This window comes from Anolis carolinensis, chromosome 2, assembly GCF_035594765.1.
Source record: "Anolis carolinensis isolate JA03-04 chromosome 2, rAnoCar3.1.pri, whole genome shotgun sequence".
NCBI classification, from domain to species: domain Eukaryota; kingdom Metazoa; phylum Chordata; class Lepidosauria; order Squamata; family Dactyloidae; genus Anolis; species Anolis carolinensis.
In genome coordinates, this window is record NC_085842.1 from 117,960,383 (window position 1) to 118,094,072 (window position 133,690).

The 133,690-nt window shown below is 40.5% G+C and overlaps 1 protein-coding gene across 4 annotated transcripts; it reads right to left on the reverse strand.

Moving 5' to 3' along the window:
* Positions 1-53,933: 53,933 nt before the first annotated feature.
* csnk1a1 (casein kinase 1 alpha 1) lies at positions 53,934-111,992 on the reverse strand. 4 transcript variants are annotated; one of them, XM_008104665.3, is made up of 11 exons: positions 111,335-111,991; positions 110,414-110,520; positions 86,078-86,204; positions 83,647-83,745; positions 81,462-81,545; positions 70,846-70,985; positions 69,808-69,886; positions 68,846-68,920; positions 68,449-68,555; positions 67,805-67,917; positions 53,934-55,422 (listed from the first exon to the last, which is right to left on the reverse strand). In XM_008104665.3, exons 1-11 carry the CDS (start codon positions 111,455-111,457, stop codon positions 55,415-55,417), a joined length of 1,062 nt encoding a protein of 353 aa, XP_008102872.1. In that variant the 5' UTR covers positions 111,458-111,991; the 3' UTR covers positions 53,934-55,414. The 4 variants fall into 4 exon arrangements, with proteins under 4 accessions (XP_008102872.1, XP_003217386.1, XP_008102873.1 ...); XM_003217338.4 differs by having other exon boundaries at positions 67,769-67,917; positions 111,335-111,989; XM_008104666.3 differs by lacking the exon at positions 81,462-81,545 and having other exon boundaries at positions 67,769-67,917; positions 111,335-111,983.
* Between the last annotated feature and the right edge of the window lie 21,698 nt (positions 111,993-133,690).

Here is a 133,690-nt window from a genome sequence, read left to right on the forward strand (position 1 = left end):
GCAGGCACAAACACTGTGTGAAGTTTAAAAGTTGCTCGGTGCTTTGTAACAGTTCCCAAAGAGTTATTTGCAGTAAGAATAACAAAGAGATCTATGGTACTTCAAAAAAACACATTTTCAAAGATTGCTGCTCCTGCTTGAGCAAGTCTGTTCGTCTTTAAAGTCTATTAGTCCTTAACTAGACTCTTTGTGGCTTATCTTTGACTTTCCAGTTTGATCTTGTTAAAGGCATTATTTTTTTCCTCCAATAGATATGCTGCAGTTGTGGACTCCATCTCCTATCATCTCATGCTAACGGCTACTGTTGGGTTCATTTACTAGATCATGGGAAAACCCAGGGTGGGGTTTTAAGGATTGGCTTGTGAGTCAGCCCTAGGAAACAGTGAGCCATTGAATTATTACTTAATACCGGTTGGACTGGTTCTCAAGGTCACCTGAGCTGAAATGCACTTTCAGCATATGCATTGCTTCTTTGGAAAAAGCAAGCAAGCTTTAGGAGGGACAGGTAGACAAGACAGACATAGACACACAGACAGTCCTCCAGATAAATTGGAGGAAGCAGAACAAGATGAAACACTTAAATAATTCTTCTGGTACACTTCAAAAAAAAAGGCAGGTTAATTCCAACTGAATCTAAAAGGGTGAGTGTACTCACATTCATATAGACAAGAAATGACTGTATGTATTTAAGCAATTCTCAGCCATAGCTCCTAAAATATTTGTTGAGCAAACTTCCTTCCCACTTAAAAAATAGTAGGACTTATTCTTCTTCCCATATATCCTTCTAGTGGTATTTCCAAAACGTATTATCAATTGTACCAATTAAAATCTTGTGTCATAAACACACATTTCCATGTTCACATGCGCCTTCTCACCCCACCCCCAATCTCTCACTCTCTTACACACATGCACACACATTCCCTCATTCGTTCAATTTACACCCAGAATTGCAAGTATTCTGACACAATGTCATAATGTTTAGGAACCTCATCCCATATGAGGGGAAAGCAGGTACACTCCATATCCCACGGGATTCTGGTCATAGACTGGAATTTAGTAGGGGATTTATATTTTCATAAGTGGACTTTGATTTGTGGGAATTAGCAATGAGCTGTTCACAACATCCATGTTCTGGAAGAGGCTACCAGAGCCACAGAAATTACCCATGTGTAGTGGATAACTTGCGTATCAGTAGATCAGCTGGGATGTGCCAGTGAGCAACTGTAGAGCTCAATGCACCTCAGAACACTCTTTCCAGCACCTTAATATGTATCTTCACAATTCATTAGAAGGATTTCTTCATGTTTCTGCTACACAGCTAATATGTGTAAAGTTATGCACTATATAATTGCAGTCATAAACTTACCTGTTTGTTCATTCATTTTTCTCCTCCTTGTGCTGTGCATCTTCTTCCTAGTCAAGGAAGCTCAGTTGTGAACTCTTGAGAGAAAGGTTTTCAGAGATGAATAGGGCATAATAGTCTGCCCTCTTCTTTTATGGAGAGCAGGGGAACAATATTCCCAAGAAAGTGAAGATATAATATATTATTGCTAATTTTTTTTTACCCAACAGTATCCTTCTCTAGGCATCTCTAGATCCTCCTGCACAATTCTATGGCAAGCCTCTGGCAGAAGTTATCCATATAAATATACCGGGAGACTTACAAAATGGCAAGAGAGAACTATGATGGCTGGTGTTAATAAGAGTTGCATGACATCTGCTATGCTATGTATCTCTTTGCCTTAGTGTTGATGATCCCAAGCTGGACAGATCAGTGATCTGACTTGCTACACCAGAGAAAGCACTCTCTCTTTTCTTGGTTCAGAACATTTCAGAAGACACAGTAATGCCATTCTCTCATCTTGGTTAGACTATGTAATTTTTCTGTAAGAAGTCATTATAAGGCTGATTGATTGTGCGGCCATTTTTCCCTCCTAGAAGAGATAAAATGATGCTCCTCGCATGCACACACACACATCTTGTGTTGGAATTGTAACTATGTAAGGAAGGATGAAAAAATCCAGCATCGAGGGAGTTAAAGGAGATCAGCCTATTGCGGTAGCAGCTGCTGACTCAACTTAGTACAGTGTCTCTGAGCCCCACCCAGGTGAGGTGTCTGCAGCCCAACTGAGGCAGTGCAACACACCTCAGGGAAAAGAACAAATCCGGACAAGCCCAAGAGAGTGCGTGTGGGGGTTGGACCACTTCCTTCCCACTGAAGTTTACAGTTAGTTTCCAGCAGTTCCTCAGTTCCAGTACCAAATGCATACATTTTCAGGAAAGTACCAGTATCTCATTAAAATCTACTGTCTTACAAAACAGAACTAAAAACCCTTTCTTATGCAGAAAATTATTTCTCTTTTTCCAGAATCACATTGACTCCAGGCATTTTCCTTGTGTGCAAGTCCCATCACCGGACTCTAAGCCGGGCCAGGCAGATATGAAGCAAGCCCTGTCACCCAAAGCAGCTTCCTGGCATGTACCCAAAGCTTTGGGGAGGAGGGAGCAAGGAGGAGAGAACCACAGATTACCAGAGTTGAGATTTAATATAGGTTTTTTTCATGGATTTATGTATTCCTCATCACCATGAATTGTTGCCAAGATACATGAGGATTTAGATTAAGAGAAGCTTTGTATGCATAATATAGAAGAGGAGTGTTCGTAAACAGAGGAAGAGAAAGGGCAGAGGCAAAAGGGTAAGCACAACTTACAAAGACTACTTTGCCATTTGGGCATTTCATCAAAATCACAGTAGGTCTGTAGGATCACCAGACTGAAAACTGGAGAGGATACTTGTATCTTCAATAGCTGCCTAGAATAAATTTTATCAGGTGTCTCTTGTCATGCAACCACTTAACTAGTAAAACCTGGTGAAATTACTACTTGTACACATCCTTTAAGGTATAGGAGCCCATTTGAGTATTTACTCTGGCAAATTTAGCAGGATGATGGAGCTATTAGCTATATTAGGGTTATTGCATGAAAGAGGCAAACTGGTACTGAAGAAGAACCATCGGCTTTAGAGACAGTCCTTCTCCCTGGATGCCATGAACATCCCATGGAGCAACAAAAGTGCAGGAAAGCAAGGTTACAAGGGTTTGTGAAAGTATGGCTATGAGATGTCGAATCAGCAAATCAGCATTATTACAATAATTGAGGAAGGTGTGATAGCAAAGGTGCTCATAACAGAATGTGGCTGCTGTCAGTGACCACATGACTGCCATGAATTAATAGCTTCATACAATAAAGTTCAGAATCTGTGGCAGAGCCTTATAGCGCCATAAAGAGCTGGGACAGAGTACTTATATGAAACTGTTTTAATTGTTTATAGATTGTTTCAAACTTTCTCCCCTGAAATCTCTATGTATAAGGTTGGCTAAATAGTTTTGAATTAATAAAATAAATATATATTTCCTTGAAAATGTTCTCTGAACCAAGTTTTCAATGGAATTTACAGGGCCGTAGGCTTAATAATATTTGATGTTTTAACCACAATTTGTTGGTGCAATTATTTAATCAGAACTTCTTAAAAATGAAAGAAATCTTTGCTGCTTCTTGATCATTCTTCCAGTGATAAGCAAAACCATTTTTAGTCAGACAAGTAAGGAATGTGCATGCAGCCCCAACCACCTTCTTTCAGTCTCCAAGTTCCTACTGACTCCCCAAAGTCCCCACTCCACAAGTGGGGGTGGAAATCACTTAAAGTCATTCCCAGTGGCTGTAGCAACAGTTACCCTCCAAATGCCATCCTACTTTTTCAGCTTTTAAAATGTCTGTGTTTCTTTCTTCGTTCCACACCTATTGTCTTCAAGCTTACTTCAATGGATGAGAACTGAATTCAGTGATCACATGTCCACAATGTGTATGTATACATGCTGACATTCATTCTTATCGCAGGATACAAAGCAAGCCAATGTATTTAACTCCAACAAATAGCCCAACACAACAGGAGGGCAACGTGTTGGATAAATCTACTCCAAAATATGAGTGGGAGACATTTTTCAGGCCAAAAAATACATTCTGTAATGGCTAATCTTCTAGGAACTTTCTATGTATCAATGTTTCACAATTATAACATGTTGATACCATTTTAACTGCCATGACTCCATCCTACAAAATCCTTAGAACTGTAGCTTTAGTACATTCCTAGAATTCTCTAATATACTCCCCAGAATTACAGTATTAGAACTCTCTGGCACAAAATTATAAATATCTCATGAAATTCCAAACCCCAGGATTCTATTGGATGAAGCCATGGTAGTTGAAGTGATAACAAAGTGCTATAATAGCACAGTGTGACTGACTGGATTAAATGCCCACCAGAGAATGTGAGTGTACAGGGTGGATTGTACAGGAAGAAGAGATCTTGAAAGCAACTTGGAACCAAATCACGTAGATGATAACCAATATTTTGCTCAAAAATTAATCCCAGTGGAGTGATTTTAACATTGACATCATCTTTCAATCCCCTGGCTCTAGAAAGGGATGTAACAGCTGAGTCTGATAATAAATATTTCTATCTAAGATCTCATGTAGAGTGAACAATCCAGAAGCACCCCCAAGGTGCAAACACAGTCTTTCAGGGGAAAATGTAATCTCATTCAGAATGGGTTGAGATATCTTCAAACCCAGGTTAGGAGCCTTGTGTATAATCACCTCTATCTTGTCTGGATTCATTTTCAGTTTGTTCATGCAGCCCATTAAACCCACCAGGCTTCTGAGTAGAAACACTGAGAGTAGAAACATTCAGAGAAACACTGTCTTTAGCTGAGGCTGTTTTTGGAGGAATGCAGAAATATATTTCAGTCTCATCAATAGAGCAAACAGAAAATGTTGTTTTTTCTTCTTTTTACAAAGGGCTTTAATCAGCTTGGTGCCAACATTGGATTTTTTTCAAAGGACTTTAATCTGTGGGCTCCTAAAATTCAGCAAAAGGAGAGCAGTAGGACGTGCATCTTGTGGAAGGTTTCAGGTTGAAATTGGCCCCTGGAGCCACCAAAGCAATATAGGCCTCTTCTAGAGCCTATTGAATGGTGTGTACAGGCCCGGCCCAACATGGAGTCCATTGAAGCCCCCGCTTCAGGTGCACAGTCCCCGGGGCGCCGTCGAGGTTCCCCCCCCCCCCGTTTGGCGGCGAGCAAGCTCTCCCGCTGCAGCGTGGCCGGCTGGGCAAGGCCAGCCGGGGCAGGGGGAGCAGCGTGGAAGGCGGGGCCACGTCTGGGCTGTGCCCCGCCTCCCGCGTCGCATGGCCATGCCACGCGCCCTGGCTCTGCCTCCCACGCTGAGCAAGAGGTGGGGTCAGGGTGCGCTGTGCGGGAGGCGGGGCCAGAGTTGGCCCTGCCTTTTGCGCCACTCGCCCTGGCCCGGCTGGCCTTGCCCAGCTGGCCAGGCTGCAGTGGGAGCCCTTCTAGGCCGCGGCGAAGGCCCAGCCAGCCTGGCTGGGCCTTCGCTGCGGCCTGAAAGGACTTTCCCGCCACTTCCTGGCTGACTGGGCCAGGGCGCGTGAGGTGGGAGGTGGGGCCCCGTCTGAGCAAAGCCCCACCTCCCGCGTTGCACGGCCACGCCACGCCTCCCACACTGCACAAGAGGTGGGGTCAGGGTGCGTGACGCGGGAGGCGGGGCCAGGACGTGGGAGGCAGGGCCAGGTCTGGCCACGCCCTGCCTCCCACGGTGCATGGCCACGCCTCCCGCGGTGTGGGGGGGCGCAATTTTTTTTTTTTTTGCTTAACAGTTAAAATTACCTTGGGCCGGTTCTGGTGTGTACATATATATTTAAGAGGAAATGAAGGGACGTGATGTTTGATTAGTTTCTACCATTTTTCCTGATAATTTTTCTCATGCCACATAGCAACATGTTCTAAAACATAAGTGTCTCTGAAAAACACTCTGTTCTGTATGTATGACTGTGCAGTGGGGACCATCCATCTGCCAGTTTCTGTGAAGATTTTCATAAAATGTGAATGAAGGTTTTTTTTACAGAGAGAGGGCCATTCTTGGAACTCCTTCTTGGAGCAGACGCCATTGTGTTTTGTCATCAAGACCAAATTGTTGGAAGGAGCAGTCTGCTTGGAAAGCCATAGATGTTGCATTCCCAGTCTTATTCTAGCACAGTGGTTCTCAACCTGTGGGTCCCCAGATGTTTTGACCTAGAAATTCTAACTTCTGGTAAACTGGCTGGGATTTCTGGGAGTTGTAAGCCAAAACACCAGGGGACTCACAGGTTAAGATCCCCTGTTACCTCATACCTTCTTGGCTGAATAGCTGAGTTTTTCATCCTGTGTATACAATACTAGCTTTTTGCTTTGAGACTGTTTAAAACAGGCCTCTTTTGGTCACACTTCGTTACTTTCTAAGCAACACTCAGTCTTCTCATTGCGGTGGCTTTCCTATTCCCAACCCTCCCGCCCCCTTGATGTGTGAAACACTCTATGAGCAGGACCGAAGGGAGAGGCATGTGCATCTCCCCTTAGTGCCGCTGTGCAGAAGCCTCTGCCATGTCAGCAGAAGCTACAGGCAGTTTTGTGTGGGAGGAGAGAGGAAGGGAGAGGTACCTGTAAGGAAAGGTGAACAGGGCCAACAGGAATTTCCAGGTACTGTATATTCAAAACCAAAATTATGCTCATCAAAACCCCACCCAATGCTTGTTCCCCTTCTAATATACAGATAGTGATACAGTAGAGTCTCACTTATCCAACACTCGCTTATCCAACGTTCTGGATTATCCAACGCATTTTTGTAGTCAATGTTTTCAATATATCGTGATATTTTGGTGCTAAATTCATAAATACAGTAATTACTACATAGCATTACTGCGTATTGAACTACTTTTTCTGCCAAATTTGTTGTCTAACATGATGTTTTGGTGCTTCATTTGTAAAATCATAACCTAATTTGATGTTTAATAGGCTTTTCCTTAATGCCTCCTTATTATCCAACATATTCGCTTATCCAACATTCTGCCGGCCCGTTTATGTTGGATAAGTGAGACTCTACTGTATCTGTATATTCTGGTGTTAAAACAGGACATGGCTGAATTTAGACCCGTAAAATAATTTATCCTTACCTTTGTTCCAATCCTGGTTGGATAAAAAATGTTCCTCCTGTTTCAAAGTGAAAGCACTTCTTCTGATCTCATGAAACTTTAATGAGATTTAGAAATACAGTACACTTTTTACTCTGTAATTTCTTGGGGAAGCCTGCTATTTTATGCATATGTCCTGCTGTTTGAATCGGGATCAGGGTGTTATTGTGGAGTGGGGGTGGTTGAAAGGAGGGACAGTTGGATGGTTACTTTGACATCCTTATCTAGCAAGTGTGGTGCTGCAAATGTTTGTGTTCATTGTATGAAGGCAGATAACTGCATATTCAAAGGTCTGAGATAACCTGATCACTGGATATGTGGGTTTGTGTGCTTGCTACATTTTATACAGCTCAATGGGAATTTAATCCCAGGCATTAATAAAGATGTCTTAGATTGATCACACTTTTAAAACCTCTATTTGGAGGTTAATTACAATCATTGTCACAGGCACTTATGCCCAACAAATAATGAGAAGGAAAAAAAGAATGCTCAATGTTTTTGTCCTACCAGTGCAATTTTATACAATCCTATACAAACATAAATTGAGTTCAGTGGGACTTACTCTCACATAAGGGAGCAGAACATTGCAGCCTTATTGGAGAATATATATCTTTGGACCCAGGAGGAAATAGATTCAAAGAAACATGGGAAGGGTTGAGCTTTGCAGAGTGAATGAAGGCTAGGGATATAATTCTTTACTAATTTTGTTTATGAATGAAATAATTTGTAATTTTTAGCAATTTTCTTCCTACTGTGAGAAAAACTTTGAAAACTCCAATATTCACAGTTTAGGATGTATTCTGTGCAAAAGTCTCATGTGGTATTGTTGCACAGAAAATATTGGGTGAGATGCTGTATCATCAGATGTCATTATGAAGATTGAGCCATGGCAGTTTTATTTATTTATTTATTTACAGCATTTATATTCCGCCCTTCTCACCCCGAAGGGGACTCAGGGCGGATCACATTACACATATAGGCAAACATTCAATGCCTTTTAACATAGAACAAAGACAAGACAAATATAGGCTTCGAGTGGGCCTCGAACTCATGACCTCCTGGTCAGAGTGATTCATTGCAGCTGGTTACAGCTGGCTTGCTCTCCAGCCTGCGCCACAGCCCGAGCCCAGTTGAAGTGGTGTCAAACTGCTGTAATTCAGCAATGTAGCTACAACTGCAGTCATGATGCAAAAGGAGTGCTGGAGGCAGTTGGAAATGCCTGTAGGAATCCAGTTGCATCTAAAGCGGCAAGACTTAATCGTATCTCCTCTGAAGTAAGAGATAGAGCAATCATGCTGATGACCTTAATAATATACTATTATTATAAGGTTATGAAGATAAGAAGGTGGAATTGATCTTTTCCTTGTCCATTTGTTTTGAGAATGTGTTCCTAATTAAAGCCTATAAAGCCCGCTGCACAAAAAGATATTTCTTATTGCACATGTTATTTTTCTACTGTTTTCCAAATGTGTTCATTTGCCTATGAAATTTGTATCTGTCAGGGAGACAGAGTTGCCGCTGCAATTTATCCTCTCTAACCTGCTGTTGACCGACTAGGATGGAGTCATAGTGGGAGCAGGAACCAAATACCATTTCCTGCAATATCAAAATAAAAGTCCATATATCAGGGTAAACACGACAGTTGTGAACAGTGGCTTATGGCACTAGCAGGATGCTGGCCAATGTCTCCCACTTAACTTCCCACACATTTTAATCATCTGTCTGCCTTCTCTCACATGGAGTAATTTATCTCAATTTTGCTTCAACTATTGTAAAGTTCATACTATCTTTTCAAGTTTTTCCTGGAAAAAACTATGGATTCTTTGATTTGTACAGAGAGTTACAATGGAGGAGATGGGGTACGGAAAAAAGTGCCAACACCAGTTAAATACTCCAATCTCCCCATTTTGAAATTGTTATGACAACTTTACCATGATCTGACCTTCAGAAAAATTCAGTACAATATCCATGGAAAAAATATTCCCGGAATTCATGTGGATAGATGAAGGACTTCTGGCTTCAGAAAACCACAGAGATTCTGGGGGATCTATAAAATACCCAGAGAGGAAATATTTTGTTAGAAGTGGATAAATCAAACACCAAATACCAATCCTGTGGATACAAGGGATGTAATATACAATAGTACCAGCAGTAGTACTAAAATTACAAATCAGTCAAAGCATGTACTGTGTTCAAGCCAGATGTCACCGTCCTATTCTCTGCAATCATTTTCTGCCTAAGTGTAATCCCTTACATTTCTCCCTCTTGAAATTTTTATGCTAGTTTTGTCCCAGCTCCCTAATCTGTTAAGGTCATTTTGGATTCTGATCCTGTTTTCTCCACATTGACAACTTAGGTGTCTTAGTAGACCACAAGCTAAACATGAATCAAAAGTGTGATGCAGCAGCAGCTTGAAAAACCAAAGTGATTCTAAGCTGCATCAACAGGAGTATAGTGTCTAGATCAAGGAAAGTAATATCAACACTCTATTCTGTCTTGTTCAGACCTCGTTTGAAACACTATGTCCATTTCTGGGGATCATGATTCAAGAAGGATATTGTCAAGCTAGAGAGGGTCCAAAGGAGGGAAATCAAAATGATCAAGTGTTTGGAAGTCAAGCCCTATGAGGAACAGCTAAGAGAGCTGAGTATGTTTAGCCTGCAGAAAAAAAGGCTGAGGAGGGAAATTATATCCATATTTAGATATTTGAAAGGATGTCACATTGGGGAGGGGGCAGACTTGTTTTCTGCTGCTCCAGAGATTAAAACATGGAACATTGGATTTTGGATTCAACCTTCAGGAAATGAGATTCCATCTAAACATTTGGAAGAATTTCCTGACAGTAAATGCTGTTCAACACTGGAAGGTCTCAGAGTGTGTGGTGACCTCATCATAAGGGACTAGATTTGGCGGCAAATGCTGATTTAGCCCAGTCACCCACGGAGGCGGCTGGCTCCCATCAAATGACGTGTTGCTCTCGTTGCCCAATCTATGGGGGAAGCTGCGTGCACCATGCACACTCCACACTTCTTCCCATGTGATCGCCCTCCTGGAGAGGTGGGCAAGGCAAGGCATGGGGCGCCAGATTTCTCATGATTCATGGCAAAGTGGACGGCCTCCTCCTTCTGCTACCGGTCATCTGATGAGGTAGGAAGTCTACTTCTCTGGAGTTTCAAAAGAAGATGGATAATAATAATAATAATAATAATAATAATAATAATAATAATAATACAGTAGAGTCTCACTTATCCAACATAAATGGGCCGGCAGCACGTTGGATAAGCGAATATGTTGGATAATAAGGAGGGATTAAGTAAAAGCCTATTAAACATCAAATTTGGTTATTATTTTACAAATTAAGCACCAAAACATCATGTTATACAACAAATTTGACAGAAAAAGTAGTTCAATATGTAATAATGCTATGTAGTAATTACTGTATTTACGAATTTAGCACCAAAATATCACAATATATTGAAAACATTGACTACAAAAACACTAACTACTGCGTTGGATAATCAAGAATGTTGGATAAGCGAATGTTGGATAAGTGAGACTCTACTGTACTTTATTTTTCTATCCCACCACCATCTCCCCGGAGTGACTCGGGGCGGCTAACATAGGGGCAGAGCCCAAAACAGAGACAAAGTATAAACAGTTTAAAACACATGGCAAAAATTAAGAACAAAGATACAACAGTTAAATAAAAAGATCGATTAAAAACATTGCCTATAATAAGACACAAATAACCAAGCAAATGATGGCCATCTGTCTCCAAGCATGGTGGAAGCTCCTTCTTTGGAGGCTTTTAAACAAAGGCTGAATGTCCATCTGTCAGGGGTACTTTGATTGTGTTTTTCCTGCATGACAGGTGGCAACAGTTTATGGAACAACTATGACAGGAGGAGTAATATTTCATCACTAGATGATTTGTTTCCATTGAAGACCAGAACAATAATATTTTCTTTCCTTGCTTACTTCAAACACCTCAGAGTTTCACGTAGAATGTCAGATACTTATGTTCTCTTTGAGGAGGGATATGTCATTTCTCATACTTCACAACCCCACTTAGGAACTGATGGCACAGGTCCTATGTCTGCAATCATCCTTCCCCAACACAGTACCCTCCATAGGTTTTGACCATCAGTTTTCATCAGTTCCAGACAGGTAAAATAATTCCAGACAACAAAGCATCCAGAGGATGCCACAGAATAGTAATGAAAACTCCATGCCAGTCCTAGAGAAGGTTGGAAAGTTCTCCTGGCCTTGGCTACCACACCACTCTCTTTCAGCCTAACATCTAGAGAATGTGCACTGGGACATACTGGAATATGGCAGGATGGGTTGACAGGGATCATGGGTTTCTGGCTCCTCATCCTTTAAGAACATCAAGGAAAAAGCTAAAAGGTGGTATAGACAGAATATATAAATAAAAATTGAATTTTTAAAACATTTAGCTCAAATCCATTTAATTAGTGGTAGATTCCTACAATCATGGAATATATCTATTCATGTTGTGGCACACTCACCACTGTCTGTGTAAAATGAGAGTGGTAATCAACATATTTGGAGGATTGGTTCAGGAAAGACCTCTGACATCACTATGGCAGTACAGGATGCTTCACCTGCAGATGTCTTAAGAAGATGCACCATGTGTTACTACACAGGTGTGTAACTGATGTATACCTTGGGCAAGATAGGTGGAGTTCTGGGGTGATTTTGAGTACATTTCTTTCTTGTAGAAGTAACCTGCATCATAAGGGAACAGTAGAGACATTGGGAAAGCTGTTCTTGTTGGTGGCCAACAAAAGATTAATCAGAGATTGAAATAGTCTCTCTCCTTGATTCATTTGATAATGTTTTCCATTAACTGGTATGGAGGAGGCATGAGAAATGCCATAATATAATCTGCCACCCACACACAGAGCTCATCCTAATCCCCAATAGCTAAAAGGGGAGTTATATATACACTCCAAGATTAGTTCTACAGGCAGAGAAACAGCCTTGGGTTTTAATGTGTAGGGTTTGAGATGTATGGAGAGAAAATAATATACCCCAGCCTATTTTCATGGATATGCATTTGCTGGTTTACCCTATCTGGAAATTTTGGAGACAACTTGCATCCCTTGTTACATTTTCTTACCATCTTGAACAGCACCTCCATGACCAGATGTGGATGGACATCAGCTCCCTTCAGCCAAAGCCAGGATGGCTAATGGCTAGGAATGCTGAGAGTCAAATATACAAAACACCCAGAAGATACCTGATCAAGTAAAGTTCATCTAGGACACATATTGAATATAATTTAGTTATGTGTAAGTTATACAGGGAGAAGGCACACAAATAATATGTACCAGTTTGCCAGCTAACAGTGGAGAGCATAAGTGCTATGTCTAATGCAGATCAGTAAAAGTTTAGTTTCAGTTGTGGACAACTCTTGCTCATCTGCCAATATAGCTTGTTGGGGTTATTCTTTGTGAATGTTTGCAATCCCAGCTACTCTTTTGGACTATGTTTATGTGCTTATGCAATGCAGAAAGGAGGTTCTTTAGCAGGTTTGGTTCTCTGCTCCTTTTTGCTTTAATATCCTGCACATGGGCAAACCTTCCTGGTAGTCCTTGACCATGAAATTCATGGAGTCACTATAAGTTGACAGGGGACTTGAAGGCACTTACATTCATAGTTTATGATCCACTTTCTCAACCTCATCATTATAATTAATCAATAGCCTTTCATTGCAGTGCCCTCTCTGGACAAGAGATAAATAATTCCAGGTTTTTCATCTATTGCTGATATCCGAGGGCCTCTCCAGTGCCTCTGGCAATGTGCATTCCTCTCGGCCTACTGCTCTTTCATGTGCTTTCTCTATTCTTTGTTTCTGTACAAGCTCCTGATATATGTATGCCACAGACCTGCTGAGGCTGCAGGAAAACATCACACACAAATAGAAGGGGAGGTCAGAGGGAAGGGCCCTGCGTGAGAAAGCACATTCCTCTGTGCCTTTTGGTGTGTTCTCCCCGCTTCTCCATAGCTGACAGCACAGGGAATACTTGTGCCAATCCCCCCACCTTGTCACTCACATGTTTGGCAAGGGGCATTCAATCCTTTGCCAGCTCTGTAGGATGAGTCATGACCACAGTCTCTGACTGAAACTGCCATATTTTCTGCCCCAGGCCAAGCTAACTGTTAGTTCTTTAGAGATGGTTGGGACTGGATCGTCTCAAAACGGGAGTCTACCAGGAAGTAAAGCATGGTGTTTAGGGATTATAAAAATATAACAACAACAACAACAACAACAACAACATTTTATTTATATTCTGCCCTATCTCCCGAAGGGAACTCAGGGTAGATCACAGTACACATACACAGCAAACATTCAATGCCGTTTGGAGACAGGACAGGACAGAACAAGACAAACAGAAAGAGGTAAGTAGTCTTGAAGTCCTAAAAAAGTTAAAAAGCTCAATTTTTCTAGGAAAAGTACACTACTTTTGGAAGAACTTGTTCTTTAAGCATGGACACATAAGAAGGTGTGAGTAAAATAGGAGAAAGGAAGGAATATTTGTGACTAATCAGAATAGCACACCCTCCAACATTTCACAGATGAAAACCAGGATGACATCACAACATTTCAGTGGGGTCAAGATGGCAAAGGTTATTAAGGAGGAAGAACTCACAAGCCAGGAGAGGCTTCAGCAGTTTGCTTTTGCCTGAGTCTACTAAGGTGATGTTTTCGAAAAATCGACTCCCCTTCCCAAAAGATAAACTCAACACAAGTGCTAATACCAAATATGAATTTTATTATTATATATATATATATTTGTACATTTGTAAGTTTCACAATATCGAAATAGTGCTGTTTCTTTGGGTCACAAAAATCCAGCTGAGAAAGGGAAACTACAAATTCCAGAGGGGAATTTGCTTCAGTAACTGTAATTCTTTCCCGTCCTCTCGTCTCCCTGATGCCGAGTTAACAGAAGTCAGACCACTTTTGCATTTCGATCTCCATTTGCACCAACTAATATAAGCCAAGGATAAAAGCTGAAAGTAGTTTGGAGAGAAACTGGGACATTTTAAGAGCAGCCAAAAAGGTGGAACGGCTGAGGATTAATTGGGAGTCTCTCTGCCAAAATGAGACTGTTGGGGAATATGGAAAAGAGTTTGAGCTGAAATGAGGTGGAGCCTCTTTGGGATACACAGTTATACTATTTTTTAACTGCTGTAGTTTTATCCTATGGAATTCTGGAATTTGTATTTTCATCTAGGTCAGTGGCTCTCAGCCTGGGTCCCCAGATGTTTTTGGCCTTCAACTCCCAGAAATCCTAAGAGCTGGTAAACTGGCTGGGATTTCTGGGAGCTGTAGGCCAAAAACATCTGGGGACCCCAGGTTGAAAACCACTGGTCTAGGTAGAATACTTTGTTAGAAAGTACTGATGCCTCAACAAACTACAAATCCCATGAGTTACATGTTGCACAAAATGATCTTTTAAAGAAAGGAAGAAGATGGGAGTTCACAACCCCAGACAGTGAGTCAGATGGTGAGGTATGAAATGAGGGCATGTGACAAAGTGATCAGCAAGACTGAATATCAGCAGAGCCTAGGCTTTTAAGCTTTTCTTTTATTAAAAATGTAACACAGCTACTGCTTCTTCAGCAATAACAGTAGTTTTCCTGAGAAACAAGCAAAGCGCAAGCAAAAAAAATCACCTGACAATCATCTTCAAGTGCCAATGCCAGAGGGGGCACAAGGTCTTCAGCATGGCTTTGCCCAGTTTTACGTTACAGTCCATTAACAATAACCATGTTCTTACTTAACTGTTTGTTTTTGTTTGCGGCAAACAAATAACAGGGACCAGCACACTGGTGTTCATTACCATAGCAGTGAAATAGAAGTGAAATAATAATAATAATAATAATAATAATAATAATCATCATCATCATCATCATCATCATCATCATCATCATCATCATCAAAGTACAAAACCAAAAAGGAGAACAGAACGGGGATTAGGAAAACAGAGGAAGAGTACGACTTTCTGGCAGTTCCAATCCATATTCCTAATCATATGGCATAAGCAAATTGTCATAAGTGGTGAGTGGTGGGGTTAGGCCACACCTTTCCCCAAACTGGCACCTTCCACTTCTCCAATAACCCTCATTTAAGAACAGCTCCTAAGATTGACTGGGGATGATGGGCAACTAGATGATGCCATCTTGGAGGAAGTCTAATTTAAGGCATCTTTTTTGAAGTGACTGCAAACAGCAGCAGCTCTGCCCTCCATTCTCCCCATCATCTCAAAGGCCCCTTCCACACAGCTGTATAAAATCCACATTGAAGTGGATTATATGGCAGTGTGGACTCAGATAATCCAATCCAAAGCAGATATTGTGGATTATCTGCTTTGATATTCTGGGTGATATTGCTGTGTGGAAGGGCCCAAAGCTTCACTTTTTATTATTTATTGAGATTATTTATACCCCACTCTTCAGCCTCAAAAGCTCTCAGAGAGGCTTACAAATGGTGAGTTTGATAGTTCTTTGCCCTCCAGCTTACATCCTAAAACCTGATACACCGGGAAAAGGGAATGGCAATGGGGAAGGAGGTGAAGTCTCAGATATACTGTTCCTCTTCTTTCAAAGCAGGGCAGTGGCAGTTATTGAGTGAGGGCCTTTCATTTGCTTCTGGTCCTAGTCATGGTAGAGCTATGCTTGCCTCTCCCGCCAGGGCCAGGACTGTGGCAGTTGGGATAAAGCAGTGGTTCTCAACCTGTGGGTCCCAGAAATCCCAGCCAGTTTACCAGCTGTTAGAATTTCTGGGAACTGAAGGCGAAAACATCTGGGGACCCACAGGTTCAGAACCACAGGGATAGAGGGAGGGCCTTTTATCTGCTTCTAGGACTGAACATTGGGGACTCTGACTGCCCATTTCTCTGCAAAAAAACAACAACCCCAAAGCAACAATTTGGCCCCAGAAAAACACAATCCTTTGCACTTCCTACCCACTCAGTCAAAGTTTTTCCCTAGTCGGCGGCCATGATGGGTGGACAATCCTAGGTGCTACAGTCTTTAAAATACATAATTTCCTAGGTTTTTTTTTACAGCTCACAAGATTCCTGTGTTGCCCCAGATTTGCTGGTAAGGCTTCCCCAGCAGGAAAGATCAGGCAGAGGAGCTCCACTGAGAGCCCAACCCCCTTTCGTGTCAATCCGCACTTCTCCCCATCTGACATTGCTGACATCCTAATCCCACCTCTGTTCTCTGGTAGGCTGGGCATCATGTGACTTGCCAGCAGCTGGGAGCAATGATGTAAAAGAATCTCCTCAGCATTTCTCTAACCGGCTGCAGCAGAAATCAGCTTAAAATTAATCTCTGCTTGTCCCCCTTTGGCCTCTTGGGCCTGAGAGAAGAGGCTGTTTAACAGAGCAAGCAAAAATGCACACAATGCACCGAGGCAATGGAACATGAAAGACCAAGGGCAGAATCCTTGAAGGGCAGGGGGAAGCAACAGGGGAAAGCAAAACCAAGCCTGAGCTTGCCTAGGAAATGCAGTTGCACTGGTGAGTCAAACCTTCATCGGCTGCCAGAGGAGAGAGAGGAGACAGCACTCAGCATATGAGTCAATGCCAGGAAACTGTGTGTTGCCTTGCACTCCTTTTCAGTCTCTCCTTGCCCGGGCAGTGCCATGAAATGCAGCAGCCATATCCACACGTCATAACGCACGTCATCTCTCCCCAGCCGTTGGCTATTGTACACGAGAGCACAGTGCCCTTGGCTCCTTCAGCAGTTCTGGGCTGAGAACATGACAGCCAAAGCAAAATGTGGGGCAGGCATGCTTCTTAGGTTTGTCACCAAAGGTTGCCATACCACACTGTCTCTCACACTACTTCTTCCTGTTGCAAAAAGCTCCCTCTTGGTGAATGTTTTTTTTTAAAAGCACCATAAGAATAGCTGGGCTGAATTATAAGAGTGGTGTGGCAAAGCATAATCCCTCCGAGCCAAGGTAGCCCCGGCTGTCCCTTTATAGGGAGGGATTTATGATCAGCCTGTTTTGTTGGAGTCCTGAAAACCTCAGGATTTGTTTTTAATTGCAGCCAGTGAATCTGTCCCAATTTCTGTCTCCTCAAAAGAGTTACCTAAACAACAGTGTTATTCCGTACCACATAGAGATCCATGTGCCCCAAACTATCCAGATTTGGAAGAGAAAACCCCAATTAATTAATTGTAATTCCACTTTTTAGGTGGTTTTTAAAATACTACAATTTCTGTCTCTTATCTTCACTTTCCCCCTTTGTCCTCAGCTAAATTCAGTTGCTGGAAACTGAGTTCACCGTTCAGTAATACAGCGTTTGCACTCAGTTAACTCAAAGGATGTTTAGGGTTGTTAAATTGTAATGCTGTTAATGTTAGCTACTTCGAGTCTCCTTATGGAGAGAAAAAGCAGGATATAAATAAACAACAACAACAACAACAATAATGTCAGTGGGCTCAGGCAAAAACAAACTGCTGCAGCCTCTCCTAGCTGATGTCTTCTTCCTCACTAATAACCCTTCCCATCTGGAGCAAACACTGATGTTGCTTTGCCACATGGTTCCTGGTTTTCATCCCAATGAAATGTTAGAGCAGTGGTTCTCAACCTGTGGGTCCCCGGGTTTTTTGGCCTACAACTCCCAGCCAGTTTACCAGCTGTTAGGATTTCTGGGAGTTAAAGGCCAAAACATGGAGGGCCCACAGGTGGAGCTAGAGGGCATATGTACATTGGAGCCCTGGGAGCTGGCTGGTTTGCCTGCTTTTGGCAGGGCCACAAGTTCCAGGGCAAGGAAGAGCCACCCACTCAGCAGTCAGCACAGATGGAATTGCATGTAGTAATTATTAGAATAAAAATGCATCAAGTAAACACAGCTTGTAGCCCTCAGCAGCATCCTGGAAGCATTACTGCCACCCTCAGAGACAATTATTTTCCTTGCAGAAGTCCAGGCCCAGACTCAGGCTCACCTGGAAGGCATGAGACTTTTCAAAACTTCTTCGTTTTCTGATTTGATTGTGGGAGGTCCCTTTCAGCAACACAGAGAGAGCAGACATGAGCATTGCTGTCATCTGGGAGACCTATGCCAAGGAAGCATGTGGCAATTGCAAAACAAGACTTGGAAAAGGTATTTTTTAAAGGCAACATGTTCTTCTGTGTTTGATCCAATGAGAAATGAGCCACTGAGAAATAATCTGTTGTAATTACTTATTACACCATTTAAAAAGTAAATTGTTCCATAACTCATTTCTTAGTTATTCCTTTTCTTTAACTTAAAAAGCTCACACACATTCCAACAGTGTGCCTCTATTTTCCATGGGGATGGGTGGGTTGGGGGATCTCTACCATGCCTTCTGCACTTCTGATGCAGCCATCATTATCACTGCCACCGATTTTTTTCCCCTCTCAGGATTAAGATCCAAAGGAGCTCACAACTTTAAGAGCTATATAAATTAAATATTTGGTTCTGTTTTGAATATAACTTAAGTTCCTTACTAAAATAGCCTCATGTACCTCATTCTTTCTTTTTCTTTTTTTTTTTTTTAAAAAGAGTTGCATCATACCTTCAGGAGAAGAATCAGTGCTCAGCAAAGCACATTTGCAGTTCCTCTCCCTCAGTTAAAACCTGTGAAGAGAAGACTCACAGGTTCTCCTTGATTTGAGAAAGATCATGCTGACAACGTTTGAGAGCTTTCGATCTTTAAACCACAACCTTAGATGAATGTCACAATCTGGGAATGAGCAGGAGAAGACACAGTATATCAGACTTTACCAGCTTGACAAGTGACTATTGCGACAGGTTGCCGCAAGCCTTGGCTGTGATGTGAATTAGCCCAGACACATGCCCTCACACAGAGGGAACATCAGGCTGCCTTCTTTGTGGAACTTGTTTGTGACTGATGCCAGCCTCCAGCTATCCATATTGGTGACCAGTTAAAACAGAAGTGAAATCTGGTTGGCTCTTTATTTTCAATGTGAATGGCCATCCTTTGCATTTGGGGCATTTCAAATACACCACAGTTGTAAACACATTGGCCAACACAAGGGGAAGAGCTACATCCCAGAGGGTTGCATGGCATTGGAGAGCATGTTTTTCTCTCTCCCCTGAGTAATCATTCTGCTGGAGTGAAAGGGGGGGGGGGGGTGAGGTCATCACACTTCCAAAGAAACCTGTTTGCCCTATGGTCCTTAAGTTCCCACAATTTTTTTGTTGCATTACAGACAATGAGCCATTGAAAATCACGATATTTACACTTAGAATTCTTTTATTGGTTCTGTTTGCATTCACGTTTCATTGCATGCCTAAACTGTACTTCTGAATGTTCAAATGAAGCTTTTACTGCAATGTTAGAAATTTGGGAGACAAAGCAAAATTCTTAGTTGGGGGGTGGGGGGAGAGGAAATATCTTCATCACCTGCTGAAATCATATCCCTGTACCCCAATTATATGCAGTCAGGAAAGAAAACACATGGGAAGAAATTACTGGTTCAGCTTCCCAGATCAGTTTGGTGCCTTTCGGGCATTTTAGTCTTAAATCACTTTAATCACATAGTAAAAGTACTTGAAAAGAGGAAAATGTGCAAGTCACACTGTATATGATTGTCAGATGGTGAAATAGCAGGAAGAGCAAAATGATGCTGTTGTAATTTGAACACAAAGTAAGGGTCCAGTGGAAGTTAACGGATGCAATTCTGTGCTAGGGGTCTTTGCAGCTTCTTCACTGTAATTGCTAATGTGTGAAAGACTCACTATGGCCACTAGCTTTGGTTTAGCTCTTTCTTCAACTCCACTTTCCTATGGAAATCATAGGCATGGCAGGAAGAGGGAAAAAGTTATAATGATAATAAGAATAATGATGATGATGATGTGTTGTCGAAGGCTTTCATAGTCGGAATCACAGGGTTGTTGTGTGTTTTTTGGGCTGTATGGCCATGTTGCAGAAGATGTGGGCGAAACGTCAGGAGAGAATACTTCTGGAACATGCCCATACAGCCCGGAAAACACACAACAACCCAATGATGATGATGATGATGATGATGATAATGATGATGATGATGAAATAAAACATTTATAAATAGATAAAAGGTGTGTAGTAGAGAGATATGTAGTACATGTTGTAATGGAAAAGTTAAAAACTGATAAGAAATATGCTTAAAGATGTGTCTGATTTTTTTACTGTTGGATTGTATACAATATGGCATCCTCCTTTAGCTAAGATATTGTAAAAAGAGGAAAGAATGTATACTTGCACATTTTGATTAAATCTATAAATAAAAATTAGGGAGAGAGCATTCTGAGGATGCTTTGGTCAGGCTCATAGTCAGAAAAAAAATGGGGGGGGGGAGGTTGAAACTTTTTTTTAGCAAATCATGAAGAGTAGTTCCATAACGCAAAATAATGTCAAAATCAGGCACCATCAATAAACTTCAGTGAACACACAAGACAGATAAACTTCAGTGGTCACTCATGGGGATTTGGTTAACCATTTAAAATTCATGAGTAAACCAGTTTTTTAAAAAAAAATCTGAAAATTTTCGGGGGGGGTTGAACCCCTACCCCCCCCCCCTTGGCCTGGCTTTAGTGTTGCTGCACAAGACTTCCCATTTCAAGCTGATATTTCAACATATCTTCTATAAGAATTTGACATAGTCCAGAACTTACACAAGTTCAGCAACTGTTTCTAAAATGGGCCTGGGATGTTAATACTCCTTGCTGAAGAGAAATTTAAATCTTCCTGGATAATTAAAAACAAAACAGCCACAAATACATTTTAGTCTCAATTCCCAAAAAGTTTGGTGTCACTGAAACTAGTAGAACACATTAATTCACTGGGGGTTGATATACAGTGTTCCCTCACTTATTGCAGGGGTTATGTTCCAAGACTACCCACTAAGGAATACCTGGTGCTGTAGGCCAGGGCTTTTTAAGCTTTTTTTCACTCATGCCCCTTTTCCACCTGAGAAATCTCTTCATGACCCCATTCTGCTCAATAAATTTTGACATCACCCTAGGTATATAAATATCTAAATAGGTTTAAAAATTAAACATTGACTGATAACAAATCAGCATTGTTGGGCTTGCTAAATAGGTTGATTTTGTTTTTTATGAAGTATAGCTAAAGTATTTTCTGCACTTGTAAACACATGTCATTGCTAACAGATTCATGTTATTATTTAGGTGGCATTTAGAAACCTTTTACTGTTACCAAATTTTTTGTGACCCCAGCACCTGAGCTGTGTCAGGACCCACAGGCTATATTTCAGAGGAAGGAACTGGGAAATTCAAATCTGAAGCATTCCTTGCTTAATAAAGCTCTTCTTACATTTATGTGGTCACTGTAAGTCAACAGGGGACTGAGGAGTCATACGCAGTCAGGCTGTAATGACAAAGTTCCCAATATTCTATGTAACATCCCATCTCCATGAAATAGTTGGGTCCAGGAAGCAGTCTGCTATGTTTAGGCATGTGCAAAATAGCAAACAGTAGTTCTATAGGACAGTGGCATTCTTGTTCTTATCATTGTGAGAAATGTTGGTGTTCTTAAGAGCTGTCTGAGTACCCCAATATATTACTAGTCCGGTAAAGCAACATTCAGTCCCTGAAACAGGGGAGAATAAATTGTGATCCTTGGTATATTGATTAGCTATAGCTCCATCCGTCTTAGGCATCCTATAATGAAGAATGACAAATATTAAAATCAAACTCGAAGGCCACATGTGGCCACTCCTTCTCTAAACAATTCATTTTAAAAATGCATTCAGAAACAGCTCAGGCATAATCTGAAGACTGCCTCAAGACTCGCTCAGTTACATTCCACATGGCATTGCAGATTGCAGTTCAGGAACAGGTTGTGACAGGGTGGACAGAAGTCATCTCCCGGAAGTTTACCCAACAACAAAATACTGGGTTTGGGAGCACTGAGGCAAAGGGGAATTTAGCAACAAGATTGTTTCCTTCCAGAATAAAAAATTGGTCTGTCTTGAAATGCAGAAATAAAGTGTGCATATATAATGGCTATCTGGAGAGGACACAGGTGATCTCAAAACCAACTTAAAACTCAGTTGAGGTGGTGAATGGTTACACCGTTCTATTTTAAGAGATAGCTACCAAAGCAACAAGCTGTTATTGATTAAGAAGGACATAGCCGTGGGGCTGCTATGCATGTAGGACTCTCCTCCCCCACCTTCCCGCCATGGGAGACAACCGTTTGCCCTGCGGGGACACAGCTGCCTGCCCTTCACCCCTCGCAGCACAAACTCAAAGCAGAGGGATGACTATCCCAGCAGCAGAACAGCATGCTTCTCCCCACCTTTCTGCCCTCTCCATGCAAGCTGAGTCAGCATTTTAGAGAAGGCATGTAAATGCTGAATTGCCACAAGAGCATTTTTCAGGCCTATCCTGTGGCACGTGGGTGAATAAATGCTGCCAGATGGAGCTTGGGAGCGGAGAGGAACAGAGCAAGCATATTAGTAAGTGGAGAATATACAGAAGGGGCAATGGAGGGACGCCCCAATAAGAACACCTTTCATTTGCTCCTCAAGTACTGACACTGACCTTGGCAAACTCTTCCAGATATTTTCCTTTCAAACTGAGCATGGAAAATTTGAAGATGTTTCTGTTACCAATGTCCATGGGGGAAATCATATCTAAATATGTGTTCTCTTAGTTATGAGTATTCTCTTGAATTAAAATAAAATGTATGCACTGATTCATTTTAAACTGTTCTTGCAATTCACATTATAAATGTTCTTTTTCCTGAGACATATCATCTCTGGAAGTACATAAGATTGATTCAATTGCTTCAGTTCTATGACTGGTTATGGGAATGAATAATTCTGTATTATCACCCTGTGGGTGTGTCGTAACGCTCTACGACACTACATTTCATAGCGCTATTATTCCATTTTAATTACCATGACAGCATCATATGGAATACTCAGCCAGAAAACGCTGAGGACCATCACATGGAATAAAATCAGAATTTCTATACACTTTGCCATTTCTAAAGTTTACAGTTTCTAAAGTGTGTTTTTCCAACACTTCCTAAGTCAATTAGTAACTGACTTTTAAAAAAAAATCACCATGTAGAGATGTGTAAATATGTGAAATTTAACGTGTGATGGGAATTCCCCATTGTCTGGCTGTAAAGACAACAATGATGTTGTTCTGGCGGGAGGAGCCAAGATGGGCAGTATAAAATCCTTTCTTCCACCATAATCTTTAGAACCGAGGAGGATATAACAATAATTTATATCTTTTGTGGGTTGCACAAAGAATTCCACTTAAGGTTTCATTTTAAATTTTCATCGGGCACAAGCCAATGTGCACCTCATTAACTTCAGTGGAACTGACTACAGACCTGTCTACACTGGCCCAAAGCCCAAGGCTTGACTGGAAGTCACTCCTGGATGTTCAAATGACATCTAGGAACAACTGGTCTATAACACAGGGTAAAACTGGTTAAGTCAGTTTTATCCCACACTCCAAAAAATCAGAGAATGCTTCAGATTTAGGTGAAACTTTGGAGCAGCCTCACACTTGATGTGGACAGCTGAACCAACTCTCATTGGTCCACTATCCAGAAAGTGTGGTGCCACCATTATCCTTTCCCTGTGCTTTGTGAACTCCGTGATGGTCTGGCAATGGTGACAGGGACTACCTGACTGGAAGGAAGGCACCAAAATGGAAATACTGGTATCTTTTGTCTGCACAGTTAATTATGGCACCAGAAGGAAAAAAAATTCAAAACAGTGGATTTCTTCCCTGAGGAACAAAGAAAAGAGTTGAATGATCAAGTGACCAAATGAAGGGGTTGTGGTGGAAAGAACCAGAGGATACTGCTGGTGCTGCATGATGGCTCCTGCAGGCTTTGCACACACAGGTCAACCAAACAATGTGGCTTACACTACGAGAAGGAAAATGTCAAGAGGCCACTTTGCTAATGTAGCAAAATGTCAGCAAAACAGGAGGAGAAACAAGCAGCCGCAAGATACAGTAGAGTCTCACTTATCCAACATAAACGGGCCGGCAGAACGTTGGATAAGCGAATATGTTGGATAATAAGGAGAGATTAAGAAGAAGCCTATTAAACATCAAATTAGGTTATGATTTTACAAATTAAGCACCAAAACATCATGTTTAACAACAAATTTGACAGAAAAAGTAGTTCAATATGCAGTAATGCTACATAGTAATTACTGTATTTACGAATTTAGCACCAAAATATCATGATGTATTGAAAACATTGACTACAAAAATGCATTGGATAATCCAGAATGTTGGATAAGCAAATGTTGGATAAGTGAGACTCTACTGTATTGTGAAGTGGCCAAACAGTTGGAACGAATTTAAATGGTTGTTTTAATCTCACATAGCAGAGGAAAAGTTGATGATGGCAAGAATAGTAGTCAATGACTGGATGTCTCAATGGGGAATTTAAATCTAGAAACATCAGCATAATTTAAGATACAGACATCACATTCACACAATGCAAATTCACCCATGTCTGCTTATAAATCCCATGCCTGCAGTGATCTGTGTGTGTGTGTGTGTGTGTGTGTGCCGCATCTTACCTTAACTACCTCAGCAAAAAAAAGAAAAGAAAAAAGGCTATGGACATGTGTGTAAGAAACAGATACAAAAAAATGAAATGTGAGAGAAAGCATACGTGAATATAGATTATCACCACGTTTAAAATAAAGGAATAAATTTTTGAAATAGATTGTCTTTGAAAATAAAAAGGATTTCATTCTCAGTTTTTAAAATAATGCTTTTTGAGCACTATTTACATGAATTGGATTTAATCCCGTTTTTTAATCTCTTCCTTCTGCATCCAAAGAAATTAGATTCTATTTTTTGTAAAGGAATACAAAGCTCTCAACTCTAGGATCACAGGGCATATGGTTCTGGGCTTCTACAAGCTCATAAAACAGCAGCAAACTCGATGAAAGCGCACAAGGTGACAATGGAGGGCACCAACTCTTACATACTGGCTCTGGCTGCAGCCTACTCAGTAGAATTGACTATGCTCCTTGAAAGCAGAAAAACCAGGGTGTGTCCACAATTTCTTTTCCACTTGGCAGAACTTTTTATCAGCAGGGCATGCCTATGCCAGTCAGGACGGCATGGGAAGAAAGGAGCCAGACAGGCTGAAAAACTGCACCCTAAGGAGCAACGCTTTGCTCAAGCATGCCTGACATAGTCAACATGCCTGGTTTACTGTACGACCACTCAATGGGCAAAGCAGAAGCAGGAATTTAAAAGTATCCTTACCTTGAAAATTGGCTCCAGTGCTGGACCTGTTCTTCATCCTCCCATAAGCAATAGGAGTGGATAAATTAGGACATCATGGTATATATTTCAATCCAACATACAGTATGACCCCTCCCCCCATATCCATGGGGCTGATACTCCCAGTTTTATTTATTCATGCCCTATCTAGGCATTTTGTAGATACTCCAGTTCGACTCTGTGGTATTCTTGGACTGGAAGACCTTCCTTCAATAAGGAATAACTATTATTTGCAGTTTCATGAATCTACACAATGTCTGAGAACATATCACTTGCAGATTTGGGGTCTAGATATCATTTTGTGGCTTTTGAATCATCATCCTCACAGTCCAGAAGCTGGGAAACAGGTAGGTGGACTGAAACCCTTCATAATGGTGAGAATGGAAAAAATATTCAAATCACAGATGAAAAACCATATATATCTTTGTGTGGAAAACAGTATTTTCTTTGCAGGAATGTTTTTTTTTGTCAAGGAAAAATATGTTTTCCAAGAGAAAGTAAGTTACATGCACAAAAAAACTCCCATGGGCTTCTTGTATAAAATAAGTCCCATATTGGTGATCTCATAGCAGGGAGAAAACTAACTGGTTTATTCATTCAGTTAACACATACAGTAGAGTCTCACTTATCCAACATAAACGGGCCGGCAGAATGTTGGATAAGCGAATATGTTGGATAATAAGAAGGGATTAAGGAAAAGCCTATTAAACATCAAATTAGGTTATGATTTTACAAATTAAGCACCAAAACATCATGTTATACAACAAATTTGACAGAAAAAGTAGATCAATATGCAGTAATGCTATGTAGTAATTACTGTATTTACGAATTTAGCACCAAAATATCACGATATATTGAAAACATTGACTACAAAAATGCGTTGGATAATCCAGAACGTTGGATAAGCGAGTGTTGGATAAGTGAGACTCTACTGTTTTTATATCCCAGAATAGGCAGGTGACTGTAGGAATTATTTTTCACCAGCCACAATTGCTTCTGAAATATTAAGGACAAACACATGGGAACTCGAGAAAAAGCCACAGAGCACTTGCCCTTTGTGAGTTTGCTTTTGGCAGGATCCGGCGTATTCTACAATTCCGCATTCACAGCAGTTTCCATAGAATTTGGCAGATGCTGCAGAAGATACTAGAGGCTGCACAATGTCAAACATGAGGACATAAGCAAACCATAGCCAGCTGGGGGGACATAGGCCATCACTAATGCACAGGCATTCTCTCCAGCCTCAGCCTCCGGAAAGGAGCTTTACTGTGATGAGCTTTGTGCAATACCTTTTCCTCTCGCAATCCTATTTATTTTTGAAACCATTGGAGAGGCTCAAATGGGTAATTTACCTGCTAAATACATATTTACATTAAAACCTGAATTCCATCAAGGCAGAAGCAAGAACAGCAATGTTATCAAGACATGAAGGTTACAGAACTGAAAGGCCTGGTAAAACAGAAAGTGTACTGTACATCCTCAACATACAGTTTCCCCAACCTGACAAATTATATTCCCTCTAGGAATTTTCTGAGACTTCCAGGATTCCGTTTCCTTGGTAGGTTTGGTAACTTATCCCCCACAGATATGGGGATTGTACTGTATTTCTCTGATATAGAAAACCTAGAGAAAGATACAACACAGGAAGGTATTTCTTCTTCTTTGGTAGAGAACTGTATGGCCATGGCGCAATTACAGGTAGCATCTTGCTCTGAAGCAGGCCATGCAACCTCTCTGAGCCAATAGGCATATTTTTGAAAGGTAAGAATGCAGTGGATGCTCTTGCAAAATGGCTGCCCATTCAGAAAATGGTTCCCATGACATGTGTGGCCACCCATCCAACATCCATGTCCTGAAACTGGTGATGCTAAAAGAGCCTAACTTGCCCAAGAGGTCAAGTGTTAACACTGCAGCCTGAGTTCAAAAAGACAATACATGTCAGTGTCCCTCAAAATCACATTAGAAGTGGCAAACGCTTGATTTTCAGCTACATTCAAACTACAGACTTCAAATACTCACTATTAAACCAGGCAGCACATATTCACTTCTAAGCATCCTGAGGCAATAATATGCACACACAGCTGCAGCTCTTTGGGTCAATCTTTTGAGCAGTCTTCAGAGGCAGCCCCACGTAGAGCGCATGACAGTAATCCAGGTGAGATGTAACAAAGGCATGTACCACAATGGCCAGATCTAGCTTCTCAAGGAACGGACACAAGTTTTATTTGTGCAAAGGCCCTCCTGACCACCACAGATACCTGGGCCTCCAGGTTCAATGCAGAATCCAGGAGGACCCCTAAACTATAGACCTATGTCTTCAGGGAGAGTGTAACCCCCACCTAGCACAGGCTGAATCCCTATTCCCTGATCTACCTTCCAACTGACCAGGAGTACTTCTGTCTTGTCTGGAATAACTTTCAAATTGTTTGCCCTCCTCCAGTATATTTCCCCCTTTTCCCTCAGTTTATTTCAGTTGCTGTAAACCTAGTTTAAACTACTAGTTTGCAGGGTGGAGGATGGGAGAGGAGATGGCTTCCTGGTAGGCTCAAGAAAAAGCATATTGATTCAGCCTCTCCTAGTTGTTACGTCTTCTTTGACTAGATGTGCCCAAATTTTCATCTGTGAAGTACTGGAGGGTATGGACTTGGGAATATTTGTGAGCAGAGGAAATCTGTCAGGTGCTCAGCATCCTGGTTTGTTGTTGTGAGCCTTCAACTTCCTTCTGTCCTATGGTGATCCTAAGGCAACCTTATCATGTTATGTGATTTCAGCTCCGCTAAAAGCATCCAGCTTGTCCAGAAGGCCAAATGAGACACAGATGGATTTGGCCAGAGAGGATGTCAGCAGACAAAGCACGGCCACAACCCAACTGTGAACACATGGGTTTATTTATAGTACCTTTGAAAAAAAGAAACCAGTACAGAACAACTGAAAATTGCCACACCAGTTTCCCATTCGTCCTTGAGGGTGCCAGCAAGTATCCTCAGCCTTGGAAGATGTGTGAGTCTGCTTCTGTCTCTGAGCCAATCAGAGGTGAGGTGGGAAATTTAAGAAACTGTCATTCATAGATTCGAAGTCTTGTGTCTGTTATGAGTCCGTCCCAGAAACTGAGTACGTCTGGATGGAATGCTGTTTGATGAGTGGTTGCTAGGTTCTGATGGACCGATGACAGCTGGACAAAGGAGATGCTGGCCAATCGGGCTGTGGCGCAGGCTGGTTAGAAGCCAGGTGCAACAAATCACTCTGACCAAGAGCTCATGAGTTCGAGGCCAGCGCGTGCCTGCGTTTGTCTCTGTCTCTGTTCTATGTTATGGAACTAAATGTTTGCCTTATATGTGTGCAATGTGATCCGCCATGAGTCCCCTTCAGGGTGAGAAGGGTGGAATATAAATATTGTAAATAAAAAAATATAAGGCACAGTTACATGCAATAATATGGACAATTCACAGAGCGGGTCTGCATAGGTATTATAGATGGGGCCACATTCCCAGGGCTAGCCTAGATCATATAATGCCAGATAGATAAAGGAAATTGGATTATGGTTATTTTCTCTGGGTTATTTATTTCGTGTCAAAAGCATTGTACCACAAATACATTTCAAATAATGGAAATTAAAAAAAAAGAAAATCACAAGTAACTAAATAGTTTTGGACCAAAAGCGGGCAACAGCAACCGCATTGTCTGTAGCTTTAAACAACTCCTCCTCCGTGCATGAGGCAGGGCATTGTGGGCAAGCATACATATGCTGAGTTGTTTGTTCAGCTCCACAGTCACACAAGGTGGAGGATTCCTCCAGGTAGTGCCACCTTGCCAAGTTGTCTTTTGATCTGCCCACTCCACTTCTGAGTCTGTTCAGGGACTTCCAAGTTGCCCATTCTTGGTTTGCCCCTGGAGGAAGACCCTCTTGGGGGGCCATCCAGTTAGAATTGCCAGGTTTAGCTGCCCAGAGAGACACCCTTGCTGCTGCTGGAGGAACATCAAGAGGAGTGGTGGTTCTCATGAAGCCCTTCCTTGATTTGAGTCTGGTAGGAGGAGGGTGATAGCCATGCAGTGGGTGGCTTTCACAATGGTCGACCTTATTTCTCTCACCGTTAGCAGCAACTTCCCGTCGCACGTCAGGAGGGGCAATGCCAGCTAACTTGTAGAGTTTATCAACAGGTGTAGGTTTAAGGCATCCTGTGATGATTCTGCATGTTTCATTCAGTGCTATGTCCACCTGCTTTGCATGGGCACCCATTTTCTCTGGGTGAAGGTGAGGCAAGGACGAGGTGAGTTTATGTTCCAGAGAATTTTCAAGGGATTTCGTTAAGGTTACTTTTTAGGGTGATTAGAAATGACCACGTGGCTGGCTAGATTTTCCAATGGAACCATGTCTGCTAATTCAAATATTTTATATACTTTATATTGTTGGGTGGGGTGTCTGTTTTCTTGATAACAAATACAGGGCTTTCTTGGCAATATATGTTTAGAAAAGGGTTTTTTTTTGTCTTCCCCTGATGCTGAGGGTATAATTTGCTCTAAGTCACCAAGGGAGTTCCATGGCCAATCATGAACTCAAACTTTGGTCTCCACAGTCCTAGTCCAATGCTCAGACCATGCTCATTCTAGTGGTCTTACCTAAAGCTTTATAGATCATAAGATGGCTGTGATAGTACCTCAAGCCTTCAGGAAGAAGGCAGTCCTTCTTCCTGAAGGCTTGGGGTTAAGAGATGGGATGACAAAACGTAGATCAATTTCAGTACTCATTACAGTACAGATTATTGGTTGTTGACAATGCTCTTTTTATGTTACTGTCTTTTGTAATGTTGTTTGATTTTACTGAGTTATGTTTTAATCTATGATTGGCTTTAATCTCTTTTGGATTGGGCTTGTTCCCCATGTAAGCTGCCCCGAGTCCCTTCAGGGAGATGGAGACGAGATATAAAAATAAAATTGTTGCTGCTGTTGTCGTCATCCTCGTCATTGTCGTCGTCGTCATCATCATCATCATCATCATCATCAGGTGATTTTGGTCTTAGTTCGTAGATTTCATGTGGTAAGTAGGGTATGAGTAAAGGAGGGGGAAGACCCTGTGCCTTTAATAATGTAGATGAAGGGAATTTCAGCTGGTGCAGCTTTTCTAATTCCTGGATGACAAGCTGTCCTTGGAATGCCAGCCACTCCTAAAGATGAACAAGGGCCTTGCACTCCATTGCATCAGGTTACACTCACAGGTTGGAGACAGACTGGACTTTGCCATTACCATCCATTCAGCTGAGTCCCAAAAGCTTCTCTGCACGCACATGCACACATGATAAATCATACTCTGAGGGAGTTAACAGCACTGGCCTTTTGGCCCTTGCCCTGCGATTGATCTTCCATGAAAGTGGGGGCAGAGTGTCCTCCCCAAATCGTCTGATGTTCTCATAGCTTCTTTGCTTCAGTGAACAGTTGTTCCCAATCTAGCTCTTTCTATGGACCCTGAAAAGGTTAGGAGGAGGGGGAAGCTGAAGTGTCTATGAAAGTAGAAACAAATCCCCTGAAGTAAATAATTTGGCAAGCAGTGCTGAATTCAGTTTCCCTGAAATGAGGGAGGGTGGGTTGGGCAAGAAGGGATTATTGTGTTTTGGGCAAATGCAAACTCATTTCTAAAGGATCAGCTGTAGCTTGGCGCTTTGAGCTGCATTCCCCTCCCCTTCTCCTCCTGCCCTCACAGAGGAAAAGCTAAAGACATACAATTAAGCCGAGAATTATAGCCTAATTGCCCTTTCTCTGATCTATCTGCTCAGAGTGTATTGGAAACAGTCTCTAGGGTTCTTGCTACCACCTTTCAGCCAAAGGCACACCCCACCTGCTTTGGTGGCACAGCTCTGCCTTTGTGCCTGGGCAAGCTCAAAAGCCAGCAGGTCTCCAAGAACAGGCATTCAGTTAGTCTTGGCACAACAAAGGCTAGGAGCACCCCTTCCTTTCAGTATTCCTTTGCTCCCAATCTAGAGCCTACACACTTCCTTGGTCCTTGGTGAGAGTTGCCAGCTTGTCTTTTAAAAGATGCTGCCATTTAAGAACAGCCAGGGGGTGGCCCCCAAAGGGCAGAGCTAGCAGTGAGCTGAGAGTTGAATCCATGGATAGTAAATGTGTGCTGCTTGATTCAGAAGGTTTCATAATCGTTTAGCTTAGAAATCAAGCTTGCATGATGATAACTATTATTGTTGTTGCTGATACTACTGGGGTAAAATCTCAGGATTCTTGGATTTCTAGTCCTACTTAGCACAGCTCTGCTTGGCTCATTTCCAGTGGCCAAAAAGCACAACACTCACATGGATCCAGGCCCTGAAAGGATCACACTTCAAACCACAGCTCCATTTGTAAATGGTTGCAACAGCAGATATCCCCAGTGACAGGCAAGTAAAGACATGCACAGCAAATGAAGACAGGCAAGCAGGCAGGCAGGATTTGCCTCCTCCTTTGACATTCTTGCCTAACAAACACACAAATGCATCGCCAAGGCTACCCAAAAATAAAAGACTGGCCTTTTGGCAATGATATGCCTACTTTCTCCATTACAACATCTGATTCTAGAATTGCTCTTCTAGGGCCTCTTACATTACACATTTACAGCACCCCAATACCACTTCGATGGCCATGGCCACATCCTGTGGAGGGTTTGTAGTATAATGAGGCACTAAATCTTTCTAGCAGATAGTACAGTTCTAAGTGCCCTTGAAAGCATAGAGCCATGAAATAGCAACAAAGTGCTATAATTGAGCAAGAGACCTTAACTGTCTTGTTCTTTGTAGAGCATGCATAACCCCCCTTTGAAGGGAAAGAGCAATGTTGGCTTCAAATGGCTAAGCCATTTGAAGAAGACTAAACAATGGGCTCAGTTTCTCTTCTGCCTGCTTTCGCTGGCCAAGTCATTTAGAAATCTGAGTTTGGTTTTTCTGTGGTGGCAATGGGGCCAGTAAACTGAATTTTATTAAACTGCAACTTCCATATATTCCCTTGCCACTGTGCTGTGAACAAATAAAGCGAGAAGAAGCCCATTGTAGTTCAGCTACACTCCGTGTAATCTACAGAGTCCCAGGAAGTTCCACTCAGTATTCTCCTTCCTGGTAGCTGGACCAGGAACATCAGTGGTGCCTCATTGTCATTGCATCAGAGGCTCTTTTAAAGGCCCTCCTCTATCCCAACAGCCAGTGCCCTGGCCTCAAAGAAAGAGAAGAAGCAAGCTCAGCTTCATCGTGCTTAGGTCCAGAAGCAAAGAAAAGGCCCTCCCTCCATCCCAGTGGCCACTGGCCTGGCCTCAGAGAAAAAGAAGAGGCAGTATCTACTGGACACAATTACCTCCCCACTGCCATTCCTTTTTCCTTTTGAATCATGTTTTAAAGCAGACCATAAGATTTGAGGGCAGGGATTTATTATGTTGTTCTTTTATTTGTAAAGTGCTATGTACAGTACTGGTGTTACATAAATAAATTTTAAATAAATTCATCATCATCATCACAACCTTTAGTAGGATTGCAGAACTGCTGAGGATAAAGCCTTTCCCTCCCAAAAGTTCTGCACAAAGATTGTCACTAGCATATAGTCTGTGGACACTTTATTAGTTCTAAGCATAAAGCATGAACTTTAAATGGCCTAATCAGAAATTATGGAGCCCGTGGTGGTGCAATGGGTTAAACCCTGGTGCCGACAGGACTGCTGACCTGTAGGTTGGGTTGCTGACCTGAAGGTTGCCGATTTGAATTTGGAGAGAGCGTGGATGAGCTCCCTCTGTCAGCTCCATCTCCCCATGCAGGGACATGGGAGAAGCCTCCCACAAGGATGGTAAAACATCAAAACATCTGGGCATCCCCAGGCAACATCCTTGTAGACAGCCAATTCTCTCACACCAGAAGCAACTTGCAGTTTCTCAAGTCGCTCCTGACATGCAAAAAAAAAAAAATCAGAAATTATAAAAGCAGACAGCAGCAATGGCTCAAATCTCTCTCTCTCTACACACACACACACACACACACACACACACACACACACGGGCTGAATGAAAAGTAATGCCTCCACCTTCGTAACTCCTCAACAGATGGCAGTACTGATATGCGGCAGGTACTGGCTTGTTCAATAGACTCTTCTCTACAGTTCTTCTACAGAAATGTATCCAATTGTCTGGTGATTATGTGGAAAAGTTAATAGTGGTAGTTAAAAAGCACATTCTAAGGATTATTTCTGTGTTTGATGAAAATATTCCCATCCAAACCCAAGTAACGAAGGTGAGGCATTACTTTTCATTCAACCCTCATATATGGCATTAAGATCTCTTTGTCCATATATCTCTTTGGGATATATGTTCCAAGATCATCTCCCATAGATGCCTGAAACCGCAAATAGCATCAAACCCTTTATTTTTGGATTGAGGTTAACTACTAAAACTTATTCTACTACCACAGAATTAAAGGAAACTTGGAAACAATGCTTCCCATGGACAGAAAGAGCAGCCTCCCTGCCCGGTCACTGTTGTCCTGCTCTCATCCTTCCATCAATAGACACTTGCACAATAAGCAGATGGTGGGAGGTCAACCTTTGGCCAAGGATGCCATAGAATTGCACTGGAGGACAGAGAGATGCCCACTAACTACTGTTTCCTTGGTAGTAGTGACCACAGGTAACTGAAACTGTGAGAAGCAAATCCACAGATAACGGGGTCTTGTTTAAAGTTTCCAGGTTACATTTAACATACAATTACACAGTGCAAGTTCATTTTGTTTAGCATCCAACATAACAAGCAGAGCTGACCAGTGTTTTAGGTGCAAAATCACTGAAGAACCTAGGCTTCTAGGAGGATGAAAAAACAATTTGTTACAAAATAAATTCTGCTATCCAAAAAGACTACAGTGGTTATAACATCTGTTGCTAAATATAGGTCAAGCCCAGTCATGCATCTTGCCCCAAGCCCAGCCACATTTATAAACAGCAGCCAGCAAACAGAAAATTTCCAAGACATAGAAATATTTTGATTTCATGTTACACATTTTCATCTAGATGTTAGGAAACAGTCATGTGCCCCTTAGAAGGTCAATATTAGAAATTGAACCTGAAAATGCTTACTAAGAAACTTGTTAGATTTGCATTATATAAATGTGAGTTGAGGGGTGAGGATATTTTCATGAGTCAATCTTTCCAGCTTTATGTGGTTTTGTTTATACAGGCTTGCCTTTCTCTCTCGCACAATCCAGTTTGCAGTATGAAGTCTCCACTATGCTTCTTAAGCATCTGACTACAGAAATAGGATGGCCAGTTTTAGGATTAAGTGTCATTGCTGATTATTACTCCCACCCAGGGAGAGTGCGGATGAGCTCCCTGTATCAGCTCCAGCTCCATGCAGGGACATGAGAAAAGCCTCCCACAAGGATGGTAAAAACATCAAAACATCCGGGCATTCCCTGGGCAACGTCCTTACAGACGGCCAATTCTCGCACTCCAGAAGCGACTCAAGTTGCTCCTGACAAGGGGGTAAAAAATTACTTGAGGCTGCCCACAATGGACCAAAGGCAAAAGAAGCCTAGAGTAATTTCATATCCAGGGACTCTGCATCTAATGTCCATCTCTGCTTGTGCTGGCCTTTGCTCATGTTAGCAAGCATCATTATTATTAAAAGGGGTCAGTGTTTTTGTGTGCGAGAAGTTATTGAGCAGCATCTGTAAGACTGATTAATTTCAGCTTGAACTTTCATAGATATCCACTTTTTCAGATGCGCTGAAGTAGAAATAGGAATAGAAATAGGAAGAGACAGCAGTATATGGTCTGCTGGAGCAGTTTAAAGTAATTTCACAACTAAAATATAAACACATAGTATGGCAATATATATTGGCTGGCTTTTTTATTTTATTCATAAAGGATCATGTACATTGATTCTGCTATATAAATAAAGAGATGATCCTGTTGCCTTCCTGTATGGGGAGAAAACACATACTTGTAAGAAACTACAACAGGGAACTTATTAGAATCATAGAAGAGTTGAAAAAGACCACATGGGCCATCTAGTCCAACCCACTGCCATGCAGAAAAAGCACAATCAAAGTATCCCCGACAGATGGGCATTCAGCCTTTGTTCAAAAGCCTCCAAAGAAGGAGCTTCCACCATGCTTAAAGGCGAAGAGTTCCACTGCTGAAAGCTCTCACAATCAGGAAGTTCTTCCTAATGTTCAGATGGAACCTTGTGATACTATGATTACATAACATTGAGTCATGGCCATTAAAATGGTGTCAAACTACATTAGTTCTACAGTGTGAATGCACTCAGCCTTCCAGAAGAGATCAAGTAAAATGATCAAAATGATAAAAGGTCTGGAGACCATGTCCTATGAGGAGTGTCTTGGAGAGCTGGGTATGTTTAGCCTGCAGAACAGAAGGTTGAGAGAAAACATGATAGCTAAAGAATGTCACATTGAGGAGAAGGCCAGCTTGTTTTCTAAGAGCAATGGGTTCATATTACAGGAAACGAGATTTCCATCCTTCTCTGCCAAAGAATGTTGGTGCCACACTAAACTACAAATTCCAGTAGTATTGGCAAGCAGTAGTATAGGTTCGCCTTCTTCTAAATAATACTGACTTTTACACTGTTGGTTCAGCTGGCATTGTTTCCAAGCCCAGTAAGATACCTGCTAAGTCAGTGCTAGAGAAGGAGATTTGATGATATTTGGCTAAACCTTCCAAGAGAAGCCTTCCTCAGTTTTGAAATATAAGTTACCAGACATCCAAGACTATTAAACATAAGTGGGACATCCATGCCTGTGCACAATTGTGTGTTTTTATCACAATTTAGAACAGAGATGGGGACCATAATTGTATTTCAGATGCTAAAATACATCTGCTGACCTTAAATGGTGAAATATTCTCCACCTCTCTCTTTTCTTTTTATATTGTATCATCAATTTGCAGACTGCCAATTCTCTCACACCAGAAGCGACTCAGGTTGCTCCTGACACAAAAAAAAAAAAAATCAATATGCACTTATTCATCTCAGTGACAAATACCCACCCATCCCACAAAGGCCATTCGCTCTCAAACCTACCATTGGCAAATGCTTCCCTTGATTGTTGCCATAGTAATAAAAACATTTACAACCGGCTCCAGAAAAGCAATAGCTTAGAAATAGGAGGCTTCACCTGACTGAGAGCTGCCAAGCCATTATTGATCTCCCAAGATATTAATGGTGCATTTATGACATGAAGGTCAAAGTGCCCAAGGTGGGGCAATCACATCAACTTCTGAAAACTCCCGAATTCTATTATACATGAAATTACATTGGTGTAGTTAAGCTGCCACCAAAAATGTTTCATTCTGCCATTCATAAAAGCACAGTATAGATCGCTGTGTTACAATGCACTTCTACTTCTTGTAGACATTGAGTTGTTCTCAGAGGAAATGTTCAAACAAAAGGAGAAAGAGCTTACAGTAGCATTTTTTGAAACAGACCATGTGAGCAATGTTTTTTGTAGAACAGCAAGAGTGGTCAGTGCAGAGATGCAGGAAATGAGCTATATTTTATAAGGACAGTAGTGAGAATGCTACATGACAATTTTTGAATTCTGCATCCACTACTTGCATAAAGGCTGCAATTATTATTATTTTATTATGACACAGCAAACAAGATAGATATGCTGGATTTCATATCACAAAATCACAAGTCGAACACTTCCCAAGTGTCTAGGACTGTGTGATGTATTTTCGGATGATGCGTGCAGATCCCAGCAGGGTGGCCTTTTGCAGTTGGCAGATCGTAATTTTGTCAATGTCTATTGTTTCCAAATGCCGGCTGAGATCTTTTGGCACGGCACCCAATGTGCCCATCACCACCGGGACCACCTGCACTGGTTTCTGCCAGTTCAATCTTGAGGTCCTGATAGCGGCTGAGTTTTTCCTGTTGTTTTTCGTCAATGCGACTGTCACCTGGGATGGCAACATCAATGATCCAAACCTTTTTCTTTTCCACAACTGTGATGTCTGGGGTGTTGTGTTCCAGAACTTTGTCAGTCTGGATTCGGAAGTCCCACAGTATCTTTGCATGTTCATTTTCCAATACTTTTGCAGGTTTGTGATCCCACCAGTTCTTTGCAGCAGGAAGGTGGTACTTGAGGCATACGTTCCAATGAATCATTTGGGCCATGTAGTTGTGCCTCTGTTTGTAGTCTGTCTGTGCAATTTTCTTACAGCAGCTGAGGAGATGATCAATGGTTTCGTCGGTTTCCTTGCACAGTCTGCATTTTGGGTCATCATCTGATTTTTCGATCTTGGCCTTAATTTCATTTGTTCTGATGGCTTGCTCCTGGGCTGCAAAGATTAGGCCTTCTGTCTCCTTCTTCAGGGTCCCATTCGTGAGCCAGAGCCAGGTCTTCTTCTTATCAGCTTTTCCTTCAATTTTTTCAAGGAACTTTCTTGCAAGGTATTATTATTATTATTATTATTATTATTATTATTATTACCTTTATTTATACCCCACCTTTCTCCTTGTGGGGACTCAGAGCAACTAACAACAACACACTTCTGTCACTATATAAAACAAAAAAAAATACAAAAATTAAAAACACTTAAATATGATGTGTAGTTTTGGGATAGGATTTCTAGATGTGGTAGAAGGAACAGAGAGCTAATCTAATGTTGTCCTTTGGGTTCTGGACTGTTTGTTAACATATTTATAATCCAAACTACATTCCATTTTATATCAAAAAAGGCTCAAGGTAGCTTACAACCATAGTCAGCCCTCCACATACACAGATTTTGCAGCTTTAAAAAAAATCCCCAAAGCAAACCTTGATTTTGCCATTTTCTATAAGGGATACCATTTTACCATGCTATTGCTTATAATGGGATTTGAGTATTCATAGATTTTAGTATCCTTGGGAAATCTTGGAACCAAACCCCAATGGATACCAAGGACCCTCTGTAACATTGAAACAAATTAAACACTTTAAAGCAGTGGTTCCCAAACTTATTTGGCCTGCCACCCCCTTTCCAGAAAAAATATGACTCAGCGCCCCCTGGAAAGGGGGCGCGGCTTAAAGGGGTGGGTGTGGCTCCTGCTCAAGAGGGCGGGGCTGAGCCTCTCCCCTAGTTCAAGATGCAGGGCTGCGAGGGGAGGTGGGCGGGGCCACAAATGGGCGGCCAGGACTGGGATGGGCGGGTTACGAGCTCAGAGGCAGGGCTGAGCTTCTATCCCTATCCTGCGGCGCCTGCCAGGACACAGGAGGTGGGGCTAGAGGAGGGGGTGGGGCCTCGTCCCAAGTGCCTGATGGGGCTGAACCTCTATACCCCACCCCCGTGTTCTAACAAGCACCTCAGGGGAGGTATACAGAGGTTCAGCCCTGTCTCGCTGTGATGTCTCATGGGCCATGTAGTCCCGTTCCTAGTACTATTGTGGCAGACGAAGAGGAAAACTTGGGTTTCCCACCGATTCAGCCAGAATCGGAGCCCCTGCACCTGCAGGATGTTTGCCCTCAAGAAGTCAGCCAAACAAGCCTTGGGCAGAATTCTCCCCCGTTCTCTCGTAAGGATAATTATAATAGAGATAGAGGCGCTAGGGAGGCGAATCGCCGAAGCGCCAGAATCGCTGCCAGACAATTAGCTGATTAAGCCTGTTTCCCTTGGGAAATCTTAAGGAGTCATGCATCTGGACACAGTTTGGGTTTCACTTCTTGTTCCCCAGGGGAAGTGTTCCTTGGCGGGAAAACAAGATCCTATATAGGTGTTTACCCGCAAGGAGATCCTTGCGGAGTCAATTCGTCAGCTTCGGGAGTGAGATCGTGTGTGGACTACGCTACTCCAGTTCCTTGTTTCCAGGACCTTGTTCTAGTTCCAAGCCTGCCTTGTTCCCCGGACCTCGCCACGGACCCTGTTCTTGCTTCTTGCTTCTTGTTGCCTCGAATCAAGTCTTGTTTGCCAAGAATCTAGTTTGTTTTCCAGCCTTGTTGTCAAGCTCCATTGGACTAAAGGACCTTGTCATTTCCCCACACTTTGCTCGGCAAAGTGTGTGTTTCGGTTATTGGATTATAATTTTGGACTCTAATATCACATATTGGACATTGTTTTCCTGGACTAAATTTGACCTTTCCTGTAAGGTCTACCTCTGAACTATATTCTTCACTTGTTTTTATTGACTTTATATATTCCTTTAATAAAGATATTAGATAGATTCTGGTCTCTGTGCATGGTTATTGGTGCTCTGCAGCCTGGGTCCTGACACTCGCCCTCTTGGGAAGAGGCCCCGCCCCCGCCCCTAGCCCCGCCCTTTAGTCCTAAAAGGCCTCTCAGGAGAGTTATAGAGGCTCAGCCCTGTCTTGGGCTCTTGGAAGGAGGCCCCGCCTTGTTCCCTAGCTCCGCCCTCTGTGGCCCAACAAGAGCCTCAGGAGATGTATAGAAGCTTCTCAGCCCTGTCTCGGGCTCTTGGGAAGAAGCCACATCCACTCCTCTAGCTCCGCCCCCTGTGTGTCCAAACAGGCGCCTCAGGTGCTCAGCCCTGTCTCCGGCACTTGGGAAGAGGCCCCGCCCCTCCTCTGGCCCCGCCCCCATGTCCTAATAAGTGCCATCACCACCCCCCTGGATCACTCCAGCGCCCACCGGGGGGCGGTAGCACCCACTTTGGGAATCACTGCTTTAAAGCAAGTAAGTAAGTTAAAACATATTAAACATCATAGCAAATATTGGATTCAAACAACCAATGAATTCATTAAGGGCATACATGGAGATAAAAATTGCAGGAGTATTTGCTTTAAAAAGTTTCAGATGGGTGTTCCTCAGTTAAGATCTAACACTATATTTCAGCTTCTGTGAAACACAGGAGGGAAGCAGCCTCCTCTTTCTTCCTACAGTTTCCTACCCCCAAGTCAGGCTAAAGATTGTTCTGGTGAACTTGGAAACTTTCCAGAGCAGTTTGCATGAGGAAGAGGGTCCAGAATGAGTTGAGCATCACATTGGACAAGAACCAACTATATCATACCCAGATGGCAGACTATGGGCAAGATTACATACGCAGAGGCAAGGACTTGTGTCAATCTGTGTAGCTGTGCTTCAAGTAATGTTGAATGAATTATTCGTCACATTTCCACTTTGAATACCACACACATATGGCAGCCCTCTATCTGCAAAAGGGGAGATTTTATTATCCAGTTGTTTGACAAACTGTATACCATAACCAAAATGGACTACAGCTAAAAACTAATAAGCAGAACTTTGGGATATCAAGAAGCACATTTACACTGGAGAATTAATGCAGTTTGACATTTTAACTGCCATGGCTCAATGCTATGGAATCATGGGAGTTGTAGTTGTGCAAGGAAATTATTATTCTCTGTCAAAGAGTGCTGGTGCCTCACCAAACTGCAAGTCCCAGGATTCCGTAGCATTGAGCCATGACAGCTAAAGTGGTGCCAAACCACACTAACTCTAATGTATATGCACTCAAGCAGCCACACAGTAATGTAAAACTCAAACCAAACCCAATATTATTTCCATAAATGTAAATCCATGGGAACAGCCTACTTTTCAGGTCTGGCCCTGGGCCTCAGTCCAGTTGTACAAATCCCAAAGGCAGCAATTTTGACCATCAAAGAAGCAGATCCCAGAAACACCACTTTTCTTCCTGCATAGAATGATTTGAAACATTTGGTGTCCTTTCCTGACACCCAATATGAATTACCCCAGTTGCCATGGAAATTTAAGGCAGCTTATTTAAAAAATGTAAGAGTTGTAGATTTTTGAACTGGTTAAACAGCAGCTACAACATGAATTTGAGGAAGGAGGAAAGAGTGTTCCTGTATGATCTTATTCAGGCATGCGTGGAATTGTTGTTGCATGCCTTCAAGTCATTTCGGACTTATGGCGACCCTAACATGAACCTATCATGGGATTTCTTGGGCAGTTTTTTTTTAGGGCAAGGATGGGGGTTTGCTAGAACTGAAAAAGTGTGGCAACTCAGTGGTAGGGTACATGCTTTTCATGTAGGAAGCCCCAGGTTTAATTCTTGGTATCCGTAGGTACAGCAAGGAAAAACAACATATGAAACACTTGACTGGCACTGCCAGTCAATCTGGACTAGAGCCCTCCAGATGTTGTCCAGCAAATCCTAGTATTCTTCACTTGTTGTGTTAATTAGAACTGCTGAGTATTGCAGTACATTATGTGAAGGATCCCACACAGTTCTGAACTAGATAGATGAACAGCCTAGCTTTGTATAAGTCAACTGACACCTGCTTAAGCTTGTGATATTCTTGGTTATTACAATTTCTGGACTGAGGGCAACATTGGAAAATGTTGTCACCATCTGTGGAAATCACAACAGCTTCCTATTGCACATATGGAGGTGGCAGCTTACATAAAATATCTTCTCAGCACCAGCTGGCAAGAAACCTGACCAGCTGCCCATGTGTTCAAAGCCATTGTGTGGGAATTGCATGATACAAGAGGCAGCCTTTGTCAACACACAAAAGACCTTTCCACAAATCATACCTGGCTTTTTTTGTTTAGCACTGCAAACATTTAAAGAGTGTAGATAAAGGGTGCATTCCTATTGCATACACACGCATACACACACACACACACACTGTGTTTTCCCGAAAATAAGACATACCTATAAAATAAGGATTTCCAGGCATTTGTGCAATATAAGCCTTACCCTGAAAATAAGACATAGTGATAGGTGTGGCTACGCAGCATACCAGCGCGGAGCGGTAAAAAAGGCAAGTGCCTCTTCCCTCTGCCATGGCTGTGGCTGATTTTCCAGCTCACACCAGCACGCCCTCCTCCCTGCCAAAGAAAGGGCGCAAGGCATTCCAAAGTCTCCCAAATGGAGGGAGTAGGAGCAGTGGCAAGCCCAGGTAAGGGGAAATGCTGCAAGAAGGTGGAAGGGACGGGACCAGTTCGGGCCCCCACCCCACCCACAGCGCAGCTGCAGGGTGCCTCCCTGGCGTTCTTGCTGCCGGGGGATGATGCCGAAGCACTACTCGCTGGGCCGCCTCTCTCGCTGTCACAGGGTTTGGCCTCACAGCGTTCCCTTCCTCACAGGAGCAGCAGCCCTGCTGCCGTCACACTGTCTGAGCGATTGAGTACTGGCCATGTTTATAAAAATAAAACATCCCCTGAAAATAAGCCATAGTGTGTCTTCCTGAGGAAAAATAAATATAAGACAGTATCTTATTTTTGGGGAAACATGGTATGTGAGTGTGTGTATAAGCTTTGGTTAGCAAAGGGCTAATCCCCTTGCGGTGTTTGTGTTGCTGTCTTTGCTCCTGTCCAGAAGATTTTACTTCACTTTCTGTACCAGTGATAATTGCATTTTGAAAAAATCGGCTTATTGTGGAAAACAAGATTAGTGCTAAAGTTTCAGTTGAGACACCTTTTCCCATCATGACACTTATAGGAGTGAATTTCCTTTTCTAGGGGTAGATTGCTCTCACTTCCTGTTGTCTCACCCGATTGTAAATACGAGCTGTTTGTAAGTCAGATGTTTGGAACTTGGGGATTGCTTGTACAATAAAATACCTTAGTATGAGAATGGTCTACTAAAAAAACCTTTGTCGTTCTTGTTCTTTTTTGCACACTTTCCCACTCCACAAAAATCCAATGTACCATGCTGTTACCAGAACTGCACAAAATATTTCAAACGTGCTCATAATGCACATTCACATATGTTCTTAATGCACATCACATTCAAAGGCATTCTAAGTGTTTTATTTCTATTTCTTTTCCCAAAAATTCCTAACATGCAACTTCCGTATTCAAGAGCCCAAGTCTCAATCTAGATGCCTGCCGGGAAAGGGGCAGTGGGAGTGATTTCCTCCTCCCACCAGACATTTATTATTTCTCTCTGTTTTCTGGTCATGAACAGTTACCTATCTACCATAGCTGGACTTCTTTTAATCCCATGACTACTAGGTTTGATCAGAAGTCTTTGGTGACAAAGACTTTTTCAAATGCCCAAGTAAGCAATCTCTGCTAGTTAACATCTTTCCCTATAGGCCGGTTGATGATTTCAAAGGTTTCTGAATGACTAGTGAGTCGGGACCGACCTTTGAAGAAGTCATTTTGATTCTTCAACATTACTTGCTCTCCTTTATGTCTGAAGATTCAGTAGCATTTTCCATCACTATATTCTGAACAGATGTTAAACCAATGATGTGCAACCTTTTGCACTTGGTTGTTGTATGTCTTTCGGGCTGTGTGGCCATGTTCCAGAAGCATTCTCTCCTGACATTTCGCCCACATCTATGGCAGGCATCCTCAGAGGTTGGTGAGGTATCCTCACCAACCTCTGAGGATGCCTGCCATAGATGTGGGCGAAACGTCAGGAGAGAATGCCTCTGGAACATGGCCACACAGCCCGAAAGACATACAACAACCCTGTGATCCTGGCCATGAAAGCCTTCGACAACACTTTTGCACTTGGTATGTCAAAATTCACCAAAAAACCTAATTGGGTGGTGTGTCACTTCGAGAAAAAAAACAAACCTTAATTTCACAATATATATAGTTTAAATAACAAAAATATATAATTGTAATATATAACTGTATTTAATAAATCAAAAACTATTTACTACAATTATTTCCATGTACAACAATCTATGGTACCTCTTGCAGTTTCCACGCTGATTTCTCTCGGTTGTAGTTTCAATGGAATCATGAATAATTAATATAATAATAATAATAATATTGTAATAATATAATAATATAGTACAAATATATATATACACGTAATGTGCATAATTCCCATGGAGTAAACAACAAAACCACTGGACCAAATTTGGCCACAAAAGACCTTAGTCATCCAATCAATCTGCATGCGGCAGCGTGTCAGCAAAAATGGCTAGGTGTGCCAGTGCTGACACGTGTGTCATAGGTTGGTCATCACTGTGTTAAACCAACCAGCCTGTTAACTTCTTGGACAAACCTCTTCTCCTCAACCAGATTGAAAACAAACAAACAAACATTATATTATCCACATCCCTGTCTTCTAGTCAAAATATTGTCAGGGAAAACATTATTTTTTTCTGCCAAATCAGCAATTTCACATTTGCATTCATGCACTTTTAGATTTATGCTATCTTGATGCAGTAGTTTTTCATTAGTCAAGAAAATCTGGGACTTCTCCTGCTACTACGATTTGCTCCAAGTTTTCACACCGGCTTTTTGAAAACATCCATGCAGGTACTGGTCTCTGTTCTACATTTTCTGAAGTGAAGACAGATGCAAAGAGGCTTACGTAGTATCTTCAATACTATAGTATTCTTTCAATTCTCTTTTTCATGCAGTGGCCCCACTGCTTTTCTGTATCTGATTTATCTAAACAATTTACTCTTGGCGACAATGGTATTAGTAATATGCATGTTTAAAATCCTATCTTCCACATGTTTTTGTTTGCTTTTGTTTGTTTTTGTTTTCTTTTGTACAGGTTTGTGTGTCTTTTTGCTCCATTTGTCTGGGTAAGATTTTCATTCATATGAGAGGAACTGTACAGTCTGCAGGAATAACAAGAAAGCCACCTGTACTTTGAACAGTTGGCTGCAGAGGAGGAAGGGTAGATTCAGAAGATGTTGGCACTGCCGAGGGAAAGGCAGTAGCCTGTCTGTCTGTGTCTCCTGCCTTTCATAAAGGCAACATGTTTTCATCAGGCCCCATTTGCTCTTGTCATGCGGGAGACTACTAACAAACATCAGCTGCCGGAAGGAGCTGGTCTGATCAGAGGCAGTGCAGCTAATCCTCTTTCATCTTATTCCTCCTGAAGAGGGCATGTCAGTCTACTGGGGAAGAGGGGGATACAGCTAAAAGCACAAGGTAGCTTTGTTGACCTAGAGTCTCAAGTTGAGTGACATGTTTTAAGAAAAGATAACAGCCTCTTCATTCCATTAATATATGGAATAGCTAGGTGGGTAGCAGAAGACTCAGACATAAGCACAGAAAAGTAACAACTCATTCATGCTAAGACTATTTCACAGACATCAAGTGAATTCTAACAGCACTGCAAACTGGGTCACTGTAACCCTGGAATAGGAAAAATAATGATAAGACAGTGCCTAAGGCCATCTAACAGACTCATGACAGAGATTTTGAGCCAGCAAGCTCCTGGGTCACAGTGTTTTCTTCACTACCACTATGCTCACTCTTTTGAGACAAAACAGAATAGGATTCCTCTTGATGATTACAGGTCTGAATATTCAGTGAAAATACGGAAAAGGCATGTTTTGCTTTGTGTTTTACCCAATTTTAGTGGCTAATCTTTTTCTTAATTGTACTATTTACTATCTCTGTTCACATTCTTTTAAGCCTGTGGCTGGGGGGGGGGGGGGCATCTGTGAGTTTCCAGATGTTGCTGAACCACAACTCCCAGCATTCCTCACAATCTGTTATGCTGGCTGAGGTAGAAAGGACTTGCAGTTCAATATCAAGAGGATTGGACTTTGCTTTCCCTGCTGCAGCCCTACAAGGGTTTATCTGGGAACATGTCCTAGAGAAATGAATGACCTTAAAGCCAGGTTCCAGCAAATATGAACTTGAACTGTAAAAAATATTGATTACTGAAAAATACAACTTAGTTTATTGATGCACAGTGTTAATAACACAAAACACAAGCCAATGTCTGGTCAGCCTTTCTAGGTGCAATAATTCTAACCAAATATTGAAGGAAACTTACAGGCAAATCTCGTATGGTAGGGCAGAAAGTTGCACACTAAGAGATATTTTATCCTTTGAATCAAATTTATACAAATTTAAATGAATGCACAAATCATTCTTAACTGTGATATTCAATATTCAAACATTTTTTCACATACACACATTTGAAATACTTTCATATAACTAATGAACTTCCCCAGTAGAAGAAGGATTTTAGACTCAGATTGATGGCATGCTTACCAAACTATTTGCAGAACCGTTTGTTTCTGTGACCTTCTTCCCAGCTCCTCCAGGGATCCGAGACACTTTGAGAAAGAAAAATATCACTTTGCATTCAGGAAGAATGACATCATCTGCTGTAAGACATTTATTTATAGGATCACCTCATTATCCATAAGCATTGCAATTCCATGTGCACAATGATTCAGCAGGAGTAGAGCAGGATGCAGTTCCTCACTGGATTTCCTGTTTGTACGTCTCCATCATGTCCAATATAGTACATCTGCATTTCTCATCCAGAGGAAGATGAGTAGTCCCCATCAGGCATTTGTATTATTCTCTGTGGGGGCAATAGACTGGCAGGTTCAAACTTCACATTATGTTAAAGAACTGGCATGCAGTTGGGCCTCTTAAAAACAGGTACATGGGTCCCAAACAGCATACATAAAGAGGGAAAGTGCGTATCTAAATTACTGCTCTCACTTCCTAAATTTAAAAACCTCAAGTTTCTGTGAAATGTGTTTTCTTTTTAAATGTAGTGGGTGGTTTGAGAAATGGCTGGTGTGACAGAGGGAGTCTTTAAAGTCTTCTCCTTGCACACCATGATCCTGGTTTGAAGCTCTACCCAATTATCTCAAAATGTAAAAAAAAAAAAAAAAAAAGAGACACAAAGACGGCTCGGTATTACTTAAGAGAACATAGTAGGACCCATGAGAAATACCCAAAACAAGCAGCACAAAGTATCTGCTATTTTTTGTGACATCTGAAAACTTATTCAGCTACCTTCTTTAGATGGTTGGTTTCTTGCATCATAGCAATCTATGGGCTGTGTCCCATCCTTAATTATTATTATCTTTTATGATTAAGTTATTGAGATAGCAGCTATCTTACAGCATCTTTCATTTCTGTGAGGGTAAGTCATAACACTTGTTATTTGAACTATCCTCCTAGTACTTTATCCCTAAGTCTATCCCCTCCCCTTTAAAAATAGATGAATACTGTATATGCATCTTTGCTCATTCACCGTATGAACACAATGCTTTCTTCTGGGAGGAGAAGATGGGCATTGCTAAACAACTTCAAATTACACCATCCAATGAAGACATTTCAGAGACAGACAGACACCATTTTTTTGCATATACTACAAGAAGGATTTGGTGTGACTATAGGTGCATGCTACACCTTCAACATCTTAAAAGGGAAAGCTGAATCCACATTCCAAGAAAAGTTCAGGAAACAAACAAAAATGGGAGAGTAGCAATTAAAAAAGCTGAAAAGAAAAAGAAATCCGGGGAAAATGTATCTTCAGAAAACAAATGTTTTCCACACATACACTCAAAACTAGTTTTGAGGAGCTACCACCCTTTGATATAAAGAGATACCCTTTTCCCCAGCATTTATGTTCTCCTCAAGAATAAGAGAAGACAGCAACTTTAGCAAAATGTAAAAATACATTTCCACAGAAATGTTCCCAAAACCAGCAATAAACCCAATCATTGAAACAAATCAGTGCTATTAAAATAATGACATACTTTTCTTTCCTACATAATACAGTTGTTTCATTTAGATCTCCTACCCATTTATCTCCAGTCTGAATCCTAGAAAAAACTCTTTCTCAGCACCAGTATCCCATAGAAACAAAACGAAAGTGAGCAAAAACCCCCATCCAAGTCCTGCTAGAGAAGAGATTCTCTTAACTACCACTAACTGGCAACAGTTGATGTAATTAATCTTATTCTGGGAACAGAATGATACAGTAAATCCACAGTGCTTTCTTGGAAGGAGTTGGTGCTGTTGTGCAATGTTCTTCCCGATAACTCTCCTTTCTAGTTTTCCAAGATGATTCCCAAGTGCTTTGCAGAGAATGAATCTCCAATACGCTGTTGGCATTTTGAAACAAAGAAGAGCTGCACAGGTTCACTCTGAGCTACAAAAACAAAGGGTATGTACATTTTATTTCTATTAGCTGCTGCCAAGATGAAGGCTGCCAGCTTCATACGTGAGAAAAAAGCAGGGCCTAAGGAAACCGCCATGTCCCGATTCTTATTGGCTTCCTTCAGCAATAATGGAATATTCCTGTAGTTGAATCTCTAGATTTGGGGTGGGTGGTGGACAACTATGTCCACAACCCATTCAACACAGCAAGCACAACCCTCAAAGAAAAGGCTGCCTTACTGCTTTTTGAAACAAATCAAACAATATACAATGACGAGCCCTTTTCTTCCTAAAGTCTACAATGTCTAACGTCACCTCTGTGTCTTTGGTGAATGTCAACAGGAGTAATAGCTGCAGAGGCGGTTCAACCACCAGGCCAACTAGGCAGTTGCCTGTGGCACCATCTTGTTGGGGGCGCCCTTGAGGCAACTCCTGTCTCCTGCGGCCTGCCTCCGCAAGGTACTGAACTGCATTTTCTGTTGATTTGTTGTAAAACATGTTTTAGTGCTTAATTTTTAAAATCTTAATGTAATTTGATGTTTAATAGGCTTTTCCTTAATCCCTCCTTATTATCAAGAATTTTCGCTTATCCAACACTTTTATTTTTCAGTGATTGGTTTGGGGGGGGGGGGGCGCCAAAATTCTGTTCGCCTACACTTGAAAAATACCTAGGGCCGGCTCTGAATAGCTGGGTGTGACACACAGTTGAATTGGAGATGGAGGTCCCATGATTTCATGCCACCCCCTCCCTTTCTCCTTCCTGCTTTCCAAAGCAATTCCACTAAATGCATGAAGGTGAAACAGCTGGGCACCAACTGCAGGAAAAGTGCAATGCAATCTCCCTACCCACAGGAGTTATGCCTTGCTATGTTGACTAGTTCTCCTAGCAACCATTAGAGGATAACTCCACTCCATTTTTACAAGCTGGCCGGTTGATGAACTCCTTTCTCCCTTTAAGGATACAATGGCAAGCATATCAATGAGCCAGTTAGTACAGATAGCCTGTCATTTAAGTGCTGTAATTGAACTCTCCCCATCCCCATACAATATACCATGGAAGAATGCCAGCAACAGCAGACACCTTCAATACTATAGGAAGCCAGAGGCCTGCTTTGAAACATGAGCAAGGGGACTGCTTATGTGACCGACCTTGGCAAGCACATCCGCCTCCCTCTCCTATTCCCTTCATACACCCAGCCTAGTCTTGTCTTGCTGCTGAGACTTTAGAGCAAATTAATCTACATCAGCACTAATTTACATTGTGATTACTAACAATAATTTTAAGATAAATGACTTTAAATTAGAGAGCACAAGTCAACTATTTAGGAATATACAATACTCACCCATGTGGAGTGAAAATGCGATGTGTTTGTCCATGTGAGTTTAACGACGCCAGTTGAATGAGCGAACATAAGACACCACATTCTGAGTAGGGTGCAAGAGCTGCAAACCATCACTTGTGTTATCCAGTAAGTGGCAGCGGCTAGTCTCTGCGGCTAGCAGCCACTAATAAGTCAAATTTTCACTTTATTTAATCTGCTTAAAACTATCAAATTTGGAAACCATCACAATTATCTTGTGAAAGTGCATTCCCCAGCTGTCCTTATTCTCCCACCACCCACATTTCACAAATATACAGACATTTGCGAGTGTTTGTTGCACACTGTGCAATACTTTTAATCTATTAGTGTTTCATAATCATTTCTCAGATAATATATTTTCAATAAGAGATCAGTCTTCTATTTGAATAGTACATATGAAGGTATTATAGGCTCCAAATTAATATCTGTTTCCTCCTTGCCTTCAGTCTATTAGCTTCCTCTATGTACATTTTTAAGTTAATTTTACATTTACATTGAGATATTGGATCATTGGTTGCCATTCATTAACAAAGTTCTCTAAAGGTTCTCCTCTTAAGTGTAGTTATTTTATCTGTTATCAGCAAGTCTGTAATGTATTGTTCCAATTCTGCTAAGGGAGTTACCTCTGAGGTTTTCCAATATCTAGTGTATACTATTTGAGCTGCTGCTGTCACGTAAAACAAAATTTTTCCGAATTTCCTTTCCAGTTCTTCTTCGGGCATGTTCAAAAGGTACATTTGTGGTGTCATTTTAAAATGTGTATTTAATATCTTTTCTAAATGTACCTGAATCTGTTTCCAGTAGTTGTTTACTTTGTTGCATGACCACAGGTGGTAAAATGTGCCCTTTTCTTTCCCACATTTCTCGGAGCAATTGTACATCTTCGCTAATCTCTCTGGAAGGAGATACCATCGCAAGTACATTTTGTATATGTTTTCTATTAGGTTTTGACATGCTGTGTACTTCATTCTTCTCTTCCATGTTTTTTCCCATTGGGCCATTTTTATCTCTTGGCCGATGTTTTGAGCCCATCTAACCATCGAGTCCTTTACTACTTCCTCTTCCGTGTGCCAAGTCAGTAGATTTTTGTATATATATATGTCTTCTTGATTTCTGGAACATCGCCACATCAAACCATGTTTTTGCAGTCTGGAAGCCTGAGGTTCTAAGTTGTTCTTTAAATTTCTCACGCAATTGTCTATATAGAAGCCAATTGCATTTAAGGCCCATTTGGTTGTTCTTCTGGGGATTTCATTTCTGAGTGTTCTAAGTTGGTTTGGACCAGTTCCCTGTAAGTTAACTATTTCCCTTGTAAGATGTTCTCCCTTTTGTAGTATGCCTCATGTGGGAACATCCACTCTGGTGTCTTCGTGTAAATTCTCTTTTTGTATCTGTTCCAGGTGTTTAGAATTGATCTTCGTATGTAATGATCATTAAATATGCCTGACAAAAAGGGGTTTTATTAATATACGCCATGCATATAATTTATACACTTCTCCCATGTCTCCTCTGTGCTCATTTTTTGAAATCAGAATATTCTCAAATATTCATATTTAAGCAGAGTTGCTCCAATTCTTTGATCATTTTGGTTGTCCTTTTCTGCAACCCAGCTATCACTATGAATTCTAATTAACTGTGGCTATTGTATTCCAAAACTGATGGAGCAAAACTTCCCATTCCTGGTTCAGGCTAGACTGTGTCCAGAGAATAACAACTAAGATGATCAAATGTCTGCAAACCAAGTCTCAGGTAGCTGGGTGTGTTTAGCTTGAAGACTGAGAAATGACATGGACAGCTATCCTAAATATCTGCATAAATGTTATGAAGAACATGAAGCCAGCTTGTTTTCTGCTGCTTTAGAGACTAGAGCACGAACGAATGGATACAAATTATGAGAGATTCCATCCTGACATTGGAAAAAACTTTTTTATTCTAAGAGCTGCTCATGTGTGGGGCAGACTACTTCAGAGTATGAGTTTTCCATCTTTCGAGGTCTTTAAGCAGAATTTGGGCTGTATCTCTTAGCAGTGCTGTGATTGTGTATGCTTGCATGGCACGGGGCTGGACTAGGTGTCCTTAAGAGATTGCTTCTACTCTGATTTTAAGGTACTAGCTCTGACTTGTGAGCCTCTCAGTTGTTTGGAACTAGGAAGCCTTAAGAATTGTTTTTACCAGTAAACAGACCAAATTTTGAGAGCAATACCAGTGGGCCCACTTCCCGTAGAAGTGCTAACTGTGGAAGCATACAAATGCCTTCAACTAACATTCTGAAGTGCTACAGTTTATTTTTATTTTTTACTTGGTTGCTCATTTTAACCTTAATAGCTGCTTTGGACCATTATGTCTGAAGGCAAGTTCTGGAGAATGTTATTTAATTACTGTACCTCTTTTGTTAACACTTTTGTGGTCCCAGTAATTATGTACCACAAAAGTACTTTTATTTTTTATAGTAGTATGGACACACTTTAAAAACCTTCATGCTATCTTGTTCAAAAGCCAATATATATTGTGTATACAGGAGAATATACCTTAAAGGTTGACATCCAATGTTTTACAGGCCAGCTTTAACCCATGTGGCTGAATTTTTTTTCCTACCACTTCTTCAAATCTGTGCCAAAAGATCCCTAGTTCTCCAGCACAAGCTGAGGGAGAGGAGCATGTGGGAAGATGCAGGGTGGAGAGAACAAATTAGGCATAGCTGTAATCAGACTTTTACAATATAACAAAACAGAATTTCAGATCAAATAGTTAATAACTTACATTTCCAACCTTCAATAGAAAGCCAATAAACATTTGGCACAACTAAGTGTAGGGAAGTGCATTTCCAGCACACTCAATTCATTTTTAAAATGCCCTTGGCTTCCTGAAACTTTCTAAAAGCTTCCATAAGAAGACAATGTTTTTACACTATGTCTTGAAACAACAAAATGCCAATAATGTTGCCATTTAAGCAAGGCAATTAAAACAAAAGAGCACCGACTTTGAAAACAGGTATTTTAAACCAATTATTTTACTCCTCTCAAAAACTCCTCATCTTTGCCTTTGTGTTCTAAAGTGCGGATTTTGCTTTATAAGAACCGGAGATTAGTTCAACAAGAGGGAGAAAGCCCCTCTGAACCCTACGAATACAAAGCTGCTAAATGCACATTCAGAGTAGAACTGTGGCAATGCTCAAAACAGGAACATTTGCAGAACTTTCACATATAGCACTGTCAGAGACTCTAATTTCTATCAATGCCTTGAGGAAAAAAAACTTTATAGAAGTTCAATCCAGATATACCTACAAACAAGCAAGCTCGCCAGTTATGTTTTACTAAGACCTGCAATTCAATTTAGTTCAGCACATGGAACCAAACAGAAAAGCATTGCAAGCCACTCTTTAGAGTTTGCACTCTTTCCACAGATATATTAAGGGATGTAAGCTTCACATATCTATTGTGTGTAAAATCCAGAAAACAACTTTGATGACATATGACAAAATGTTTTTTATGCTGACAACATTAGGAATTCTGATATTATGTTACAGAGAGGATGGGATAAGTGCTTTAGAAGCAAGGCAATAGCATTGTATTGCTACTTATTTTTATTGGAATTTCCCGGCACTGCAGAGATAATTTCAGTCACCAGAGGTAGGTGATGCTTCTAAGCACTTGAGATCTAGTGCTTCTGGAGACCACAAAAGATACACTAATAGATCAAGACTCAACAACAGTCTTACTTTACAATTCATCTTCAATGTCAACTGCCTTACAGTTTTCAAATTGTTCAATAAATTGAAGAATGCTTTAATGGAATCTAAAGATAAATTATTTTGACAGCATTATCTATCAGCTTATGGATACCAACTTGACCCCTTCCTAACACAATGCTCCTACAAGGAGCAAGTATATTCACCTTGAATTAAGAAGTTTTCTATTCTTTAAAAATGTATTTTTTATGTTTAAAGATAGCATGTTTTCCATCAGTTATTCTACCTCTTACTCTTCTATCAGTAGCATTACTGAACTGTGTTATAACAGATGAAAATACAATAACCAAATACTTACTCTTCAAAACCTCACGTGATTTTGTTCATTTCATCAAAGAAATTCAATATTACATTCTTAAGTTACAAAGAGAGAGAGAGGGAGAGGGAGAGGGAGAGATCTAATGTCCAAACAATATTCCCTAAATTTTTGGTATATTCCAACAATTGTTGGAATGTTTTCTAGGTAGCCCCATTAGCATGGCCACTTTTTAAACTATTCACTTTATTTCCAGAGGGCAGGGGGACGCTGTTGGAGGTTTTTCAATATCCCACAAGAGAGTATGTACAACCCAATTCTGCTACATGAAAAACTGAGGATCAAAAGTCATAAAAACCATGTACACAATAGGCATCTGGCAGCATTTTCAGACAACTTTTTAAATTTATTCTGACATGCTATAAAGGAATAAATTACACTGTTAAATGAATTTGCCAGCAGTAAGAATATCTTTTAGCTGGATTAAGGTGAGAAGGACAGCCTAAGGCAGTAACCAGTAACCCATGTGAACACCACACGCTGAGGGGCTGCCTAACAAGAGTAAATCTGATCATATCCACTTCACAAGAACTTGAAAGAAAAATCCTCCTTTTCAAACTCTCCATATACTTCCAATTTAAATCTATAAAAGCTAGTTTTGCAAATCAGTCCAGCCAATGTGAGACAACGGCAAGACTTTGTGAGTTGCTGTGATGACTCCAAAAAGATGCCTTTATTTTTATTCAGTCTCTTGTTACAGTGGGCTGGGTATCAATGCAACAGATTATAAAAATGTAAGAGTGCCCCTCCCCATCAAGAAAAAAAATACAAAATTTATTTTAAAAACAAAAGTGAGGAAGAGTTACAACACTAGATCTAAAATGATTAAGAAATAGGACTTTTGCTTTAACAAATGGCCTTGTAGTTGCCTGTTTTAAAAAATGGCGGTGTCTAATTTAGATTGCAAATTATCAAGGCAAATTAAAAAAATCTCATTTCCTTACAGAAACAGTTTAGTTTTTAATGAATTTGTAAACAAAAAAGCTCCCGTTTCAAAATAAAAACAAAATCCCAGATTGTATAGATGTTTACAGTGATTACATTTATCTAAGCAACTTACATACAGTTTCGTTGTAAGATGTTAACTAAATTTGTGACAAATATGCTTTCTCCTTTTATAACAAGAACATTATAGAGTTAATGCAGAGTCCTAAAGATAATCTAGTAGTCGCTAAGTTTCTCTTAAGTCTTCACTTTAGATGCTGTTACTTCTAGCACAGGTAAGCAGGCAGAGTCTTTCATATGCTTAAAAACTGGAATCTTTGGTTACTACCGTGTCAACTGGCTTGTTATGTCATTCAGACACCAGCAATTATAAGAATGTTTTAAGTGTACAACTTTCAAAACCAGGGAGGAATACCCAGAAAGAGTGCACAATTGTGAGCATGTACAATTATCACAACTGTTCCTGAAGACTTGTTCATGCCGTTCTTCCAAAACAATGAGATCTTGTAAGCAGTGTAGTTCAAAGTAAAAAGGTTACAAAAATTGGCATATGCACAATTCTTTCCACCACTTTGTGTCAACCATTCAGTTAACTTTTCCACTTGAAAAAATGCAATAGAAAACTGGACACCATGTTCAACTATCTCAGCAATATTCACAATTACAGCTGCTACAACTCAAAGGTGCAGCATCAACAGCACTGCCCAGAGCCAGTTTATATTGAAATTAAGTTCTTTACATCAAGTAGATGGCTGCTCACAACCACTGGCAAGTGTGTTTATGAACTAAAAATTCCTAGGATTTGGGGAGTGATACATCCTGCTCCATTCTGCTCTGCTTCATCTGTTGTCGTCTTCATGCTCAAAAACCTGGAAAGCAAACACAACACTTTGATATTAGGAAATAAAACAAGCTGTTTTTGTGGGATACTTTAAACCAAGAGTTATGGTCTTCTTTAAGGAAAAGGCTGTATTTAGTTGAGTTTATATTTTCAGATGCACTTCCCCAGATGTTCTCTTTGCGTATCATGAGAAAGACATGCAAGAACCCATTTTTTTCTTGCCCATTCACCAATGGCCTCAAGTTTTAATGACAGATCAACGCTCATAATCCCGGATCAAATGTAATTAATGAAATATTTATCATTCATGTTAGGGCTGGCAACAGTTAAATAATTTGTTGACCACCACCTATCTTTCACCCAATCACATTTAAAAGATATGGCATATCATCAATTTCAATTTCAAAACTGCTAATGTAGGAACACAAACTAAATTGTTTCCTATTATGTTGCTATAAAACTGACCAACTAAAATTTTACTTAATTTTGCCTATTAACATTGGTCTCAAATTAATTAAAGCTTGCAGCCCTTATTCATGAATGTATAGGAACAGAAAGCAGAATCAGGCAGTTATATTGCTAACAGTACTATACCACTTAGATGTTTACTCTTTGAAACCTGTTATAGCTTATTTGATGTGATCATAGCATTGTATAACATGGTAGAATTATTTCCTATGTTCTTAGAGGTGTCAACATGTAGCTGCTCTTGCATAGCACCAGAAATGTCAAGATTCAAAATGTGGATCCAAGAAAGGGACCCAAGGCCTGAATCCGTAAGGACAGATATGCATTTAATCAGACAGATCTCAAGTAAAGTATGAGTAAAACAAATGATCAACAAACCAACCAATGATAGATCCATAACAGAGCAACAACACCTTGTTTTTTTCTGCTATACATACAAATATCTAGCCATTTCTAATAGAATTCATCCTGCAAGATGAGGCAAATGAATTATTTTCTGAATGAAAAGGAATGTACCTTACATTAGCAAATCATAGCACTATTCATCTATAGAAATCTCTCTGAGCACAACAAATCTAACATTTTATTGGAGTGATTCTTCAGTCATTTGGGCTTATGCATGTCTCAAATTGCAAAACCACTGAGATAGTCAACAGTATAGACTGCATTATCCTTAGCCTAAACAGTAAAAATCAGAGACATATCGTTGTTACAATGATGAATATTACTCTTTCAAAAGGGAAAATGAAAAGCTGCTACTGCACCTGTTCCAAGCTACAATGTTAAAGCAAGTATCTAAGGATATAAATTCATAATTCATTTACTGAAAATTAAGATTACTTAAATGTTTTTCAAGTCCTTGTGGAGTTTCTGTAAAGGAACATATCCAATCTAGAAACATTAAAGTAAGTCCCCCAAGAACCACAGGCAGACAAAAAAAAAAAAAACAAACCAAAAAAACCCCCACTTCAGGTGTAATTGATAACTATGAGGTTATTCTACTCTGTAGCAGGTGTGGGCAAAGTACAGCTTTTGAGTGACGCCCAGAAGATTCCCGCTTCAAGGTGAGAAAAAGGCAAACAGCATCATCAGATTGGGGGGTGGGCTCTGTCACTCAACAGCTATTTTCCCACCACTACACCTTTTCTCTCGGGCACAAATCAACCCTCCCCATTCCAAAAGTGACACTTATACAACTACCCATTTCTAAAATGGGTTCTTCTTGACAAAAAAACAAGCCCAGGCTTGAAGAAATGTGGCCCAAAGCCAATGGATAGGAGTGGTGGTGGGATACTGTAAGGGGAGGTAAGAGCCCTCACCACCAAGAGAGGGAAGGCAGAGGGAACATAAAGATAACCAACATGAATGATTCCAATCTACTGCAAACTGGCTGACAGTTACAAAAGGAATAAATTCCAGAAGTAAACAGAAAATAAAATGTGGAAGAAATCTCACAATCCCCAGGCATGAGCACCACTTGGCCTTATTGGGAACTGAGATTGCAAGGGAGATGCTTTATGGCAAATTAAATCTGAAAAAAAAAACAACAGTTAATTCCTTCCCTTCTAATCAGGGTTGGAAAAACAGGTTTAAAACAGCATTTTCTTTTTTGTTTAAACCAGTTTGTATTTTCTTTGGTTTTATACTAGTTAGAATGGGCCCTTCTTATTCATGGGTTTTAAATGCATAGTTTTGATTATTTGCAATTTTGTACCTCCTCAAGTCGGGGCTGCTGTTAGAACATCCATATGGCAGCCTCATCCTCAGAAGATGGGGGAAGGCGAGGGACCACTGCCCATGCCATTCCTGGCTTCCGAAGATGGGGCTGCTGTGTGAATATTCGCATAGCAACCTCACCTCCAAGCGGTGAGTAGGGCGGCTGTTTGGGAGCTGGGGTTGTCACACGTGTCTCCTTTACTGGGTGAAACAGACACACATGGCAGACAGGAGGAGGAGCAGGCCTTGTGGATCACGGGGTATTTCTGATCTTGTATCACTGTTCTTTTTTAAGCTGTCCATTTTGCTTCATAATAAATAACAAATGTGATCTGCATTTCCTTTTAAATATTCAGCTAGATAAGTGTCTCATGACATAAGACATGTCATACAAGGGCAACATGGAACCTAGGAACACAAGCTGAACACTTCCCTGAGAAACAGTCTAGACTGTTTCACTATACCTGCACTGTTCAGACAAAATTTGCTCTGGGAAACATCATTAATACATCAATACAGCCATGAATTGTAATACTTTACTTTCTGTCATTCTGACTGCTTGGTGTAACATGAGACTTGTTAAAGCTGGATTTTTTAAAAAGCTACTTAAGAGCAGAAAGGCATTTCATAATTTTAATTAATTTAATATTTATTTACGCCATTTCTATTCCGCCTTTACACAAAGGCAACTATTTGATGCCATAAAAACAAAGTACAGTCAAAATAAACCATTAAAATATAATTATAAAGTACAATTAAACTTAAAAACATTTAAAACAATACCATCACAATTAATCCACAAATGTAGTCTGAGCAGTTCCAGTAGTCCTTGCACATCATTTCATATCTATTTATTGCATGTTCTCCAAAGGCTTGGTCACAAAGCCAAGTTTTCACTCTCTTATGGAAGGTCAGGAGGGAGGGAGCTGATCTAATATTCCTGGGGAGGGAATGCCACAGCCAGGGGACCACCAATGAGAAGGCTCCATCTCTTGTCCCCACCAGTCACACCTGAGAAGGAGGCAGCACCGACAGCAGGGCCTCCCCAGATGATCTTGAACTCCGAGATGGTTCATAGAGGGAAAGACGTTTGGATAGGTAAGCTAGGCCAGAACCGTTTAGGGCTTTGGAGGCTAAAGCCAGCATTTTGAATTGTTTTCAGAAGCAGACTGGCAGCCAGTGGAGCTGACGAAACAGGGGGTTGCATATTAATATTGTCTTAGATGGGTTGATTATGAGTTCTGAAAAAATGCATACTAACTTGGCATTTTCTAATTGCAGACTTAATATTAGTTACCAAGGTGCACACAAGCATTTAATATCTGCACTGCAGTTTTATTATGATCACTCACGAGTGGAAAAACTGCTCACGTGCAAGCCCTATGGTACTGAACTACTGAACGGAAAGGCTATACTTAAGTAATAAGTAATAGACTGTGCATTATTAATAAAGTTTAAATTATCAGTATAACCTTAAAGGCACCAGATCCCATCTGATCTTGGAAACTAAGTAGGATCAGTCCTGATTAGTACTTGGATGGGAGACTGCCAACAAGTGTAAGCTACTGTAGGCTATATTTCAGAGGAGGGAACTGGGAAAACCAACTCTGAGTATTCCTTGCCTAACACAATCCTATGAAAATCATGAGGTCGCCATAAGCCAACAGGCATCTTGGAGGTACATATACACATAATATTTTTAATTATCAACTGGTCCATTCAGTATATTTTAATTTTAAAAAAAATGTTGCCCCTTCATTGTCACATAATTAAGTTTACTGAAATTAAAAACAGAACAAACCCCTAAACACTAAAGTTCAAAACATATGCAAACACTACAACTGAGTTTAGTCTTGAATGGGAAACACTGAGATCTAAAATGTTACATCAATATCTATTTCTCACCAGAATTCTTCATTTTAAAGATGTTGTGTTTTCCACAAAGTTCTGTGAGCTGCCTCTCCAAGAACAGAGGCCGAGTGAAGTAAAGTACCTCAACATTTTGTGATCATTACACACATACAGCCACACTACACAAATCGCGTGATTAACCTACGTGAACCAACTTTTCGTTATAAGCACAGCTTACATGAACACCCTTACCTTTTCCAAAAATGAAAACCACATGAATACAAAGATAAGTCAGTATGTCTATCTAGAAGGAATCTAGAGTCCTGTTGTGCTTTAGGTTTCTTACGGAATCCTGCATGGCTCATTTTCAATTTTCAGTCAAGCTATTCTTAAATATCTCTTCTGAATGAAAAGGTCTAGACCTTGTAAATGAAAAGGTCTAGATGTAGATGATCAGAAACTCATCTGAGAACTAAAAATAGTTGGAAGGCAATTGCTATTTGCATTCTCTTGAATAAAAGTAGAAACCTCTGCACAACTAGAAAGTCTGCTAAAGCAGAACTTCCACTCATGGTGATGCTTCTACTCATATTCAAGAAAATGCCCTGTTAAAGTTCCCCATCACCATGCGAAGATGGGAGTTTGAGAAGGCATGAAAGGTAGGGAAAAGCTTGCACTCTGTCAATCCACAGGAAGAACCCCTCTGGGGCTACAGCCAGGTTGTGCTTTAGCTGGGCCAAGTTGTCTCAAAGAAGTGAAATATTTTTTAGACATTTTAACTGCACAGGACTGCACAAATATACTATATATTAACATAGTGTCTTACTTACTAGTCATAACTGGATGAACTAACATTCTAGAAATTGGTCCTTCCCTATATTAATCTATTTTAAAAGTTTATTACCTATTTCTAAATTATACTACATGCACTACCAAAATAGGCTCTAAAAAGCTAAACACTGTATCTAGGATCTTGTATCTAGGATACTGATGTCCTTGTAGACAAAAGTCTGTTTGGAAAACCAGGCATGCATGTTTCCATGGCTATAATGTCTAACTACCTTGAGACTGTTACAGTGTACTTAGCCGAACTAAATAGCAAAAAAACAAACAAAAAAAAAAACAACTAGATGTCAAGTGACATCTAAACAAGTGCTTTGTTATAACTGGTGGATTCAACTCCCATGTTAATTAGGACATCAGAGAGACGTTTTCAAAAAAACAATTAGCACTCATAAGTATTGTCATTGTTGTTTGTTATTGTTTCTTGCCAGCCTCTCCCCAGGAACAGAAGCAGGGAACTGCAACACTTAAAATCAGAAAAAAAACACAACTCCATACATATTAAAACAGTTGCTGTATAATTATAACTTAAAAATCATACTTTAAAAATCACTTGAATAGGCCTGTTTGGGGAAAAAACAGGTCTTTATTGCTGCATATTCAGTTGTCAAATCTCTTCCAACAGGTCACTTTTATGGCAAAAATACAGTTAACCTAAGTTCTTCACCGTCACTGAGTATCAAGGAGCAGAATTGTCGCATCTGCCTATGCAATGTAGTATTTAGAAAAGTGCATGTAAGTGTGAATCCTGTAATGGTGGGTTCATTCAATAATATTAAGTCAAATAAAAAGAACTACCAGTATTAGGTATTTGTTAAGTCTTCTCTTTCCAATTTATATTATCATGAAAGTGAGCAAGATAGATACATTTTTTAAAATTAAGTGTCGAGAATTTGAATAGTTGACATATAGCCATGAAGGTATGGTTGGGTTGAGAAAACAAATCTTCATTATGCATGCTTAGAAAGCCTGTGATACTTTTTGAAATGTATCTGCAAATTAAAGTATAGTTAGTACTAGCTGTGCCGGGCCACACATTGCTGTGGCGAAGTATGGTGGTATGGGAAATAAAGTATTGAGGAATTGGTGGTAGTTGAGGTAAAGAGTAAAGGTTTTCCCCTGACGTTAAGTCCAGTCGTGTCTGACTCTGGGGGTTGGTGCTCATCTCCATTTCTAAGCCGAAGAGCTGGCGTTGTCTGTAGACTCCTCCAAGGTCATGTGGGATGACTGCATGGAGCGCCGTTACCTTCCCGCCGGAGCAGTACCTATTCATCTACTCTCATTTGCATGTTTTCGAACTTCTGGGTTGGCAGAAGCTGGGGCTAACAGTGGGGGCTCTCTCCGCTCCCCCAATTCAAACCTGTAGCCTTTCGGTCCAGAAGTTCAGCAGCTCAGCACTTTAACACGCTGCGCAATCGGAATATTATTTCCTAAAGGTTGTGAATATACAATATTTCTGATTGTTTTTGTCTGTTGGAGGCAAGTATGAATGCTGCAATTAGGGAAAATGATTAGCATGTAATGGCCTTGCAGCTTTAAAGCCTGGCTGTTTCCTCCCTGAGTGGTTTTTTTTTGTTGGGAAGTGTTAGCTGGCCCTGATTGTTTCCCGTCTGGAATTCCTTTGTTTTCAGAGTGGTGTTGTTTGCGATATTTTATGTGCTTCTACTGTCTGTGGCCCTCAGAAAACAAAGGATTTGCCAGACTTTGGTGATGGGAATACTTTGTTGGGAGGTGTTAGCTGGCCCTGATTGTTTCCTGTGTGGAATTCCCCTGTTTTCAGAGTGTTGCTCTTTATTTAGTGTTCTGATTTTAGAGATTGTATTGTTCTGTTTTATTATACCACAGTAATTTTTATATATTCTGATTTTAGTGTTTTTGAATACTTGGAGCCAGATTGTATTCATTTTCACAGTTCACAGCAACATAATAATAATAATAATAATAATAATAATAATAATAATAATAATGACTTTGGTAATACACACTGCTTCACTCCCTTCTCAGCTTCCTTTCTGGAAGAATCGTTTCTTGGGAGACGTTAGCTGGCCCTGATTGTTTCCTTTGTGGAATTTCCAATTTCCCTGCTTTCAGAGTGTTGTTCTTTATTTACTGTCCTGGTTTTAGAGATTATATTGTTCTGTATTATTCTATCACAGTAATTATTTCATTTTACAGCAGAATCTCACTTATCCAACATTCGCTTAGCCAATGTTCTGGATTATCCAACGCAGTCTGCCTTTTAGTAGTCAATGTTTTTGTAGTCAGTGTTTTAAATTCATTGTGATATTTTGGTGGTAAATTTGTAAATACAGTAATTACTACATAGCATTACTGCGCATAGAACTACTTTTTCTGTCAAATTTGTTGTATAACATGATGTTTTGGTGCTTAATTTGTATAATGATTACCTAATTTGATGTTTAATCGGCTTTTCCTGAATCCCTTCTTATTATCCAACATATTCACTTATCCAACGTTCTGCCGGCCTGTTTATGTTGGATAAGTGACTCTACTGTATATTGATAATGTTATATTATCTGCTGAGAACTGGATTATATGAGGCCCCTTCTACACAGCTGGATAAAATGCACACTGAAGTGGATTATATGGCAGTGTGGGGTCAAGATAATCCAGTTCTAAGCAGATAATATAAGATTATAAATGGGTTATATAGCTGTGTGGAAGGGCCTTGAGTCTACACTGTCATATAATCCAGTTAAAATCTGATAATCTGTAGAAGAGGCCTAAGTGAGGCGTAACTGTGCCTGTCCCCTGGGCTGAGTAGGTTGCTAGGAGACGAAGTGGGCAGAGCTTAGCCTTCTAACTGGCAGCAATTGGATAAAAACTATTATTCCTCTCCCTGTAATTAGAACTTTATTTTTCTTTTCTTTTTGTTGTATCAACCTAGAGCCGTGGATGATGGGTTGTGTTGTCAAATTTCGAGGTTGGGGGGGCCTGTAGTTTTGTTGTTTTGTCCGCTGCCCTGATTCTCACTTTTACTCCATTAAAATTAGGAATTTCTACCATTGGGCTCTGGAAAACATCCATGTCTTTTGCTTCCATAGAAAAAAATAATTCTGGATGTTCTTCTGCCCAGTAAGGAAGAAAGGCCACCAAGTTATCCATCTGGTTTTGTAAAACATAAAACTCATATTCCATTACATATACTGTTGCTAGCAATGTTTTAACAATGCTTATTTTACCTGACAGGGTAAAACATGATCTTAACAACTAAAACTAAAACATCTAAACTGTACCCTCACAAATAGTCTAGCTGAATTAACACATTTTAAAAAATCTAATTCAATCATAACAATTATCTACAATGTACATTTTATTGTCTAATGTGTGTTTCTTGCAAAACTGGATACAAGCAGATGATATAAAATTGCAGACATGAAACAAAAAGTTATGTCTAAACTGGGCCCCTGATACAAAAACAATGAAAGCCTTCTTGCATACTGCTTAAACATCACACTGGACTATATCCATTGAAAAATATAGCCGATGACTGCTGTAGAGACCTGGGAGCTGTTAAAAGATCTATGAGGAAGTTTACAGAATAACTAGTTTGCTCGATGAAGCTGCTGTGCTTCAAAATAAAGAATGCTGGCTATATAAAATGTATGTGTGTGTCACTTAAAGTGAGGATACTCGGCATATTTTTATTCAGTGGCCCCATATGCTGTAAATTATGTAATCTCCAACTCTGCCTTGGATTTAAGATTTAAGACTCAACCTCCTCACTAGTTTTCTGAAGTGTCAAGCATATATAATGCACTCACTTCCATAAAATGAACTGAGAAAAGGAAACTACAAGCAGAAATAGTTAATGACCTAATCATACAAAGCCAGCATGGTGCAGTTGTTTGAGAGACAAACTATGACTCTGGATATCAGGGTGTGAATCTCTGCTCCAAATGACATTTAATTACGATGTGACAATGTAACAGAAAGTGACTTCTGAATAGTACTCTTCCTGTAGGATGTTTGATTACACTGAAAAAAATTCAGTAGTGATTTAAGTTTTAAAATAAATAACCCAATGTTATGGCTATCACAATATCAGTGCAGCATGAAAATGAACAATTCAAAGAGCTTTACTGACCAGTTGTTCCAGCCTGTTCGGGTATGTCCGTTTCATCTGAAACGATGTCCTCTTAAGCATCTCTTATGATGCACCAATTTGACAGACATGAATCATTTTTGCATTTGCATTTAATGTATTTGTTTTCTTGAACTCCAATAAATGTCTTCCCCAGTGTCTGTTACATGCCAACAGCCACAATCTTTTCTAACCATAGCAAGTTGCGACCTAAAACTGATGTTGGTGAGCAAACAGTTCCTTTTGTATAGTGTGCGGCTTCTGATGTATCAACCGCATAAGATCAGAATAGCCAGCAAACTCCGGGAGTAAATATACTTCTGACAACACAAAATACTATTTGTGTGTAGAATTCGGAATCTTGTTATTTCTTTTTGGCTCTCTCTGTACCCAAGGACATACACTTGAATAATTTTGATGAAGAGTAAGTAATCAAAAATGCAAAAGCAAGATTTTCCGAACAGATTATTTTTCCACATTTTGACAATCACCAACCATGCTGTTTCATGGGTAAGATTAATAAACATCTATAATTTTACAAGTGAATACACTGTACTGCTCAAACAGTGAAGAGGGCATAATATAGGTCCAAGGGTATGGACGTAAGCAGAATAGAGCAACCTGATACAAAAAAAATTACCAAGACCTATGATAACTTGCCACGGCCCCAGAATAACTCTGCGATTTAGGTCAAATAAGCTCAGCCCACTGTGTTCTCCTGCTGAACATTTATGCTCTTATTTACTCTTATTCCATTATGTTGCATGTGGGTACATTCAGTTTGACTGTTTTATTCCTGAATGTTTCTCTGTTTGTTATTTTATGCTCCCTTCTTTATTTTTCAAAGAAAAGAGGGAAATGTAAACTCCCAGTTAATAATTTCAGTGTCTCTGCCTTCTGAACAAAGAAATTGCTTGTTCAGAAGAAATTCGCCACTGCTTATTTTAAAAAAGCTGCACTATGATATCTGAGGCAAATGTAATCACATTTATACTATTTCCTTAGCAGCTGGAAAAGAGGCCTCACACCCTCTGGCTTGGAGGCACCACAACGTATTGCATATTTTCTCCAGCAAAGGAAACAATGTGGTTCATAAGGGATTATCTTTTTAAGTTTTCAGCTGCAGAATGGCTCTGCCAGTTGATTAACAGGCATAGAAACAACTGCAAAAGAAACTTCCACCAGTTTACATAACCAGGAAGACACAAAACCTGGACAAATATTGAACCATTCAGTGAAGTATCAATAACTGGATTTGCTGGTAGAATCTGTCCTCTTCATTTCCACTAAAGCAGCAGTTCTCAACCTGTGGGTCCCCAGATGTTTTGGCCTTCAACTCCCAGAAATCCTAACAGCTGGTAAACTGGCTGGGATTTGTGGGAACTGTAGGCCAAAACACCTGGGGACCCAGTTTGAGAACCACTGCACTATATGAAGGATATGAATCACTTAGATTTCAAACGTATCATTACAGAGATTATATGTTTCTGCACACAGTAATAAGAAGCGTAATTTGCTACAATAAAAAAACTAGCAGAGAACACTGGAAAGAACACTACGTGACAAAATTTGAAAGATAGTCTGTTCCTAGTTTGAAAGTGTTATTCCTGTTTAATTTTTCAGTACTTATTTTGAAAGTAGTTGTTATACTCCAAAGACTTCATTTTTGTGGCTGCCACACTGATTGAGACTATGAGATATTTGAAAATCTATAGCAAAATTTGCTGCAGGATGTCCCGCAAAAACCAAGCTTTTGCAGTTCAATAAACTTTTTCCATGTTTTTATGATAGAACCAATTAGGAAATTACATTTATAACTCAGAAACAAAAATCATGTTACATAGTGTAATTTTTTGCTGAACACAGTCCAGATGGTCAGTTTCCACATATTATAGTTTCTTCAATGAAGATAATAACCTTTCAATGTTTATTCTAAAAAATCAACTTATATCAGTACCTTTTATTAGTACTGTACATATTTACAATTATTATTACAATCAGGTTTAAATTAAATATTTAAACATAGCCCAGTGGTTTTGAACCTTTAGACCTCTAGGTGTTTTGGATTTCAGCTCCCAAAAATCCCAGTCAGCTTAGCAGCTGTTAGGAATTGTGGGAGCTGAAGTCCAAAACACCTGGAAGACAACAGGTTGTGAACCACTGACATAGGCCATCATTTAGTCTCTTGCCTCCAAAAGAAGCTTGTTACCTCTTTCCCAGTTTCTTCTACTGATTTAAAAAATGAGTTTAATGAAAATCTACTTATAACCCTGTTTTTGTTTGTTCAGATCCAATATTTGCAGAGGGCTCATATGGGCTTTCCTCTGCTTTGGAATTCCTTTGCAGATGCTCTATCACAGGACATTTCATCCAATGACACACACTTCCTCAATGGCACTCTTCTCCAGTCTCTCCCAATCAAAATCTGTTTCCATTTGTTTCCAATCTGTCTACCCTTCTGATGAGGCATCCAACCCACCCATACCCATAATTTTCTAAAACATCTTTTCTCCTGAAACCATTTCATTTCCCCCCAGCTCTTCCATCATCCTGAACGCTTCTCATTTTGGAACACCATTCTGGGAAGAAACAGAAAGGCTTTCAGTGGAGAATAAGAATCTATATTACTTGTCTCCACAAAATTTCCACCATGGTTTGCTTTTCATACAGGAATCAGTCCTGACTCAAGTCATCCAATTCAAGCTGAAGAGCTCTTCACGTTGATGTTAAGAGGTTTTATTCAACTTAAGATTTCATTTGAGACCACATTATTTCTAGAAAACAAAATTGGGCTATAGCTGATATAAAATCTTAGTTTAGATTTTAAAATCCAATTATGCATGAGCCCTGCAGGATAATTCATCCATTATAACTGAAGATGGAAATTAAGACTCTTAATGCCAATGAATAAAAATCCATCACCCAAATACTTTAAGCAGAACTTCAAATAAAATCCTGTTTAGCTTTTCATCTTCATCAGGAATAGTAAGAAGAAGACACCCATTCCCAAGCACCTGAAAACTGGCACAATATAAAAAATGAACAGAAAATGTTCCCAGTAAAGTGTTAGGTCTAGGATTTTGGATCATACAATTCATCACGTTCCCAACACCGAGCCAGTTTATTTTAAAGAGGGGTTAATGCGGGAGCAGAAGATGCAGTGGTTAAAATGACCCAACATCCCCAAAGAAATGATATGAAAAAACAAGGACACTTGGTTTAAAGTTAGTAGTCAAATTTTCCAAGGACGTCCATTTTCTTTAATACTAAATAGCCAAATGTATGTTTTAAATGACCTCCTTGATCTAACACTTAAGTTCACCAACATTATCCAAATTAGTGTTTATTATTATTTTTGGACTGTAACGTCACTTGGTTCTTGGCTACTAACCTTTCATGTTACTCTTGGATTTGTCAGTTTGCTTGCCTGTGGGGGTTTGGGCTTGCTGCCCCTGCCCACTGGAAGAGGCTGCCTGCTGTGCTGCTTTCTGCTTTAACATTGTCCAATCAAATGTGTAGTCATATTGGTGATTCAAGGTCCTAGGGAAAGAGAGAGAAAAGTGCCAAAACCAAATTTCCACAGCAATACAAAACACACATTACTTTTATATACCAAGCAGGTATACTCAAACTAAAAAAGTAAATTTCTTTCACAAAATATCTTGAAGGCTGCAGAATAAAATTATAATCTGTTTGAAGTAAACCTGATAGCTACATGATACTTATTTGCAGTTACAGAAACATTCACTAGGATTACTTCACTCATGTAACACTGGTCAGGGTTATTACAGTCCCATAAAAAAGGTACAGGGTGGACCAGAGCAGTATTATGATGCCGAAAGCAGATTGCGGGAGGATTGTAAATCTCAAAGATTTAGAAAAAAGGGCTGTGTTCCTTTAAGCAAAGTGGGAGTACTTTTCAAGACATATATGCTTTTACTTAGGTTAAAAAACATACCCTTAGAAATTTAGTAACCACTTCTGAACACTATAATTCTAAACACTTACTAGTCATTCATATCTGATCTGTTTGTTAAAATATGTTTGGCTATTTTTAACTCAAACACTGACCTGAAAAGGATACGGAATAACTGCCTCAGATACATATAATCGGGAGCTTCTTCAAAGCGCAGTCCACGACAGTAGTTCAGATACATTGCAAATTCTGCAGGAAATCCCTGTGAACAGAAGCATTCAGACCATGACCTAAAGGTAGGCGGCTCTCTAGATCGTAATTCCAGAAACATTGAACATACTGAAAAAGTTAAAAAAAAAAAAAAAGAGCAGAGAGCACAAAGAAAATTAATGCAAGGTAGTTGAATCATCCTTGGTGGAATGGAATCCAACATCTAGGGTAACATTAATAAATTCATGGAGTGCCTAAGATTTATTTGCTGCTTTACTAAAAAAAATGCTGTCTGTCGCTAAGACAGTTTACTGTTTTGAAAATATGTTTTAATAAGCTTACCTTACACAAAACTTCAACAGGAGTAGACATCTTCTTTTCACTAATCTTTTCATACTTCTGCTTCTTTGTTGCAGCCTGTGGAACATGTGAATCAATGTAAGTGACACAAGGATATAAGCAATATCAGATAGGCAGTGACTTGTAGGCAAAAGGCTTTATATGAAAACCCCAAGTTCAGAGTCTAATGTGGAATGCATCAAGATCATTCTGATTTCAAAATTTTGAATAAAACTGCAGTCTAGCACCTGAATCACATGGTTATCATCTATGGCTGTATTCTGACACTTTTGCTTACCAAAGACAGATTACTAACACAACTGTCTTACAATATGCACCACTTAAAGGCTACAAAATGAGACTGCAACTAAAGAGATATTTCCAAGAGAAAAGGCTGTTGTCTAGCATCTCATAACTATAGATATATCATCTGAATTATGAAATTTGTGTATCAGACTGAAAACACTTATCACTTATGGTGTTTTGCATTTTTTTGTTTTATCTAAATTTGATATGTTATGTGTTTTGTTTATATTATCTAATATGTTTTATTTCATGGTTGTAAGCTGCTCTGAGTCCTCTTTTGGGAGACGGGGCGGGGTATAAATAACCCCTTAAAAAAATATCACCAGTATAGATTCCCACCTAACTTTCTACACCATTCTAATGCTCTCAGATTGTAAACCTGTATTTTTATTAAGACCTACAGTAGGCTTCCATTGACAGATATGGTTATTCCATTCGACAAATCCTAAAAAATGGAGATTTAATCTTTCCTTCTACACTTAAATCTAAATGGAACTAAATGACATAAATACTGTGCATTTCACAACCTGAAGCTTCTGGGACTTGAGAAATAAGTTAGCAAAACTGGAATGACAGATGTACAATAGTGTGATTGGTCAATTGTTTACTATAATTCTTTCAAAACATTAGGAACCTCCAGCGAGATTTTATAAGATTACCTTTAATCCTTGCCATGGCAGGCTGGTTCTGTTAAAGTACATCAGTACGTATCCTAGTGACTCCATATCATCTCGACGACTGTAAAGAAAAAGGTTATTGTATGAGTATATGCTAAAAATTCACTGCAGTTTTTATAGGGGGTCTTAACAAAGTAGGTTGCTAATGTTACAAGTAAAAGTTCAAACCTGTGAGATTAAACAGCAAGAATGACAAAGGGGAACAAATAAACCTCACAGCACCCAATTTTGGAATTATAAGGATTACAAAGAAGTACTCTGCTAAGCACAATGAAGTAACAATAGCATGATGCCCTAACATTGCTGACTGCAATACTCATAAATGAAAGGTACCAGGAGGCACATCTAAACATTCTAGAGGCAGGAGTAACCATCACAAGATCTGAGCTGTGAGCAATTTCATCATTTCTGATGATTCATAGAGATCGGCCAAGCATTAGAGGACATTATTTAACCGTCTTCCCAGAAGGAAGAATGTTGAAATTAAATTATGAGACCCAGAGCGGTTTATTTGTTTTTTTAAGAAAGGACGCAAACAAACCCAGTAGCATCTTTGAGGCTGTGGATAAAGGAATTTCTAAAATAACATTTTGAGGACTATGGCCCATTTTCATCAGTTGCATTTAATGAGGTGGACTGCTAGAATATTCTTTTCTGCAGTTAGTCTTAATGGTGCTACTTGAGTCTTTTATGTCAATACAGTTTTATCATAAAACAAGAACACTCCCTATTCAAAACAGTTACACTGTTTGAAAAAAAAAAGCTATCCATAAACAAACCCAAAATATGACTACTACAACAATGAGACCAAACAGAATCTGGAGTTTTGGAATGTTACATGTACCAAAAGAATTACAGATCTTTAATGAAAAAGGGGGTTACATCCTTACTATAGGAAACATTTAAGCCATTTTCATTTCTTAGACATAGAACTGGCTATTTATTAGGGCAAGATTCATTAAGAAATGTCACAAATGTTTACAATTCTAGTATCAAAATACAAACTGCTTGGATATTTACCTCTGCTCAATGCCAAGATGTGCATTAATGCTGGCATATCTTGCAGTACCAGTGAGATTTTTGTCTTCTCTATATGGTATGTGTTGTCTTGTCCTGTTGTCCCGGTATTTTTTGGCCAACCCAAAATCAATAAGGAATAACTTTAAAAAGAAGAAGGAAAAAGTTATAGTTTCCAAACAGTGTTTGAGCCTGCACATATGTATTGGAGGTACATATTTGAAATCTAACAATACATGTTTGTGTATAATTAAACCAAGGGAGGGACTGTCATAATTCATAGGAATTGGCTCCAACAGAGAATATTAAAATTTCTCTCTTTTACATTTAATTAAGAAGAATCTTGAAAAATGTTATTCAGAATGAGATCTAGTTTCAAATATAGCTATTATACCAAACTATAGAAACAGCAATTAAACTAAATATTTTTTTCAAAAAAACCCACAAAATTTAGCTACTAAGAGAAAGGCAACATTTATATAACTGTACTTTGCAATTAGGCTCTTAAATCAATTTTCCTTTGATGTCATTTACTTATTAGCTAGCAACAACCCTTATCTTTTCATTTCTTTCCCAATATGCTGCTGTAGTGCCTTTTTTCTTATGAAATAATATCTTTATAGTATAGTTCAACCTGTGACTGCCACATGATAAGAATTTAACTCTCTTTCCTATATTTACCAAGCATTGGAGAATGACACCTCTCCGGTTCAGTTCAACTGTTCAGTCTTAGACATTTATCATCAGTCTGTCACAGTTAAATGAAGAAAATGCTAAGACTGGGATTATATAGTTGGGCAGTTTAAGATTTATATCCTAGCTGTATTGGCACATTCTTGTGATCGAATTTGTAATCAATAACAGTAAATGGACTACAGAGTAAAGAAAAAATAAGTCAGCTACAAAGAAGAGTAAAATATCTGACAAGCAAGTTTTAGTATAAAAATTGGGCCTTTAAAGGTAGGTGCCAATTCTTTTGCTGAATATAACTACAGTACCTCCCACTTCACTCATTCTGTGCACTACTTATTTCAATTTCAGGTAACAAAAGTCTGATTCGGTCCAGTTAGGTGAACACTCCATTACCCTGGAAGGCTGACTACAATACAACAGCCCAGACAACCGTGAATAAATGTGTGTGTGTGTGTGTGTGTGTGTGTGTGTATTTATAAGGTGTGGAAATCATCTATAGAAAAATGTAACACCAGAACATTTTCCATCATTTAACACTTAGCATGTTTTGGAAACAGTCATGAAAGTAACGAAAGAACAACTTATTCAAATGAGGAAAAGTTATGATCTGTCACTGTCACTGATCTCAAATAGTACTGTGCTCTTTCCTACTCTTTGCAAGAGCAAATTTAAATATAACATGACGGACTATTTCATTTAAAAAAGGTTCTGGTATTATGGGGAAGTAAAATAAAAAATTCAAAATGCATCTATAAATTATAGGTCTAAAAATGTATTATCCATATATTCTAATGAACTACTGTACAAGGAAGTGTTCGTGATCTGAATCAAGATACTAGTTCAGACGAGCAGTATGACCTGAACAAACTGTGGCTTTGGGTTCTACCATTTTTAGATATCTTTTTGTAAAAAAGACTAAAAGGATCTTACAACAGCCTATTCCTCCTACTATTTATAGAATCTAGAAATCCACAGAACATGCAACTTTAAACATTTTAAAGGTTAAAGACAATCAACTTCTTTCCCTGTGAAACCCATTCCTTAAAGGGGGTACACTCCTTGTTTACACCTGCTCAGTTAAATAAACATACTCTGCCTCTTGTGGCAGCTGTATCAGATATAATGATCTTACTGGAACACACAGAAAGGAGTGCTGGGGTGTGGTATACAGGCCCAGATTTAGCAAATGCATTCATTTCCATGCCTATGCAACAAAAGACGGGGAACAATTTGGGAACAAGCTGAACACTATCAAAGGACTACATTTCCCGGTAAGGAAATACAATGTACCAGTTCAAATCCAATCTGACAATAAAAGTCACTTTACAGGTATAGATGTGAGGACCTGGACTAACGAATGGATTGTCCAATGGATATATCACATCCTTCATCCTTCCAAAAGCATCTGGATGGATTGTGTTTATGACTCGTGAATGAAATTGCCAGGGGAATATTGGTTTTAGCTCAGGGGCACCCTGCCTTAGTACCTACAGGATTTAAAATGAACTCAACAGCACAAGGGCTGTGGAAAATTATTATTATTATGTTTATTTATTTCCCACGTTTTTCTCCAAAAGGAGACTAAAAGCAGCTAACTTTAAAGCATTACAATATATTTTAAAATATACAAATATTAAAACAGTATTAGACATCATTAGTATTAAAACAATTCAGATTAAATCCATAAAAATATATAAAACCACAGCAGCCCTTGACATGATCTTAAAAACCATCTTCTTTAAAAGTCTGCCTGTTATGATTGAGCCTCATGGCTCTGTTACTGACAGACGTGGGCGTAAGACTCCTCGAGAGTCAGATACTCTCGAGGAGCGAGAGAGAAAAAGACTGCGAGACATATTTGCAGCACCATCTGACGAGGAGTCTTTCGAAGGGTTTACGGAGAGAATGGAGGAGGGGCTGGTTAGCTCAGAGGAGGATGAAATGGATTGGACTCGGGTAAGGGAGGAAGTGGGTGCCACTGGCCATGATGGGACAGAAGATGAATGGGGACCTTCAGGATTAGACCCATGGTTTAGCTGGAGGGATGGGACGGGATCCACAGCTGGAGATGCTGTTGGGCGTAGTCAGAGGTGTTCCAGCTCTGACGAGGAAAGTGATGAGGAAACGCCCGGGTTAAGGAGGACAGCTGACAGTGATGAAGATTTGTAACTGGCATAAAATGGGGCTTGGGAGCAATTGCAAATTGCGTTGGGCAAGGTAATCTGGGCAAACGCTTGGGATCCGTGTGTGTGTGGGACGCTTCCCTGAAGACTTGTGTGCTTTCCTGTGCTGTGACGTAAGTTGATTGGAATCCAGGGTCAGACGGCGGGAGGGATTGTGTGGGCATTTGTTTGTGCAAACCTGTGCTTACTCTTATTAGCTTGACCTTCCGTCGTCTTCTTGACGGACGCCATCTCCTGCTTTGAGAACTCGGACTGAACTGACCACGGCTTGTCTTCCCCCCTTCTTGGACTTGGAAAAACTACAAACGTCTGCTTCTGGCTTTGATCTACGGAACGGAACTGGTCTACTCAACTGCTACAATCCTTGGCTGATTTACTCGTGTTGGAGATCCTGTCTGCTGTGTGTGTGGGGGAGCGACGCAAGTTACTCTAAGCACAGTGTTGGCAGCAGAGAGGAATCTGCTGCCAATTAGTTGCATTCTTTGTATCTTTTGTTCCTTGGCTTTCGTTTCGTTTATACCCAGGCTGAAGCAAGCAGTTTGTTTTTACCCGGATTAAACTCCGGTTTAATCCGGTTTATCTTTTGAACATTTACTTTTGCCCCTTTTTGCTCCTAAAGGCAAAAACTGCCTGGCCCTTGTGTTTTACGGGCATTTTTGAGTTCTGTAATCTAATAAACTCTGTTACTTTGAATCTTGTGGCGTTCTGTCCTTGACAGATTGCCCAACGCCATAAAAAGTTTATTGCAGCAATAAACCCGTCAGGAAGACGATGGATGAGTTAAGGGCCAAAGTAGACCAATTGCAAACGGCTTTTACCGTTATCCAAACAGCTCAGGCTGTGAAAGGACATGTTTTGACTCCTGAACGCTTTGACGGAACCAGGTGCAAGTTGCCAACCTTTTTGGCACAAGTGGAGCTTTATTTTTCTCAGCTCAGTGCTCATGCTTTTCCTACAGACACTAGCAAGGTGGCCTTTATTTTGAGTTTGTTGACCGGTCCCGCAGGACAATGGGCCACTAATTTAATTTTGGGAAATGACCCAGTCAAGGACAATTTGAATAATTTCAAAAAGTTGTTAACTGATACTTTTGGGGATCCTCTCCGCACGGAGAACGCTGGGTGGGCTCTGTATCGGTTGAAACAGGGAAAGGGGACTGTTTTGGATTACTTAAATAAGTTTAACCTGTATCGCCACCAGCTGGATTGGGGGGAAAATGCATTCATGCTTTTATTTACTGCCGGGTTAAGTGATATGCTCCAGGATGAATTAGCACGCTTGGAGCCGGCTGAAAGCTGGGACGCCTTAGTAGCTAAGGTGCTGCGTTTAGACGCAAGGTTCGAGGCTCGTAAACACTCAAAAGCAATGTGTGCGCCACCCATGCATGTAACCAGGGCACCTGTGGTGATGGGGGAAGAGCCCATGGAGCTTGGGGTCTTTAAAAAGCTGTCTACAGAGGAAAAGAGCCGTAGGAGGCAGCTGGGCTTGTGTTTGTACTGTGGGAATGCTGGGCATTTTGCCAAAAATTGTAATGTGAAACCTTCCCAGCTTTCGGGAAAAGGCCAGCCCTAGTGCGACGTGAGTCCAACGCACTAGGGCTCCTCAAGCAGTCAACTGAGGGGAGGAAGCATGTTTTCGTACCCATTACATTATCTGTTGGGGGAAGGGAACTTGTTTCTACTTTGGCACTGCTGGACTCAGGGGCTACGGTCTCCTATGTAGATATTGAGTTTGCTAAGAAGCATGGCATTCCTAGAGTGCGCAAGGCATGCGACGTGTGGGTGGAAGGAGCAGATGGGAGACTGCTGGAGACTGGGGTGGTTAACCATGAAACCTCAGCAGTAACGTGGGAGGTGCAGGGAGTAACGGGAACGTTTGTGTGGGATATTACGAGCTTGCCTAGATATGATGTGATCCTGGGGATGGATTGGCTAGCTGTAGTAAACCCACATGTAGATTGGGCAACACGTAAAGTGATCTTAAAGAGGCAGGATTGTTGCACTCTAAATGTTACTCACTCTGATATGGAGGGAGTGCCTGCTGAGTATGGGGAGTTCTCTGATGTATTTTGTAAAAGAGAAGCGGACAAATTACCACCGCACAGGCCATATGATTGCGCCATCAAGTTGGCAGAAGGTGCGAAACTGCCAGCAGGGAGGCTGTATGCCTTGACTGTACCGGAAAGGCAAGCTTTGCGGGAGTTTCTAGATGAAAATTTAGCCAAGGGGTTTATTCGCCCATCTAGTTCTCCAACTGCGGCACCGGTATTCTTTGTAGCCAAAAAGACTGGGGAACTTAGGTTGGTCTGCGATTATCGGATCCTAAACAAATACACCATTCGGGATAGGTACCCGCTGCCTTTAATCTCGGAACTGTTATCAAGGGTGCAAGGGGCTAAGGTCTTTACCAAGCTTGACCTGCGGGGGGCCTATAACTTAATCCGTATACGGGAAGGGGATGAATGGAAGACGGCATTTAACACGTGTTTCGGATGCCACGAGTTCCGAGTCATGCCTTTTGGGCTTTGTAATGCTCCTGCGGTATTCCAGAGGTTCATGAACGATGTGTTCAGGGACCTAATTGACCAATTTTTAGTGATTTATTTGGATGATATCTTGATTTTTTCTAAGGACGAGAAAGAACATCGTCAACATGTCAAGCAGGTTCTGCACCGACTGCGGGCTAATGGGCTTTTCGCCAAGGCTTCCAAGTGCGTCTTTCATGTGCCTGAAGTGGAGTTCCTAGGTCATGTAGTGTCAGGTAGGGAACTTAAAATGGATCCACATAAGGTTGACGCCGTCAACTCATGGCAGGAGCTGAAGACTAAGAAGGATGTACAAAGGTTCTTGGGTTTCGCTAATTACTACCGGGAGTTTATTCCGAATTTTGCAAAGCTCACGGTACCTTTGACGCAGCTTCTGCGCAAGAAACAGCCATTTGTGTGGGGGCGGGAAGCTCACGAGGCGTTTCTACAACTAAAGTCTAGTTTTCAATCGGACAACATACTAACCCATCCTGATGTTGACAGACCGTTCGTGGTAGAAGCGGACGCTTCTAGCTACGCGTTGGGGGCTGTATTGTCTCAGAAGGATTCCTCAGGGACCTTGCGTCCCTGTGGATTTTACTCGCGGCAACTAACACCCTTCGAGCAGAACTATACCATATGGGAGAAGGAGTTGTTGGCGATTAAGGTGGCGTTTGAGGTGTGGCGGCACTGGCTTGAAGGGGCACGGCACCAGATCGTGGTCAGATCTGATCACAAGAACTTAGAGCACTTGCAAACAGCAAAGAAGTTAAACCAGCGTCAAATCCGCTGGGCTTTGTTTTTCTCCAGGTTTAACTTCAAGGTGCAGTTCGTGGAGGGGAAGGCAAACTTGCGGGCCGATGCTTTATCCCGCAAGCCGGAATTTAAGACCAATGAGCAGGTAGTATGTCAGACCATCTTGCCTACTGCCTCTCTGTGTGTTGTAGATAATGAGCTTGGGTTACATGACCAGATCCTTGAGGCTCAGAAGGATGATGTGTGGACTCAGGAGCAACTGATGCTGCTCTCTGCAGGTAACCGTACCATACTGCCGCATCTCCAGGATCAAGACGGGGTATTGGTGCGTAGGGGGCAGGTTTACGTACCAGTAGGGACCCTCAGGTTGGAGGTGATTAGAGCCCACCATGACGAACCCATGGCTGGGCACTTTGGCAGGTTCAAGACCGTACAGCTTATCACCAGGAGCTACTGGTGGCCAAAGATGCGGCAAGACATTCTGCGCTTTTGTGACAGCTGCGCCGTTTGTCAGCAGAGTAAGACGCCTGTTGGGCGCCCTAGAGGGTTGTTATCGTCTTTACCTGTTCCGGAGAGGCCATGGCAAATCATTTCCATGGATTTTATTTCAGATTTGCCTAAGTCTGGGGGTTATACTTGTATTTGGGTGGTGGTGGATTTATTTAGTAAACTGGCTCATTTTATTCCTTGTTCAACCATTCCGGCGGCCCCTACGTTGGCCTTACTATTTACAAAGCACATCTATCGTTTGCACGGAGCACCCGAGGTGATTATTTCAGATAGGGCTCCGCAATTTGTGTCACGCTTTTGGAAACACTTCCATGAGTGTTTGGGGACTAAGTTAAACGTGTCTTCAGCTTTCCATCCGCAAACGGATGGACAGTCGGAACGGGTTAATGGGCTCTTAGAGCAGTATCTGCGTTGTTTTTGTTTAGATCAACCCACGGCTTGGGTAAAGTGGTTACCGGTGGCGGAATTTGCTTACAACAATGCGGTGCACACGTCTAGTCAGCATACGCCATTTGAGCTAACTTATGGTTTTCACCCACGGGGAGGTGTGGCGCCGTCGACCAATGTGGTCTCTTCGGACCCTGTGTACCGCTCTTCGGAAATGGCTGCATTGCATGATGTTGCCCGTCGCTTACTGTTGGAAGCTAAGGCAACGCAGAAGACTCAGGCTGACCGCCACAGGCAGGCAGGGGAGGAGTTGGAAGAAGGGGATTTGGTGTGGTTATCTTCCAAACATATTAAACAGGCTGGGGGAAAGTTTGCGCCTCGGTATTTGGGTCCCTTTCCTATCGTTAAAAAGATTTCTTCTGTTGCGTTTCGTTTGCGTTTACCGTCTAGTTTAAAGGTCCATCCAGTCTTTCATCGTTCGCTGTTGAAACTTGATACCTCTAGTCGTCGTGGTGCTATAGCGGAGGGTATCACTGCCACTTCTCCGCCATCGGGGGAGGAGGCCTTTGTGAGAGGGGATAGTGTTATGATTGAGCCTCATGGCTCTGTTACTGACAGACGTGGGCGTAAGACTCCTCGAGAGTCAGATACTCTCGAGGAGCGAGAGAGAAAAAGACTGCGAGACATATTTGCAGCACCATCTGACGAGGAGTCTTTCGAAGGGTTTACGGAGAGAATGGAGGAGGGGCTGGTTAGCTCAGAGGAGGATGAAATGGATTGGACTCGGGTAAGGGAGGAAGTGGGTGCCACTGGCCATGATGGGACAGAAGATGAATGGGGACCTTCAGGATTAGACCCATGGTTTAGCTGGAGGGATGGGACGGGATCCACAGCTGGAGATGCTGTTGGGCGTAGTCAGAGGTGTTCCAGCTCTGACGAGGAAAGTGATGAGGAAACGCCCGGGTTAAGGAGGACAGCTGACAGTGATGAAGATTTGTAACTGGCATAAAATGGGGCTTGGGAGCAATTGCAAATTGCGTTGGGCAAGGTAATCTGGGCAAACGCTTGGGATCCGTGTGTGTGTGGGACGCTTCCCTGAAGACTTGTGTGCTTTCCTGTGCTGTGACGTAAGTTGATTGGAATCCAGGGTCAGACGGCGGGAGGGATTGTGTGGGCATTTGTTTGTGCAAACCTGTGCTTACTCTTATTAGCTTGACCTTCCGTCGTCTTCTTGACGGACGCCATCTCCTGCTTTGAGAACTCGGACTGAACTGACCACGGCTTGTCTTCCCCCCTTCTTGGACTTGGAAAAACTACAAACGTCTGCTTCTGGCTTTGATCTACGGAACGGAACTGGTCTACTCAACTGCTACAATCCTTGGCTGATTTACTCGTGTTGGAGATCCTGTCTGCTGTGTGTGTGGGGGAGCGACGCAAGTTACTCTAAGCACAGTGTTGGCAGCAGAGAGGAATCTGCTGCCAATTAGTTGCATTCTTTGTATCTTTTGTTCCTTGGCTTTCGTTTCGTTTATACCCAGGCTGAAGCAAGCAGTTTGTTTTTACCCGGATTAAACTCCGGTTTAATCCGGTTTATCTTTTGAACATTTACTTTTGCCCCTTTTTGCTCCTAAAGGCAAAAACTGCCTGGCCCTTGTGTTTTACGGGCATTTTTGAGTTCTGTAATCTAATAAACTCTGTTACTTTGAATCTTGTGGCGTTCTGTCCTTGACACTGCCTGTATAAAAAGTGTACATGACCAGAATAAATGATAAAACTTGTCTCAAATGATAAAGTTACGACATGAGCAGAATAAATTAGTTTACATTACACAAGACATCAACAATCTTATCATTTACCATTGGTGGGGCATTTTTTTCAGGTTATAGTCTGCCCCCCCCCCCCAATGAAAAATATGCTAAATGTGGTATCACATCGTATAATTATCTTACTTTACATTAAACGTTAAATGATCGTATATAAAAGTATAGTCTGCCATATGGCAAAACAAGACCAATAGGATTCAAGGTTTGGAGAGACAAGTGTGTACACCATAGAATGAAATGTTAGGACAACATTGCAGAAGACCTTTGCTGAATATATTTCAAATTCAAAATTAATTAGGAAAGTATGGCCTTGAAGTGCAGAAGAATGTTCTCCAATTAGTAAGATTGTCCTCTGTTCACCCATTTGACTTCTTAGCTGCTGTCCACTTGCTTGGCCTATCTATCGTGTTTTGACTTGACTAATTAAATTGGGCAAAAAGGTTTAATATTTGCATATCGGGGTGATAAGACACCTAATCAAAAACAAAGTGGTTAATTACTTGAGATAGTTATAAAAACAATGACAATTTGGCCAAACTCTGAACTTCACTGCAGCCCAAGATCACGAAAGATTATGCAGAACTGGCCATGGGCATTCCTTGCCACCATTCCAGGTGTTTCTAACAGCCTGGTTGACTTGCTAGGTTTGTATTTCTTTCTTTGATGCTTTTGTCTTTGACACCTTTTATCTACTTCTTAGTAAAATATTATAATCTTAACTACTCGTGTACTATTTGCCCCTGAAAAAAAAACCATTTGCCTTTGATAGAATAAAGTGATGGTTTAAAAATATCTGGTTACTTAAACAAGTCAATTAATAAATCTATAGTTTGCACAGCTAGCTCATTTAACTAAATGGAGTTTATTAATCACACCATTTGGTTTGTATTGAATCAAAAATTAAATAACAGCAAAACTGCTTATGTCTTCTTCCCACAATGAAAAAGGAAAGGCATGGAATGCATCAATTTGGATTGCTTTTTATTCCTACTCTTGTACACAGCAGTTAACCCTTGATGCTATCTGCAAGCAGCTGACAGTAGCTTAGCAAACAAGCTAGACAGCACCATTTCAATTAGATGATAATGCCAACCAAATAAGAGGCTTCATATAAGAAAATACTATCACTCCACTTACTGAATTCTGAAAACCAAGAGCCTCCAAAGGGGAAGATTCAGCCTTAATAAGCAAATAAGAAAGCTGCTTAAGACATCTTGTGCCAATTAACTAGAAAAAACCAAAGCTTTAAGGATTCAAAACTACTGATCTGTATTCTGAAAACAAATTTGTCCTTGATGGATATTTGGATACAGAACTAGTAATACACAAAGCAAGATCTATAGTAACTCATCTATTTTCTCTTGGAATAAGTTCTTTCAAATAACGTATTGTCAATATACACATGACATTTTTTCCAGGACCTCTACCATTCAGATACAGACCATGCACACTTCAGAGTATAGCCTGCACTCTCGACACTGCATTTTAAAGCATAGGACTACTCCTCAAGGTCTAAGACAAACCATTTGAGTATTTAAATGACACCCAACATTATTCACATTTAAATGGACAAAAATATTAATTTAAACACACGCTGCAAGGAAACAGTAATGTTACATGTTTGCCAAGTATGTCTGAATAATGCCAACATAAGGTGCTTTTTGCAAGTTTACATTTTTTCCGAAACAAAACAAAAAAGCATATGAGTTTGGGATTGAGGTTGGAATAGGAGACAGTTCAGACCTGGTTTAATCCTGAGAAAGATGGATCCTGAGAAGTACTAACAGTCATGCTTCTTTTCCTCTTCCCCACTGGAGATTCTAAACACTGAACAAACAATAGAGGGTGGCAGTGCATCAAACAGTATTGCTTACATTGCAACAATGGCTGGCGCAGACAGGCAACACCGAGGCGTTAGAGAAAGAATAGGGTAGCCAAATGCCATCCTTCTTCCACCAAGCACTACAGTTTTCCAGAGGATATACTGTTATCAGAAAAAATCTGATGATGTGGCAAGATAAATTTTGAGCATAAGCCACTTAAAATGACACTGCCTTGAACAGGGATAGCAATGGCAATATTTGGCTTTAAACAAAAAGGAAATTTGGATTTTAAGGACAAAAGTTTCCTTTGGCTCCACAAACTGCCCTTCCCCCAAACAACACATAGAAAGTAAATCTACAGTAAGGAAGAGGTAGAAGGCATTTAGTCACCTTAAGTTCACTTTCATAAGCATGCAGGGCATATTCTAGCAGAGCTTATAGATTATCTTATGCTTGGAAAGTAATCACCCCAAAAGTGTCAAATTAATTTGTAACATTAAAAATTCCAATTTTAATCACTACATTTAAAGTTAGTTTTAATGAAAAATGTAACTGGAACAAGATTGCCATAACAACTTACACCCAGCTTGTATGTCTTAACAGCACACAGAAGACTAAAATTCACTAGTTTTTGCTATAAGAAAACTGCATAAAAAGGACCAAAATGTCCTAAAAAGGAGCTGCTATTGACAAAGGCATTAAGTGCAAATCTATTTAAAATTTTCTTCAATTAAATCAAGGATTTTACTTTCTGATATCTGGCATTTATTCAAATGTTAAACAGAAACCAGATAACCACTATTTTGGTCTTTGCCACTGACTCTAACTGGCTTCCTGGGAATGAAAAATGTGGTCCTCATTTTACTTCTTCCAGTGTGATCCTAAGGGCACAGCAAAATTTTCTAGGCCACTTTCCCATTTCAAAGAAAAAGAAGGCACTGCAATGCCAACCTAGCATGACTATGAAGTATGGAGAAAGGGCCCTCAAAGAAGAGAAAAATCAGAATGAAGCTAGGTTAAACTCTTCTAACTATGCTTCCTTTTCCTATCAGAAAGTTAAAGAACTGTTTTTTAAGGAAAAAGAATGCTACAGTATGAAATTTATTGATAAACAAGTTTAGCAGATTGAAGATTGTAGAAAGGCATTTTACCTTTTAAAATTGATACACTGAACTCCTTCATAACAGAATTCAACAGGTTGTGGTTGGTTGGTTAGATTTTGTTCTAAAACAACGGCCCCAAGTTGGCATTCATACAGGCAAACAAAGGTAACATTTTATAGCTAATAGTGTCTAAAGAGTTAAACGCTGATGGTCTATGAAGAACTCAGGTGGGAATCTTGCTCCCAGTAAGAGAATCAATCACATACGGTTGTCCTGTGCTGGAGAATTTCTGCTTAACAGCATGCTTAATGCATTGCCAATGCTGCCTGTCTGCCCAAGCTCAACATTAAAGAATAACAAATTTTATTCCCACAAGCTAATCAATATATTTTCCAATAAACGTTTCAGAAAGAAACATGCATCTCTAACTATATTAAAGCATTAGCCCCCTCTGCCCACACTTAAAAGTCCAGTAAAATGTTAACAGTAGTTTAATTCTCCGACTGTTAAGCTACATCTATTATTAACTGCATTCTGAACTTCCACAGGCTCATGAAGGCACAGGAAGCAGTTAGGCCAACAGGCATATGTTATTAGAAGCCAATGGTTTTGGTTACAGTCAATTTTTAAAACCCAGTTAACTGCTAGCTGAGGCTTCACCATGCTAACATAAATGCAGTGGACAATAAGAAATTGCAGTTTATGGTAAGTTGTGCTACTGTTTTTTTATTCTCAATAATCAGTTGTATTACTGAATAGACTTAGTTTAGCTAGTCAATCAGGAGTCAATTATGAAGCATAGTTATTTGTATAATTAATATCTGGTCAAAGGGTGGATCATAGCTCATTTCTGCATGTAGCAGTAGAAATGCAATTCCCGAGACTTGCCAAATATGACAAACTTAGCAATCACACAATCAATTCAAGCTGCACAGCATTTCCATGAACTGCCATTTTCAGAAGCTTTGTTTTGTTTCTCCATGCAATAAATATTACACTAACCTTATTACAGTGACGCCCGATACCCATTAAGAAGTTATCTGGTTTAATGTCTCTGTGTATAAAATTCTTTGTATGCACATATTCAATTCTACTGATCATCTGTAAACAGAAAAAATGGTCAAGATGTCAAAGCTTTCAAAGACATTGTAGTTTAAGCATATATTAGCAATGTTTTAGCAGTAATCTACAACATAAAATGCAAAAACAGAATACTTATAAATAATCAAATCAAATAAATAAATAAAAACTACCACTGATAATTATCTGAAAAGCCATATTCCTCCATATGAACTAGCTTGGTCTTTATGTTGAATAAGCTCGACATGGTTAAGAGTATGGAACAATGTATTCTCGTGGTGATATCCACTGTGTGAAATGATCTCCCCACTGTATTCGACACTCCCTAACAGTTATGTCTTCATTTATCCATTATTCTGAGCACTAAATCCACACTGACTTCATTTTTAAATAGCAGTAATTCAAAATTCAAATTGTCTTAAGCAGGAAAGAACCTCACTTCTATCTTGCTCTCACTGGTATCTCAGGAAAACTGTTCCTAATTATTTCACTACCATGACAATGATAAAGGAAACTTTATCAATTATTCACCTAAAGGTTCATAAATCTGAAGGTTACCAACATGGTTCCTTTGATTAATTTCCCACAAGATCCTTGGAACTACTGAAGACAAAATGCCACGCCTAAAATGCCAGCTGTGTAGCAGTCAGTATCTCTAATGGTAGTTCTCACAGTAAATGTGCAACTGCCGACTGGAATTTGAGACTGCACAGTGCAAACCATTCTGGAAACAAATAATTATCCAATGGTTGTTTGATTTTTATCCTGACTTTCTGCCTGACCAGGATGACCTGAAATAAAACTGAATGAAGGCAATATAATTAACTATAAAACACATACAAGCACAAAATACCACCTTCCAGTTAAAAACCTTTCCACAAATGTCAGCTGCCAAAGACCTGCTTCAATTTTTCTGAAGGAAGTTGTACCCTAAATACAAGCATCTTTATAGATGTCTGCACCTCATACTAAGACTGCAGATTGATATATTTATATAAAGATGACCCTGCTGAAAGTCTATATGAATGTAGTAGACTGGTGTTTCTAATTTCACTTGCTTTCATTTTACTACCAATACATTAGGAGATACCATATACACACACATGTATAAGTAGATTTTATTTTGACAAAAGTCATCCCAGAAAACCTGGGTCAACATATACATGAATTAAGGGCCAGTACAAAGGTATGAAGAAGAGGCAGAGGTGAGAAACTCCCATGCCATTACCTCTTCCTTGCCCAAAGTAGAGAAATACAAGTTCCCTCCTTGATCATCACGTTAGTCCAACTGGAATTCTGTAGCAATATGGCGGAGACATATTTGAGATGGAGCAAAGCAACAGCAACCATTTTTGGTAAGAAATTAATTTTATATAGTTTTCAATAGAGACAGTGGTTGTAATTTTAAATTCAAAATGGGGCCAAAGTAGAGAAACATATGTATTTAAATCCCTTACTTAACATGGCCACCACCACAGTCCCTCTGCAGAACCTTATGGACTGAATCCATGACTTAAAATGGCCACCACAGCTTCACTCCATCTCAAGGGCCCCAAACCTCTTGCTGTTGATCTCCATTCGGGCTGACAAAGAAAATGAAAAGGAGGGAGGGCTGCCTCTTTATCCAGTCTGGGCAAGGGAACTTTGTGCCTCTGCCTCTTCTCACTGCCTTTGTGCTGGATCCCTAAAAGAGGGAGGTTGCTTTCCTTGATCTTTTTCCTCCCCTCACCCCCTCTTTATCATGCTGCATTCACATTATTTTTCCTCATCTGTATTGGTAGAAAAGTAAAAAAAACAATAAAATCAGTAATGAAATTAATTCCCCTTTCCAATTGCAATCCCTCAAATGAACAGATCCTATCCTTCTCAAGCATATTCCCTTTATGCATTTTTAAAAGGAGATTTTTTTTTTGCTGCATGATCCTTTTATTCCCAAATTACCCACAGAGCATAGCAGTAACTTTGTCCAAACCCTGACCTCAACATATATTTCAGTATACATGTTAAGTCTACAATAATACTTTGGCTTTGGAAGTCTTACAGTAGTCCTATCCAGAGGCAGACAGAACCGTAGAACTTCCTGCAGAGGAAACATATAATATGAAGCCTGCAAACATGAAGCCAAAACCTACTACATTTACTTGTATAGCTCCATTAAATATTTTTGTACTACTTTTGTGTCTTGCACCTAAACTGCCTTTATCATTTGCTTTGTTGCTTCTATCTGGGTCAAATATTCACTAGAGTACATTTAATATCAAGCTGTGCTGTCTGACCTACTTGGAAAAATGAAGTAAATCTAACTTTAAGGCACTGCAGTATTTCCTGATAAAACATTTGCAAGTCTACATACCTGGTCTGCTAACATAAGTACTGTTTTCATTGTGAACCTGCGAGAACAGAAGTTGAAGAGATCTTCAAGACTTGGTCCAAGAAGGTCCATGACTAGAACATTGTAATCTTTCTCTTGACCATACCACCTGTGAAGAAGAGGAAACTGTTAGGATTCTTTCAGTATTCATACAATATGCTAACAATCCATAATTTCAGTTATCAGGAATAATTTTATTAATATTTTTATGAGTACCACTTGCACAGTTTGACCTTTCAGTCTAATGTTTGAAATAATAAGAAAAAGTGACATAGTGGCATATTGTACACCAGGGTTAGTGTAAAGTTCTGGTACTGTCAGGCAACTGCTCAGGTCCATGCTGTTGCTACATGATCACTTTAAGTACTTAAAAAGTAAGAAAAGAAAAAAACAGGCATATAAATATTTATGGAATAACAACTAAGCTACACTTTACTACACAGTAGTCTTATTGAAAAGAAACAGCAATAAGAGGTTCCACATTATAAACCTCTGAATGTTGTATACATTCCGGTACAAGTTGACCTCATGAATAAGTTGGGAGGTTTTGGGGCCAAAACTATGGATTTTCATATAGCCCCTGGAAAAGTTGATGGTCATTCTGCAGAGAGGACCAAACAGCCAGTGCAACCTCAGAGGGCCAATTGTACCAGCCACCACCATTTTTTCACTAAGGCATTCAAAAATGTTAGAAGTGGCACCATGGGAGACAGTGTAGAGGCGATCCACAGTATTAAGATAACACAATGGTTCGTTTTCTCATGAGATATAAGGGACAATACTCACAATGACCTGTGAATAAATGAAGTCAGGCACTTGGAGTTGATTTCTGGATGAAAGATTTGAGCATATACAGTGTTCCCTCACTTATCACTGGGGTTAGGTTCCAGGACCACCCGCAATAAGTGAAAATCTGCGAAGTAGGGACGCTATATTTATTTTACTATTTATACATTATTTTAGTAGTTATACACTATTTTTAAGTCTTTATCAACCAATCATGTTGATAATTCGCCTCCTTCTCCTCCTGTTGCCGCTTGGGCTCCTTTTTTCTTCCTTTGGCTTCTCCTTCCTCCCTTCCTTAGGCTGTTGATTGTAATTTTTTATGATTTATAATAGTCTTTTAGAGTTTATTGAAAAACCGCAAAACAGCAAATCCGTGAAAAGTGTACCGCAAAGTAGTGAGGGAACACTGTATAGCCCTTTATCCCTCTAGGTTTTAGTAGCTCAGTACAGAGACACGTTGCTGAAGAATAACAGTAACTACTAACATCTTATTCTTCCTTTCCTTTCTGAAAACCAATGAGATTGCAGCTCCAAGTCTCAACTTAAACTAAATACAGCTACACACACAAAAAAGGTAATGGGACTAAATTAAATATTGGATTTATTTGACATTTAACAATCCTGTAAACTAAAGATCACATACCCAGTATGTAAAATTTAAGAAACAACTGAAGACACATCCCTTCCGGCAAGCTTACCTGGTCAATTTTAAGATGTGAATTTAAAAGTTCAGTGGATCTGAACTTGTATTTCAACTCTGTCTATATTGTTGTATATCTTTTAATAAGTGTTTTATCTCTTGTTTTAATGATGATGTATCCAGCCTCAAGCTGTAGGGAGCAGCAGGTAATAGATTTATTATTATTATTTGATAGAATCACTTTTAGGAAGTGATCTGATATGATCATCTAAAATTCTTAAGGAATTTCAGTCTTCCTCTAATATTCTCAATTTTCTCCTCCTAAAAACAATGCTAGAAAACTCCCCCTCTCTCTGATTTTTAAGTGAAAGCATTTAGTGAACTCAGTCACATTTACACTTCAGGGTCACTTACAACTAATGCGGACTTTGTAGCTCAAAGTGTTATGAACGAAATATTTTGACCTAGGCAAAGAAACCTAGAACAGAAGCGAAGAAAGCCTGCAGGGGCATACATTGTGCTGAGGCAATCTTTGAGTCTACCAAGGGTTCCAACATCCATCATGATCCCTATTCTCTCCAGACAATGATACTCCCCAAAACCTCTAAGAATATGTGCTAGTACCAATTTTTGTAAATGTGGGGGACTTTAGCCTTGGACCGATTATCTCCCCCCCCCCCCCCCAACAGTTCATTTGCTGTTGTCAAAGGTTTTCATGGCTGGAATCACTGGGTTGCTATGAGTATTACGGGCTGTATGGTCATGATCCAGAAGCAGTCTCTCCAGAAGTTTTGCCCACATCTATGGCAGGCATTCTTAGAAGTTGTGAGGTCTGTTGGAAACTAGGCAAGTGGTGTTTATATATCTGTAGAATTTCCAGGGTGGGAGAAAGAAGTCGTGTCTGTTTGAGACAAGTGTGAATGTTACAATTGGCATGTTGATTAATAATGAATGACCTTAATTGAGCCAGCTTCAGTGCCTGGCTGTTTCCTGCCTGGGGGACTCCTTTGTTGGACTCCTCAAACAGTCAAGAGTTCTTTCTCCCACCCTGGACATTTCAGATATATAAACCCCACTTGCCTAATTTCCAACAGACCTCACAACCTCTGAGGATGCCTGCCACAGATGTGGATGAAACATCAGGAGAGAATGCTTCTGGAACATGGCCATACAGTCTGGAAAACTCACAGCAACCCCGTTCACTTGTTATTTCTGCAGACTTGAAACTTATTTGCAGATGATGCCATGGTTCTAATGGGATCACCAGTGGACTTTTTATAAAGAAGTTATTCATACCATAAAGAAATTTGAGAATCTATCAAGGTTGGCCATTAACATTCAAAAATCACAAATTCTACATAAAAATCTGACTTTGAAAGAATTAAAAGAAATACAGACCATCTCCGGAATAAAATAGGTGAAAAGAAGTTAAAATATTTAGGCGTTTATATTCCCAAAAATTTAAACAATATAATTCAATTAAATTATAACTATTTGTGGAAAAAAGTAAACAATCAAATTCGTAATTGGAATAATTGGAATTGGGATATGTCAAAAAAAAAAAAAGGTAGTCAAAATGATGGTTCTTACCAAATTTTTAATCCTGTTCCAAGCCCTTCCATATAGTATCACCAGCAAAATAATTAAGAAATGGGACAATTCAATAAAAACTAGGATAGCGGGAGGAAATAAAAACAGAATTCCCAATTCAATATTTTACTCCTCAGAACAAAATTATTATGAAGCCTGCCAATTAACAATATTGTTATAATTAGATTTTGCAGACTTGAAAGGGTAGTGTTTTAAGGCAGGGGTGGGAACTGAGTAACCCTCAGAATGTAGCTTGTTTGCAATTCCCTTCAGTCTTAGCCTGTGCTGACAATGGTGAAGAATACTGAAAGCTACAATCCATTATCATCTGGAGTGCTACACAATTGCAACTGTAAGAGAAGGTTAGCCCCCACTAAATAACATGCTTAACTTAAACCCTGTAAACTCAATTGAAATCTCATTCTCTGTAGCACATGAGAACTGTTGTGTGCTGTAAAGTGTAAACTAAATCAAAAAACAAAAAAGGAAAGAAAATAATACCCTCCCAAAACAAACTATTTAATAGTACAGAATAACTTTGCCATTGTACAACAAAATTAAATCCTTTCCCTAACACACATAAAAAACACACCCATCTCTCCACACTCCACCCACCATTCGCACAGCCCCCAATGTCACATTAATGTGAAACCATTGTGTTCAGTAGTCACAGCTCTAGGATAAAAGCTCTCTCTCAGTCTGTTTGTCCTTTGTCATACTATACTGTCTGCCAGGCTCCTTCCACACAGCTGAATAAAATCCCACATTTTCTGCTTCGAACTGGAATATATGGCAGTGTGGACTCAGATAATCGAGTTCAAAGCAGATATTGTGGGATTTTCCTGCCTGGGCCCCCAGATGGTATAAAAAAGAATATGCTAGATGCGATTGATGCTGAAGAATGTTCTGAGCTTTCTTAAAGCTGTGGGACTTATAAATTTCTTCCAAAGAGGGAGAGGGCAACCAATGATTCTCTGTGCAGTAGTGGTGACCCTTTGGAGCACCTTCCTATCTGCCACTGTGCAGATACCAAAACATGCACAGATGTAGTAGATTAGGACACTCTAGGACACGTGGTAGAAACTACGTCACTAGCAGTTTTTCATTCAATTGTTGATTTCTTGGAAGTACAATCTCTGTTAGGCTCACTTAGCCAATGCTGCCATATGAGTGCCTCAGGCCAGATCCTCCTTAACAATGACAGCTAGCAGCTTATTTTAATTTCCAGCTTTTTAAAGTTCAGGAAGCTAGACTTCAATATTCAAAACCATAAACTACTGTTCTAAATTCACTGTAGAGTCAGGAAGGTTTAAGTTCACTGGTTTCAAATGGCTTAAACATGTCTAATTCCATGTTGGACTTACGTCAGAATTGTCTCACAAACAGATTCTGGTTAAATATTCATCTCAAGGTTTTCTCTAAATGAAATATATATTATGTGGCTATACCCGCCCCCACAGTTAACTATCATACTGTGTGGTGATTATACATTATTTAGAGATCAATTATGTAATATTTTTATCTCCATAGCCAGATTTACTGATAGCTCTTAAATACCGCAGTGTTACAACAGAAGCAGATACTAGTTTCCTCCTACTGTACTATCAGAGTCTCTCAAAGTAGTCTGAAAGAGGATCAAAGCCTGTGGTGTTCACATACATAACACTTCCAATTACTATGGGTAAACTGGATATTTATAAGTTTTTTCATCATTTGTTGTTCCTGGATAATGCTGACATAGACAGGATGCTTACTTATACTAGTTCAGACTATTTGCCCAATTAGTCTAGTAATTCCTAGTCTAACTGACAGTAACTCTTCAAGGGACATATTTCATATTGCGCGTTACCTGATCTTTTAAATAAAAAATGTCAAGGATTAAATCTGTCGCCTTATACACAATATGCACACTTAGGATATACATGAATAAGAATTATTTGGAATTAAGATTTAAACTTTATAAACATTCCAAGACTACAAGTTTATGTGTTAACTGGGTTACAAGAAACACACTATATGTTCTATATGCACTATAAACTATATGCTAATGAAGCTAAAGAAAAGGAGAGACAGCATTCTTAGTAATGCTGCTGATCTGGAACATGAAAAGGAACTGAAAATTGGCTGATGCATGCACAGGTATTTGGGGGGGGGGGGGGGCTGTCATCAGCCAAAAAATCACTCCGCTTTGGAATGTCCCATAGAAGAATCTGAATTAGTGTAATTCACAAAGAAAGCAGAGAAGAATCATGAGTACTGAATGAGAAATATAAACAGATCTCAGATGCAACCACAGCACTCGGGTCTCAAATCCTGCAGTTATAGCAAGTGCAACTACATTTCACAATTGCACATATAGGAAGGAGATAACAGTTACAAGAAGCACATCATTCTACAATGTTCTGCCACTGAACTGACTGCAGAGGTGACACCTGCCCCTTTTTCTCTGTCAGCTCTAGCAAATACTGAGGAAGGCTCTCTCTGACATCCCAGGCAAGATGGACATGTCCAGACACTATGCTCCTTGAGGAGAAACATCTTTGGGAACATTAATCCCATAATTGATTATAAATATAGGTGATAACCACTATACTGATGAGAGAAGAAAATGGACATCAATAAACATGGTTTTCATATTTACTGTAACTTACTCATACAGTAGAACCCCGGTAGTCCGAGTCAAACGGGCGGACCTCAGCTCAGTCAACCGGATGACTCGGATTACCAGGCCTCTTCATTGGGAGGCAGCATGAATCCAGAGGAGCCTGCAGCCCCTCCGAATGCATGCTGCCTTCGAACGGAGGGGAGACCTCTCCATTGGGAGGCAGCATGAATCCGGAGGAGTTTGCAGCCCCTCCGGATCCATGCTGCCTTCGAACGGAGGGGAGACCTCTCCATTGGGAGGCAGCATGAATCCGGAGGAGCCTGCAGCCCCTCCGAATGCATGCTGCCTTCCAACGGAGGGGAGACTTCCATTGAGTGGGTGAAGGGGGAGGGCCGCAAAAGCCCTCCCCGTTCACCCACCCACCCGCCCGTGCCTCGGCTCCGTCACGCCGGGGCCGGCAACACCGGTGCCCGGCACGGCGAAGGAGTCAGGCGTGCATGTTGCTAGGTAGAAAGCAAGCTACCTAGCAACACGCACGGGGTGCTCGCCCCTTGGGAGGTGCCCCCTGCGTGTTGCTAGGTAGCTTACTATCTACCTAGCAACACGCACGCCAGGGTTCACCTGCTCGGATTGCACGGAGGCTCGAACGAGCGGGGCTCAAACGAGCGGGATTTTACTGTATATCTTTTAGTAATACAATGGCACAAATAAAATGTGCTTTAAATATATGCAGCCTTTGAAATTCCACTGTGCAAATGGTATGAGTTATTGATGGTTCACTGGAAATTCACTTCCAACCAATTTTAAGCTGTTATGGAATCTTAGAAAGAGAAAGTATGATATACAGTAGAGTCTTACTTATCCAACCTTTACTTATCCAATGTTCTGCATTATCCAACGCAGTCTTCCTTTTAGTAGACAATGTTTTTGTAGTCAATGTTTTCAATATATTGAGATGTTTTGGTGCTAAATTCGTAAATACAGTAATTACTACATAACGTTCCTTTGTATTGAATTGCTTTTTCTGTCAGTTTGTTGTAAAACCTGATGTTTCCAGTGCTTAATTTGTAAAATCATAATGTAATTTGATGTTTAATAGGCCTTTCCTTAATCCCTCCTTATTATCCATCATTTTCACTTATACAATATTCTGCCGGCCGGTTTATGTTGGATAAGACACACTCTTGCTTTGAGCATCCACTTCGGTCTCTAGGAGAATCCCTGGTCAGCTATGGAATCCTAGGGGGAGGCCTTGGGAAAGTCACATTCTCTCAGTTGCAGGGGAAAGCAAGGCAAACCCTACTCAAAATAAGAAAAACCTAGATGGAGTCACTATATATAAGTTTTGAAGCCACGTGGCAATAATAAGAGCACATTTTTATTGGTGACAAACATTTGTAAATATATCATCTATATCTATCTAATGTTTGTATGTTTGTGCCAGCGTTTTGATTGGTCGAGCGGTGTATGTGCCAGCGTTTTGATTGGTCGGCCGGAATATGGGCCATCTTTCTGATTGGCCGCCACTTTCACAGGCCACTGGGACTCCTGAGGCAAAAACTACTACCAGCAGGCTTCGTTCGGCCTACTCTCTCTCCTCAGAACGATGCTAGCTTTGGTACACTTAACAGCCTTCGGCCTACACTTTTGTAATCAAAAACACCACTGGGACCACCAGGAAGGCTGGACCTGGACCAAACTTGACACACATAACCCCTAGGACCCATGAACCCACTGACAACGGATCGGGACCAAATAGACCCAACATGGCCAACTGTGCATACTGATAATAAAAAACTTTTGGTGCTAGGAATTACAGTTCACTCACACATTCACAGCATTCTTAATCCAACTCATGATGGAAAATAATTATGTTTTAATCCTCAACATTGCTCCAAAAAAGGCAGCTTCTGCCTGGGTCATAAGACAGTACTTTCCACGACAGACTGAAGAGGAAAAAATGGCTATCTTTTAAATTTTTCTTTTTAAGGATGGTTTTGGCTGTCTTTATGAAAACTTTTATTCCCCCCCCCCACCTTACCCACCCACCACTGGGCCCCTTTGGCCCCTCTGCTGACATGTTTAAGGCCTTCCAGGCTGGCCCCACGCTGCTAGGCCCAAAAGGAGGACGTCATCTTGCCTCCACAAGATTGTTCTAAAGAAGACAGCTTCTGCCTGGGTCATTGCCAGAACTGTCCTTCTACAAGGTAAGACAGTACTTTCCACAACAGACTGAAGAGAAAAAATGACTATCTTTTTAATCTTTGCTGTTATTATGAAAACTTTTATTCCCCCCCCCCCCACACACACACACACACACACCTTACCCGCCCACCACTGGGCCCCTTTGGCGCCTCTGCTGACATGTTTAAGGCCTTCCAGGCTGGCCCCATGCTGCTAGGCCTAAAAAGAAGATGCCATCTTGCTTCCTCAGCATTGCTCTAAAGAAGGCAGCTTTCAACTTCTTTGTAAGGCCCTACTTTCTTCAAAAGACAGCAGAGAACATCGTTATTATCTTTTTAATGATGCCTTTTCATGCTTATGAACACTTCTAGCCCCCAAAGCCCCAATCCCACCCTCCTTTGATCATTTTGCTAACACGTTTCAGGCCTTACAGGATGGCTCCATTCTGCTAGGCCGCAAAAGAGGGGGCCATCTTCCCTGTTCAACATGGTTCCAAACAGGGCAGCTTTTGCCTGGGTCTTTTGGATACAGCACTCTCCTTCAACAAGCTAAGGCGGCAAGTATGTAAATAGGTTGGTCTTGGGCTGATGGAAGTAGCACCACATCAAGTAGGAAATAAGGTACCACTTATACAGTGGGGAGGCAAATGTAAATTGCCTCTGTCTCGGTTCTGTGTGTATACGGGCATTGAATGTTTGCCCTATATGTATATAATGTGATCTGGTTTATTTATATATATATATATATATATATATATAGAGAGAGAGAGAGAGAGAGAGAGAGTTCTGTTTATATGGTTCTGCACTTTCTAATGGCTTTATTCTTAAAATCCAAAATCCAACAATGCCTATTTCTAATATATATCCTTACCAAATGAACCCAGGCAATGTCAGGTACTTAGGCAACATTATTTATTTATTTATTTACAGTATTTATATTCCGCCCTTCTCACCCCGAAGGAGACTCAGGGCAGATCACATTATATACATATAGGACAAATATTCAATGCCTATATACACATAGAACCGAGACACACACAGAGGCAATTTAGCCTTCTCCTGAGGGGATGTTCGATTCTGGCCACAGGCGGGAGCAGCTGCTTCATCATCCACTGTGATGGTACTTCCTCATTCCAACGTTGTAAATTAGTTAAATTTGCCTCCCCACTTTATAAGTGGTACCTTATTTCCTACTTGATAAATGGAACTATCTTTCGGGTTGCTAGGTCCTTTGGCTCTGGGAGTTATAGTTCACCCTTATATAGACCGCACTGAACCCAGCCAACTTCAGATCTGGACCAAAGTTGGCACACTGCCTCATCATGTCCAACTGAGCATACAGGCAGGGTTTCGGTGTGATTGTCCATTAGCTCTGGAAGTTATAGTTCACCCTTATATAGTTAGCACTGAACCCAACCAACTTCGGATCTGGACCAAACTTGGCACACAGCCCTATCATGCCAAACTGCATACAGGCAGGGTTTTGGGGTGATTGACCTTTGGCTCTGGGAGTTGTAGTTCACCCTTATACAGACAGCATTGAACCCAGCTGATGACGGATCTGGACCAAACTTAAGTGATATTTCCTCACATCCCCAAACAACTCAATGCCGTCTACTAATAACCCGGGCACTGCCGGGTCCCCAAGCTAGTAAATATATAAAGTATGGAAATACTATTTTTGTCTTCCTTTATCAGTACAGATAGCCAGCATGACATACCGTGTTTCCCCGAAAATAAGACCTCCCCAAAGAATAAGACCTAGCAGGGGTTTGGGGGGATTGCCAAATATAAGGCCTCCCCTGAAAGTAAGACCTAGCAATTAAGGCTGCAGCAGAGTTCCATTGGGAAGCATGGCTGCAGGGCAGAAGCAGCACTCATTCATACACACCGGAGGGAGGGAGGGAGGGAAAGTGCTTGCTGGCCTTGCCTTGCCTTGCCTGTTCCCCAGCCTCCGTGGCTGCTGCTGCGCTGCCGTTTCTTCCTTCGGAGAGAAGGCTCCGTTCCTGGCCCTGCTCCCTTTGCCCCCATGGCTTCTGATTGGCTCCTGGAGCCAGGGCAAGGGAGGGTGGGAGGGAAGGAAGGAAGAGGGCTTTCCTGCTCTTTCTGTTTCTTAAAGGTACAGGACGCATAGGGATTCTCCTCTCATCCTTATTCCAATCCTATGCCATGAAACTGATTATTTTATACTATTATTCTATTACCATATTATTATCATCATATCTGTTACTATTATTATATCCCATTATTATATTATCCTATTAATATATTTTATATCATTATATTATATTTTTTCTATTATTATTATATCATTATATTATTATTCTATTATTATTCTATTATATTTTCATATTATTATATTATTCTGTTATTATATTCTATTTTATATTATCCTATTAATATATTTTATATCATTATATTCTATACTATTATTCTATTATATTATCATATTATTATTTTATTATTATTAGCATATTCTGTTTTATTATTATATTCCATATTATATTATCCTATTAATATATTTTATATCATTCTATTCCATTCTATTATTCTATTATTATATTATTATGCTATTCTGTTATTATATCCCATTATTATATTATCCTATTAATACCATATTATTATCATATTCTGTTATTTTTATATCCTATTATTATATTATCTCATTAATATATTGTATATCATTATATTATTATTATATTATCATATTATTATTATAGTATATTATATTATTCATCATTCATGACTACATTGAAACTAGAATAGAGAGAAATCAGCGTGGAAACCTTGTGAAACCTAAACTGCAAGAGGTACCATAGATTGTTGCACATGTAAATAATGGTAGTAACAAGAAATTCTTGATAGGATTCATAGTTTGTCTGGTTATGCTGGTTTGTGATGACAACTACTTTACAGTATATAATAAATGTTCATTTTGTTGTTCAACAATAAATGTGAGCTCTTCTTCATGGAAAAATAAGACATCCCCTGAAAATAAGACCTAGTGCATCTTTGGGAGCAAAAATTAATATAAGACCCTGTCTTATTTTCGGGGAAACAGGGTAGTAGTTTGACTGCTGGAACAAGAACACTGGGAGAACATAGGATTTGAATCTCCACTTCGCCATGAAAATTGTTATCTTGAGCAAGTTACGTTCCATAGAGGAAAGGAAGGGCGAAACCCCTCTGAATAAATTCTGTCATTCCACCTCCTTGATAGGCTCACCTTAGGTTCTCTACAAGTCAGAAATGACTTGAAGGCACAAACAACAGCAATAACAACAGCAACAAAATGGAGAACCAAACTAGTTTAGACTGAACAAGAACACTACATGTTCCTGTTCAGTCTAAATGTTTCAAATAATAACTGCAGCAGATAAAGAAAGATAAGTGTGAAATATTGCTATTCAACACTTCACAATACTGAGTATGAGATAAATAGAAAAGATCTGCAGAGAAAATGTTAAATTGTACAATAATCACACCTTTAAGAATCATCTAAAAAACATCAAGCAGGAAGAATCACCAATCAATCATGTAACAACAATCACCAATGTAACAACAATCACCAATGAATTTTAAATTTTTAAATGGTACCTACAGCGTTCTTATTTTTCCCAAATTCAACTTTTCCCATTAGAACAGAGTCACAATACAGGGAAACTTTAGACATATAGAAGGAAAGAAACAAAACTTTCAAAGCTTCTTATAGCTCAAGCAACTGATTTTTTTCCAGCAGAAAGAATATTCATGAATGAATAATAGGTATTTTCCTAGCAACTATAACCAGAGTTTTAAAATGTATACTTGCATAGCCATCATTTTAAGACATATTTGCTTGGATGAATTTGTATGCAGTAAGTAAATAACAATCATATTAAGTCATATTGTTTGAAGTTAAGATTTGCAAAGTCTATACTGTCATTTCAGTTGCATTAGTACAAGAAAAAAAACAAAGTATGGAGTCATTACCTTTATTTATTTATTTATTTATTTGTTGTCAAAAGCACTGCACAATAAATAAGTTTAAAAGTGAAAAAAAAATAAAGAAATCACAAGCAGCTAAATAGTTTTAGACCAAAAGTGGGCAACAGCGACCACATTGTCCGTAGCTTTAAACAACTCCTCCTCCGTACATGAGTCATTACCTTAAAAATGGTCTATAACCATACTGAGTATAGAGCTTTGTGATTTTACAACTCAAGAAAGTGATTTTGTAAATATACTATTATATTTATATTTTCCAAACTAACTTTTAAACGAACAAACACTCTTTGGCAAAGAAACCCTAAAGATTAGAGCAAAATTATTTCACAAATATGTGGATTGCAAATTGAAGGTAAAAGCATTACATCTGAGTTTGCATGGACAGCTTCATTGCATATTCATACAAAACATGGTGTTACAGAAAATGTAACTGTCAACTGCTCTTTATCTGAATGACAAAAAATAATAACACTTACAAAGTCAATCCAACTAAATATTCAAAAATTATGAATATTCCAAAACTGACTTATAGACTGCCTAACTTCAAGTCTTAGCAGACTCACTAACATAAATGTACTTCAAATGAATTATCGAACAAAATGTTTGTAAAACAGGCAGGAATCACATTTTTGTTTAAACATATCCAGCCCAGGAAACACCAAGATACCTTCTGGGGATGCACACAAATATATGTCTTGCATACATCTAGAAAAGGACATGGAGGGGGAAAAGTGGTTCAATTCAAGAATGCTTCTGTTTCTGATCTTGTCAAGATGCTCTTGCTGACAGAAGAAGGGCTGGGCATACAATTTCTGCTCATTTCCTTTCCTCCTGCAGGCTGTGCTTGCTCATGCGTGAACTCCCCCTCCCCTCTCTCAAAAGTAAAGACAAATAAACAAATAAAAAATACACTACCACAGCACTGACAGAAGTAGCTAGCAAAAAAAAAATCTTCTACTAATGACAGTCACAATTAAATTGGTCACTTTCATAAACAGAAGGGTAATTCAGGATCTAATTCAACATTTAAATGTTTCTAGCAATAACTGTAGCAGGTTAAAATATGGGTGAAATATTGCTATTCACCACCTCACAATATTGAGCATGAGATAAACAGAAAAAAGTCTGCAGAGAAAATGTTCAATTATACAAGAAGTACACATTTAACAGATATTTAAAAGCCATCAAGCAGGAAGAAACAATAACAATTACCAATGATTTTTAGAACTTTAACTGGTATCCACAATATGCTTATTTTTAAATGTACAGCATTTGTCTATACCTCACATTCTTACAGAAACCTACTGAAAGGATAAGCCAACATCTCTCAAACTTATAAAGAAAAATAAGGAATATTTCAAAAAATGCAGTGTTTCAAATGGACTGCCATAAAAATATTTTCCATTTCTGCACCATTTAAAAATATGCAGACATTTTCATTTCCTGCTATTATTCCCCTAGAAAAAATGCAATTTATGTTTATCCTTACATATTTAGTCATTTTGCACATGGGAGAGAAAGCAAATCTAAAGTTTTCCAAAGTAGCAGTTTGAGGAAAACATTGGTCAAGTACTATGTACATTTTTGGCAATGTTCAAGTAGGTTTTTGGTAGTATTCCTCTACAAAACAACCCACTAAATCTATTTGAATCATTCAGTTGATAACATCATCTGAACAGATAACATTTGACAATGTTTCAGTCAAAGTCAAATGTATGAGACCAAGCCTAAAAACTACAATGTATTTCATTCTGTCTTTCAGAATGAAACTCAGTTATTAGGTTATCTGAAAGTACCTGAATAATCATTCAAGTTGTTACACTAGCTATAAAGCCTAATGTACTCTTTATTATATAGTACAAGGAGTTGTATTTGTTTATGTGGCATGTAGGGCTTTAGAACTTTTTCTCATTTCAAACGTGCTTCAATATTTTCAGAGATTTGTTCCCTTTATTACTTCCACTTGAAATCAAAATATACTGTAACAGCTTGTGCATATTATCTCATTAGTAGCTCAGATGTCTTGTAGTACAATTTGAGTTTACACTTATGAACTAGTGGCAGCCACAGAACAAAGCCAAACTGGGAGTTTTACATCAAGCCACAACTTGTTAAAAACTATCCTCTTAAAAATAATTTTCCATCTATATATATAAAAGGGTAATGGAATCATGGCACCGGACAAAACGACTAAACTAAATGCCCCACAACCTCGAAAATTGACAACACAACCTCTCATCCACGCCTCTACGTTCATACAACAAAAAGAAAAGAAAAATTAAGTCCTAGCCACAGCAACGCGTGCCCGGGCACAGCTAGTTACTTATATGATAGTAAGTTATAGCAGAATTTTTAACTGACTTATGAACATTTTCTATGACTCACTTCAGAGTGTTAGAGAATGTGTAATTACAAAATCAGCAGCAAGGCAGTAGTTGGAATCTGACTGAAGGCCATTTTTGCAATATCACAAAAGCAGATAAACGCTACTTGGAAGCTTTACTTTGCATGGCACAGGATAGAGAGCAGCTGTGTTTAAAAAATCAACAACTGTAGGCCTTATTTGCAAGCTTTTCATTTAACACAGCTCTGGCTGACACAGGAGGAAAAATGTATCTCCTGCCTACCATTCTCCTCCCAAGCATAACCCCAACAAATGTATGGTATGTATATTGGGGAGCAGGAAGAGAGGCTTCTTGGTTACTTTAAGTCATTTACTTTAAATAGCACTACTACTTAGCAATACTACTAAGTACACTTTATTCCAGTGAATATAACTCCCAGACTAAACCAAAGTGACTCTGTGACACTAATAGCTTCGAACTGTTCAATTTTCCCCCCAAAGGTTTCATCCATCACTGTAATTATAGACTTTTTACTGGGGCTCCTTGGGAGTAGTAGGTACTGGGATTTATAGTTCACCTGCAATGAATGAGCACTCCGAACCCCTCTGATGATGGACCAGGACCAAATTTGGCACACAGAGCCCCCATAACCAAAAGAGCATATTGGACAAATTTGGGGGGGGAAAGGAGTTATAATTCACCTGCATCCAGAGAAACAGTGACCCCCCCCCCCCCACCACCGACAATGGACCGGGACCAAACTTTGAACAGAGAAGCCTCATGACCAACTGAATATACTGCAGGGGTTTGTGGGAATGGGCCTTGATTTTGGGAGCTGAAGTTCACCTGCATCCAAAGAGCACTGAACCCAGCCAACGACGGATCTGAATCAAACTTAGCACATAGACTCAACATTGCCTGCTATGGATACTGACAGATGTTTTCGGACAATTGCCCCGGAAATCTGGGAGTTGTAGTTCACCCCCATCCAGAGAGCACTGCAGCCAGGTGATGACCAGCCAACAACAGATCTGGACCACACTTGGTACACAGACCCAAACTTTGAATACTGGCAGGGTTTGGAGAGGATTGACCCATGATACTAGGAATTGTAGTTCACCCATTCCAAACTGAGAATACCTAACAATCAAAGGCAAATAATGCCTTTATCAAATAACCCGTGCATCACTATGTTACCAAGCTAGTTATAAATATATACAGGCTGTCACCAAGACACAAACAACTCATAGCTAAGAACGGGGGTGAGGCAACAGGAAGTGAGAGAAATCTACCCCTAAGGAAGGGAATTTACATTAACTCCTGAAAGAGTGATCATGGGGAAAAGGTGGCTTATCCACTTATGCTTTATCACCAATCCTTGTTTCCACAACAAGCCATTTTTTCAAAATCCAATTATCACAGGTACGAAAAGTGAGGTGAAATCTTCTTAACAGAGCCATAGAGAGAAAAACAAACACGACAGGGGTGTTAACCCTTCCCTATGCTATCCAAAGTGTGTGTGTGTGTGTGTGTGTGTGTGTGTGTGTGTGTGTGTGTGTGTGTGTATGCATTCTGCGTTCTGACTTTATTTCTGTCAACTTTGACTTTTGACTAGCAGCCAGAGGAACTTTGGACTGAAGCCAGTGACACTGTCAGGGAGGAATGCAAAAGAGATTATCTATAGAAAAAAATCCCAAAGAAATTGCAATGGATGATAGAAAGAACAGTGAAACTGTTAGGTACAAAAGTTGACAAAAATAAAATCAGAACGCTGAATGCAACCTGTTCAATAACTTATTGCAGGGTCTAGCAAAATTATGTATTATAATAATCAATGCAGAGAAACAGGATCTCAAAACCTGGGCAGGTTCATTTATAATGAGATACTTCTTCAGATAGTTGGGAGCTATCATAACCACAATTTCCTTGACTTTTCCTAGCTAACTTGCATTTCCATTACCTTCCAAAAAGTGCTAGCGCTTCCTCTGGTACTAGCTCCTGGTACTGCTCTTAATGTCAAAGCAAAACCTAGATGGGCCAGCAGCTCTTAACTCAAAATGCTCTTAGGTTGGGACACTCTTGAGAGTAGAGGTTTCACTGTAGTCATCTACAAAGCAAAACCACTTTCTTCAATGCTGGTTTGAAATTGTATTTAAGCATCCAATTAGATTCTAATGAATTATCTGGACTTGCTGAACCACCAATCTGGCAACAATAATTAGTTTGTTTAAAACAAATACACACATACATTAAAAATGGCTTCAATCCAGCTTCACAATAAGACATTTTCATATTTACCAAAAAGGGAATACTGACCAGAGAGGTTTTTTTTTTTAATATTAAGAAGCTTAAAAAGGCATTTCTTTTTAATTCTTTTATATATATATATATATATATATATATATATATATATATATATATATGAGATGATTTTAACGTTTTATTATTTTAATAGTAGTAGTAGTACTACTACTACTACTAATAATAATATTATTAATTTTATTTATAACCTGCCCTAGCTCCCAGAGGGGACTCATGGCGGTTTCCAAACAGAAAGTGGTAAACATTCAATCTCATAATAAAAACAAACCAAATAGAAAAGAATAATTAAAAAACATAATAAACCTCATTATACATATTTACATCGTAATAATAGCTAAACAACTAAAATGCATTAAGATATAAAATGGTTTGCTTCAGCCAACAGAGTCCAGGTGGATTTCCAGTATTAAAAGGAGGTTGTATATTAAGAGGCTCTAGTCCTCCTCCTCTCCATAGGCTAGAGCACAAAGATGGGTTTTCAAGAGTTTTTTAAAGGAGAGAGAGAGAGAGAGAAGGGGCCATTTTTATTTCTTTAGGGAGGGAGTTCCAGAGGTGTGGAGCAATCACAGAGAAGGCCCTCTCTCTCGTCCCCACCAACCACGCTTGAGACAGCGGAGGGACCGAGAGCAAGGCCTCCTCTGTAGATCACAGCACCCGTGTTGGTTTACGTGCGGAAATGTGGTTAGTCAAATAGCCTGTGCCCAAACCATTTAGGGCTTTATAGGTAATAACCAGCATTTTGTATTTAGTCCGGAAGCGGACCGGCAGCCAGTGGAGCTGCAGTCACATGGGAGTAGTTCTCTCCCTATATGACAGTCCAGTTAGTAACCTGGCTGACGATCTCTAAACTAGTTGAAGCTTCCAAACTATCCTCAGAGGCAGTGATACTTAGATAGCATTGTGGTAGTCCAAACGGGATGTGACTAAGGCGTGGACTACCATGGCCAAGTCTGGTGTACGTGCGCAGCTTAAGGTACGTGCGCAGCTGGCGCACAAGCTTCAATTTTGCAAAGATGCTCCTAGCCACTGCCAACACCTGGAGTTCCAGCGTCAGCAAGCTGCGAACCTGTGTCTTCAGGGCAGTTACCCCATCCAGCACAGGCTGTAACCCTATCCCCTGATCTACTTTCCGACTGACCAGGAGTACCTCTGTCTTGTCTGGATTTAATTTAAACTTGTTAGCCTTCATCCAGTCCATTACTGATGACAGGCATTGGATTAGGACCAGGACAGCATCCTTGGCTTTGCATGGAAAGGAGTAAGAGTTGGGTGTCATCGGCATAAATTTGACACCAACCTCCAAAACTCCGGATTATCTCTCCCCATGGTTTCATGTAAATGTTCAACAGAATAGGGGATGGAACTGAACCGAGGGACCCCACAGACCACCGGCCAGGGAGTCAAACAGGTGTCCCTCAGCACCAACATCTGGGTCCAATCCTCCATAAAGGACAGGAGCCATTGTAAAACAGTGCCCCCTAATCCCATCCCAGAAAGCCAGCTCAGGATACCATGGCCGATGGTATTGAAAGGTGCTGAGAGATCCAAGACAACCAACAGGGACACACTCTCCCTGTCTGAAACCAGACTGAAATGGATCCAGATAATCAGTTTCATCCAAGAAGCTTTGGAGTTGAGAGACTACCACCATCTCTAGAACCTTGCCCAGGAAGGGGAGATTTGATATTGGCCAGGAGTTGTTCAGTTGAGTGGGATCCAGTGCTGATTTCTTTAATAGAGGTCTTACTACTGCCTCCTTGAAACTAATTAACATTCTGCCTTGGATCAAGGAGGCATTCACCAGCACCTTCACCCCCCCCCCCCCCGCCTGATTTTATTAGCCAGGACAGGCAAGGGTCTAGAGAACAAGTGGTTGCCTTTATTTCTCCCAAGATCTTGTCCACGTCCTTGGGCTATACAAGCTGAAAAGAATCCATTAAACAAGGAGAAGCAGATGACTCAGTTACATCCACGGAGACTGCATTAACACTGGTGTCCAAGCAGAATGGATCTGAGCAACTTTATCTGCAAAGAACCTAGCAAACTCATCACAATGAGCTGCCGATTGGTCAGGAATACCTGGCTGGGCAGAGTTTAGAACTCCTTTTACCACTCGAAACAGCTCTCTTGGGTGGTTCTTTGCAGATGCAATGTTAGCAGCTATAAAGAACTTTTCTGCCGCCTTCATTGCTGTGGAATAGACTTTTAAATGAGCTCTAGACCGTGCTTGGTCGGATTCGCTGCAAGTTCTACACCAACGGTGGTCTAGCATCCGTTTCACTCGCTTCATCACCACCAGCTCCCTGGAGTATCAGGGGGCTGATTTTAGATCAGTATTTTCCCATCTGCCTTGGGTCTCACTGCCGGGGAAAGGTAGCTTATAATAAATTAAATCTTTCTCAAGAAGCCATCCTCAATACCAGACAGCCTTTCTGGGTTGCTACTAGAAAGAATGGGAGGATAATTCAGTATTTTAGTAAGTCCTTACACAGCCCTGGAGACTTCTCTTAGTCACAGTCTCAGTACATATTCACAAGAACTGCACTAAGAAGTATTCTCACTTTACCTGCCTTTGTATGTTCACGTGATACTGATCAGCCCACATTACTAGAACAAGCTGAAAAGCCTTTTTCTCTTGCCCTCCCTTGCCCAAACCCTATTTCCCTCCCAACACCTAGGGGTTGCTTGGATTGTGCTTTTCCTGCATGGCAGAAGGGGGTTGGATTTGATGGCCTCTAGGTTGCTCCCATTACTATAATCTTTACAAAGGCTGGATGGCTATTCATTGGGGGTGCTTTGATTGTGCTTTTCCTACATGGCGGAAAGGTGGTAGAACAGGATGGCCCCTGGGGTCTTCCACTGAAATACCATTAAGTTTGTTAGTGAAAATTGTTCTTCATTTAAAATATTGTATTGTTCTTGTTTTCTTTTTCGCACTACAAATGATATACATGCAATTTGCATAGGAATTTGTTCATGTTTCTTTCAATTAGTTTACACACTCTCCATCCATCTGCCACTGGCCCGGCCTGTCAAATTTTAAAACACAATGTGTCAAAAAGTTTCCTCATGCCCGATATATATACATTATATATAATATATAAATATTTCTTGGGGCTCCACGAGAAACTTTTACTTCAAAAAGGGCTCCACAGCTAAAAAAGGTTTGAGAACCCCTGCTCTAGTCTACAGAGTTTACAAATTTACACGACCACTTGATGTTAAACTATAAAGAGCCACCAAATGAGTATGTCTTGGGATAAATTATATTCCTTTTCATAAACTATGCCTCTTGACAGGCGCGCACAAAACTGGAATCCTATGTATGTTTAGCCGGCATTTCCTGTGTTCAGTTAAAGTTATCTAGTACCAATACCATGGCTGCTTACATTTAAAACTCCCGTATTCTCCTCTCTGCTACACAGACCTCACTGTTCCTTTTAGAACTGCATTTACTATTTTTAGTTTAATTGCTTTTTTCATTTTTACTCAAAATGCCTGGGCAGTTTTATCATGCCTCCCTCTCACAATTATTTAGATCTTTTCAAAAGCTTATCCTGTGCAAGAGGTGTTCTCTGGCTACTTCCTGCTCTTTAAAATGCTTCTCTTGGGTCTTAAATACGCCAAAGAGAACATAACAAAATTTGCACTTCACATTCTCTGTAAGTTAGCAACTTACTATATCACAAGGAATCATACAAGGTCTATATAAGATTTATTCAAATGTGTTTTGATATTGTCTTCCCCTAAGTCTGAGAGCGTGATTTCATTGCTGAGTCAGAATTCAAATTCTGGTCTCCAGTGTCATATTCCAATGCTCAAACGATGCTTGCCCTCAACTCATTATATTATTAATTTTAAAAAATATATATCCAGTGGATATATGGATAATTGAAGCAAACACTGTATTCATCCAAAATGGCTTAACGTAAACATGGCAACAGCATCATCTCATACTATTTGAAAATAACTAAAAGAACTTCAGCATCATCTTATCAGAACAAAGGGAATGGCCTCAGAAAACATACCAAGCAGCTTCCTGTGTAACTGTCAAAAGCCTGGCCTGTAACTACTATATTAAAATGAAGTAGCAAAGGCCATTCTACATCCAAATATGAATAAAATCACTAGTAAGTGCAACAAAATTTGTAGTGTGCCATACTTCTGTTCAAGCTTCGAATGTTTCCTAGACATTTAATCAATTTGATTTCACACACTTTTTCCTTACTAGCATCAAAACCGGATAGTCTGTAGCCAATTAAACATGTTATCACTATACTATAGAGAGAGTGCGTTCGTGTGTGACCCCCCCCCCAACTCCCGTGTGCCTGCAAATCCTAGGGATCGTCTCAACACACAGAACCTACATTAAAGTGGAAAAGATGTGAATAATCTTTTTTCAAATCTGAGATGGCACTTCTCTAGGAATCATAAAACACAGAACCATAATGGAGGATCCAGAGATTTCTAGAGGTGTTCTCTCTAGAACTCTCAAAACCATTCAACAAGACTCTATGGTCAACTTTCAGAAGAAGTCGATCACAGAGTCACATTAAATGATCTAGAAATTCTGAGAGATTTTAAAAAAAATTAAATCTGCAAAAGTCAAACATGCAAATGTAAAGGGACAACGATCCAGTAATCTTTTCATTTTAATACTACCAAACAATGATTTAACAGCCACAGAGTTAAATGTATCATTTTTTACAGCATGCTTAAAGGGAATGGACAATTTGGAGTACAGTTATAGCACGCTGCTCAATGGAAATAGTCAATGATATCTTACTTGTGCTTATAACATTGCCTATGTCCAGTTTATTATTTGCAAAATACAGTAGTCTCTCACGTATCCAAGCTAAACGGGCTGGCAGAACCTTGGACAAGCGAATATCTTGGATAATAAGGAGGGATTAAGGAAAAGCCTATTAAACATCAAATTAAGTTATGATTTTACAAATTAAGCACCAAAGCATCATGTTATACAACACATTTGACAGAAAAAGTAGTTCAATACGCAGTAATGTTATGTTGTAATTACTGTATTTACGAATTCAGCACCAAAATATCACGATATATTGAAAACATTGACTACAAAAATGCCTTGGATAATTCAGAACCTTGGATAAGCGAGTCTTGGATAAGTGAGACTCTACTGTATAACATTTAATATCCTAGAAAACGTACTGATCTTTCAAATTTAAGAATAATTAGCAGTCACAATAAATGAAGCTGTAAGTTCTCATTTTCCCATATTCAGAAAACATTATCCTGCAAAGCACTACTATTGAACACAATACAAACTTAGATAAACTGTTATTTGTAGTCTATGTTTCAACACCTACAGAACCATAAAGGCTGTTTAAAACATGTTTGAGAAACAATGTGCAATAAAAAGCCAGCAACAAATAATAATAATAATAATAATAATAATAATAATAATAATAATAACAATGTACAGACTACAATCATAATACATCATACCAACCAGAGATGGGCATAAGAATCTGTTATGATTATCACTCCACTGATATAACTAAGCAACCATGAACTATTTTACTGTTTAGTTCATAATCTGAATTTAATAAATTAACTTGGCTTTATAATTCTACAGCGGTGAGCTAAATCTTGTGGAAACATTACTTTCATCTATTCTAACAAGATGTTTAGAATACAAATCACAGACTAAGCTTCCAAATGTACAAACAAGTAGCTTGCTTTATTTCTCATCCTTTCCGAACCATTTAATTTAATCCTATCTCTGTTTTGAAATAACCTCTGGATGTACAGACAAGTCAAATAATGTCTCTACATACTATAACCAATGACAGTTACCACACCATCTGAAAACCCACTTCAAACTTGTATTTGCTAACTGATATCCTGTCCATTCAAATATGCTTTCTTTAACTGTAATTTAACATGATGTTTGAATTGACTTATTAAGCACACAGTAAATATAGCTGGTAACATTCATTTAAAAATATTTGAAGTCCTTTAGAAGATTAATATCAAATAATCTAACATTTAAACAAGCATTTTAAAGAAATGTTTTACAAACAACTTTTGCTGTTCTGTGATATTTATTTGATATTTATTTGTAGCATTCCTTTAACTTTTCAGTATGCCTGATTCACAAGGTTGAAGAATACAATTCTTTTCATAACCATTCCATATTCTGACACCCCTTAGTGAGTTATGACACTTTGCCAGATCAATAATTTTCATTTACTTATGAATATTAGTATGAACTACTCTTACATAAGATGATCTAATTAAGTCGCTAAAGTATATTCTGCATTTCTGGAGAATATTCTTCCATGAAATTTCTTCACTGTTTCGCTCATTTTTTAAAAAGGCATTTAATTAAAAAAAATTATAAGCAAAAAAGTACAATGCACAGAAAAAAACAAGATGTCTAGGTTTACAGCTGCACACTAATATAGACATATAATTCAATCCAATATTTCAAACAGCACCTACCATACCATTTTAACATCTGTGTCACTCAATCTAGTTGTTATACTACTAAGGCCAAGGACAGACCTAAACACAATTTTATCAAAAACAGAAAATTCACCAAATAATGTAGAACAGTATGCTGTGTAATAAATGCAGTTCTATTTCCATGGCTGCTTTGTGCAATTAAACCTGGGAGTTGCTTCATACAAGTGTGTCATTACATCCTGTATCTCTCTGGCAAGGGACGTAGCCATGTTACAACACTGCTTATTACAAGTGTAGCCCAAAACTACCAGTAGCAGATATCTGTCATGGCTAAGGAATCAACATTTCTTGCTAATTTAAATTGGTAAAGAGGGGTTTTTTGTTTTTGTTTTTTTGCTTTAGAGAAATGAACCAGTTTATACACAAGTTATAGTTTAAGTTTATTTAGGTTACTTCACTTTTGTGAAATGGGAATACCAGGTAACACAATATCATATATGTGAGATATAAAAGTCCCAAAAGTTCATCTATTAAGAATGTAAGTTAGATAAAATAGAATTTCCAAACTAAATTCAAACAACTTCTATGATTTTCATGATTTCCTATATAATTTGGCACTAATATCCAAATGTAAAAACCTAATTGATTTTTAAGTGTCTATAAGTGTATTCAACATTCAAATATGAGTGAAGTTTTCTTTATATAAGAAATATTTCTATAAATTTACTTGCATATTATTAATTAAAACTGCTTTTATTATTTCCAATTTGAGGTATTCTTCTTCTTAACCTCCAAGAAGAAGTATGGCATTATGCAAAAATATCCTGTAACCATAAAGCTGAGCCAAGGAAAGCAGGAAAGCTGCTTAAAACAGGAGCATGTAATTGCTGTGCTCAGTGACGCATATGTCGTCAGCAACAGAAAGGGGCTTCCGTGTATCTCTCCCCATTTCTTCCTTCTGTTCTCAGGTGCCCCCATGCTTCTGGGCATGATACTGATGTCAGAAAGAAAACACAAGAGAGATGCAACAAAAACATGCCCCACTTCTCAGAATGTTTTAAGTATTGACATCCGCCATTTTCTGAGCAGAGGAGGAAGACATGTTGGAACAAAAACACAAAAGAGAGCAGCCATTTCCACTAGTTCATCCCAATCGGCAGAGTAGTCAGCTACTTCTATTGCTTCAGAGAATATATTTGCTTCAAGAAGAATTAAAGAATTTAGTTGGTACTGGAGTTGGAGTGAGGGGAAAGATAATCTGCTGGCTGGGAAGGATCCGTCAATATGTTTTACTAGATACAGTTCACTACAACTCTGAGAAAAGCTTATATCTCTTCAGAACAAAACAAAATACATTGATCCTGGTGGGATTAAGAGATAACAAGTGTTCTACCTCCTGAGAGCTATAATTCTTACCGTATGTGAGGGATGCCAACTCCCCCCTGCAGAATCTTGTACAGTTTGCTTTCATATAACAGCTGGGGATGCCTGGCCTTCTGTGACTCTAACTTCACAGCCACTTCCTGCAGTGGAGAAGGGACAGGGGTCAGATACTCCACAAAGAGGGCCACATCTCTCTCACAGAAAAATTAAGGGTAAGGAAAGCCTTCTATGAAAGAACACAAAATGAAGTAACTGTCACTGTCATCACAGCCTATGGGTAAATAATATCTCACCCTGAGGACAAGAGCCGCTGCCACCATCAGCTTACCTGAAAATCTTTTCTGTGCCTTTTAGGTGAAATGGCTACAACTGCATCAATAAGATGTAAAATCTATAAGAGCTATAAGGTCAATATATTGTAAACTGATTTGAGTCCCCCCTGGAGTGAGAAAACCAGTATATAAATACAGTAAATAATAACAAATAAGAAAGCAGGATGCCACTTACAAATCCTCAATATTAACAATAGCAACAGTAATTATAATACCCCCATCTACCACTACGAAATCAGCAGCGTTGTTTACAACAAACATTATCGCCCTTCAAATATCAGGGGAACGTTCAAAGGGGGTCATTTCCAAAGCTTTCAAGCATCCACTGCAGTCCCATTACCGCAAAGTCACGAAAGAACACACTCCTATACTGCCAAAAAAAAAATCAACATTGCTATGATGTGTCATAAATTCCAGGGTATTGTTGAAGAAGAAGAAACCTCCAAAATGAAATGACAGAGGTGAAACCTCACTAAATGCCTCCAAAAGGCAAGAGAAGAGAAGGCAGTAGGCGGAAAATGGCAGAGGCAGGGCCTTCAAAACTGGGGCGAGGCGGGGGTAGGGACTGGGAAAGGGTTGCGGTGCTTTCCAAGCTGGAAGGGCCGCCTCCGTCCCTCCTTACCTCCCCGTTGGTGATATTGATGGCCAAGTATATATCCCCGAAGGAGCCCGAGCCGATCTTCCGCACCAGTTTGTATTTGCCCCCGACGATGAACTCGGCCTTGGAGCCACTGCTGCTCGCCATCGTGAAGGAGGGGTGGGTGAGGGAAGGAGGGGGGGGAGGTCTACGGCTCACACGTCCAGCCCTCGCGGAGCCCCGGCTCCTCCACAGTCAGAAAGCGGGAGGGCGGGGGGAAGCACAAGAAGAGGGCAAGGAGGGAAGGGGGAATTCCTGTTCCTTCGGCTCCGTTCGCACCAGGCCCTTGTCAAAGCCTTTCCCGGCCGCCAGCACACCACTTTCCGCCCTTCGAAGAAAGCAGCCCCCGCCTGCAGCTGGGAAAAGTCCAAGAGGATGCGGCCACCGCCGTCGTCAAACGGCGCTTCACTCGGCCGCCGCCGCCGCCGCCATCTTGTCTGCCTCGCTTCTCCTCACACACTTGCTCGCGCGCGCGCGCGCTCTCTCTCCCTCCTCACTGCTGAGATCCAGGACACAAAATGCCTCCAGCCCACGGCCGACACTTCTTCCCCGCGCAGAGGACTCTGGGAAACGAGAGGCGGAGGAGAACAGTGCCTCCCTACGCATGCGCGGACCCAGCTCGAGCGAGAGGAAAAGAGGACACAAGCAGGAAGTTGTGCGTGATCTTAACGCCCCGGCAGGGCGAGGCCGGTTCAAAGAATGCGCATGCGCATAAACGTAGGTAGGCTTTCCCCCCCCCCCCCTTCCCCAGGCCGCTAGCTGTCGCTATAGTGAACTCCGCCTCGAACTACGCAGATGCCATTATTCCGCACGCGCGAGGAAAAGACAAATGGCCCAAGCCTGTCGGTCAAGGGAAGGGAAAGGCGGACGCGCATGCGCGAGCGGAGTGGTCCGCTCAGGTTTAACAGAAAACAAAAATAAAGGCCTCACCCGCGCTGTCGTAACATGCAGTTTGCAAGCGCATTATATGGTCAGCGTTGACTCATACAATATAGTTGCGCTGTGTTATATGAGTCTACCCCAGGCATGGGCAAACTTCAGCTCTCCAGGTGTTTTGGACTTCAACTCTCACAACTCCTAACAGCCTACCAGGATAAAAAGTAGGCTGTTAGGAATTGTGGGAGTTGAAGTCCAAAACACCTGGAGGGCCGAGGTTTGCCCATGACTGGTCTATAGTGACGATACAATGCAGTGTAGAAGGGGCCAATGGAGCCAGGTAGAAATACCCAGCCAAGTGTATTAAAGGGCTCAGGACCTTACATCTCAAGGGTGCCAGGACTCCCAGGGGAAAACGGGAAATTCCAGATATGAAACTATCAGGGCCAGCTAACACTTCCAAACAGGATTCCATCAGGCAAGAATCAGCCAGGCCATGAAGCTACAAAGCTTTTCAATGTTAATCAAGATGATCAATTGCAAATGAGAGTTCTTTCTCCCACCCTGGACATTCCACAGATATAGAGGTTTTTTCTTAATTCCAACAGACCTCACAACCTCTGCGGATGCTTGCCACAGGTGTGAGTGAAACGTCAGGAGGGAATGCTTCTGGAACATGGCCATACAGCCCTGAAAACTCACAGCAACCCATTGTTGGTTCATTTTAAATTGGAAGCAAACCCCACTTGTTCCCAGCCTACAGGGTTTCAATCCAGGGACATGTCAATCAAGCAAGCAAGCAAAGAAGAAGACATGAAAAAAAATCATCAGAAGTGTGAGGGACATCCTTTTAAAAATTTCATAAGCAATTATGTGGGTACTTTTCTTATTTTATGCCATCCCGCTTTTACCCAGACCTTCTGAAGTCCTTTCCCATTGTTTGGAAGTCTTTGAGGAAAGAGTATCCACGGATTTGACATCCACTGCTTGAAAACATTTTCCCCAGGGGGAAAAACCCAGAAGCAAAGCTTGATTTTGAAATTTTTCATAAGGGACACCATGTTACTGTGCCTTTGTAGCCAAAAGGACTTGAGCACCCAAAAATTTGGGTGTCCGTGAGGGTCCTGAATCAAAACCCAGCTACTAAGGATATCCACATTCACTTTCAGCAGCAAGTCATGCCAGACTGATCTCTTTTTTCGACAGAGTTAAACATGAGCCAGCAATGTGATGCGGCTGCTAAGAAAACCAACGGGATTCTGGCCTGTATCAATAGGAGTATATATTGTGCCAAATTGCTATATGTGTGTGTAAAGAAATCCTTACAAAGTTGTTTGTAAAAGATTTCTGCAAAAAGGGAGCTTTTTGCAGAGGCAAGCCATGCCTCAAACAATGTATCAGTTTGCTGGCAGATGGCTGGATTTGTCAGTTGGGATTTTGAGCTTGCAAGGAGAGCACGGAAATAGGCTCTCTAGCTATAATAATAATAATAATAATAATAAAACTTTATTTATACCCCGCCACCATCTCCCCAATGGGGACTCGGGGCGGCTTACATGGGGCCATGCCCAGACACCATACAATATAACAAAATAAAACAACATATCATAACACAATATAACAGTGCAAAAATAATCATATACATTACAGCACAAATCAGAGAAAACAGTAAAAAACAGGGCGGGCCACATGAACACTTAATTAAAAACTCGGGAGAGAGAGACATAGGAATAGGGGGAAACAGGGAAATAAAATGGTGGAGCAGTCTAAAGGATAAAAACCAAGGGGAATGGCCAGAGCAATATATTACATTTACTCCCCAAAGGCACATCGGAAAAGCCATGTTTTTAGATCTTTCTTAAAGGCTAACAAGGTGGGGGCTTGCCTAATCTCAGTGGGCAATGAATTCCACAGTCGGGGGGCCACAGCAGAAAAAGCCCTCTCCCTCGTTCCCACAAGACGGGCCTGGGACAGAGGCAGTGGCGAAAGGAAGGCCTCCCCGGATGAACGAAGGGAACGAGCAGGTTTATGGTAGGAGATACGGTCCCTAAGGTAGGTGGGTCCCAAACCGTTTAGGGCTTTATAGATGATGGTCTGCACCTTGAATTGGGACCGGAAAGTGAACGGCAGCCAGTGGAGCTCTTTAAACAGGGGAGTAGATCGTTCCCTGTAGCTCGCCCCTGTTATTAATCTGGCTGCCGAGCGCTGGACCAATTGTAATTTCCGGGCCGTCTTCAAGGGAAGCCCCACGTAGAGCGCATTACAGTAGTCCAGTCTAGAGGTAACTAAGGCATGCACCACCGTTGTCAAGTCAGACTTCACGAGGTATGGTCGCAGTTGGCGCACAAGTTTGAGTTGTGCGAAAGCCCTCCCGGCCACCGCCGACACCTGAGCCTCAAGCGTCAGCGCTGAATCCAGGAGGACCCCCAAACTGCGGACCTGTGATTTCAGGGGGAGTGCAACCCCGTCCAGCACAGGTTGCCACCCAATACCCCGATCAGATGGGCGACTGACCAGGAGGGCCTCTGTCTTGTCAGGATTGATCCTCAGCTTGTTCCTCCTCATCCAGTCCGCCACAGCGGCCAGGCACTGGTTCAGAATCCGAGGGGCTTCCTTGGAGTTAGATGGAAATGAGTAGTGGATTTGCGTGTCATCTGCGTAGAGATGGCAACACCCTCCAAAACTCCGGATGACCTCTCCCAACGGTTTCATGTAGATGTTAAATAGCATGGGGGATAAAATAGACCCTTGCGGGACCCCACAGGTCAATGGCCAGGGGTCCGAGCAGGTGTCCCCCAGCTTCACCATCTGGGAACGACCCTCCAGGAAGGACCGGAGCCACTGCAGAACCGTGCCACCGAGCCCCATCCCGGCGAGCCTCCCCAGAAGGATACCATGGTCGATGGTATCGAAAGCCGCTGAGATGTCCAAGAGAACCAGCAGGGTCACACTCCCCCTGTCCAGCTCCCTGCGGAGGTCATCCACCAAGGCGACCAAAGCCGTCTCGGTACTGTACCCAGGCCTGAAGCCAGACTGCGAGCGGTCCAGAAAATCAGTGTCATCGAGAAATTCCTGGAGCTGCGTGGCAACCACCCGCTCCAGAACCTTGCCCAAAAACGGGAGGTTGGAGATTGGTCTGTAGTTGTTACAAATAGATGGGTCAAGCGAAGGCTTTTTTAGTAGTGGTTTTACTACCGCCTGCTTAAAGTAGGATGGCACCGACCCCTGAACCAAAGAAGCATTTATTATGGTCACAAACCAATCCAACAACCCATCTTTGGCCAGCTTGACCAGCCAAGAGGGACAAGGATCCAGAGCGCAGGTGGTCGCCCTCACAGACCCAAGAATCCCCTCCACGTCATCAGGAAGAACAAGCCGGAAAGAATCCCATAAGATCGAACAGACAGGTACCTCGGTTACCTCCGCTGAGACCACAATTGAGCTGGAGTCTAGCTCAAGGCGTATCTGAGCAACTTTGCCTGCAAAGTGGTGCGCGAAATCGCTGCACCCAGTTGCCAAGTCATCGGGAAGCCCCTGGACCTCAGGAGGCCGCAGGAGCTCCCCCACAACTCGGAACAACTCCGATGGCCTGTTGGCTGCAGACGCTATGCGGGCAGTCGTGAAAACTTTCCTGGCTGCTCGCAGAGCCACGGAGTACGCCTTAATAGCGGCTTTAGCCCGTGCTTGGTCGGACACGTCCCGAGATTTCCTCCAGATGCACTCTAGTCCCCTCCTCCTACGCTTCATCACAGCCAACTCCTCGGTAAACCAAGGAGTCGACGCGACTCTACGCAGTGAGAGGGGACGTTCGGGAGCGATCGTGTCCAATGCCCTTGATAGCTCACTATTATAGCGATCAACCAGGACATCGACAGGATCGCCAGTCTCCAGGACAGGAAGATCCCCAAGAGACCTCAGAAGTCCATCCGGATCCATCAGTCTCCTGGGGCGGACCATCTTAATGGGTCCACCACCCCTGCGGAGGTTAGAAGGCACGGCGATACTTAAACAGATCAGATGATGGTCAGACCATGACAATGGAAGAATGTTTTGCTCTTCCACTCTGACTGTCCCACCGTCCACAACAAAAACAAGGTCCAAGGTGTGTCCTGCCTGATGTGTGGGCCCTGATATAACTTGAGACAGCCCCATGGTTGTCATGGCAACCATGAAATCCTGAGCTGCACCTGTCAATGTGGACTCGGCATGAATGTTAAAGTCTCCCAAAACTATCAGTTGTTGGGAGACAAGGGCCGCATTGGAGACCACTTCTGCTAGCTCGGACAGAGAGACTGCTGGGTCGCGGGGTGGACGGTACACCAACAGAATCCCCAAGCTGTCTCGGGCTCCCACCTTCAGGAAGACACACTCGAACCTCGGGGATTGTGGAACGGCGCATCTGATCAGGGCGATGGACTGCCGAAAGATCACCGCAACTCCTCCTCCCCGCCCCCCAACTCTGGCCTGTTGATGCACCCCGAAACCAGGAGGACACAGCTGGGTAAGATTCACACCTCCCAGCTCATCCAGCCATGTCTCGGTGATGCATGCCAGATCTGCCCTCTCATCCAGGATCAAATCCTGGATGACAGCTGTTTTACCATTGACAGATCTGGCGTTCAAAAGCAGGACCTTAAGGTTGGGGGGTCTGTCCTGAAGACTACCACACCTAATCCTCTCCAGGGTCGCAAAAACTCTGTTGCGCTTCTCCCTGGGTTGGTGGTGACCGTGCTTTCTCCTCCCCCATATCACCTCAATGGGGCCACCTCCAGTCAAGCCCTCCTCCCCCTGATGGAAAAACTGGGCGGAATTGCCAGTTGCCGGGACTAGTCAACTGTCCTGGAAAGGAAAGCCTCCAAAAGTGCTTGTTTGTTTACAAAAGGAGCTTCTCTCCATTATTGGGAGAGAGGCATCGATTGATTTGGCCTCATCATGAATAGTAAGCCAACTAGACAAGAGTGGAGACTTGTTGTGGGACTGGGGGGTAGAACAAGCATGACTTCGCAATGGGGAATCTTGAACATCCATACTCGGCCCGATGTCCAAGGGGCGAATTAGTGGGTCTACTAGCACCCTCCTAAGAGTGATGCCCCACTGTTGCAGTTTAGGCCCACACAAATACAATTTATCCCTTAATATTTTATCTTCCAAGCCGATGATAAGACACAGGGAGCGGTTCCAGGATTGGTACTCCCTACAAAGCCAGTCGATAGTCTTAATCTTCACTTCCGACCGGCTTATGGATAAAATTTGAGAGAGAGATATCTGGACCGCTCGCTTAGAAGTCCACCTGCCTCTATTCAATAATGAGTCTGAAACTTCCACTGCAACCTTATTTGTTCGTAAAAGATGTTGAGAATTGCAGGAAGTATCCAAAGGTTGTTCAACCAATTTAGAGGACAGCTCATTATTCGGCTTCTGCAGGGCATTGTTGGTATCCTTCCTATCCATCCTCCCCATGCTCATTCCCCCAGATAAGGCCCCACCCCCCTTTCTAGTTACTCCAAGGCCTGATCCGACGACTACCTTCTCCTCCTTAGGCTTAATTCCCCCACAGCCTTCCAGAGAGCTTAATTCCTTATTCATGTTAATGGGCCTGGTTGATATAGTTGTTATAATGTCCGTAGGAGAAGGATTTTTTACAGGTCAAGTAGCAGTTTAAATATGCTATGCTGGATATGTATTGAATGCTGATTGATTAGTTATTGATCCTATGCAACTACAAGGACATTGTACGATTGCTAAACTGTTTATTTGACTTCAACTCAACAAGTAAAGTTTCCTTTTGTTCTTTCAATTCCTCTGCCTGGTCTGAGTCTTTTGCACATGGTGTTAACTGGATACTGCTGGTTCCGCTATACACACTCCCTAACAGTATAGTGTCTAGATCCAGGGAAGTCATGCTACCCCTCTATTCTGGTCAGACCACACCTGGAATACTATGTCCAATTCTGGGCACCGCAGTTGAAGGGAGATGTTGACAAGCTGGAATGTGTCCAGAAGTGGGCAACTAAAATGACCAAAAGTCTGGAGAACAAGCCCTATGAGGAGCGGCTTAAAGAGCTGGGCATGTTTAGCCTGCAGAAGAGAAGGCTGAGAGGAGACATGATAGCCATGTACAGATATGTGAGGGGAAGTCATAGGGAGGAAGGAGCAAGCTTGTTTTCTGCTGCCCTGCAGACTAGGACATGGAACAATGGCTTCAAACTACAGGAAAGGAGCTTCCACCTGAACATCAGGAAGAACTTCCTCACTGTGAGAGCTGTTCGACAGTGGAACTCTCTGCCCCGGACTGTGGTGGAGGCTCCTTCTTTGGAGGCTTTTAAGCAGAGTCTGGATGGCCATCTGTCGGGGGTGCTTTGAATGCGATTTCCTGCTTCTTAGCGGGGGGTTGGACTGGATGGCCCATGAGGTCTCTTCCAACTCTACTATTCTATGATTCTATGATTCTAAGCCCAGAGAGCCATTGCTATTTTAATGCCTGGGGGAAATCTGTCCTGAGCTCTGGTGAGTAGTGTAGATAGGTGCCTTGGAATGGCCCTTCAACGGATGGTGATCCCATGAATTTCACAAGGAATACTCAGAGGTGGCAGTTGCTCGTTCCTTCCTCTAAAACAGGCATGGGCAAACTTTGGCCCTTCAAGTGTTTTGGACTTCAACTCACACAATTCCTAACAGCCAGTAGGCTATTAGGAATTATGGGAGTTGAAGACTAAAACACATGAAGGGCCAAATTTTGCCCATGCCTGCTTTAAAATATAGTTTACCGTGCCTGATAATCATTGGTGGCCTCCCATCCAAGGACTAACTAGGCTGACACTGATTAGCTTCCAAGATCTGATAGAATATAGTGCCTTTGGGGTGTATAAAGTGATCCCTCACTTATTGCGGGGGTTACGCTCCAGGACCACCCGCGAAAAGTGAAAATCCGCGAAGTATTTGTGATGTTTATAATCTCACTGGCAAGTAGCATCTGCCGCTTCCTTGTGAGGCGAAAACAAAGCTGCTTTAGCCTCTTTTTCTCTCCCTTCGGCTTCTCCTTCCTTCATTCCTTAGGCTTCTCCTTAGGAAGGAAGTAGAAAGAGGGATTTATAATATTATTTTATGATTTATACTGTTATTTTAGTGTTTATTAAAAAACCGTGAAATAGTGAGCCTGCAAAAAGCGAACTGCAAAGTAGCGAGGGAACACTGTAGTCTTACTGTGGATAAAAGGCATAATGTGGGAAGGCTTCACCTTATTGTCACTGCATAACTAAAGCACTTAACCTCATAGCAGTTAAACTAATATCAAAATGCCTCTTATACAAAATGGCAAAATCAACGTATGGGGGGGGGGGGGGGGTATTTTCAAGCCAGTCTGTGGATAAAGAGGGTCAACTGTATCCTAAACCTGCACAACTTCAGATAGTACTTTTGTGCACAATTTTTAAAAAATGAAGGAATAAAACAGAAATCTGACACTGCATATTTAAAATATAAAAGATCATTCCTATTTTTTAACTAAGGAAAGGAAACCATTTTGTTCTGAACTCATGTGAGATGCAGTATTTTATGAATGTAGATGTAGGTGACATTAAAATGAATGGAACAAACACTAGTTTATGAAGCGAGATGATCACATCCATCACCCACACATTTTACAGCAAACCATCTGTCATTTAGGAATGCTTGGACATACAGTACGTATTTAATTTCTCAACCCATTAATTAGCTATGCTTAATCACATAGCTTCAGTCTTATATGCAATGCATTTTTTCATATGGTGACACCCTCCCTTTCTGTCATTTAATGTGGCTCTTGAATAAGCAAAAAACACATGGCTTTTGCAATGCTGTCTGCTTGCAGTTCCCCCTTTTCTTTCTTATAAAACAAGCTGAGAAACACAGGAAGCATCTGCCTAATGAAGCAACACATTTGTACGATATACAGTAAACACTAACCCTAAACGTTAACATTTTGGATAAATAGCAAAAAACTGACAATCCCCATTCAGAGTGCTAGACCTCCTACTTATAAAGATGTTTAATTTGATCCTTTATATAACATGGGAGATTTTTTAAAAAAAGAAAAGCAGCCACAGGAGGCTGCCAGTTTGATCAGAGGAATTACAAAGAGAAGAGTCGTTTGGCCTTTTCTTGTCTGTCTAGTTTTTGTTGGAATCATCTTCCCATGTGCTTCTGCCTTTGGGTAAAAGCATAGTTGGACCAGCATCTTTTCACCAGAAGATGATACGGTAAAACACCATGGGTGAATTTCTGAGCAGAAAAACAGATGGAAAAGATTAAGTAGCCACTGATCTCCATGATTTCTCAAGTCTTAACTACCGTCTCACATGACTGCATTTTTTAAAGTTGCACGACTTGGTTTATATCTCCTGTGTAACACAGGATTTGAGTCTGACTAAGGGAACAGATTTAATGGCTGGTTCACTAACCCTTTAGAATGCAGTAGGAAACATTCCATTCAAAATAGAAAAGTTGATTTTAGGGATGAAGCCTCCTCCCTTGCCAAACTAGTTTTTTCTTTGTAGGAATATTTGTCCATTGGTGGAGATTCCATTGTCATCTGCACTTTGACATCATATGCAGCACAGTCATAGTAGTAATTCAATGAGAACGAGGGGGTTCACCTACCGTAGGCCTGTACAGCTTGGCAGTAGTGGCGGGGGGGGGGGGCATTAAAATAAGTTAAAACTCTTTGGGCTGCAGATAGGGTTTTAGTGCCTTGCTCAGGGTTTATGAGTGTACCTTTTCTTGAGAGCAAGTGGCAAAATAGAATGGTCTTATTTTCCCTGACTCCCCTCAGCCTGGTTGCAGGTTGCAGTCCTTTTCTGAGGAGAAGAAGAAGTCATCCATTCTTGCTTCCTTTCTCTTTGCCTCTGTTGTCTCCTCCTTCAGAGGGGAAAAACGCCAGCTCTGCACTTGGGAGAGAGAAACATAGCTTCACCACAAAGACCCCGCAACAACTTCATGGTGAAGTTAGGTTTCTCCATCATAAACAAGGGAAATGAATGATAGGGACTTAGGGGTTTTTCCATCAGATGAGAAGAAGACAACAGAAGCAACCCAGAGGCAAAGAAAAAAGAAGAGCAGCAGCGGAAAGTACTGAAGCCCCCTTTCTTTAGCATCTCTGTCTCCCTCTAAAACAGCTAAACTAATGTTAGATCATTTTAACATAACTTGGAGCCCAAGATTCTACTTCCCTCTCCAGCCCTTAATTTTTTTGTGTATTTTAATATGTATTTTATAGAAATACATTTTAATATGTATCTTTTATAGAAATACATTTTAATATGGGTATTTGTGGTATTTTTACAATGTTTGTGTGTTTTAATCTGTAACCCGCCTTGAGCCACAAGCCACCTCTTATTCAGGACTGATTTATTCATAATGTTCTATCTGTATCTTCTGGAGGCCACACAAAAGGATGTTCATATGTAGAAGCTCTACATACCATACATTGTATTTTAGTGACTCGCAGTAAATTATTATTACAGTAGAGTCTCACTTATCCAAGCCTCACTTATCCAAGCCTCTGGATAATCCAAGCCATTTTTGTAGTCAATGTTTTCAATATATCGTGATATTTTGGTGATAAATTCATAAACACAATAATTACAACATAGCATTACTGCGTATTGGAACTATGTTTTCTTTCAAATTTGTTGTATAACATGATGTTTTGGTGCTTAATTTGTAATATCATAACCTAATTTGATGTTTAATAGGCTTTTCCTTAATGCCTCCTTATTATCCAAGATATTCGCTTATCCAAGCTTCTGCCGGCCCGTTTAGCTTGGAAAAGTGAGACTCTACTGTATTATTATTATTATTATTATTATTATTATTATTATTATTATTATTATTATTATTATTATAATTATAAATTCATCCCTGCTCCCCATTACTTCAACCTGAGTCCCAACAACCTCCCCAGGCCATGTTTCCAACTGAGACCAGCACTTCCAGTATCCTGACTGCATCTGTCAGTGGTTCCCCCTTTGCCATAATTTACTTTGGTAACTTTGAACTCTCACTCACTCACTCTTGCTTAGATTCAGAGTCTCTGTGGGCCATACCAAAGCCTTGTGAGGGCCACATTTGGCTCCCGAGCTGCATCAGGCCTGATCTACAGTGTAGAAGTAATGTAGTTTGATATTGCTTTAATTGCCACGGCTCATTGATAAGGAATCACCGGAACTGTAATTTTACGAAGTCTTTCACCTTCTTTACCACAAAGTGCCAAATCCCCGTCTCCCACAGCATTGAGCCGTGGCAGTTAAAGTGGCATCAGCCTGCCATGTACAGTGTAGATGTACCATATGTGGTAATGTCAGATCAGTCTGTTTAAAGTTAATGTCTAGTATTTGCATTCAAAGTGTACTCTTATTAACAGAATGTGGGCACAATGTATATTTCCAAATAGTTTATTTATGTGTCTATGAAAAAAGATTAAATCTGTTGACCAAAGGCAACACTGAGGCTTTAGTGCTGATTCCTAGAATATTATGACAAGGGAAGGACTATCTTGGAGCCCTTTCGCACTAGGTAATTATAGCATTGTGATTCCAATTTAGCTGCTATGCCTGCATCCTATATAATCTTGAGATTTATAGTTTGGTGAAATGCTACTAGAGCTAGAGTTAAAAGTCTGAATACTCCTCCCTAATCTGCAAATTTCAGCATTCCATAAAATGCAGCTGCAATAGCTAAAATTGAATTATAGCATTATAGATGTATCATGTGAAAGGCTCCTGTCTTGATGTTGCCATTTTATACAAGGGACAACTTTTTATGACATTGTATGTTATGGGACATGAGCATCTACTGTTTTAACTATCCTCAGAGGGCCCGGGAACCAAACTTCAGCCAGGGGCCCACTATATCAAGGATAATAATCAGCATTAAATGTGCAGATTTTCTGATATGTGTTGTGTGTGTTTGAAGCATTCAGAAATTTCTGTATTTTCTAAACATTCTAAGAACAACTTATAAATATTTACTAGGAAACTAAGGCCTATTCAGTAGTACATTTCCCCCAAGTGGGTATAACATTGGAAAACATAACAGTCCAATCTTTAGGCAAAGCTAGATATATCAAAGTGAACTGATTTCAAAGTTTATTACAGATTCAATGCACCTTTTATGTTCTTCTTGTACATATGTTCTTCCATCCAGCATTCTCCAATCTGGTCAGTAATCACATCTATAGGGATTTTAAAAAATTCTATGTTCATGAGTACTTTGGGCCATTTCTTAAGATACTGAAAGAAATCAAGGAAAGAATTGGTTATATGCCCGATCACACAGCGGAAATTAGGTCGTGCTTTCATGGAAGTTCTCCATTTTCACACTATAGCACCGAAATAGGAGTGTGAGGAAATTGAGTCAAGAGATGGAAGAACAGAGAATAATCCCATCTGTTCAGAATATGATTGCTTTCTGGGAGCCATGACTGCTTCTCTCATGAAGATGGGTAAAATATTCCCATTGAGAGCCAAGTAACACAGTAGTACACGGAATGCCTGGAGTCCATCTACACTGCCGGATTAATGTAGTTTTACTCCGCTTTAACTGTCATGGCTTAGTGTTATGGAATCATGGGAGTTATAGTTTGATGAGGCAGCAGAACATGTCAGAAAAGGCTAAAGGTCTTTCAGAACTACAGCACCCCTGATTCCATAGCATTGAGCCATGGCATTAATTCTACAGTGTATATGCATCCTAGTTGGTGGCTCTTCATAAGTAATCTGACTGCAGTTGTTTCCACCTCCATAAAGCAGAAACTCGCGGAGAATGACAATTTCACTGAAATTATTGTGCACAAATACAGTAAATAAGAAATTTCTTTCTAGTTATGAAAGTAGAAGCTATGCTTTAATCTTTGTTTTTTGTTGTTCGTTCGTTCAATCGCTGCCGACTTTTGGACCTCATGGACCAGCCCATACCAGAGCTTCTTGTTGGCCGTTGCCACCCCCAGCTCCTTCAAGGTCAAGCCAGTCACTTCAAGGATACCATCTATCTATCTTTCCCTTTGCCAACCCCTCTTCCTTTTTTCCTTCCATTTTTCCCAGCATCATTCTCTTCTCTAAGCTTTCCTTTCTTCTCATGATGTGGCCAAATTACTTCAGCTTTGCCTCTAATATCCTTTCTTCCAGTGAGCAGTTGGGCATTATTTCCTGGAGTATGGACTGGTTGCATCTTCTTGTGGTTTTCCTCCAACACCACAGTTCAAAAGCGTCTCCCATCCATAGTACTATGGGGAATACTATGCGGACCTTCGTTGCCAGTGTGATGTCTCTACTCTTTACTATTTTATCGAGGTTGGTCATTGCTCTCCTCCCATGAAGTAAACATCTTCTGATTTCCTGGCTGCAGTCTGTGTCTGCAGTAATCTTCGCGCCTAGAAATATAAAGTCTGTCATTGCCTCCATGTTTTCTCCCTCTGTTTGCCAGTTATCAATCAGTCTGGTTGCTATAATCTTGGTTTTATTGATGTTTAACTGCAACCCAGCTTTTGTACTTTCTTCTTTCACCTTGGTTAGAGGGCTCCTCATCTCCTCCTCGCTTTCAGCTATCAAAGTGGTATCATCTGCATACCTAAGGTTGTTAATGTTTCTTCCAGCAGTTTTAACTCCAGCCTTGGATTCATCAAGCCCCACATGTTGCATGATGTGTCCTGCGTACAAGTTGATAATGTATGCTGTTAGTACCAATCTTTGGTAATGTATGCTATTAATCTGACCTGATGCATTCTCTTGAAATGTTGACTTCCAGAATACTGTTTTTGCCAGAACTCCTTTCCGTTACTGTTTTCAGAGCATGTGTGTTGCAGTTGTATGTAGAACTCATGGAAGCAATTTGTTACAAATAATGTTAATTGTTATTTTTTCCAGTTAAGATGTAGCTGAGTAATATTTAACTATGTAACAGATAACTAACAAATAATTATGGTAAGTAATCTTCTCAATCTTCTTCTCAATCAATCTTCTTCAATCAATCTTCTCAATCTCAATATAAGGAGCACTGGTTCATTACTTTCATTGTGTTTTGTATCACAGTCCAGCAGTTAATACTTTTCTGACGTTTTTTAAAAACTAGCAAACAAGCAGCTAAATAAAAATAATGTTACCAATAATACTTGAATTATGCGTTTTAAATCGCAACTTGGTAACTACAAACAGAGAGAGTAGTCCTTAGATATTTATGTTTTAAAAGTAACTTTTAAAGATGCCTGTTTTTCATATAGTAGCGTTTGCAGAAATAAATAACAGCCATATATACAGAATATGCATACATGTCTATATTTTGGCACCTTTATTTGCTTCCCTTTTTTTACTCTGCTTTCTTCCTCTTTATACCTCAAATCGAGAAGGCTTTAGCTACAATCCTCCCTACACTTACTGGGGAGTGTATCACTGAATCACTGGGGCTGATTCCCAAGGAGGCATAGATCACACTGTTGCATTAATTAATGTTTGTTTATGTGACTTCAAGTTGACTCCAACCCCATAACAGGGTTTTCTGGGCAAGATTTATTCAATAGTGGCTTTCTATTGCTTTCCTCGTGGGATTAATGAATGTGCCTTGGCCAAGATCACATAATTTGCTTCCATTGCTGAGCAGCGCTTTGAATCCCAGTCTCCTGAAAATCTACTCCAATGTTCAAACTATTATATCACACTTGCTCTTTTTAGGCGCATGTTGTTTTTGTTGTATTTCTTCAAATCATTCCTAATCTATGGGATTTCTTGGCAAGATTTGTTCGGAATAATTTACCTTTGCATTCCTGTGTGGATGAGAAAGTGTGACGTGTCCAAGGTCATCCATTGAGTTTCTTTGGCTAAGTGGGGATGGGGAGTCAGTTCTAGTTCTACAGAACCATACTCCAACATTTAAACCACTACACCATGCTGACTCTCTAAGTGCCTGTTACTTTTTCTTCAAAAGAAAAAAAAACATTCTGAGTTATATTTGGCACCAAGGAATTGGCTGCTATTTTGAGACTGCTGAAATCTCTCCGTAGAAATGTAACAGGCAGAGCTGAGAGTGGAGTATTAGCAGTTTCTCCTCCATTATGGTAATATACTTTGTAACATAATTATATTTATTTGGCATGTCCAGACTAGTGTAATTTGGTTTCTCTCTCTCATTTTTAATAATCTCTTGGATTCTCTAGATTGCCTTTGCACTCCTTATGAAGTGTTAACATTTGGAGATTCTTTTGGTGCATTCCAGCTGGGAGTTTTCTAAATGACTGCACCAATTTAGTAATACATTGTGAATCTCATAAGGATCCCAATAATCACACTTTTTATAGTTTTCCCATTTGCTCTCATCCACTATCTTGCACTGTGTTTTTGCAAGACTGGTGATTTGGAAAATTGCTATTTGTCCAAAACTTGATTCTTTATATATTTTCCATTTCTTTGCACTTTTCTTCATTATATGAATGTATAAGCATTCAGTCTGCCTTAAATTCTCAAAACAATGCTGGTCAAAGAGTCAAACTTAAGACCCAGATTTTTTTTAAAGAGATAGTTAAGATGTGTCAGATAATATCCTTTAGTTTTATTTCAGCTCAGATTTATTTGTTCTTGTTCTTTGGAACATGATGTGCAAAACACGTATAGCTGAGAAAGACACAAAAGCATTTTTGCCTCACTTTTGTAGCTTCTCTTTATAAGATTTCTTTTTTTTCTTTTCATTTTCATTACAGCTTAGTCATGCCTACTTGAAGGATCAGTAAAAGCAGGTCTCCACCTATGGATCTGTAACTAGACCTTATATGGATGTGTAAGAGCAACGAATGCCCCACTTTCTTGTTCTTGATGTACAATGTTGTATAACACTGCCACCCAATGGATTCCTGTATCTTTGCTTAAATCCTTTTTTGTGCACTGTTAAGCAAAGTGCTACAATTGCTACACCAAAATGAAAACAAATGATAAAACTGCGCCTCTCTTCCTTCTCAAAGCCACTAAAAACCACATCATGGTCTGGAAAGAATTAACAGGCATTGTTTCAGAGCCAATGTTGTGTCAGAGTACCCAGTATATACAGTACAGTAGACTCTCAGTTAACCATTTCAGACACCTGTAGTTTCTGGTTGCTTGAGAGTTACTATTCAAAGTAGGCATAATATTATAACATACTATAAACTCTGCATTGATATTAATTTTAAAATGCAGTAATTAAAATCAAATAAAGACAAATGTAAATTAATGTAAAACCATTTTGCTGTATTATCGTACATGTAATTTTTAAAAGTTTTATTTCTTTGATTTTTTTTAGCCAGTTGCTTGAGAGTTCTGGTTGCTTGAGTTCTGGTTAACTGGGGGTCTACTTTATTCATGTATAAGTCATGGGTTGGTCTGGCAGGTAAATTACGAATTTTGATATAACCTTTGGAAAATTCAAGTGGTCTTTTGCATCAGTGGTTCTGACTACCATCATTTCCTCCCACAGGTATTTAGATAAGACAGAATCAGTGCCACAGCAAAGAAAATAGATGGAATAAGTGCTTTTTCAAGGTTTGCCTTGGAAGGACTAAGCTCTGGCCTTTTACCACTCTACTCAGAGAAGGGGATTAATCCTTTTTTGATGAACATTAATGTACTGTACTTATATTGACCCATGGATAATTTCAGTCGGGTTTTTAAGGTTCATTTCTTAAATTAAGATTTCTATACTTATATATTGTAAAGTGTAAACATTTACAAAATGGAAGTATTTGTTTTAAACATTCAAAACATCTTGATGCGTATTTTACAAATTATATTTTATTGATAACTTTCCATGTGTAGATTATACTTTCTCCAAAAATAAACAGAAAATAAAGATGTTTTCTAGTGGCTATGGTCAAAGTCATAAACCAAGAAGAAGATGCCAATATGAAATTTCTATTTGTCTGCCTTCCATTGTTTTCCTGCCTTGTGTGTACACATTTTATGTGGTGGACTACACAACACAATCCCTTTGTAATCTTCCCATTTTCTCACAGGAATTTTTCTGTCTTTTTTTACTGCTCTAGAAAATCCAATCTTACTTAAGTTGAAAGAAGAGCAGAATATCCACTGGCATAGAAAGTCCTTAGGCCAACTCCCTGCCTTCTAAAGTTTGAAAAGCTTTGAAGTTTGTAGTGATATACAATAGGCATGTGCAAATTCATCAGAATCGTCATGAATCAGAATAAAATCGTATCCCGATTTTCGAACGGGGTTCCGATGCACATTAGTGTGTCAGAATTAACCCTTGATTTTGAAGTGTTGGAGCTCATTCATTTAATAGGCTTGTAATTTAGATTGGACATATGAGCAAGCATTTTTGAAGCAACCAAACTTGTTTTCAGGGAGGAGCAGCCTAGCCTGGGCTTGCCTCCCTGTCCAATTGGTATGGACGTTCATGTAAGGGGAGGGGTTTGGACATCCTCCTTTAAAAGCATCTGCTGTATGCCACGAGGCTCGTTCTGGTTTGGAAGTTGGAGCGAGGAGGGTGGCTGGTCTTTTACTGCCTGTGCCTGCCTACCTGGCCTGTTGTTGTTGGAGGGGGACCTAGAGGCACTGGGGCAGCCATTGAAAAAAGGGAGTCGACTCTTTACCAAGAAGAGAAGGCATTTTTGGGGTGGGGTGGGAAAGGGGTTGTTGTGTTTTGTTTTAAAAATTTAAAGTAAAGGAGTAAAAGAAGAAGCATTTCTTTTTTGAGACAAAAGTGGGGCTTGGTAGTATGGCAAGGGGAAAGGGGTTATTTTTAAAATCTGATGCATTTTCTTCTGGGGAGAGGCAGCAAACGTTACACAGCTGAATCCTCTGGGTTCAAGCCCTCTTCACTTTTTGGGTTTGTTTGTTTGTTTAGCCTAAGCCTCCTCAAAGCACTGTGTGTTCCATCATTTCCAAAAACCCTCTCTGCTGGACTCCTTAAGTCTGGGGAGCCCAGCGATGTTACATAACTGAATCTTTCTGTTGGTTCAAGCCCTTTCCACCTTTTGGTTTTGTTTGTTTGGCCTAAGCCTCCTCAAAGCACTGTGTGTCCCATCATTTCCAAAAACCTACTCTGCTGGTGGTGTTCTGCCCTCCTTGCGTCTGGGGAGCGGCAGCAAAGTTACATAGCTGAGTCATCTGGGTTCAAGGCCCTCTGTTTTGTTTGTTTGTTTGTTTGTTTGGCCTCCTCAAATCACTGCATGTCCCATCATTCCCAAAAACCCTCTCTGCTGGTGGTGTACTGTCCTCCTTTCGTCTGGTGAGAGGTAGCAACATTACATAGCTGAATCCTCTGGGTTCCAGGCCCTCTTTGTTTGTTTGTTTGGCCTCCACAAAGCACTGTGTGACCCATCATTCCCAAAAACTCAATGAAACAGGAAATAACACTTTCAAACCAGGAACAGATTTCCTTATTCTGAGGGAGCATCTGTCGAGAGTGGTTTGATGGTGTACTATGATTTCTGTTCCTGGTTGATAGATGTCATTTCCTAATTGGTTCTGTCACAAAAACATGACAAAACTTTATTACACTGCCAAAACTTTGTCTTCGCACAAGGGACATTGTCCTATAAATACAGTAGAGTCTCACTTATCCAAGCTAAACGGGCCGGCAGAAGCTTGGATAAGCGAATATCTTGGATAATAAGGAGGGATTAAGGAAAAGCCTATTAAACATCAAATTAGGTTATGATTTTACAAATTAAGCACCAAAATTTCATGTTATACAACAAATTTGACAGAAAAAGTAGTTCAATACGCAGTAATGTTATGTTGTAATTACTGTATTTACTAATTTAGCACCAAAATATCACGATATATTGCAAACATTGATTACAAAAATGGCTTGGATAATCCAGAGGCTTGGATAAGCGAGGCTTGGATAAGTGAGACTCTACTGTAGCACATTATGGTTTGCTGAGTGTCCTGTTCACCAATTTAACAGTTTCAGCGACAAAAACAAAGTTTCTGAAGTAGAACAATGACTTTCAAAGTAAAGACAACCCATTGAAACAGGAAATAGGACTTTAAAACCAGGAACAGATTTCTGCAAGTATTAATTTTTTATATATAAAAGGTATGAAAATTTGCCAAATATCAGAGGATAAGGGGAACATTCTGAAATTTGGTGAGCTAACAGTGGTAAATGTGTTCTACCACTGCAGCAAGTTTGATCAGGATAACTAAAAAAAAATGAGGTTGGGAGAATCCCCTAAATCCCCCCTCCCCCCAAGTGCTATTACAAATATTCGGAAGTTTCGGAAAATTTCGATTTTTTTGCTTCAAAATTTGGAAATGACTTTAGAAACAAAGTGCCAGCACCCCCTACTTTCAAAGAGAGTTTAGAACCATTTTTTCCCTGGATCGCACATGCGTAATATACAGAAATGGGCTGAGATTATAACACCATGTATCCTCAATATCCTGTTTCTGTACCTCTATCATTTTGTTGCTAGGCATCTTCTGTTTCTCTTTTTCAATGAATTAGTGATAATAGAGGAGTGTAGGAAACAGCAATATCTGGAACCCTGGATTTGTTGAATATTTAGGGAAACAGGAAAATCAAGAATTCGCTCTGCAGCAGCCACTGCAATACAGAGTCTTTTCACTAAAGACTAACAGAGATGGCTGGCCAGCATCAATATTCAGCAATGGAATACCTCCACAACTCCAAAGTCTCAAGACGGGAGATGGGAGTATGTATAACATAGTAACCACCTTATCACATGCACAGAGAGAAGTATTTTCAGAGCCCATCACACAATGCAGGGCTACTTCCTGTGGGACTGTGTGGGACTGTGCTAGCATAGAAAAAAAGGCAGAGGAGCCAAAGAGGGAGCAGGGGAGAGCAGGGAAATGTGGGAAGGATGCCACGGAGTCAAATAGTAGGTACACAGGGAGACGGTTCCCTACTCTGCCCTTTGATTTCCCTTGCTGTCCACCACTTTACAAAGGACCATCTGATGAGGCTGTTAAATCACAATTCCAGTTCAGGATCAAAAATGAGCAACTGTACACCATCCTTCCTATGAATGTAAAGTAAGAAACCCAAGTGACTTTCACTAAGCCTGAATTTCCAGTGTATGCCTCATCAGGTAACTGTGTCATATCACCCAGGTTTAGAGGAGTTCTTATATTTGAGGTGGCTATAGAACAGTAAAAATCATATAAAGGCCAAGACTGTTAAAGCATTAAAATCAGCTAAACAAATAAAATACAATGAATAGTCCCATTGTAATCCAGTCTAAATAAAAGTCCCTTTGATGGTGGAAGGACAACCATTGAAGAAGGTTTGCCAGAGTGCCAAACCTGGGAAGAGCTGCTGATGAAATATTTCTCATAAAATGAGGATGGAAAGATGAACTAAAACATTTTTCTTCTGAATTTTTAAAAATAACATGCTTATAATGGAGGATACAGTATGTCAAGCTGGTCCCATGTGATCAACTTACAGCGTGAGGATGATACAAATCTTTATTTCTCTTTTATGGGTGATACCAAGAAGGCTACAAAAATTCTGAAATTCTGTTAGATTCAGTGAAAGATTGATTTGAGTGGATAAACTGAAATTGGGTTCAGACAAAATGGAAGCACTATTGGTTAATGGGAAAGCTATTTTGGACTGGGATAACAACTTGTCCTGGATGTAGCTGTGTGCCCTCTGAAAGATCAGGTTTGTAGCTTGGGAGTGTTATTGAGCCCAGGATTACTCCTGGAGGGCCGAGTGGCTGCTGTGACCAGATGTGCTTTTGTTCAGATTTGGTTGGGGCACCTAGGAAGGTGAGATTGGCCATATCTTGTGCCTTAAACACTTACTGAAGAGACTATTGGTGTACAGAAGCTGCAGCTAATGCAAAATGTGGCAGCCAGACTACTGTCTGATGTGCATTTTAGAGACCATAGAACACAGTCATACAAGAAGTGTCCTGGAGTTTGCTTTCAAGTGTAATTCAAGGTCCATGTCTTGACTTATAAAGCCCTAAAAAGATTAGGCTATCTGCTTCCTCCCATATGAGCCTAGTTGAAATCAGAGTTCATTAGTGGAGGCCATGTTATGTATACTATCACTCTGCAAGGTACACATGGCAGGGCTTTCTCTGTAGCATCAGCATGATTATGGAACCCCCTTCAAAGGGAAGTCAGCCTGGCTGCATTCCTCATGAATTTCCAATAGGTTGTGAAGACTGCTGTTTCAAATGTCCTATCATGAATGCCTACCATCATGAGACATTTTCTGTTTGCATCCCTTCTCACCCTACCCAGCAAAGTACATGTACATGGTGACCTCCACATTCATGGGACTTCACGTGGATATAAAAACCATGAACAACAGTGAACCCTATTGAAATGAAAGATTTTTGACACAGGAATACCTAGCATGGTGATGGAGGGCCTAGAAAATACCTAGTAAGAACGTATTTTGTCAGATGTGGATAAATGAAACTACAGGAACAACCGCCCTGTGGATATGAAGGATATACTATATTTATCTTCTCTATCTCCTTTTCTATAATACAAGGCTCCTCTAAAATTTAATCCCCTAGGGAGCAATGGTTTTCCAATTACAATCATCTGAAGTGACACACCTTTGTTCCAGAATACTCCTTGATGCCTGCTAGTACCAAAAAAACAAAAACAAAACCTAAACAACAGTATTTTGTTATTATGACCAGGAAACTGGGGTTTATCCCTACCCATGTCTATAACTAATTACAATTGAGGGTAAGAGAATATATTTTCCCAGTGCCAGTGCAGCACAATATTGATAGTGATACCAGCCAAATGTAATGTTGGGCAGCCCACATTGTCTGCAGCAGTGTAGTTATTTATATATAAAATTATCTCCGGGTGACTGGTTTCATAGGCTTGGCAGGATATTGCTTTCAGGCCACCCATTCTGTGCTAGGATTTGAAAACACCCTTTCTGTTTCCCCAGCCCATCCCTTTCTGTTATGACTACATTATGCCCTTCAGGGAAGGACGCAGTCCTTGCCAATATCGGCTCCATTCTGAAGCAGAGCTCTGGCTTTCCTGTAACCTTGGCTGGTGCATTATTACTATAGGAGATGAGAGCATGTTTATTAGTTTCCTTTTAGAGCCGCCCATTGAATGTGTGGTGATGGCTGCAGATGAAAGGGAGCTTTTGTGCTATCAGAAGTCAAATCATTATAGGCCAAAGTGCAGGAACAGCATCAGGAGAATTGAGGTGAATTGGAAACTGGGCCAGCTCTGCCATGAGGCACAGCAAGGCAGTAAATCCCAGGCAGCAGTTTTTGAATATCATGAAAGGAGGTATTTTTTTCCTCACAGGGATGAGTTGAGGGGCTGAAGAAATATTCAAAATGGGTTGTCTTATCTTTGGATATGCAATTTGGGTATGTAATGTCTTTCAACTTTTCACAGGTGAAAATCAGAAAATTATATAGTAAAGCAATATTAGAGTGTGGTTCAGATGACAGGCTATTAATGAGGATGAGCACATAAA

What these genes read in the sequence shown, in the direction of transcription:
- csnk1a1 (XM_003217338.4), bottom strand. Translation starts at nt 111,457, where the DNA reads ATGGCGAGCAGCAGTGGCTCCAAGGCCGAGTTCATCGTCGGGGGCAAA. An exon ending in TCGGGCGTCACTGTAATAAG is followed by an intron (nt 81,546 to 83,646) that starts GTTAGTGTAATA and finishes TTGTTTGTTCAG; the next exon opens with TGTTTAGAATCTCCAGTGGG. An exon ending in CATCTTGGCATTGAGCAGAG is followed by an intron (nt 69,887 to 70,845) that starts GTAAATATCCAA and finishes TTTTCTTTACAG; the next exon opens with TCGTCGAGATGATATGGAGT.